Source organism: Pinus tabuliformis, chromosome 8, assembly GCF_031772625.1.
Source record: "Pinus tabuliformis cultivar Carrire ecotype Pingquan chromosome 8, CPIR1, whole genome shotgun sequence".
In the NCBI taxonomy this organism is placed as follows: domain Eukaryota; kingdom Viridiplantae; phylum Streptophyta; class Pinopsida; order Pinales; family Pinaceae; genus Pinus; species Pinus tabuliformis.
In genome coordinates, this window is record NC_142294.1 from 427,533,275 (window position 1) to 427,677,453 (window position 144,179).

The following is a 144,179-nucleotide window of genomic DNA, read 5'->3' on the forward strand; positions in this document are numbered from 1 at the left end:
TGAATGATTTCAGGGAAAACATTCACAGCTGGGAGACAGTAATAGGGCAAGTTTGACTCCCATATTCCATCTGTACCAAGTCCATCCTTATGGTCTTCCCTCAGTGTAGTGAAGGTCTTCAAAAAGTCCCTGTCTCCCTCAAAGTCATCAATGAGACAATCCTTGTCAATAAATGGCAAGGCCTCTAGTTCCTTATTGGTTTGATTTAGTGGAGTAACACTGAGGGAAGAGGATGCAGAGGCTGCCATGATATAATCTGTATGTGAGCAGGGAGAGGTAATAGTTTGATAAGTCTTTAAAGACTTAAGCAACAGGTAAACTGTACACAGTGTGATGTCCTCTTCTAGTGTAAAATTGTAAGCAAGTTGGTAAATTGCTGCAAATTCTCAGGGATGTGGATTGCCTAAGGGGACGTTGCAGAGACAGTGATAATTCTTTAGGAAGAGTGCAGGTGGCCTGTACTTGGCAAAAGGGAACAATGCCGAGTACCTCGGGGGCAATTTTGCAGTTTTAACCCGCGAACTGATTGCTCCAATGTCAAATTGTGGCTTAGGGATGGGGCAGGTTGCTTGGGTTTGGTTTAGGTGATCAGGTGGAGCTGAATTAAGTGAATTTACCAGTCTTTAATGGTGAATTCTACAGAGAATTGGAATTCATGGGCAAAGTGGAAGGAAATGGCAAAATACCTAGAAAATCGACTTGGAAGCTCGCGGGCCGGGTTGTGGAGACTTAGTGCCGTCGAATTCTGAACTTTGAATGGTCGAATTGTCGAATTTGATGGCTGAGTGAGAGGTTTCGCAGCAGCTGTTGGCAACGGCTAGTTTCTCTTTCGCATGAAAATGAGCGAAAACAACTCATTTAGTCGTTTAAATCGTTAAATTTGGCAAAAGTGTGCATTTGGCGCTTTTCCGCCGATGACGTCAGCATGACGTCATGGCGGGGCCCAGATACGGAGGTGACGTGGCGGTTGAGGTGTTTGCCAGGGTGGCAAGACACGGTGGCGGGCGGGTACAGTGGCGGGTCCGCGTGGAGGGCCACGGGACGTTGGGGCGGGCACTAGCGAGGTGACGTCAGGGTGACGTGCAAATGACGTGGGAGGAGAGTGGTATTAGGGGTGGCGATAAGCGGGTTCCCCGCACCACCTTTGGGCAAAGGCGGTAACGGGGAGGGGGGCTCCGAACAACCCTACCGCCTGCCACGCGTCCCCTGTACGGGATGGCCAAAACCACTTTCCCCGGACGCTAAAGGTCGGCAGGTCGGGGAGTGAAAATGACCGCCCACCTTTAGATCCGGGCGACGGAGATCTGACGGTTGGCGGGCCTTCCGACTGGTCGAGCATGTTTGGGGGGGGGGGTCCCGCCAGCGCAATAAAATATTCAATTCAATGATTGGGCGGAGGACTATAGGAAAGTGGGTTTTTTCGCAGTTTTTGGGTTTTTTGGGCTTTTTCAAGGGTTTATATAGGAAAACGGGGTTTTTGTGCGTTTTCAGCAGAGAGACGGTGAGGGTTGAGGGACAAGATTTCTGCTCATAACCAGAGGTCAGAGCACATCCAAGACAAGGTTGACCACAGTCCCAGGTGGACTGAAGTCCCCTTAGACCATTTACTTAGCTATAATGCCAAAAGGAGAATATGTAGATAATGCTGGGATTTATACACCATGGTGTTTAATACTAGTAGGGGAAAAGGTAATATAGGGGATTTACATAGTAGAATTAGAGTTAATATGGATGAGAGGGTGAGTGGAGGGGGAAACCATTTTAGTTTATGTGAAACAAACTTGGTTTTGAGAGTAGATCAAAATGAAAAGATTTTTAGACAAGAAATGTGGCTTTAAAAGATTAAGAACCACCATGAAAACTTAGTCATTTTCATGAATCTTAGCTGATGGGGAATGTTAGAGATGAAATTGGAAGGGAATGAGGGAAATTAGTCATGCTTCCAGCTGCAAATCGATGAAGAAGAACACCTTTGTCAATTAATTGACTTTGCTTTGATACCCACAGTTACCATCTCTGCAATGGTAGGTATAACTTTCTGCAACCCCAACTACTTACCCAGCTACTTGCCTAGCATTTTTATTTCTTCTTGGAGGGTGCACTTGGACTTGCAGACCCTTACTTGCCTTTTCTTTTCTTTGGCTTTTTCTTTTGCTTTTTCTATCTACTTCTAGCCTTATTTCTTCCAAGGTCCCAGATTAAGCTGTTGAGAGCCCTTTCTTCTCTACCTGAACTAGTTGTCTGCCAAGATTAAGCAGTTTGGACAGACTTCTTTCTCTATTCCATAACTCAAAATTGAAACATGGCATGATCCAGGTTAAACTGTTGGATCATCCACCAAAATTGAAATAAGGTGATCAACATTTGAAACACTTTACACACCTCTTGTTCTCTAGGAAATATGGGATCTTTGTGATATCAAAGCAGAGCATATTTGGACTTTCCCTTGCCAATCATGAAATATGAAACCTATTGGTATAGGTATCCAACAGTGGCTCCACATGGGGATGGTTTTTCTTTTGAAAGACCAAGAACAGCAGGTCAGATTGCCTTGTTCTTTGACTGCCCATCTCAATCTTGAAATTCGCTGCTTTGATGTGTCAAAACTGTGTGCTTCCTTCTTGAAAGACCTCTGATCCTATTTGCCTTTTGTTGTTTGGTGAATCACTTAGGAAACTGCATTTTTACAATCTAAATAGAAATAATATGTACATCTGCATATATACAAGGGAACCTCATGTTGCAATAATGGGAAATAGTCAAAATAATGCTTCAGCATCCTGCCATTGACAGGACCTTCATCCAAGTCAGTTTCAGTCAGACTTTTGAGGAAGTAAGTGTTGTTACCTTGCACTGCTTGGACAGCAAATGGTCCTCTCCAAAGGGAATCAAATTTCCCATGTTTTCCTTTTTCTTCTCTCCTTGCATCCCATTTAAGGACTTTATCACCAATGCTGAAATCCTCTGCCTTAGTTCTTCTATCAAAGGCCCTTTTTAATTTTTCTTGTAATATCTACACTCTGCTGAAAACTTGTTCTCTTGTTTGCTGTAAACAGATTATCTGATTGATCCTCGTTTGCATATCATTTGGCTCTGCTTGACTCTCTTGCAGAAGCTTCATAACAGGCACTCCTAGTGATGATGGAAACTTGGCCTCTAGTCCATAGACCAACTCATATGGGCTGGTCCCAATTGATCTTTTTGTTGTTAGTCTATCTGCCCATAAAGCATTGACTAGTTTCTTATGCCAGTTCTTTTTGTTCTCTTCCAGCACCTTCTTTATGATATTTATTAAGCTTTTGTTTGATGATTCAGCGAGGCCATTTCCTTGGGGATAGTATGCAGTAGAATGGCCCAAAGTGATGTGAAATTTATGGCAGAAGTTCACCATCTTTTTGGATCTGAAAGCAGCAGCGTTGTCTGTAATTATCTTATCAGGGCAGCCAAATCTAGCCAGTATATTGTTTTCCAAGAACTGAATGATTACTGAGTCATTTGCTTGTCTGCATGGGGCAGCTTCAATCCATTTGGTGAAGTAGTCTGTGGCTGTTAAAATCCATCTGTGTTGGCCTGAAGATGAAGGATGAATTTCCCCAATGAAATCCAAGCCCCATTGTTGGAAAGGTCTCTCTATTGCAATGGGTCTTAAGGGAAGTGGCAGCAACTGTCTTTTGCCCTCAAAGAGTTGGCATTTGTGGCATGAGGCTGTGAATTTCTTCACATCAGAGAACATGGTGGGCCAGTAATAACCAGCCCTCAGTATCTTGTCCACAGTGGACTTCCAGTACAAATGTCCACCACAGTCTCCTGCATGGAAGTCTTGCATGATATTGTTAGTTTCATTCTCCATTAGACAGTGCAGCAATATCCCTTCATGGTTTTTCCAAAGTAAATTTCCGTCCATCACACAAAATCTAGATGTTTTCATTTTTAGGAACCTACACTTAGTTCTGGACAGTCCTGGGGGAGCACACAGGTTTTGTAACACATAACAGATATCAGAGTACCAAGGAGATTGTTCAAAGGCTACATTGATCTTTGGAGTCGCCAGCTCTGTTTCACTGTCCAGTTGATTGATATCTAAGGCTTGGAAATTTGCTTCTGTCATTAATTTGGCCAAACCTTGCCCTTTTATTAGCTTTGTAGGTTTTATTTCAATGTCAAATTCTAGTATGTTTGCAATCCATTTTCCTCTTCTGCCCTCTAAGTTTTCTTGGGTGAGAATGTCTTTGACAATAGGACTTGGTACATAAGCCACAACATGAGAATAAAGGATGTAAATCCTAAAGTCTTTAATGGCTTTGACCAAAGCATAAGCTTGTTTCTTCATAATTTGATACTTTAGAGGGGCATCTCTAAGAGTTCTGCTGAAGAAGGCAATAGGCTTCTCATTCCCTTGGTCATCTTTCTGTAATAAAACAGCAGCAATAGTATGCTGGGAGGCAAAAGAGAAAATGATAAAGTCTCTGTCAAACTGAGGATTGGTTAACACTGGGGTTTGAGTCAAGGCCAATTTTATACTTTCAAAGGCTTGTTTTGCTTCAACAGTCCATTTTACCTTTGAATCTTTCTTTAGCATATTGTTTAATAATCTGATTAGTTCTGCTAAGTTCGGGATAAACCTTCTTAAAAAGTTAATTTTTCCTAAGAATCCCTGCAACTCCTTGACATTCCTTGGGTGAGGCATTTGTAGGATAGCTTGTATCCTGTCTGGATCAATTCTTATGCCATCTTTTGAAATAATGTGCCCTAAGAGTTTCCCTTCTTCCAAGCCAAATAATGATTTCTTGGGATTTAAAGAAATACCATATTTCCTGCATGTTAGGAAAATCTGTCTCAAATGTTTCAGATGTTCTTGGTCGGATTTTGAAAAGGGTGTGAGATCATCTAAGTAAATGACTAGGAAGTCATGAATCTCTTTTGCAAAAGCAATGTCCATTGCTCTTTGAAAAGTTGCCCCTGCGTTTTTCAATCCAAAGGGCATTTTTACATACTTGAAAGTTCCCCATGGGGTTGTAAATGCAGTTTTTTCTTGATCATCAGGGTGTACTAGGATTTGATTAAAGCCTGAGAATCCATCAAGCAATGACATCCTTGAAGCCCCCACCACTCTTTGGAGAATGTGATCCATTTTGGGTAAAGGGTAGTTATCTTTGAGTGATACTTGATTTAGATTCCTCAAATCTACACAAAGTCTAATCTCACCAGTCTTTTTTCTTGTAGGGACTAAGTTGGAAATCCATTCAGAGAATCTGATTGGTGCTATGATGCCAGCTTTGAACATTTTTTGCAATTCCTTTTCAATGGAAGGAAGGAGTACAGGATTGATCCTTCTCAATTTCTGTTTGAATGGTTTTTGATTAGGCTTGAGGGGAATGGTATGCTGGATGACAGAAGTATCATAGGACTTTAGATCCTCATAACCCCATGCAAAAACATCTTGAAATTCTTTAAAGAGGTCAATGTATTTGGGTTTTTGATCAGGGGGCAAAGAAGCAGATAGCTTTATTATTTTGGGCTTGTGAATAGTACCAATATTGCATTCTTCAATCGCTGCATCTAATGGCTGCATCTTTGGTTTCCTGGGGACGTCATTTGAATCAAAAATGTCCTCTAGTGGGGTAAGGCCTGCTGGAAGGAAGTTGTCTTTGAGTTGTATGATTTCAGCTTCAGCGTTGCTCACCTCTTCACAGTTGATTTGGTGAATTTGCTGAATGTTTTGATTATTGAAAATGGTTGGATTCAGCAATTGTTTTGCTGTTCTAGGTGATATTGGCTGAGCAGTCTGTTGGAACTGTATTTGTGATTGACTTGCTTCATCAAGTATTTGTGATTGACTTGCTAATTCAGTGTCAATATTTAATCCTGCAAACTCTTGTTGTGAGGTTAGAAAATTGTTTATTTGTATATCATTCTCAAATACTTGCCATTCTTTGACATTGTTTGGAATAGAGGGTCTGTATCTGACCTCGGCTGTGAAACAGTTATTGGGTTCTAGTGGGAATTTGAAGGTGCTGGCAAATGTTGCCAAACTGTGTGCGTGGAGATTGTGGCCCCTTGAAATTTTTGTGATAAAGAACTCAGAGAAAGTCTCCAATATTTCAATTACAGCAGACCTGTAAGATCTCAACCTTTTGTCATTGGTGACAAAACTTCCTTTCACTTGTTGAATTACTAGATCAGAATCTCCCATGATGGAAAGCCTAGGAGCTTGTAATGACTTTGCTAGTTTGAGACCTAGTAACAGAGCTTCATATTCTGCCATGTTATTAGTGCATCTAAAATTTAATCGATAAGCCCTGCCTTCTGCATGGTCTTTCTCTTTGTTATGTATCCAAACTCCAGCTCCTGCCCCTAACTTATTGACTGAGCCATCAAATTCTAAGATCCACAGGATATCTTGCTGAAAAGGAGGTTTAAAAATCTGTTCATGGGATGGCCATGTAAGCAGGAGTTGGGGTTTCTTTTCCCGCTTGTTTTCTAGGACAGTTTCATCACTTGTTGGACAATCTTTGACAACTAGAGGAGGGATAATGTCTATTGTTGGACTGATTGATGTTTTATGGGTGCTACTTGCTTGATTAATGTTTTGTTCTTGCAAGAGTTTCCTAGTTCCAATATCATTGTTTGAGAGACTTGCACTGTCATTGAAGAGAATGAAGGAGTCTATGTCTGAATGGACAGCATATATTGGAAAATTTTGAGGCTTTTCTTCACTGCTGACCATGTACTTCATGAGTGTCTCCCTGTAAAGTCTTTTTGGTTGCCCAAAGACAGAGATGGTGGCATATGACATATCTAATTGCAGGGAGCCTTGGAGTTTGGCCCCCCATGATCTTGATAACAGCATCCCATATTTAGGTGGGATATCAGCGACTACAACATCCATTAGAATGGTTTTATTAGGGTATTGAACCAGGGATACACATAAATCTTTTATTAGGCCTAAACATTTGACTTGGCTAGAATCAAAGGAAAACAGGTCTTTGTATGGTCTTGTTATATCCAAGTTCAATCTTTCCATGACTGCTTTTGGCATAAGGTTGTGAGAGGCGCCTGAGTCGAACATTGCATTATGCAGTATTTTATCATGAACATGCAAGCTGACATAAAAAGGTAATATCCCTGTGACCATTGTTTTTCCATCTACCTCTGGGCCAAACAGTAATTCCGGAGTGTCATCTAGCACATTTACATCATCTTTACTATTAGTGAATTGAAGAGATTTCTTGATCTGTTGCTTATAGATGTCATGCTTGGCTAGCTCTGAGAGGGGAATTGCTATCTTTAGCTTGCCAATCTCTGTGCTTAGGTCAAAAGGTTTATCAGCTTGGGTTTTGGAGTTGTGGATAGCAGCCCTTTCTTTGCTCATTAGATCTTTTTGTTGGTTTTCAGCTTGACTTTGAGACCTGCCCCTTTTGCTCATGTCTGGAGGGGTGATATCTAAGTCAGGGTGAGAGGACGAGGTTGCCATAGGCCGTTGTAGTGGTGACAAAAGTGTGGTGACCTCTTCAACCACCACTTCTTCTGTAGGCAAGTTTGTTTTGTCATTAGGTTCTGTGACTATGGTTCCTTTAGACTGCTGTTTATCTTTTATCTTTTCAGGCTGATTTACATTTACAGTCCTACTCCTTAGCTTGTATTGTTTGTGAACTTCATAGACAACACTATCATATCCTTGTTTAAAATCAAAGGATTCTCCTGATTTAGTTTGGAATATTTTGATTTCATCATCCTCATGGTCCTCTTGTGTTAAGAAGACCTGGCTTTTACCATCTAGACCCATTAGATTAATCTCAGGGTCTTCATTAGGTTCAGTTGATGTTGAAGTTTCTGCATAATTTTCTTGGAAAGGGGGTCTAATGTCTTGGTCAGCACTTGTTCTACCAATGTTTTGGTTTTGGGTTCTCCTAAAATTCGGATTTCTAGGAGGGTTGTTTTGTGGTGCTTCCCATGATGACTTTCTTTCAACTGATTCCACTCTTTCACCCAATCTCTTCATACTATTTAGTATTGCATCCAGCTTTTGATCAAAGCCCGAAGTTTCTTCTTTGAAGGCAGTCCTTTTCTCCAATTTTTCCCTGTTTCTTTTGGCAATTAGGTTAGCTTCCACTGTGACAGCAACCCTTTGAGCTTCTTGAAGGGTTGGAGGATTTCTTTCCTTCAACTGATAGGCCATATCAGGGTCAAAACCATCAGGGAATTTATACAGGGCTAAATCAGGAGGAGGCCTTAAGTTCTGTGGAATAGCATTATATACATTGTTAAACCTAGCACAATATTCCAAAACTGTCTCCTGGGGACCTCTCTTAATAGTGTCATATTCACCAAGTACGTGGAGAGGATCTTTCTTCTTCTCCCATCTCTCAGTAAAAGCTTCGTAAAGCTAATCTGGGTTGTAATGGAGTTTGCATTGAGGGATCTGAACCAAGTTCTAACATCCCCAGTTAAACTTTGAACAAAAATTCTCATTCTGACAGTGTCATCATCTATTTCATAGGTCTCAAAGTGGTCTTGCATCTTCTTGGCATGCTGGATAGCTGTTAGAGAGCCATTTGAGTCAAAATATGAGATTTTACTTTGATAATCTTGAGGTAAGGCCACAACATTAGCTGGTATCTGCAGAGGTGCATACCTGTTAGCCATATTTATGAGGTTTAGAGGGTTAATAGGAACAAATGGGACAGCAGGGATTACTGGTGTAACAGGGTTAATGGGATGGGTAACTAATGGGAGAGTGGTTGAAAGAGTATGTGCAGTGGGTGAAAATGTGAGAGGAGGACTTTGAGGTGTTGATGATGAACTAGGGGAACTAGGGGTGGACCGGAAAAGAACTTTGCAGGGAGTGGGAATGAGGATAGGTTGATCTGAACTTATATCTGAATCAGCAGGCTTATCCTGCTTTTGCTGTCTCCTAATGTTTTTTGGAATGGTATTTGGATTATCAACAATGATGGGTGGATTAGGGTCAGGATTTGCCCTAGTATGCCGAGGATTTTTCTTAGGAGCCAGCTTCCAACCTGTTTTTGGGATTTTGTAGGAAGTTTTTATATCTGCAAGGACTGGATGAAGATTTTGGAATGGCTATATATTCTCAAAGCTAAGACGAAGATTTCCCAAACAAGCTCCTCCCTAAAGCTGTTAATGTGATGCAAAAACAGTTCTAAGGCCTCTTGGCTGATTTCAGGTTTGATGGTAACTTTGGAAAACAGATAGTAATTGAAAAATCCTAAGAAGTCCCCAGCGGAGTCGCCAATTATGTTAACACCCAGGTTGTTCCCTATGACTCCCAAGGGAATACGGCCGGGGTAACCACTAACCAATCTTTGGATCACTGTTTCTAGCCAAACTGTGATCAGAGAGGGCTCTCTCTTTATGATTTGTCTCTGTTGTGATGGTGTTTTAGGCTAGCTATTAAGTTTAATCTTGTTTCAATTGTTTGGTTGGAAAAGTTTCAGTCAAACGTGTATGCTCTTCCCAGCATATTATATAACATTGGGCAATGGAGTCAGTGGTCCTTTGGTTTGGTGTGCTATGTTGATACAGTAATGAAAGCTGCAGAGCAAGGTGATTGTCCGGGGAACAAAGCTTTGAAATTGAGTTTGTGTGTAACATGTCCAGGATAAGAAAGGCAATTAAGGATCTTTCTATAAACTGGTATGAAAGGAGAAACAATTGTTACCTGGAAGCATTTAAGAATTTCTAGATAACATTCACAGCATGGAATTAAATGTAACATGAGCATTTAAGAATTCATGTCTCTTTTAATCCTGAAGAAAACATTTACAGCAACATAAGATTGAGCACAGGGTGTTAAGAAACATGTCCTGAACTATTCTTTTTCTTTATTGCTAGATATGACGAAAATATGAAAACGAAATAACATAGGGAAACGAAACAGAGTTTAAAGAAGACATATCATTCCACCAGACAACGCGAGGTTTCTGCAACAGCTCTTAGATTATCAACAAAACACCAGAGTTCCAGGAAATCACTGAGCTGAAATTGCTCTTTGTATTAAACTTTTCTGAAAATACAGAGTATACATGCCTCAGAGTAAAATTTACCAACCCCTTATGCGTTACTAAGGGGGGTATATATACAAATTTACATTTGGAAAATATCTGAATGAAGAGTAAATGCTCCATAAATGTCCTACCAACTGCTGGAGTGCAGCAGCTGAAAGAGTAAATGTTGTAATAACTTTTAGTCCCTTAGCTGTCAAAAATGGTCAGAGACTGTTGACTTGGTGGCAATTGGAGTCGGTTGGAGACGTGCTGTTCAAAATGTGGCTAGCTGTCATCGTTAGTGATGAATCACTTTTTGGATGCTTTTCAAACATTAACCCTTTTACACTTGTCTTCTGGTGACCTGAGCTGGCAGTGGCCGAATGTCTTGAAACTACCGTGGCAGAATTTGGAGCATGGCCTGCCACCAGTCCTCCTTAGGCATTTGATGCCTCCGAATTTTAACTAGAGTCTCATCAAGCTCTGTATATCTGAAAAAACTAGGAGGAGTTTCAAATAAATGATTTACCTCATTTTCAATAAAAAATGAGCCTTCGAGCTTAGTGTACAAGCTCTGTCCTGTTGGAGGAAATGTTTCCTCAGAAGTACTGCTGGATGCAGTGATTTGATTTTCAATGTAAGTGGCCATCCTGTTTGTAAATTGATCTCTGCTGATCAATTTTCCTGTGCTGCTCAACAGGCTAGGCAGTCCTCTTGCTTGTAGCATTCCCATTCTGAGTTTATAATCTTCAACTTCAGTCTGTATCTCATAACTTTTTCTTTCTACCGTCTGTACATAACCTCTGAGAGTTAGCACCTTTTTAGCCATGAGGATGGCCTCTGTTCTGTTGGTGATTCCAACGGCTGCCAGCTCCTCTTTGTCTTGCCTGTTCAAAAATTCTACCAATTGGCTAGCTTGCTCAGGTCTGTTTCCTAACACTGTCTTGGCCCTCTGGACATCTGTCTGGGCTTGTACAATTAAATCCATATGCTCATGGATTGTTTTAATGGATTTCTATTGTTTGATAATGGCTTGGGTAATTTTATTCCACAAAATTCTTTTGATTTCTGCCATAGTATTTTCCAGATTGAGCTCCTTCTCCAGGGCCTTTATTTTATCTTTTTGAGCCTTAATCTGTCTGCCCTGTTCTGCTACCGTTATCTTTGATTGATCATATTTGGCATCTATCTCTGCCAGTTTTTCTTTTGCTTTCTTTATTTCATCCGCCTGTAGCTCCATTGCCTTGACAGCTTTGGTCAATTCTTCTACACTGGGGTGGGCATCTGGAGCTGCTGTTGTACCTGCTGCTTCTGTTGTGGGGGCCACTGCTGCCCCAGAAGTTGTTGCTGTTGTGGAATCTGTTGGAGGAGCTTGGAGTGTAGATTATCCCTGTTTGTCTTGTAATGCTCCTTCGAGCTCTTTCTCTAGTTCTTGGATCCTTTGATCTTGCTGTAATAAGAGGTCAAGTTGTTCATTAACTTGCTTTTCTTTTTGCAATTCAGCTGTCTGAGGGTGTTCTGTAGGTAACAGCTTCAACCTCTTCTTCATGGCATTTAGATCATCATCCTTTTTCTTCATGAAGGCTTTTACCCCGGTTGGATCACTAGGGTCATGCCCTAGATCAACAATAATCTCCTCAAGAGATTTTATCCTATTGTCCTTGGCCTTAGAGGACATCCTCTCAAAATCTAGTTGAGTGTTTGTGTTCTTCAAAGATTCTTTCAGCTCATGAGCTAATGTGGCCTTCTCTACCAAAGTGGCATAGACCATCTCCCCAGTCTGCTTGTGGAGTTCAATTTGGTCCATAGGATGTATGTCTTTGGCCAGGACCTCCACCCTTGTTTTGATGAAATCTGCAGTTGTCATTGGCTGCGGCCCCTTGGGTTTGAAATGGCTGAATATTATTTTTTCTTCTTTGAAGTCGTAGACCGACATCAACCTTTCCTGCTGGGCTGGAGTGGCATCTATAAACTGTTTGTAAACCTCAGCCCTCAATAACTCATTTGCTGCCTTGATTTGTTTGAAGGAAGCCTTAGCACCTTTAAGCTTCTGGCTTTGCTGAGAAGAGGATGACACCTCCAAACCAAGCTGTAAATTCTGCTCCTGCTGAAAGGAGCTTGTCCCTGTATGTTGGCTGCCCTCCCTGTCCTTTGTTGTGTTGTTCAAGACATCTTCAGTAATGTCTTCCACCTCTGGGGAATCTGCCCTTTGCCTTTTGGCTTCTGGCTGGTGGGAGGATCCACTGAGGGGAGTGGACTCTTCTCTTTGCCTTTTAGTACCCCTCTCTTCATGTGCTGGGGTCTGCAAAATTGAGGTAGTTAATGGCTCAGTTTGAGGTGGCAGTGTTTGCATTAGGGGGGTTTCTGGCAGCCCAGTTTGTGGCAGAACAGTTTGTCCTTGTTGCTGCTCTGTTTGTTGTTCTGTTTGCTGATCTTTTTGCTGTGACTGTTGCTCTGACTGTTCCTTTTTTGCTTCATCCTCTGCATCCATTTTTCCTTTTCCTTTATCTAAGCCTGGTGCTGCTGTAGAGAGTGTCTGCGGCGCTGTCCTGGTAACTGAGGTCCCTTCTCCCACTGATTGAGGCAGTCTGAAAGGTACCTGGAGCACATAGTCCAGGTCAATAGTCTTCTCAAGTTCTTTCATATTTTTAAGCATTCTTTCTTCTTCAGTTAAGCTCTCAACTAGAGTGTCCAGCTGCCATTCTTGTAAGTTGGCATACTTTTCTATGTGTGGGTAGTGGCAGTGTTTAATCCCTAGGAGTCTGTACTTAGTTCTCCTAGCAGTGATGAAACCTTGAGGGTCATAAGGGACCCATCGAAAACTGTATGACAATTTATATTTGTCCTTGAGGATCAGGTCTGCAGATTCCCATCCTTCCTTCTTGTTCATGATGAAAGGGCCCAACTCATTTTTGAAGTTAAGGTGTGCCTTTTTCTTGGAGCTGTGGAAATGGGTAAGGTCTGACTGAATCAATTGCCTGTAATACTCCAAGGCAAATAATCTCATAGGAACATACTTGGGTAGCCTGTATGGACAGAGCTCACAGCCATATACTCTGAACACAGTATGGTGTTCATATAGGTACCAATCACCTATTTTGTACTTCTTAGATAGCTGCAAAGCTTTCTTGATCTCATTAGATATTCTAGGTGGAGGGGACTTCATAAGCATGCAGGAGACTGGGTACACAAACTGGTCAACAAATTCACAGTAGGTATAGGGTGAATTTGTGATTTTATGATAGACTGAGGTCCAGAAGATGACAGATCTCCTCTCTCCTTTATTATCCAGCCTTCTGATGTAGCATGGGAAAGCTTCAGAATGATAAAACATGAACAGGTGGTAGATGTAAGCTGAGTATCTGAAGACCCCCTGTCTGTCCATTTTGCTCAATTGATCATGAATCCTATTGGCTATGAACTTAGCAAAGTTATACTTTTGGGCAGGGGGTTGACGTGGGCTGTAAGCAGACAGCAATACGAGCATGGCTTGATCCACATGCTCACTGTTTTGGTAACCTAACACATAGGCTATCATGTCCAGTAGCAGCCTGCCTGAGTCATTGAAATGTTTATGCAGATAAGGGGGTGGCCCTGTAGGCTGGCACTCAGTTCTCATGTAGTTCCTGGTGACCTTTTGCAGCTCCTCACTGGTCATCTTGTCACCAGCTTCCAGCAAATACCTCATGGAGAATGGGATTAGCAACTCCGTTTGATCAAACTGTAACATCTTGTTGATGGACTCAGCATTTATATAAAAAAGGATCCTCCCTGATGGAGTATTGACAGCTCTGTGCTCCAGATCATAGTTTTGAGCACATAAGTGAATGATTTCAGGGAAAACATTCACAGCTGGGAGACAGTAATAGGGCAGGTTTGACTCCCATATTCCATCTGTACCAAGTCCATCCTTATGGTCTTCCCTCAGTGTAGTGAAGGTCTTCAAAAAGTCCCTGTCTCCCTCAAAGTCATCAATGAGACAATCCTTGTCAATAAATGGCAAGGCCTCCAGTTCCTTATTGGTTTGATTTAGTGGAGTAACACTGAGGGAAGAGGATGCAGAGGCTGCCATGATATAATCTGTATGTGAGCAGGGAGAGGTAATAGTTTGATAAGTCTTTAAAGACTTAAGCAGCAGGTAAACTGTACACAGTGTGATGTCCTCTTCTAGTGTAAAATTGTAAGCAAGTTGGTAAATTGCTGCAAATTCTCAGGGATGTGGATTGCCTAAGGGGACGTTGCAGAGACAGTGATAATTCTTTAGGAAGAGTGCAGGTGGCCTGTACTTGGCAAAAGGGAACAATGCCGAGTACCTCGGGGGCAATTTTGCAGTTTTAACCCGCGAACTGATTGCTCCAATGTCAAATTGTGGCTTAGGGATGGGGCAGGTTGCTTGGGTTTGGTTTAGGTGATCAGGTGGAGCTGAATTAAGTGAATTTACCAGTCTTTAATGGTGAATTCTACAGAGAATTGGAATTCATGGGCAAAGTGGAAGGAAATGGCAAAATACCTGGAAAATCGACTTGGAAGCTCGCGGGCCGGGTTGTGGAGACTTAGTGCCGTCGAATTCTGAACTTTGAATGGTCGAATTGTCGAATTTGATGGCTGAGTGAGAGGTTTCGCAGCAGCTGTTGGCAACGGCTAGTTTCTCTTTCGCATGAAAATGAGCGAAAACAACTCATTTAGTCGTTTAAATCGTTAAATTTGGCAAAAGTGTGCATTTGGCGCTTTTCCGCCGATGACGTCAGCATGACGTCATGGCGGGGCCCAGATACGGAGGTGACGTGGCGGCTGAGGTGTTTGCCAGGGTGGCAGGACACGGTGGCGGGCGGGTACAGTGGCGGGTCCGCGTGGAGGGCCACGGGACGCTGGGGCGGGCACTGGCGAGGTGACGTCAGGGTGACGTGCAAATGACGTGGGAGGAGAGTGGTATTAGGGGTGGCGGTAAGCGGGTTCCCCGCACCACCTTTGGGCAAAGGCGGTAACGGGGAGGGGGGCTCCGAACAACCCTACCGCCTGCCACACGTCCCCTGTACGGGATGGCCAAAACCACTTTCCCCGGACGCTAAAGGTCGGCAGGTCGGGGAGTGAAAATGACCGCCCACCTTTAGATCCGGGCGACGGAGATCTGACGGCTGGCGGGCCTTCCGACTGGTCGAGCATGTTTGGGGGGGGGGGGTCCCGCCAGCGCAATAAAATATTCAATTCAATGATTGGGCGGAGGACTATAGGAAAGTGGGTTTTTTCGCAGTTTTTGGGTTTTTTGGGCTTTTTCAAGGGTTTATATAGGAAAACGGGGTTTTTGTGCGTTTTCAGCAGAGAGACAGTGAGGGTTGAGGGACAGGATTTCTGCTCATAACCAGAGGTCAGAGCACATCCAAGACAAGGTTGACCACAGTCCCAGGTGGACTGAAGTCCCCTTAGACCATTTACTTGGCTATAATGCCAAAAGGAGAATATGTAGATAATGCTGGGATTTATACACCATGGTGTTTAATACTAGTAGGGGAAAAGGTAATATAGGGGATTTACATAGTAGAATTAGAGTTAATATGGATGAGAGGGTGAGTGGAGGGGGAAACCATTTTAGTTTATGTGAAACAAACTTGGTTTTGAGAGTAGATCAAAATGAAAAGATTTTTAGACAAGAAATGTGGCTTTAAAAGATTAAGAACCACCATGAAAACTTAGTCATTTTCATGAATCTTAGCTGATGGGGAATGTTAGAGATGAAATTGGAAGGGAATGAGGGAAATTAGTCATGCTTCCAGCTGCAAATCGATGAAGAAGAACACCTTTGTCAATTAATTGACTTTGCTTTGATACCCACAGTTACCATCTCTGCAATGGTAGGTATAACTTTCTGCAACCCCAACTACTTACCCAGCTACTTGCCTAGCATTTTTATTTCTTCTTGGAGGGTGCACTTGGACTTGCAGACCCTTACTTGCCTTTTCTTTTCTTTGGCTTTTTCTTTTGCTTTTTCTATCTACTTCTAGCCTTATTTCTTCCAAGGTCCCAGATTAAGCTGTTGAGAGCCCTTTCTTCTCTACCTGAACTAGTTGTCTGCCAAGATTAAGCAGTTTGGACAGACTTCTTTCTCTATTCTATAACTCAAAATTGAAACATGGCATGATCCAGGTTAAACTGTTGGATCATCCACCAAAATTGAAATAAGGTGATCAACATTTGAAACACTTTACACACCTCTTGTTCTCTAGGAAATATGGGATCTTTGTGATATCAAAGCAGAGCATATTTGGACTTTCCCTTGCCAATCATGAAATATGAAACCTATTGGTATAGGTATCCAACACTCCCGGTCAACAGGCAATGGATCACCGGGCCTCCTATGGTTGAGGACTCGATCACTACGAATCCTCCAAATCTCATCAAGTGCCTTCTCCTCCTCCAGCTGTGTGTTCCGCTGCTCTAGATATGTGATGGTCCATTGGGCACCCTCAAGTTTCCGCTGCAAAGTATCATTCTCGGCCCTAAGCTGCTGAATGATCTCCTTTGCCTCTTGGCTAGGAGAACTAACCTCAATATCGATGACTGGATCCTCATGAACCATGGGCTCTTTGCCCCTCTGCAATACCTCTGCTGGTGAAGAAAGCGAGGCCCCTTCCACCTGCTGTGGAGATAACACTCGCTGCTCTGAAGATGAAGGCGAGACCCCTTCCACCTACTATGGAGATAGTACTCGCCTAGCTGCTGCAAATAAGGCCCTTGGGCCTTTCTGATAGGTGACCATAGGAGTGGAGCTGACATGTCGGGTGATGGGAGCATCAGGCTGCTGAGATGGTCCCCCCTCCTCATGAATGGCCTCCTGATGTGGCTGAGGTGGCACTGTGAAAAACTCACGGGAGATGAACTCCTCCCATGAGATACCCTGCTGAGTCAACTGATAAGAAACTATAAGCTGGATCAAACCATAGTGGCAAAGGCTCCTGTACTGCTGAGCCGGGGTCTTCCTCTGCAACATAGGTACCATCCTCTGAATGTTCTGAAACAGAAAGATCGGGAGGTTCATCATCCTCACCCGGGTGAAATGCATCAACAGGCGAATGTGATATGAATACACCTGTGAAAATCTGCCCTCACATGTAAAATAATGCATGATAAGTCTCATGAGGGGAGCATACTCACTCCGAAGAAATCTGAATGGGAAAACACCTGCCAACAGTTTCACAAATGATGGCCGGACATAGGTTTCAAAGTGAACAAAATCAAGTAGTCTGCGCTTAGACCACACCTCTCCCACATTCGGTATACCTGTAGCCTCTGAGATCACCTCAGGTTTCAATATGAAATTCACCCCTGCAAGAGTGACATGTCCATCATGGAGGTGTAAGACAAACAAGCGGGCCAACTCTCTATGAAGCTGAATCTGAGAGAGCCTCTCACAAAACTGATAGCATGACATGTACTGGAAACAACTCAATGCCAAAGGACAAGCCTGTAACTCTGCCAATGAAGTAGGCTCCTCCCTCTTATGGTGACCTCCCTTACCCCCTCTATGAGGCCTCCTCTGTTCCTCAATCTCTGTAGATGATGAATGGTCATCACCTTGCTCATAAGTCTCGGTATCTGACATGGTTTTGGAGCAAGGTGGGCAAACTGAAGGACAAATTGAACTGCTGCCTCTGCCTGCAAAAGTACTGAACTCTATGATGTTTCAAGGGGGAAAACATGAGGGGAATGTTAGGGGAGGGAACTTCTTAACGAGGAATGAGGATATATGAAAATAACAGGGAATTTTCAAGGGAAACTTTACAAATTGTCATGCATATAGGAACAATTTTAACATTGGGAAATCATTTGCAAAGAACATCTCATATGGGACAAAACATGTATGATAATGAACATGTAAGGGGATACATATATCAATAGGGGCATAGGGACACCATACACCAAATTTGCTTGTATGAGTTCATGTGTGTCATAAGGCAAATTTTGCTCTTTTTGTTCTTTAAGGAGTACATGCACATTAAGGAGTACATACACATTATTTTCACATAAAGGGAAAGTGTTCATGTACAAGGGGATGTCAAGGGTATATAGGGGTTATGTACATGCCTTTTGATATACAGCAACATTTTAATTTCACATGACTCTTTTCTTTATTTTCAAATGTATCTTTTCTTTTTGTTTTATTTTTTGCATGTGTATGGTAGAGGGAATTAGGGTTTTGAGTGCTTGTGAGAGGGGTAGGGTTTATAGCTTAGGGATGGGGGAAAAAATCAACATTTTATGTACAAATCAAATGGGACAGAGATGCAAGCATGACTATGAATGAAAGAGGGAAAAAAGGAAGGGATCAATGGGACAAAAAACACTTGAAACAGTCACAAAACCCTAGCATTTTACAAACATTAGCAACAGCCACATTAATCCATTCATTTGCAAATTTAAAAGATAAAACCATAGCATACATCATTATTTTCATCACCCATACCATCAACCATGGATTAGGAGCCTACCTCGACCGATCAAGCAAGTTTGAAGAGGAATGAAGGAATTGTTTTGAAGTTTTGATAACAGGCAGATGAACGGGTCGCGCACAGCCCTGGACGGGTCGCACACCTGCAAACTGCCCGAAACGCTTGTATTTTCGCCTCCTTCGCCTTTCACTCTCTCACAATCTCTCTTGGAAGCTCGAAATGCACAATGAGAGTGAAAGGAGGGAGAATTACCTTTTATAATCTCACTTTGAAAAAAATTTCATTCAAAAACCCACTTTATAAAGTCTATTTTGACACTTTTAAAAAACACTGATTTTCTTGGTTTCCTTTATCCTGAAGTTGACCTTTTGAGTGCTTTGACCTGATTCTTTTTGCAGGGAGATCATCTGAAGGACTGTGGCAAGGGGACCAGGGTTGTTGCTGCCTTTCTGAAGACAATTTGGAAATTTATTCTCTTTACAAAAATTATCATGACCTTGGCTTTAAAAACAGGGTTTTTAAATCCAAGGTTAAAAATGAACTATACATGATGAAAATTTCAAAGGAACATGTTTACCATCCTTCCTCTGGCTTGCTGGTCACTCAAGGACTCTCAGAAACATGACCTTGCTAAGACAACTGACCAAAACCCTAGACCTGGAATTTTGACATTAAGACCAAATAAGAGCAGCTTGACAAACTCAATGACCTGATATGACCTGATCCAGCAAAGCCAAGAGGGGTATGAATAGACCAGCTCCTCCATCAGGGTTATGGCATGCCTAACGGGATGCAAACTTTGACACTGATGAGACACCTACCAATGCAAATGCAAAGAGCTTTGATCACTGATGGAGGGCTTTCAAGACCGACACTAACAGTATCTATGTAATTACGGATCTCTAGTGTTTGCAATTTCATCCTGTGGTAGCCCTTTGAGTCCTCTTTCCAACCCCATAGGTCTGATCAAGATTGGATTCTTCAAGAAAGAGTTATACTCAATCTCCCACGATGACTTGATTATAGACTAGTTCAGTAGAGAAAACTTGTACAAAGTGCCACGTGTCACTATTGCGACCTTTGGCCCTGAAAAAGCTACTCAAACTACAGTCCATACTCTTTCTATGACTATTTACAAACTTTGAATCCAATGCTCAGAGAGGAAGTTATGACGATCTTCCCAACATTACCTGTTTGACATGGAATTCAGGAGCCTGCAAAAACCCTAACTTCCTCAGATCATATCTCTGAAAATATAGCGAACCAAGATCTGAAATTTGGTCATGAGGTTCATCAGGATTCGGATCAAATGGGTTTTAATTTCAGCTTTTGAATCTTCACAAAAAAAAAAAAAAAATTATAGCGAAAATTCCACGATGACCTATTTGAAGGCACAAAATCCCTACTAGAGGAGGATATGAGGGTCATTATTTATATGAGTGTCTTGAGTTGAGAGGGTCCTCAACAAGTGAACATTGGAGGGATTTTAGGAGCAATTTTTTTTATTAATTATTTACTATTCAATGACCACAACCAATTATGAGTTCCATGCCACAACCCCATATGGTTTTAACCCACTATCTAGGGTTACTAACTTCAAACATGAATATCTCTCAAACCGTGAAGAATTACTTGGCATGCCATATATCAATAGAAACATCTTGACAAGTAGAATCCATCTAGAAGATCATTGACTTAGAATAGAGTAATTTGTTAAGTCAAAATTCCCATGCAAGAACGGGGTAGCCCCTGGTGCTTCTTCTGTTGACATCAATGACAACCACTGATCAACAATCTCCCCCTTTGGCATTGATGAAAACACAAGTACTCCCCCTGTGATCATGACACCTCTTCCTACTGAATTCTCTCCCCATTTTTCATCAATGGCAAAGGGTAACTCCCCTTGACAAACATCCATCCTACGGACTTGTATACACCTCCACTCCCCCCTTCTATTCGAGTAGATAAGAGAAATAGCCTAATGAAAACTTGGGAGAATCCCAAGATTTTTGCGAAGATACTCAAATGCTTCACGAGGTAATGGTTTGATAAAGATGTCAACAAGTTTTTCCTTTATGCCAACATATTCAAACTTGATATTCTTTTCAGCTATCTTCTCTCTAACGAAATGATATTCAATCAGAATGTGCTTCGTTGTGGAATGCATCATAGGATTCTTGGAGATACTGATGGCGTTGGTGTTATCGCAAAAAATGGGAATAGGCTCATCGAACTTGACTTGAAGATCTTGCAAAGCTTGCTTCATCAAAGAACTTGTGTACAACAAGTTGTTATTGTGACATATTCTACTTCTACTGTGGATAACAAGATTGAAGACTGGTTTTTACTTAACCATGAAACAAGACAACCACCTAGATAGAATGTTACTCCACTAGTACTCTTACGATCATCAACACTTCCTGCCCAATCTGCATCCATATAAGCTTGCATGACTGGATCATTTCCTTTGGGATACCATAGACCATATTTGATGTGCCCTTAAGCTACCGAAGAATTCTTTTGATGACAATAATATGAGATTCTTTTGGTGCTGCTTGGAATCTTGCTACTTTTCCAACTACCTACATCACATAAGGCCGGAAGGTTGTCACATATAAGATACTACCAATCATGGATCTATACAACTTTTGGTCCACATTCTTTGACAAATTTTCTAAGCTTAACTTGCAACATGTTACCATGGGCGTAAGGACTAGCTTGCAATCTTCCATTTGGAATTTCTTGAGCATTTCTTTGATGTACTTGGTTTGATATATGAATATTCCTTTATCCTGCTCAGAAATTAAAGCCCTAAAAAGTATGTGAGTTCACCAATCATAGAAATTTCAAACTCACTTTGCATTTTTGTGGCAAAGTCTTTACTTAATCTGTCATCACTGCTTCCAAAGATTATATCATCCACATATACTTCGATAATTGTTAGGTTATCTCAATCCACTTTCACATAAAGATTGTTGTCAGCACTTCCTTTCTTGAATCCCTGTTGATGCATATATACGTCAAGACGAGCATACCAAGCCCTAAGAGCTTGCTTGAGACCATATAGAGCCTTCTTTAATCTGCAGACATAGTCTTCTTTGTCAGAAGAAGAAAACCTTTGGGTTTTTCAATGTAAACTTCTTCCTCCAATTCACCCTTTAGAAAAGCTAACTTAACATCCATTTGGTAGACCTTGATTTTTCTCAAGAAATCATAAGCGAGAAACATATTGATAGCTTCCATTTTGGAAATGGGAGAAAATGTTTCTTCAAAATCGATTCCTTCAACCTATGCGTATCTTTTGTAGACTAACCTTGCCGTGTTCCTAGTAACTTGTAATCCTTCAATTGTTTTTCTCCCCTTGAACCTATAATGAAACTGACATCTTGTTCAAACTACCTTCTTGCCAATCCTAGACTTGTGCAATATGCTGCTACATAGACTCCTCCTCTACAAACATTAAGGAGTCAACAAGCTACATTGTTCAAAATAGTGAGTCACCTAACGGGCCATCTTGACTTGAGTCATTATCTGAAGCAACTACTAATTCCTCATGACCTTTTGCTTTTACAAATCCTGAAAGCATAACTGTTGATACCTTGTTATCTGCTTTGTCTTCCTTTACCTATTTCCTTTTCTAGACCTTCTTATTTATGCAATCTCGAGCCATGTGCTCATAGTTATGACACTTGAAGCATTCAATGTTGTCCATACGTGATTCCATCTGATATCTGCAACTGTGAGCGCTATGGCCATAGTTATGGCATTTGAAAAATTCAATGTTTGGCCCATCTAGCACATATTCTCTTCTGACAAAATCATCGTGGAACCTATTTCGTGATCCTACAAACTTGCTTCTAGTGTTTTGCATATAATCATTGTACCTATCAAAAAATTCACAATACCTAGCCATATGTCCATAGTTAGCACATAAAAAGCAATAACCATTAAATAAATGTGCGTACTGAAATGGTTCATTCGGATGTGATAGTCCTTGATATTTGTTCTGGTCAATAACTTTACAATCCTTGGCCATATGTCCATAATTAGCGCATGAAAAGCAATAACCATTAAATAAATGAACATACCTGGAAGATTTTCCATTCTTCTTTGGAGGCGGTGTTGTAGTTTTTTGTGGTCCTTTGTTCTTGATTTCTTTGGTCTTGTTCTTTGGAGTTGCAACATTCTTCTTTGGCTTTTCACTTTGATAAACTTCCTTCTTAGAATCATCCTGTGAAGATGTGGAGCTTGTACCTTTATCAACAAGAGCTTTACCATCTTTAATTTCCTCCATTTTTTCTTCTTCACCTATCTTATCTTGTAGGTGTTCTTTTTGTGATCCCTTGAGTTTATTGATCTCATCACGGGTTGCATCAAGTTATTCTAGCTTTTGAGCAAGATCTTCTTGAAACCATCTTTTCAATATCTTCCTTCTTTTCTTTGCCTCCTCAACATGTAGCTTGAGAAGAGTGGTCTTCTCTACTTCTCTATCAAGAACTTGTATCTGTTCCTTATGCTTCTCATTTTCAATCCTAAGCCTGTTTATTTGTACTGAATATGTTTCTAATTCCTTTTGCTTTTGGTCAACAACGAATATGTATCTTTGATCAGATTCCTTCCTTTCAATTTCTGCTTCCTGCATCTATTGTGTGATTCTGCTAATCTCTGCAAATGTTCTGTCGAGTTCTTGTTGCTTCTTTTGGACTTCTCTCTTGAGGTCTTATGTCATTGTATTCTTGATTTCTTCCAATTGAGTTCTAATACTACTAATCATCTTCTCAAAATATTCATTTTCTTTGATTAGTTCTTTTGTTGTCTTCAATTCGGCTTCCAAAAGTCTTGTCTTTTCCTTTTGACTTTTGAGTTCCTTTATCACCTTGATCACTTGATTTTGAAACTCTATTCTACTCATTTCTCCCATTTCTTCATCATAATTAGAAGGATCTGAATTTTCAATAACATCTTGACCTGATTTCTTTGTTGAATAGAGATTATGAAGCTTTTCCCAAAAATCTTTAGCTGTTGAACATTGACCAACTTTTGTTTTCACAAAATTTGGCAAAACATTCAAAATTACATTCATGGCATTTGAATTGTACCTTTTATCTTTGTCGGTAGATGTGTCTCCAGAAACAATTGATTCCCATACTCCATGTGCCTAAAAATGTACTTCCATCCTGGATTCCCATATCCAGTAATTATCTGCATCAAAATCAGGGGTTGGTACACAATACTCACTTTCTTCAAATTTTGTTGTACTTGTACCTTCCTTTGAAATCCTTGTAACCTGGTTCTTTGACTTTCCCATCTCTATGCTCTGAAAACTGACTTCCAACGGTTAAGTTGTTATTGAAGGAACCAAGCTCTGATACCAATTGTTGGAAATATTGAGAGGGGTGTGAATCAGTATTCCTTAGCAATTAACACTTTTAAATATTTTCAGATCATTAGTTAATCTTAAATTATTATTAATGTTTATGCAGTAATAACAACAAATAAAAGCACACAGTAGACACGAGAAATTTAGTTGAAAAACCCCATCCGGGTCAAAAACCACCGAACTTTTTTCTAATAAATTCTTTAATCTTCAGCCCCAACTGAAATGAAAGCAACAACATCCTAGAATTATAGAAAAACATTCTTCTCCAACTCCCACTAGAAAGACGCCCCAACACCCTAGTTTCTTCAATAGTCAACTGAATGGATTCCCCAACATCCTAGACCAACCTACCACCCTGAAGTGTTCACAGGATCCAACCTGTAGGCGACTTCATGCACCAGCCTAACACCTCTCTGCCACCCTATAATGACTTAAATGAGACAAGAGTGTGGATTCCCATACCAGGGACAACAATCCACGATACAATATGATTTACAATGATTTTTACCGAACACCCAATCACACTATGACCTGCAACCCAACCATGACATCATCCCAATAGAGGCTCCTATACCTCCCAATAATGCCTTTTCGACTCTAAGCAAATTGACTCTTTTACAATAATGACTTTTGCAATGATGACACTTTTACAAATGAGTCTTTTACAACTTTACAATGATGACTCTTGGCCTTGACACTTCTTCAAAGTATACGGATGGTTGTCATGTCTTCAAAGGATGTTCCGCTGCAATGCTTCCTTTGGTTTAATACTTCTTCTCTTGAATTCTTGCTTGAAGTTGTACTTGAATCTTCTTCTACCTACATGCAAAATTTTCCCATCGAAACCAATCCCAAAACAAAACAAAATACCCTTCAACTTACCTCTATCTGAAAAACACATGTAAGGCATATTGCAATACCCTTGATATAGGCCTGCACTCTATGCAAGACTATATCCAAAACTGACCTAAAGATATGTACAATAAAAGCTAATGACAAAACCTAGACTTGTGATGGGCTAAGTTCTAAGTACAAAAACGAAGACCATTCTATCAACTATGACAAGACAAGTAACATGAACTTACAACATCATATAGATTTAGAAGACTTGGCGTAGCATCAATAATATGTAGCATCAAATGTGTAGTATCAAGAATAGGACATCCGAAAAACTAATTGTGACATATAGAGACATAGAGATATAATCGAGACACCGTATATACTTACGTCGTCCTGCAAAAACATATGTCAGAGATGACACTTAAAATTCAAATGTAAACACTAATCATACATGCCTTGTTGGAGGTGACTTACCCTTGACTGTTGATGTGTGGTCCTTACTATAGTGATCCTTGAAATCATGCTTTTTCTTGCCTTCTAGGAGCTCGATATTGAATCTGTTGTATCTATGTAATTGCGGATCTCTAGGGTCTGCAATTTTGTCCTGTGGTAGCCCTCTGAGTCCTCTTTCAAACCCCATAGGTCTAATCAAGATTGGATTCTTCAAAAAATTTCTATGCCCAATCTCCCACGATGACCTGATTATAGACTAGTTCAGTAGATCGAACTTGTACAACATGCCACATGTCACTGTTGTGACCTTAATCCCAAAAAAAAACTACTCAACAAACTATAGTCCATCCTCGTTCTGTGACTATTTACAAAATTTGAATCCACTGCTCAGAGAGGAAGTTATGACGATTTTCCCAACGTCACCTTTTTGACATGGAATTCAAGATCCTATAAAAACCATAACTTCCTCAAATCATATCCCCGCAAATATAGCGAACCAAGATCAGAATTCAGTCACAATGTTCAGCGATATTTTGGCTCAAATGGGTTGCAATATCAGCTTCTGAATCTTCAAAAAAAAAAAAAAAAGGGTAAAAAAAAGTTATAGCGAAAATTCCACGATGACCTATTTGAAGCCACAAAATCCCTACTAGAGGAGGATATGAGGGTCATTATTTATATGAATGTCTTGAGTTGAGAGGGTCCTCAACAAGTGAACATTGGAGGGATTTTAGGAGAATTTTTTTTTGTATTTTATTAACTATTCACTAACCACAACCAATTATGAGTGATATACCACAACCCCATAGGGTTTTAGCCCACTAACTGGGGTTACTAACTTCAAACATGAATATCTCTCAAACCGTGAAGAATTACTTGGCGCGCCATATATCAATGGAAACATCTTGACGGGTAGAATCCATCTAGAAGGTCCTTGACTCATAATAGAGTAAGTTGTCAAGTCAAAATTCCCATGCAAGATCGGGGTAGCCCCTAGTGCTGCTTGGGTTGACATCAATGACAACCACTGATCAACAGAATTGCAAACTACATTTTATAGTCTAATTCCCTCACACCAAAGAATTCAATTGAAGCTATCAACTATGAAACCCACATCTAAAATTGAGTTCCTCACAAAGAATTGAATGGAGTGACTCCATTCGAAGCTTGGAGTAGTAAAAAAATATAATTCAAGCACTTTAGAGTGTTTTGATCTCATGCATGAGCACACATTCCTTCAGGTAAAAGGAGAGCTTGGACACCAAAGTCAAGACTGCATTTTTGTGGGATATTCTCATAGTCTTAGAGAGTATAAGCTACTAAGTCTTTTCTTTAAAAAAATGTTAAATTTTAGGAGGGAACCTTGAATGCAAATGAGGGAGAACCTACTATAGATAGACCAAATCTTGTCGATGCATAACTCATAGATGCCTCTTTAATTACGTTAGATGAAATTTTATATTCAAATAAAGAAGAGGAAGCTAGTGACGTTAATGAACGGGTGGACATAGATTTAGCAGTGCACAAAAAAAAATCAAGCTATAAGTGATCTAGTTAGGAATCCAACAGATACACACATTAATCACTCACAATTTCAAGGATGTGCTCCACAAGCACTCGCTACTATAGAGCCTTTGGTGCATATCCAATATTACATGGTCATTACTATGAATCCATAGTATTATGCAAAAGCTACATGTAATCCATATTGGGAGGGTGCCATGATGAGCAGTATTAGTCTTTAATGAAAAACAACTTGGGAGCTGGTTCCCCTACCTCTTGGTAGGAATATTGTTTAGTGTAAATGGATTTATCAAACAAATATAGCAATAGATGGACTTGTGAGTAAGTATAAAACGTGACTTGTAGAAAGGCTTCTCATAAGTATGGGGAATAGATTACAGTGACACGTTTTCAACTATTATGAATATGAATTTCCTTAGACTTTCACTCACCATTACAACAACTCAACATTGGGAGGTTCATCATATGGATGTGAAGAGTGTATTTATTCATGGGAATTTTGAGCAGGAGAAATACATGGAACAACCATGAGGGTATATTTAAGATTCATAAATTGTCTACAAATTGTGGAAATCTTTGTATGGCCTCTAGAAGGCACCATGAGCTTGGTATGAAAAGATGGATTCCTTCTTGTTATAACATGGTTTCTCTTACTATAATTTAGAGATTAATGTTTACATGCTTTTACATAATTACTCTCTCTTGTTGCTAGTTCTCTATGTAGATGACTTACTAATCATAGGGAATTCAAATCACTTATTGTTGTAGTTAAATATGCCTTACATGATATCTTTTCCATAAGTTATTTCGGATTGTTGAATTACTTTCTTGGTCTTGAAATCACCCAATATGATTTAGGAATCAAGATGAAAGAGTCCAAATATTCATTAGAGTTGTCTAAATCTTAGTTCAATGATTGTAAATCTTCTACAACACTTTCTCTTTCAAGAGTCAAGCTTGAGGATGGAAATACCACATCTTTGGTGGATAATACATAGTATAAATTGTTAATTTTTCAGATTGTTCTATGTTGTATCAATTACTTTAGCCGAATTCACTTCTTCATTTAACAATGCATTCAATTATTAGAAATGTATCCAATCATAAATTGTAATTGAAGATAGAACAATATATGAAATGACAAAGAAGACAACAGAACAACCATAAGAGACAAAATATTGGTCTAATACCAGGGGAAACCCCCACAAGGGGGAAATCCTTTCAAATATTCTTCTCTGTTAGATCGCCATAAATTGTTTTCAGCAGAGAGTACAATGAGCCCAATACATAAACTTGCAGCAGAGATTTGCATAACAGAATCAGACTGCAGAACTACAGAACAACAGAGAGAAACCTTTTGTCCATCAGACTACTGAAGGCAACTATCAAACCCTAGATCAAAACCTTGGATTCTCCCAGCAAGGTAGACTGCGAGCGACTGAAACTTCCTGGTTGCTCCCATGGCCACTGTGTGTGAGCATCTGTGTCTGACCCATACGCTCCCTGGAAGACTGTATGTGTGTGTCTGGGGACAAACACACACAAAACTGCTCCAAACCCCCAAATGCTCCCTTCTAGCTACTATGCAAGTGATTGGGACTTCCTAGACACACCCTAGACCACTTTGTGTGTGCGTCTGGGGACCAACACTATCTGATCTTCTTTAGAAACCCTAGACACTCCCTTTCGGCTTCTTAGCAAGCGACTGAGACCTCCCAGATGCACCCTTGACCACTTTGTGCATGCATCTGGGGCCTAGAATGCTTAGTTACAAGCTAGCGACGAAGAAACAAAAACCTTAAATTTGTGCAAGCTTCAACCCTGTAGTTTCGGAGGTTTGAGCGAACTTCCTTTGTCAGGCCAGTGTGAACCAAGACAATAGAAGAGAAGAATATGTCTTGATAAATGTGTCCAAATGAGCTTGAGGTATCTTCTATTTATAGGCTTCCATGAGGGTCCACTTGATGTTGAGCCTGACTTTTCCAATTGTGCATGTGCTTAGGGCCGACCTATTCCAATATACATGAGTGGATAAAATAAATTCGAAAACCAACTTCTACTTGCCCAAATAGGGTGATATTTAGGTCAATTTTGGTCCTCTCAAAAAGAGGAATTTAATGCAATCATAATCTTGGTCATTTGAGTTTTCCAAGGTGGAATTTGATCCTAGTTGCAAAAATTAACACTCCCTCTCAACTAGGAAGAATTCCACCAGCCAATATCGTTATGTTGATCATCACATCATCCCGTCATGTTGTTGTCATGCTTTCAATATCTATGCTCAACTCTATTTGCTGAAACTTTCTCAAATCTAAAAGAAGAATAATCAAGGAGCATTACATTTTACCCATACCAAGTAATAGGATTGCTAATCATACAGGGAAGCACATATTCGACCCTATAATCTCATCGAGGAGCTCATTCTCAACTCGGAATCTCAAAAGGAGAGCAAGTCTCAACCCAATCCTATTGCCTACTGATATTCCCCTCAATGACCCTTAATAGTCATGTGGTAGAACAACTGCATCATAATTGACTTGTTTTGTACGCCCCAAGTACACTCTCAACCCATTGGCCAAACGAGGAGTGGTATTCCCAACAAGTCGTGCTTGAGGGTATGATGCCAACTGGGCTATACTCTACATAGACTGGATGGGGGAGAAACATATCCAACCCTATGGGTAGCATTTATGGGAGTACCTTATTGTCCAAAGATCCCTCAACCCAGGGAGCCCTTTATCTCAATTCCTCACCCTGGGAGATCAAATAGGGTGGAAAGAGTTGGCTCAGTGTCCTCGATCAGCGTTTCCCCTCACCCGAAGAGTTCACATCTGTCATTCCAAGCTTCTCCCGAAAGACCAAGAATTTTCATTTCAGTAATGCCTTGGTCAATATGTCTGCAATGTTGAAAAGTGTGCAACAAGAAATGCTTGTTGAGAGTGCAACAAGATGATGGAGCTTAGTGAAAAGAGTCGCCTTCACTAAGTGGGCCCGCAGGCTATTTTTGGCGCAAGTCTATTTTTAGACTATGTCTATTTTTAGACATATGGATCATGTCTATGGATGATTGATCAAGTTGGGAAAAATAGATGGACTTCTATTTTTGATGAAAGTGTGAGTGATCACAGTGTGAGTGATCACAGTGTGAGTGATCACAGTGTGAGTGATCAAAGTCAAAAATAGAAAAGTCAAATATTATTATCTCACAATAATATTTGGACTATAAACTTAATCTTATTCTCTTGGAGCACTTCAGTTTGAGCTACGGAAGTGGCACATGCAGCTGTCAGAAGGAAATTCGTTTTTCTTATGAGTCAGTTGATTTGTTGCATGCATGACTTCAGTTAGAACTCAAGTGAGTTGAGTTTAGTGGACTGGAGGTACAGTTGATGGAGTTGTGTTCAGTTTAGCTTTGTTAAACTGGTTGTATTTAGTCTAGCTGATCAATAGACTAAAGATGAGTTGGGTGAATTAGTTATTAATTAATTCACAAGTTATTAACTCATAATGAAACTATAGAATACATCAGTTAACTCAGTTGCATGTCAGTGCATGTTCAGTTCAGCAGGGACAGGTGTTAGAGGATCAGATTGCTATCAGTTGTGACTATAGTTGTGCATGATGATTTGCACAATCAAAGGATTGAGTATGCCAATGAGTTTGCTCACGTATCTTCATGATATTATAGCTGTTGCTCACGTCCAACATAGTGTGGGTGACTATTTTGCAGTGTAAAATCGAGTTTGGGAAGCAATTCTCATTAGTTCTCGAGCAGGTTTGAGCAGTGGAGGCAGGCAAGCAACGGGAGAGATTTGGAGATCAAATCTGAGCTGTATTGTGTGTAACAGGTGGAGATACTTGTGAGAAGTATTATGCTTTGTATTGTTACATGATTCAATCAATATAATATACAGATAGTGTGGGGTTTTTAGCGAGATTCTTTCCTCGGGATACATACTGTGTTTATGAGTTTGATTGATGCTTCTATGTGTGCCTGTGGATGTTTCTGCTTCTGTAATTTGATGATCAACGTAGAGGAGATTATGTATTATACATGTTCCGCTTAAATTGTATGATCAGGATAATCTCTGTTGAATATGTGTCATATTATTCAAAATTTCTACATGGTATCAGAGCGAGCTAGATAATTGTAGAAAAAGTTTCTACATGGTATCAGAGCTGCTTGATTTGTAGAAGAGATTTTTACAGGATATCAAGCGAGGATTGATCATCAGATCTACTATTCAGGAAGTGTTTACATTCTATTTCTTCAGGCAGAGTCTGTAATCGGGCCAGGTAGCCTCTGGATTCATCCTTCCCTTGGAAGGTGAGATATCCGGTGAATGCCCATACAGTCGATCTCTGTATGAGAAATATTGTGTTCTCATGAATCTTAGATCCGAGGCGGTTGAGTTGGTTGTTGGTGGAATTCGAATTTAATTCCAAAGCAAGAGATAAACTCAGAAACATTCAGTGTGAGAATGGAGACAGTATGCCCCAGTATCTCACGAAGTTCACCCAATGCCGGGATGAGCTGGGAAGTGTGGGGGTGACTGTCGGATGAGGATGGTGAGTCTAGGACTCCTTGACCTTCCTAAGAGTTGGCATAGCTACCAGGACTCGGTGAATGGAAGGGAGAAACTGCCAAATTGGGAACGACTATGGTCGGATTTGATGCAGGAGGAGATTAGACGGAGCACCAGAGACAGTTCTTCATCTATGCATGATGAGGAGAACTGTGCCTTAGCGAGTAAGGCGAAGAAGGGGAAGGAGAAGGTTTCTCTTTTTGAATCTTGTTCTTCCAGTGATGGGAAGAAAGTTGACAAGTCGAAGGTGCGATGCTTTCGTTGTCATGAGATTGGTTCATGGGTCAGGAACCTGTATGCTCTTGAGGTTCAAGATGCATGCAAAGCCTTGAGAAGCAAGGCAACTGATGGAGACTTGGTGGTTGAGAGGGAGCGTATATTACCTCTCAACATGCAGAGCCAGAAGAAGTCTCAGACGATTGTGGAGGAGCCACGATTGGTGCAGCAGCTTCAGGAGGTTGTGGAGCAGCCACAACAAGGGAAGCTGAGAGGAGATCGAGTAGAGACATCTACTCATCTAGAGACCTCCAGTAGGGGGAAACTTCAAGCCAGGTGGGCTGAGGGATCGCATGCATCCATACCTCCAGGTAGGAGGTGGGGTGATGTGGATTGATTGTCCTAAGGAGGAGGGGCAAGATCCTTGAGGTACCCAACCTCTTGGATGAGACCTTGCTACGGGAGCCCCGATGTGTAGTAGCAGGAACTGACTGATTGGGTAGAGACAGATGCGGATGGAGCGGCAGAGAGAGCGACAGTGCAGGGAATCCCAGGACAGCGCATAGCTAGCAGGCTGTAGCAATGCGAGAGGCACAAGTGTTTTGCACAGTGTTAGGTGGCACAGAGAGGTGTGCAATGGTGCGAGATGCATGGAGATGTTGCAGTAGCGCAGATGTCAGAGAGGGAGCACTTGTCAGCAGCAGGTAGAGCTTCAGCATCAGAGGGTGTTTCTATCCCAACAGGGAGGTCAGTTGGGAGGTGCAGTGCGGATGCAATGCTGGGAGATAGAACCAGCAGCAGCACGGATGCAGTCAGAGATCAAAGTGACAGAGGCTAGAGTAGTCAGATACTAAAGAGCACAGAGATGCAGAGTTTCAGTTGACAGAGGCAATAGCAGTCAGAGACTTTGATGACAGAGCAAGTGGACCGGCCAAATGTGTTGCATGGAGAACATTCCAGAGTTACAAGATCGGGTTTGAGAGGAAGCCTTTCTTGTTGAGAGGGAGTGTTGAAAAGTGTGCAACAAGAAATGCTTGTTGAGAGTGCAACAAGATGATGGAGCTTAGTGAAAAGAGTCGCCTTCACTAAGTGGGCCCGCAGGCTATTTTTGGCGCAAGTCTATTTTTAGACTATGTCTATTTTTAGACATATGGATCATGTCTATGGATGATTGATCAAGTTGGGAAAAATAGATGGACTTCTATTTTTGATGAAAGTGTGAGTGATCATAGTGTGAGTGATTACAGTGTGAGTGATCACAGTGTGAGTGATCAAAGTCAAAAATAGAAAAGTCAAATATTATTATCTCACAATAATATTTGGACTATAAACTTAATCTTATTCTCTTGGAGCACTTCAGTTTGAGCTACGGAAGTGGCACATGCAGCTGTCAGAAGGAAATTCGTTTTTCTTATGAGTCAGTTGAGTTGTTGCATGCATGACTTCAGTTAGAACTCAAGTGAGTTGAGTTTAGTGGACTGGAGGTACAGTTGATGGAGTTGTGTTCAGTTTAGCTTTGTTAAACTGGTTGTATTTAGTCTAACTGATCAATAGACTAAAGATGAGTTGGGTGAATTAGTTATTAATTAATTCACAAGTTATTAACTCATAATGCAACTATAGAATACATCAGTTAACTCAGTTGCATGTCAGTGCATGTTCAGTTCAGCAGGGACAGGTGTTAGAGGATCAGATTGCTATCAGTTGTGACTATAGCTGTGCATGATGATTTGCACAATCAAAGGATTGAGTATGCCAATGAGTTTGCTCACGTATCTTCATGATATTATAGCTGTTGCTCACGTCCAACATAGTGTGGGTGACTATTTTGCAGTGTAAAATTGAGTTTGGGAAGCAATTCTCATTAGTTCTCGAGCAGGTTTGAGCAGTGGAGGCAGGCAAGCAGCGGGAGAGATTTGGAGATCAAATCTGAGCTGTATTGTGTGTAACAGGTGGAGATACTTGTGAGAAGTATTATGCTTTGTATTGTTACATGATTCAATCAATATAATATACAGATAGTGTGGGGTTTTTAGCGAGATGCTTTCCCCGGGATACATACTGTGTTTATGAGTTTGATTGATGCTTCTATGTGTGCCTGTGGATGTTTCTGCTTCTGTAATTTGATGATCAACGTAGAGGAGATTATGTATTATACATGTTCCGCTTAAATTGTATGATCAGGATAATCTTTGTTGAATATGTGTCATATTATTCAAAATTTCTACATGCAATTTTCTCATCTGTCGATATTTGATGGAGTCTAATAGCTCCTCTTTGTACCATGTATCAAATAAAGTGATATTGAATCTCTATGTGCTTGGACTTGTCATGGAAGATGAGATTCTCTGCCAAACATTTCCCACTCTTGTTGTCACAATATATCACTGTTGTGTCTAGGACCTATTTAAATAGCTATCCAAAGAGATTCCTCAACCAAACTGCTTCACAACTAGCCATGCTAGTGAAAATATATTTTGCTTCGGTGGTTCTCAATGCTATAGAATTGTGTTTCCTACTCATCTAGGATATCATGGAAGATCCAAGACTAAAACAACATCTAGATGTACTCTTCCCATCGATAAAATTTCATGCCCAATCAACATCAGTGTATCCATGAATTCAAACATTTCTGAATAATATCTCAAACCAAGTGTGTTTGACCCATGCAAATATCTCAATATGTGTTTGGCAGTGATCCAATGTGCATGGAGGGGCTCAGTCATGAATTGACTCAATTTGTTTACTACATAGCAAATTTCTGGAGGGGAGTTCACAAGAAACATCATAACCCCAATCAATTGTCTATACTCGGATGGATTTTCCAAATCGAGTCCTGCAACTTCTCCACATAACTTCTTGAAGTTCATTTCCATCGGTGTAGCCATGGATTTTCATTCAATCATTCCAAATATTTCCAACAGTTTCACAACGTAGTTTCCTTGTGAAAGGAAAATATCACCATTCCCTTTCCACACCTCAAGACCTAGAAAGTAGTGCATGAGACCAAGGTCCTTCATCTCAAATTTATAGGCTAGCTCCCTCTTACACTCGATCATCGGACGCTCACTACCTGTTAAGAATAGATCGTCAACATATACAACAAAAATAAATGGAATACCTTGGACTACCTTGAAGTAGAGGTTGGGATGGGCATTGCTTCTTGTGAATCTCAACTTCATTAAATAACTTTCAATGCATGCATGCGAAGCTCAGAGAGCTTGCTTCAAATCATACAATCCCTTCTACAACCTGCAAACATGCGTTCTTCAGTCTTCCACTTCAAATCCTTGTGTTTGTTCAACATATACTTCGTACTGTAACATGCCATGAAGGAATGCGGTCTTTACATACATATGATGAAGAGTCCATCCTTAACTAGCAGCAAGGGAAACTATTGAATGGATGGTTGTATATCGAGCCACAGGAGAAAATATGTCATCATAATCTTCTCCCTCTTTCTGAGAGAATCCTTGATCTATGAACCTTGCTTTGTATTTTTCAATGCTACCATCAATTCCATGTTTGATATTGAATAGCCACTTTGAAGTCACAATAGACTTCCCATTTTGTCTTGGCACAACATCCCATACATCATTTTTCACAATCGATTCATATTCCTCGGCCATAGCATCCTTCCAAACTTGATCTTTTACAGCTTCTTCGAATGAGGAAGGTTCGGCTTGAATCATAGTGCTCATGGCTACAACATATCCCTGATACCTGCATGGTTGCTTCCTTTCTCTAAATGATCTATGAATGGGAACATTTATTTCAACATTTTGTAGAGTATCGCGGAGCCAAAGTGGTATCTTCCTAGTAGGAGGATCACTTGGAGGAGGATCTAAAGGATCCATAGGCTCAATGGGATCATAAAAATATATGTATGGGACTCAGGTATGGAAGGACCATCTAGAATATCCCAGTCATCATTCTCCTTCTTGGGAGGAGGAGGCGAAGGAAGGTCTCTTTCTTTTCCAAGTGCTACATCTTCATCGAATGTTACATCCATGCTAATTTTGACCTTCCTTTGACCAGGAGAATATATTCTATATGCTTTATAATTTTCACAATAACCCACAAATGTACCTTTTCTTCCTGTAGCTTCCAACTTGTTCCTTTCATCCTTCAGCATATGAAAATATACGGGGCATCCAAATACATGAAGATGGCTAATATCGGGCTTGATACCTGTGAATATTTCTTCTGGGGTCTTACTTTCTAATGCTTGATGAGGCATGTTGTTTTGAACATATACAAAAGCATGTGTGGCTTCTCCCCCAAGGAATTTTGGCACCTTTGGATCATGGAACATGGCATAGGCAGCTTCTAATACAGACCTATTCTTTCTCTCCACTAAACCATTATGTTCGAGAGCATATGGCACAGATGTTTCCTTATTGATCCCTTGTTTCTTGTAAAATTCTATGAACTCATTTCACATGTATTCCCCTCCATTGTCAGACCTGAATAATTTGACTCTCTTCCCTATTTGATTTCCGATTAAGGTTTTGAATTTCCTAAACATTTCAAAGGCTTCATCCTTGTTCTTTAAGTAGTATATCCATGTATTTCTTGAGAAGTCATCAATCAAGGTGATGTAGTACAGATGAACACCAATAGAATGCATAAGCATTGGACCACATATATCGGATTGATCGAGATGGAGGATTTCATTTGTCTTGTTCTCACTAGAGGGGAATGGTCCCCTTGTTTTCTTTCCACTTGCACAACTTGGACAAACTCCATCATGATTGGCTTGAACATTGGGAACACCTGAGACCAATTTCTTCAATTTAGGAATAGCATCATAGTGTAGATGAGCCAGTATACGGTGCCATAGCTCGTTCAAATGATTGGTATTATGAACCAATGCTAGAAGTGGCATTCCAGTGACTCTATAAAGTCCTTCAAATCTTGATCCTAATGTGAATGCATCTCTCATAAGTGAACCAACAGAAAAATTCAAAACTTTTCCTTTGATGAAGGAAACCCTCATCCCTTTATCTTCCAATGCATATATAGATACCAAATTCTTCATTAATCCCAACACATACATAACATCATGCAACATAATTGATTCCCCAGAATTCAACTAAAATTTGACGGACCCAAAACCTTTCACAGGATGAGTGGAGTTGTCTCCAAGAATTATCTTCAGCTTAGTCTCCCTTTCTACTAGATTAGAAAGTACTTCCTTGCATCCATAGAAATGATGAGTGGCCCCACTATCAACCAACCAAATATCCCATGAATCCAGTGGAGAAGAACTAGTAAGGGTAGAAATAAGAATGTATTCAAATTTATTTACAGCATTACTTTCATACCTGGGAACTCTTGACTTCTTTTGAGGAGGATGATATTCTTCATGGTCACTTGAGGAATCTCTTCTTATTCTTTCATATCTTATATTTCGGTTATTTCTTTGGTCATCTTTTCTTCTTTTATTATTGTGTTGTAACATGACCTTTTTCTCTTCTTGGGACAGTCTCGAGCATAATGACCTTTCTTGTGACAATTATAGCATTCAATATGAGATAAAGATATGTCATTCCTTCCTTTTGCATTTTGAGAAGGAGGCTTCCTTGATGGACCTCATTTTCCCTTCTTCTTAGTTTTTTCATGAGTGATATGTGCAGAAGGCTCTCCCTCTTCATGCTTTTGAATCCTTCCTCTTGCCATCATCCTTTATTCTTCTTGAGTAAGCTTCCCAACAATTTCATCAAATGACGAGAGGACATTGTTTTTTCTTATTGTAGTAATGAAGGTTTCCCAAATAGGAGGGAGACCTATAAGAGACACAACTACTAGTTCCCTGTCAGACACATTTTATATAGCTCTTTGTAATTGATCTCTAAGGCAATATATCCTCATAATGTAGGATTGAACAACTTCTCCTTTGTTCATCTTGGTTTCTTTGAGTTGATCTTTCAAGGTGATGATCTCATTCAAATTTTTGATTTCATACATGTCGGCTATATTGTCATACATGTCTTTAGACTTTCTTAAATTCCCAACATATGCAAGTAAATGATCTTGTAAACCATCAACTATAATTTTCTTTTCTTTGGACTCACCTTTCTTGTAACTGTTATTGATGGAAGCAGAATCATTTTCTAGAGGCTCAGGCATCCTTCCTTGAATGTATTCCAAAACACATCATTGTTATCAATGATGATCTCCAATCTGACTTTCCATGCAACAAATTTTGATGCATCACCCAACGTTGCATGCTCCTTGAAGGTAGAGGAAGGCATCTTGGCTTTGACTAGACAATATTCTTTCCAATAATGATGACTTCAATGCTTGTATTCTTTAGGCTTGTCCATCGCCTCAGCTCTGATACCATGTTAATTTTTCATATTGTTCTATGTTGTATCAATTAATTTAGGCCAATTGACTCCTTCATTTAACAATGCATTCAATTATTAGCAATGTATCCAATCATAAACTGTAACTATCAAACTGAAGATAGAAAAATATATGCAGTGACAAAGAAAACATCACAACCATAAGAGACAGCATATTGGTCCAAGACTAGGTAAAAACCTTGTTGTCCTAGGTTGTCATTGATGTCAATATGGAGATATTCTGGATACTAGAGGATGGCATGAAGCGAAGGGGAAGCCAAGCGATCCATGAAGAGACTAGAGCAAGGCCATCAGGATAGCCAAGCCATAAGCAAGAGGAGTTACCAAAGGAGGCATATCAAAGCATATTGCAGGATATTAGAGCAAGAGAGGCATTCATATATGCAAGGAGGTCTTTGAAAGACACTGCCAAGCCAGAGGAGCCACATTGGACTAAGAGGAGCTGCAGGAGGATCCATATATATATATATCTATATATATATATATATATATATATATATATATAAGAGACAGCATATTGGTCCAAGACTAGGTAAAAACCTTGTTGTCCTAGGTTGTCATTGATGTCAATATGGAGATATTCTGGATACTAGAGGATGGCATGAAGCCAAGGGGAAGCCAAGCGATCCATGAAGAGACTAGAGCAAGGCCATCAGGATAGCCAAGCCATAAGCAAGAGGAGTTACCAAAGGAGACATATCAAAGCATATTGCAGGATATTAGAGCAAGAGAGGCATTCATATATGCAAGGAGGTCTTTGAAAGACACTGCCAAGCCAGAGGAGCCACATTGGACTAAGAGGAGCTGCAGGAGGAGCCATATATATATATATATATATATATATATATATATATATGCGGAAACAGACATATCAGAGCAAGGAGGCATATCAAAGCAAGAGGAGCCACACACACACACACACACACATATATATATATATATATGCCAAAGAAGAATAGAGCCATGGGAGGCAGCACACAAAGCTATCGGAGCAACAAAGGACGCAAACAGCTGGAGGAGCCATATATATGTATATGTCAGATATATATGCCAATGAAGAGGAGCACACAGAGCAAACGGAGGAAACACAAAAACAGAGTGATCATAGAGCTTATATGCATGCATTTAACAACTATCGGGAGCAGAAATCACATGTATGCATGCAACTGCACTATCAGGAGCCATCGGAGGATCAATGGATGCATTTAACAGCGAACAAAGCCATCAGAGCCACAAAGGATGCAGACAAAGTTATCGGGAGCCATCGGGGGTAGAACTCATATACATATATCCAGTTACGTTATCGGGCTTGTAAAACCCATGTATGCATGCTTGAACACTATCAGAGGCGGAAAGCGGACTTGAAAATATATGCACGGGAGATTTGGGATCCTATCGGGTCTGGCACATCGCATCGCTATGAGGGGTCTATGTTAACGATGAGTCTTGACCCTGTGCGACTTGTAATCGCTGATAGCGATTATCACATTGGCACTTCGGAAGTGGGCGCTACAATATGTTAAGTGGCCCCTTTGCGATCGCCGATAGCAATACATATATATGTGGACCCGACAGGCATATAAACCATGGTTTAATACCATATCGCATCCGTCACAATCGCATATGTTATGAAGCCTTGCCACACCCAAGCGCTGATTGCGATTGCAAGACTGGACCCGATGCAACATTATAGACGGGCTTAATATAATATCGCGTCTAGTGGTGGATCGACCGTCGGCCATCGGCAGTGTCATGAGCCCGACATATAAAGGACCACCGGGAGTCGCAAATTGCCGATTGCGATTTAAGCTGCGGACCCGATACAATTTAGATGCGGGTGTAATATTGCTTGAAGTCCGCCCCTTAGTCTTTTGGAATGTTTTTATCATATTCTTTGTGTAATTAAATATTTGTCTTGCGCAAGTTGTTTTGGGCTAAAAGGCTTATGATAATTGTTCCGATAGTTCAAGAGGCTGAACTACGCTGGTTGCGATTGCGATAGGACGTGGCATGTCTGTTACACCGTAAAGCTCTGTGTATGCCTGCTATCATTGTCGAAAGGAGCACTATTACAGTTTTAACCGGGAGGATGTGTTCTCTGGTGGATAGTTTGGACCTGGCCATTGATTCAACGTGTCCTACGAGTATGAATAGATAGAGGAAATTGAAAGATGGGAAGCTAAAGAAGCAAGCGAGCACAAAGGAAATGACAGTGAGCGTTGAGGAAGTCTAAGAGGCGGTGTAAGAGGAAACGAATGGACAGAGGCACGGGAATGCATAAAACAGTAAAAATAGAGGACTGTGGTGGTTGTTGGTGTTGCGAAGAACCAGAACATGAGGTAGTAGAAGCAGCGGAGATGGTTAAGTGTTGTATGAAGTTGCTGGTGAACGCTGGTGAAGGCTTCTACAGCTGTTGAACACTGTTGAAAAGTTGGAGAAAACAGCAAAATAGAAAGAGGGTCCAACAGAACAAAAAGAGGGCTGAAGGACCAACCAGACAGGAGGAATTCGAAGAGTAGAAGTTGCCAGCAGAGAAGCAGTCTTGCTGAAACATTCACCGTGACATTAGAACATATGCTTGAACTGAAAGCAGGTTCTTATGCAGAGTTTTAGTGCAGTTGTAGTGGACTCACTAAAGCAGTGTGGAGATATGATCAGAGGTCAGCTATTGGAGGCTCTGTTTGAATGGTAGGAAGAGTTGTAAAGACTCCTTCAAGAGAAGATTGTTGTCATTGATGCTCTAGCTTGGAGACTACAGAGAAACTATAACCAGACAGAACTCAGCAGAGAAGAGTTTTGAGAGTAAAACATTATTATCAAAAGTGCCTTGATAGGATTGGAGTCCTTGGGGCTGGTGCCTCAAAAGCAAGAAGGATAGGAGTCCTTGGGGCTGGTGCCTCAGAAGCAAGAAGAATAGGAGTCCTTGGGGCTGGTGCGTCAAAAGCAAGAAGGATAGGAGTCCTTGGGGTTGGTGCCTCAGAAGTCAGTAGGATTGGAGTCCTTGGGGTTGATGCCTCAGAAGTAGGAAGGATTGAATTCCTTGGGACTTGGTGCTCCTAAGTCCAAGATTGGTGTCCTGGTGAAATAGAGTTGGTGCTCTGGAGGTTGGAGTCTCACCAAAGTCCAAGTTGGAGCTTAGCCACTGATTGTAACCATCTATATATTGTATCTATTTTACTACACAGTTTATATTAATAAAAGCATTTATTCCTTTTGTTCATCTTGTGTTTTGAATATATATGTTTTAACTGGTGAAACAATAGTGGGAAAAAGAAATACTGATTCACCCCCCCCCCCCCTCAGTATTTCCAACAATTAGTTTCAAAGCAGGTACCTTCATTCAAAGCTTAACAGCTTGAAGGTTGACCCTTAGAACACAAATGGCGAAGTCAAGGAAGAAAGTCTCCAATCCTCCTAAGGATGTGTCTCCCTCTACTACGAAAATAGAAGACAATCAATTTGAGGAGGCTCCAAGGCTCAATGGGAACTTTAATATATGGGAAGAAATAATGAGGAATTTCTTACAGACTCAAGGCATTGAAATCTGGAAATTAGTGATTGATGATAGTAGGATGGATAGAGAATCCAAGGAGTACAATGCAAAAGCAGTAAAGGCAATCTTGAATGGGATCCCTAATTCTGTAAAGAACAATCTAGGAAAAGATTCATCAGCAAAGGGCATATGGGACAAACTTCATGATCTTCACTCAAAAGGAGCATTGATCATGACCATCAATCAAGAAGGAGATCCTGAACCCATCATAGAAGCTGAAAATGAGAATGATGACATCAAGGCTAAAGCAGACCTAGAAGATGATGAGAATGAAAAAGACTTTGTAGAAGAACTCCTCCCTCAACTTATGACTGCCATGGAAGAGATTAACAATTTGAAAAAGGAAAATGAGGCACTTAAGAAGATAGCTCCAGTTGGTGACGAAGATCAAACAAGAAAGAAAGTTGACCTCATCAAGCTTCAAGTACAAGAAAGGGATGAAGAGTTTGCCAAGCTTAAGAAGGAATTTGATCAATGTAAAAGAAAGCATCATGAAGAAGTCATATCCATGACAAATCAACTAAATAAAGCAAAGAAGCAAGAAGATACCTTGTCAAGTCAACTTGAACAAAGGCACAAGAGCTTGAACAAACTTGAAGAAGAGATTGGTTAGTACAAAATAGAGGTCTCCTCTCTCAAATCTCAACTACAAGAAGCAAGGAAACAAGCACAAGGAGCTGAGAAGGAAATGGAGAGAAATCAAGCAAAGAATGAAGAAATCTTCAAAATGAAGTTAGATATCATCTCCCTTAAAATAGTAGCAGCTGAAGCTACTCATAGCAAGGAAGAAACCGAGGAACAACTTGCAAAGAAGAATAGTGAGTGTGAAAGATTGGAAGAAGAGATTGTCTTCCTCAGAACAAAGGTTGAAGGGATGAACAAAATCTTGAAGAGCTCTCAAGCCTTGGATGACATGCTCAGCTATCATAGATGTCCATCTGATAAATCAGGTCTCGGGTATGCAGGTGAACCCTCAAACAAGAATGAAAATGCTTTAAACAAAAGAGAAGTGAAGAAGCCAGAAAGAAATGGTGATGCTCCTAGTTCTAGCAAATGCAAGGAGAAAAATCAAGGCTACAATAGAAGAAAACCAGCACCAAGAAGAAATGTAGATGATGAACAAGATGCGAGAGGCAATGGTTATCATCAAAGGATCTAAAGGCAGAAAGGCTTCAGAAGTACATCAAGGAAACCTCCATCTCCCAGGTACCAAAGTTCATTTTTTGGTTATTGTTATTCTTGTTCAAACTTTGGTCACATGGCAAAAGAATGTAAAGCATATCATAAAGATAGATGTTATGGTCCCCAACCATCCCATAGAGATAGATGTTATAGTCTCCGACAACCTCCAAGAAACAATTTTGCAAGAAGAAATCATGAATTCTTATTCATGAACAATGTAGAATGCTTCAAGTGTCATAACATTGGTCATATGGCATGTGATTGTAACTTAACATGGGCTCTTACACAAGCTAGAACCATGCAAAAGAAGAAAGTTACACAAGTATGGAGAAGGAAGGAAATACAATCTGAAAGTCCCTTGAGTTCTTCAGCCAATAGCATATGTCATTGGCCTGAATTTTGACAATCTAAGCATTAGATGGGCAGACTCTGCCCAAAAGAGATGATGCATACAGTTAGGGGGAGCCTATCATGTCTCAGGAGCACTCCATTGAAGCATATGATCCTGTAACCATTCTTTGGATTGTTGTTAAAGAAATAGGGCAAACAACCATGGTGCTATTATCACAGAAGTTTATGTCTTAACTCAGGAATTTAATGTGAGAACAGATAAATTCTGGACACTAATAGAGGCAGTCTTCAAACAAATAGATACATCTGGAATGGAGTTTGAAGTAAGAGCAGCTAGCAGCATATAACAAAACTAAAGCATTGCATGAAGATGCAGATAAGTGGAATAAATTTAAAGGATAGTCACAGATTGGATATCTGAATCTGCAGAGATATGTACAAGAACACAAGGAAAATATGGCTCATAGGAAGGAGAATGTTGTGCAGTCAAGCATAACTTAAGCTGATACAGATCACTTAAGAAATATAGCAACAGTAAGGCACAACCCCTCACATTTTTGTCCAAATGCAATGATGATTGAATACTAGATGGTAGTAACTTAAGGGGAAGCACAGAGACACAAAGGAACTCAGATCTGAAGAAAGATAGCAAGAAAGACAATCTCAGGGGCATTTTCTCTTGATTCGGACTATGAAGGTCTCTCAATGTTACATGTGGAGACAGCAATATGGATTAAAGCATAAAAGATTAGACTTGGACACTTGGTGTATGGCCGTTTGCAATCTGAATGAAAGCATTAAAGTAGAGCATCTTTAAGCATTGTTGAAGCCATGATAAAGCAATTCTGAGACATGAAGAGGGAATAATGTGTTAATTGATGATAAAGCATCAATCCTTCTATCTTGAGTAAAAAGAAGAAGAGCACTATGACAGGGGGAGTCACAAACCCATGAAGATCTACCATTCATGAAGAACAGAAGCAGCTTGATAGGGGGAGTCCCAGAGCAATCCTTTGCCATTGATGTCAAAGGGGGAGAGAAGAAGAGTATTGCCATCAATAACAAAGGGGGATATTGTTGTCCTAGGTTGTCATTGATGTCAATATAGAAATATTCTGGATACTAGAGGATGACATGAAGCCAAGGGGAAGCCGAGCGTTCCATGAAGAGACAGGAGCAAGGCCATCAAGATAGCCAAGCCATAAGAAAGAGGAGTTACCAAAGGAGGCATATCAAAGCATATTGCAGGATATCAGAGCAAGAGAGGCATTCATATATGCAAGGAGGTCTTTGAAATACACTGCCAAGCCAGAGGAACCACATTGGACTAAGAGAACCTACAGGAGGAGCCATATATATATATATATCATATATATATGCGGAAATGGACATATCAGAGCAAGGAGGCATATCAAAGCAAGAGGAGCCACACACACACACACATATATATATATAGATATATATAGATATATATATATGCCAAAGAAGAATAGAGCCATGGGAGGCAGCACATAGAACTATTGGAGCAACAGAGGACACAAACAGCTGGAGGAGCCATATATATGTATATGTCAGATATGTATGCCAATGAAGAGGAGCACATAGAGCAAACGGAGGAAACACAGAAACAGAGCGATCAGAGAGCTTATACGCATGCATTTAACAACATCGGGAGCATAAATCACATGTATGCGTGCAACTGCACTATCAGGAGCCATCGAAGGAGCAATGGATGCATTTAACAGCAAACAAAGCCATCATAGCCACAGAGGAAGCAGACAAAGTTATCGGGAGCCATCAGGGGCATAACTCATATAAATATATCTAGTTACGTTATCGAGCCTGTAAAACCCATGTATGCATGCTTTAACACTATCGGAGGTGGAAAGCGGACTTGAAAATATACGCACGGGAGATTTGGGATCCTATTGGGTCCGACACATTGCATCACTATGAGGGGTCTACGTTAATGATGAGTCTTGACCCTGTGCCACTTGCGATCGCCGATAGCGATTATCACATCGGCACTCCGGAAGTGGGCACTACAATATGTTAAGCGGCCCCTTTTCGATCGCCGATAGCGATACATATATATATGTGGACCCGACAGGCATATAAACCATGGTTTAATACCATATCGCATCCATCACAATCACATATGTTATTAATCCTTGCCACACCCAAGCGCCGATTGCGATTGCAAGACCGAACCCGATGCAACATTATAGACGGGCTTAATATAATATCGCGTCCAGTGGTGGATCGGTCGTCGGCCATTGGTGGTGTCATGAGCCTGACATATAAAGGACCACTGGGAGTCGCAAATCGCCGATTGCGATTTAAGCTGCGGACCCGATACAATTTAGATGCGGGTGTAATATTTCTTGAAGTCCGCCCCTTAGTATTTTGGAATGTTTTTATCATATTCTCTGTGTAATTAAATATTTGGCTTGCGCGGGCTGTTTTAGGTCGAAAGTCTTATGATAATTGTTCTGATAGTTCAGGAGGCTGAACTACGCCGGTTGCGATTGCGATAGGACATGGCATGTCCGTGACACCATAAAGCTCTGTGTATGCCTACTATCATTTTCGAAAGGAGCACTGTTACAGTTTTAACCGGGAAGATGTGTTCTCTGGTGGATCGTTTGGACCTGGCCATTGATTCAACATGTCCTGTGAGTATGAATAGACAGAGGAAACCGAAAGATGGGAAGCTGAAGAAGCAAGCGAGAACAGAGGAAATGACAGTGAGCGTTGAGGAAGTCTAAGAGGCGATGTAAGAGGAAACGAATGGACAGAGGCACGGGAATGCATAAAACAGTAAAAACAAAGGACTGTGGTGGCTATTGGTGTTGTGAAGAACCAGAACATGAGGTAGTAGAAGCAGCAAATATGGTTAAGTGTTGTATGAAGTTGCTGGTGAAAACTAGTGAAGGTTGTTGTAGCTGTTGAACACTGTTGAAAAGTTGGAGAAAACAGTAGAACAGAAAGAGGGTCCAGCAGAACAAAAAGAGGGTTGAAGGACCAACAGGACAGGAGGAATTTGAAGAGTAGAAGTTGCCAGCAGAGAAGCAGTCTTGCTGAAACATTCACCGTGACATTAGAACATATGCTTGAACTGAAAGCAGGTTCTTATGCAGAGTTTTAGTGCAGTTGTAGTGGACTCACTAAAGCATTGTGGAGATATGATCATAGGTCAGCTATTGGAGGCTCTGTGTGAATGGTAGGAAGAGTTGTGAAGACTCCTTCAAGAGAATATTGGTTTTCATTGATGCTGTAGCTTGGAGACTACAGAGAAACTATAACCAGACAGAACTCAACAGAGAAGAGTTTTGAGAGTAGAATATTATTATCAAAAGTGCCTTGACAGGATTGGAGTCCTTGGGGCTGGTGCCTCAAAAGCAAGAAGGATAGGAGTCCTTGGGGCTGGTGCCTCAGAAGCAAGAAGGATAGGAGTCCTTGGGGCTGGTGCCTCAGAAGTAAGTAGGATTGGAGTCCTTGGGGTTGATGCCTCAGAAGTAGGAAGGATTGAAGTCCTTGGGAGTTGGTGCTCCTAAGTCCAAGATTGGTGTCTTGGCAAAATAGAGTTGGTGCTCTGGATGTTGGAGCCTCACTAAAGTCCAAGTTGGAGCTTGGCAACTTATTGTAACCATCTATATATTGTATCTATTTTACTGCACAGTTTATATTAATAAAATCATTTATTCTTGCTGTTCATCTTGTGTTCTGAATATATATGTTTTAACTGGTGAAACAATAGTGGGAAAAAGAAATATTGATTCACCCCCGCTCTCAGTATTTCCAACAAACCCCACAAGGGGGAAACCCTTTCAAATATTCTTCTTTATTAGATCGTCATAAAAAAATTTCAGCGAAGAGTACAATGATCCCAATACATAAACTTGCAACAGATATTTACATAACAGAAACAGACTGTAGAACTACAGAACAACAGAGAGAAACCCTTATCCATCAGACTACTGAAACCAACTACTAAACCGTAGATCAAAACCTCGGATGCTCCCAACAAGGAAGAGTACGAGCAACTGAAACTGTTAAAATTGGCAACTAGGGCCAAACTCCATATAGGTCATCTTATTAATGGAAACTGATATTTTTCTTGGATCCCTCTCTTTGAAAGGTGTAGGATTGATCTAAATATCATCTGATTCCGATAAGACCGATAAGTATTCATGGAGATATGAATTTATTTGTGTTATGGTACAATTCGTCAAGGTCAGCCAGCAACCAAATAAACGCTACTTGTGCTCAATGTTTTAGTATAAATAGAGGTGGCCTTCAAGTCGTTTCAACACACTTGGAATCTCTTCCTCTCTACTTTTCTTTGGGTTTTAGTAGGAGGAGAAATCCTAAGGGATAACGTTGCCCCAATCCAGAGGGCAGAAGCCGGAACTGCCGGGAATAGCCGGAATTGTTGGCATTGCCAGGCACTGCTAGAATTTTTGGGAAAAGTTGCAACTGCCGGAACTGTCGAGAATTGTCGGAATTGCCGAGAAAAGCTGGAACTGCCGAGAATAGTCGAAATTGCCGGAATTGACAGAAATGTCGGAACTGTCGGGAATAGCCGGAATTGTCGAAACTGTCGGAACTACCGGAACTGCCGGGAATAGCCGGAATAGCTGAAATAACCAAAATTGCTGGAACTACTGGAACTGTCAGGAACTGCTGGAACTGCCGAGAAAATCCAGAACTGTCGGAACTGCCAAGAATAGTCGGAATTGCCGAAACTGTCGGAACTGTCGGGAACTGTCGGAACTGTCAGGAACTGTTGGAACTACCGGGAATAGCCGGAATTACCGGCACTATTGGAACTGCTGGTAATAGCCGAAACTACCAAGAACTACCAGAACTGTCGGGAAAGCTGATGCAGAGGGTAGAAGCCGGAACTATCGGGAACTGCCAGAACTGTCGGGAAAAGCCGAAACTATCAGAACTGTCAAGAATAGCCGGAATTGCCGGAACTTCCGAAACTGTCGAGAATAGCCGGAATAACCAGGAACTTTTGGGAATAGCTGGAATAATCGGAACTACCAGGAACTACCAAAACTACCGAGTAAAGTCGAAACTGCTGGGAATAGCTGGAATTGTTGGAATTTCCGAAACTACCGAGAACTTTCAGAACTACCGGGAATAGCCGGAATTGTCGGAACTGTCGGAACTGTCAGGAATAGTCGGAATTGGCAGGAACAGCCGGAACTGCCGAAACAGCCGGGAAAGCTGATGCAGAGGGCAGAATCCAGAACTGTTGGGAACTACTGAAACCATCAGGAAAAGCCGAAACTACTGGAACTTCTAGAACTGTCGGGAATAGCCGGAACTGTCGGGAACATCCGAAATTGCTAAAACCGTCGGAACAGCCAGAGCATCTGTCTTTGAAGGAGAGCAGCATGCAAGGGACAACTAACTAACATTGGGACAGTTGTATGGTACTTAGCAACAAATACACCAAGCATGTAATGTTACAGCTAGCATGCAAGGGACAGCTAGCATGCAAAGGAAAACAAGCATGCTAGGGACAAAAAGAAAGTTAGGGACAACAAGCAAGCAAGATGCAGCCAGCACATAGATCAATATGGCAACATGGTGCAGCAATGGCACATAATGCAGTACAGTGATGGGTACAATCATGATTAATGAAGCATGATGAGGTGCAGCATAGTGATGATGGGTGCAACATGGTGCAGCACGGTGAGGTGCAGCATGATGATGAAATGCAGCACAACGATAGGTGAAGGAGTAACCTTGGAGAATCAGTTGAAGTAGCATGTCTTCAACTAATCTCATGTATCGTCTTCTTAGAGATGATCTATGTTCTTATCTAGATAAGTCAAAGTGTTGACTTCTGTTGTAAACGTACTATCTCTCTCTCTCTCTGCTGAACTATTGAAGAACATATAAGAAGAATTGATCAAGGGTTTCCCCACATTAGGGTTTGTCCCTGGCTAGTGCCACATCTTTTGTCCTCTTATCTTGGCTTGTCTTCTATGATTTATGTTTATGTTCTATCTGTAGTTTACTTTAATGTTGATGTGATTGCTAATCTGGAAAAGCTACTGAGCTAACTATGAAAATTGAAATAAATTTCTCTAAGAATGGAGCATACCTAAAATTAACTTTGTGTCTAACCCAGATGCTCCCTTAGCCACTGTGTGAAATCATCTGTGTTTGACCCAGATGCTCCCTTAGCTAATGTGTGCAATCGTCTATGTCTGACCCATATGCTCCCTGGAAGACTGTATGCATGCTTCTGGAGACAAACACGCATAGAACTACTCCAAACTCCCAGTATCTCCCTTCCAACTACTATGCAAACGACTGGGACTGACCATACAAACCCTAGACTACTTTATGTGTGCATCCAGGGACCAACATTTTCTAATCTGCTTCAAAAACTATAGGATCTCCTTTTCGGCTTCTGTGCGACCAGATGAGACCTCTCAGATGCACCCTTCATCACTTTGTGCATGCATATAGGGAAAATAATGCTTAGTTACGATCCAGCGACCAAGAAACAGAAACCCTAGATTCGTACAAGCTTCAACCATGTAATTTTAGACCCTTGAGCTAACTTCCTTCGTCATACCTGTGTAAACCAAGACAATAGAAGAGAAGAAAATCAATTTATCAATGTGTCCAAATGAGCTTGAGGTCTCTTCTATTTATAGGCTTCCATGAGGGTCCACTTGATGTTGAGGCAGACCTACCCAATTGTGCATGTTCTTAGGGCCGACTTATTCCAATATACATGAGTCAATAAAATAAATTGAAAAACCAATTTCTGCTTGTCCAAATAGGGTAATCTTTAGGTCAATTTTGGTCCTCTCGAAAAGAGGAATTTAATGAAATCATCATCTTAGTCATCTGAGTTGTCCAAGGTGGAATTTGACCCCAGTTGAAAAAATTTCCATGTACATGCAGGAGCCTCATTACCTACTTTGGAAATATGAAAAAAGGACTTTGTGCTATCTTAGGGTAATCATAGTTTTGGGATACATTATGTAGAAGATTGCACTCTTGATCTAGTTGGATATGTAGATTTTGATTAGGATAGTGATGACATAGATTGCAAGTCCACTTCTAGTTATGTACTCATTCATGACTCGGGTCCTATTTGTTGGTCGAGTAAGAATAAATTAACCATTATTTATTAACTACAAAGGTAGAGTATAAAGGCACAATGGTTTTCCCTGACTTTACTTAATGAGAAAGGGATTGTTGTCACAGATATCTTACCCCAATATCTACTAGATGATGGGTAGAAAAAAACAATCATATTCTCTAATACATATCACATGCAATTCCTTTCACAATATGGAAAAGACAAGAAGAGACCATACATGGTTATCCTCACATATTGATGCAGATTATAGATATGATCTTGTAGTTTAAGATCCCATTGCTCACTCTAAGATCATGTTCTAGCTCTTGGATCCTATCACCAAGACACATTCGTAAACGCACAAGGACAATTGCTTTCCTCTAAGAAAGGAAAAATAGTATGAAATAAGTTCTAATCATAATATGAACACCATGATCTCATATAGCATACAAATTAAAGAGGGAAAACAAATTGATTATTCTATATGAATCAAAAGTACAATAGGAAGGTTATACCTTCAGTGTCGGGTGTTCTTCTCTGATCCCTTGACCTTCCTCCTTCCTTGAATCATTCATAGACTAGGCTCATCTATGAAGCATGGAATGACCTCCTAGTGGAAATCCTTAAGCATAATAAGGAAATTCAATTAGCTTCTTTTATTTCCACACCTAAGAGGGTCAAGTTCTATATGCTTCTCATAGATTAGGAAGGATGTATCTAGAAACATAGGGCCAAGAGAAGTTAGGATTGATGGCATGTGAATTGGGTGGATATAAGTCATGGATAACTTGATGGCATGTGAACCAAGCAATTACACATCATGTACAAGTTTCATGCTCAATTATGATTTTCCCCAACTCACTCTGAACTTTCTTCTCAGTAACTATGATTTTTTCTCAGTTACAAAATAATTAGTGTTTCGTAAGTATGAAATCGTGATAAATTAATTATGATAAATTAATCAAAATTGTAATTTCATCCCTATAACATATAACAACTTCCTTGTAAGACCTATGGTGGCAAATACAAGTATAAAAACAATGAATACAACAATAAGGACCATTTGGTTGTAGCATATTCTCACTAGATTTGGTATTTAGTATCACCATCCTATAATCATATTTGTGAAAATTAGAGTACCATCGAGATCTCCAAAGATCCGGTTTAGCAGTAAAAGACCAACCACATTGAGATTCACATGCATCACATTCAAGAGTTGATTCATGACGAGTTCATTGATCTAGAATATATCAATTTGCATAATAGAATTTAGACATCTTGACCAAATACTTCATTGAGAAGAAGTTCACAGAATTATGAGCTCACTTAGCAGTGAAGTAGACATTTACTTCAAATCTAGATACGTAATCTACTTCATAATATCCTCTCTCTTTTTCATTTTTATTTTTGTTGTGGGGGTGGTTGGGATCCTTTCTGTTTTCACATATCATAATCACCTAAGTTTTCCTTTTGGGGGGCAAGGGGCATCATTTTCCCTCACACATTTTTCTCTCTCCTAGAGAGCACTTGAGTTTGATCCCATAATTCTAGGAATTATATTAGTATGTTTCCACTTTTCTAGGGACAGGAATATTTCATTCCTTAAGTCTAGGGTTAGATCATATTTTGTAGGAGATCGAGCACTTATTTCATCCATTGTAGGGATAATTTCTATTTTCTGGGAATAAGTGCACACTTGAGTATGTCTTATTTTCCAGGAGCTTATTTGATCCACTTCTCCCATGCATGAGCTACTTCAGTCCAGTTGGGTAGTAAAATCCAAGTTGTAGTTCCGCGCTCTAGTTGACTAACCTTGATATTCTATTAACATTGATTTACCCTTAAGTCTCACACATTATTCTCTGAGGACCTTAGGTTGAGGATCCAGACAGTTGACTCTATTATTAGTGGATGTGATGGATTTTTTTATTTCCTAGTCAGTCTTAGGATGGTGATAGCTTTGATGGGTATGTATCTTCTCTATTGATGTTATGGTGATGATAGATTTAATGGATATGTATGTTTTCTATTGATGTTATGATAATGATAGCTTTGATGGATATGTATGTTTTCTATTGGTGTTAAGATGATGATAGTTTTTATGGATATGTAAGTTTTCTATTGATGTTATGATGTTGATAGATTTGATGGATATGTATTTATTTTGCTAATGTTATGATGATGATAGTTATGATGGATGTGTTCCTTATGTTGGCTACTTGAATTAGTTTTGGTTCATGATGAACAATGATGTCGATGACTATGTCATGTTAATGATGTTATTATAGCAATGACTAACACTGTGAAACTTTGTTACTGATGATTATTGAGTATGACAAGAAACCACTAGATTGAAGAATTTAAACAAAATAAACACACTAAATTATCAGAGACATAAACATGGAGGAAAAGGTGTGAGAGCCTCACTGCATTCCTCTCTCATTATCATTATTAAAATAATGTGTATAACACAAATATATATACAAGAGGATATTTGTCTCAAGATATTGCATTTATCTTGGACAATTTGGTTGAGAAAATATCTCAACCATACACTAATATAGGAGCCTAACTAGTTGGAGAGAATCTCTCAACCAACTAGACCTAAAGTGACTCCTAACTTTGAGGAACAAACCCAATCTAGAAAGTTGGGAATTAAATTCAACTTTCATGATTTAATTAATTTAATATTTTTGGACTTATTATTGTTTTTAATGTGAGAGTGAGGCTAACATAGATGCACTTGCATGAGATGGGTCAACGGCATCTGGTTTGATGGAAATGAATATTTTGTCTTAGAAATTTTAAAATTTCATTTTGAACCTTACTATAAATTCTAAAGACATATTAGTGGTTTCAGGCATAGGTTAGTTGCTTGGTCGAATGACTCAGACATGGGTGATGGGGTTGTACAAATGGATGAAACTGCATGGGAGGGGTGGGACAGTGTCCCTAATTTCACTCGCTAGCACTCCCATTATGACTTGGGTCAGAAAGGTTGGGACACCTTTGCCTTGAATATCATGATGCCATGTGGGAAGGTCCTAAATTGGGTCACTCGTGAGGACTTACTAGGGCGCATGCGTCAAGATAGATTCCTTGATCCCCAACACCATTAGTCTAGAGAGAAACACGTGAAATGTTAGTGATCTTCGTTGTTGCACCTATAATTTCTCCTTGTAGCCACTGGATGCTTGAAGGGCACGCAGAGTGGCACCCTTGGAACTTCAAAGGAAGATCTTGAAGGGCACAAACGACTTGGAACCCTTAACATGAAGAAGAAATTTTTTAGGTGTGGCACCCTTGGAACTTTAAAAGAAATCTCTTGAAGGGCACGACCGACTTGGCACCCTTGGCATAAAAAAAAAACTACTAAATATAATCAAGATATGAAAATACTACTAATTCACATGAGGTGGTAAATGAGGTTAGAACCAAGGAAATTAAATCAAGAATAAAACTTGGGGTAAAGGGAGAATAGGAAGAAATAAAAATATTGTAACTTGAGAACTTTAACCTTCCCATGTTGGAAAATATTAGGTAGATAATGTACATGAGTATTTTAAATAGGTAAAAGGGGGGAAGAGGGGCATAGAGTTAATTATAAAGATTAATCCTAAAATAGTTAAACTTCATTAAGAGAAGAGGGCGGTGAATTGAAATAAAGATTAATAAATTAAAATTAGATCAATTTAGAGAACCTCCATGTGTCAAGAGCCAACATAAGAATGTCCATCTAAGAGGAAAATTGAGTTAAATTGAGTTAAATTAAGAAGTAGTTAGGGGACCAAATTTGAGACTTATTACTTGACGTCATTAAGGAACACAAAATTAAGGAACACAAAATTGAGCCAAAAAGGTAGATTAAGAGACAACTAGGAGAATAAATAGAGTCTTTTTGGGGCAATGAAAAATATTATTTTTGAATTAAAATTTAAGTAAATAATTTTGGAGAGACTTGGTGAGGGGGTGACTCATGGGTGGGTGAATAATAAAGCTTTTGGATTAATTAAAATAATTAATTATGCATGAAGTGCCAAGTATCACCTATGAAGCATCATATAAAATAAGGGGCAAGTCATGGGCGAAAGGACTTTTGCTTACCCTATTTTTGGATGGATGATATTATGCCATTGTGAGTGGCTATGAGCTATAGTGATTTTGGTGATGTGGAGATCTTTAGAGAGGGAACTTTTGAGCCAAGGAGTACCCACCACAATCAACTAGCATACTTCCACTATTCTATAGCCTCATTGCAGCTCAAGGGTCTGCAGGGAAGAAGAGTGCCCAAGGAGTAGGTTGGGAGGTCAACTAATGGGTCACTACATTCAGTCATAGCACATCAACATTCACACTTGGAGGTGGGTGACAACAAACGAGTGCAAGTAGAGGCAAGGCGAAGATCAGATCTCCACTTTGGGGTGAACAATACAAGTTGTATTCATGAGGTTCTATTACATGATTTTGTTGTATCTACCATTACCAAAATGTGAAAATAGATTATATGTGGAATGAATTGTAAATTATGAACGCTTATGCATTATGCATGGTATTATGTGATCTTGGTATGGATGTATTTAGTAATGTTTAGTTAAATTGAAAATATGTATTCACTTATGGTTGTATTCCAAACTTAATTGCATATTTATAGTTTGTTTTATTTAAGAATAAAGGGGGTTAGTGTCATAAGGAAGGTCACTACACTTGGTATCAGAGCCAAGTTCATCCTCTAGGACCTATGGACCCTTCTTTTCGCTTCTTTCTCAATCTGTTTCTTTAATTTCTCTCCTATTGCATACTCTAATTATTTTGAAGCTCACAAGCCTTATCTTTCAGCTTTTATTTTAAAACCATTTACAAAATGTGCACGCTCCTTCCAATAATAATCTGATCAAGTTTTCAAACCCTTCTAGCCAAATCCGTTAGTTGCTCGGCCCATCTCCCACAAAGCCTAGCTCCACCATGTATGGTCCTGCACAACCTTTAGGGCATCTTGTGCACCGTATGACAATTGAATCCTTGTGTTTTACTCCAAACTTTTCAAACACTGGAATCCTAAGTACAAGCCTGCTTTGAAAATTGTAAATCAAATAATGAGATTATTTGTAGTAGAAATATTTGTTCCTTTCATATATTATTGAACTCTAAAAAGTTCACCCACCCATGGAAAATAACTCATCCTTTAACTCGTCTCCTTGAACAATGTTAATAGTTTTTATACCCAATCCTTTGCCAATTGAATGCATTGCCTTCCGAGCACAGATCCAACCATTGTTTGCAAAATATACTAGCCCTTGGGAATTTGTAGGTCCAGAAGCATCCCATACATAGTCCATGGATTGATCACGAATTGGGTAACCATGGCATCCGAAATCGTGTCAGGGACAGGTACCAGATCCTCCTCTACCACTTCAACATAGTCCTACCACGCCCCTTCTCCTTTCCACAGTAATACTTCCAAAAAAATCAACGGTATCACTCACTCCCCAACTCAAAACAATGTCACCCCTTTGCCAATTTGTGGGCATAGGAGTTATTTTATAAATTGTTTCTATGAAATTGGGTTTCAAATATCTATGATATATTGCTGATGGCTTAAAAAATTAGACACAATATCATCCTCAAATATATACATATAAGGATTATACAGGACAAATTCAAAATTGGTCACCTCATCTACAATGACAACTCCTTCTAAGTTGTGCACTGCATCCTTGTCTTCAAAATGCTTCAAGGAATTGTCGCGGATGTAGATGAGATCGATGAGATTCACAGCACTAGGAGTCCTACTCTCATTTTATCTATACAACTTAACACGGTTATCAATATTTGTGGAGCTATAGTTTCATTAATTCATTGAGGCAATATATGTTACCGTTGGATTTAACTAAATACAAAATCCAATTAATGACATATATTTCCTTATGCATTAATAAAACTATAACACCACAAATATTGGTTGAAATCTAAACACTAGATGTCAAATTCATTTTTCCACCAACTTCCAAACCGTGCATGCAATAATCTTTTCATAATCACATGCAGGAGTCACAAGGAAATGTACACCTTTGCCCATGGTAGTCATATTGGATAACTAAATCTACCGTAGGAATGTTAAGACCATTTGTAACAACATTTGTTGCATCCAATGTTGATAAACTTCCCTTCACAAAACTCAGCTAATGTCCTCTCTTGTTGGTGCTAAGATATGTCACCATGTAAGGCCTCACAAGCTATACCACTACTCAAACCCAATGAAATATCACTGACACCTATACATGTTTTCTTCCTTGGTTGTCTACCAGAAATTTCCCATGAAGAATAGATTTTCAAAAAACTGCGTCAAGAATGAAGCTTGGTTGTTTTTCTACTGGGAATTTCCTTCCATATATTCATTATGAGATTGTCTAAGTAGATGATAGTCTAAATCATCATTGTTGTACATGTTAAGTATAGAATAGAGTTCAGTCTTGTAAATTCTCCTACAATCTCTACATATTTGTTGGGCTCATTGTCTATCGAGAATTTCCCACAAAGATTAGATTTTCAGAGTTGTGTCATGGATGATGGTATAGAAATTAGGACAAGATTTTGTCATTGGATGATAAATGAGATTAAAATATAAGTGATTAAACTCATATTAAACTCTATAAATAAATAAATCAACTAAAACATGGTTAATTTTAAATATGTTGTGATTGTTGATACATTACATCTTGTACTAACTCTATATCGTTTACCCTAAATCCAGGGTAAACACTATTCAGATTGTTTTAACAGACTCTTACTTTTGTTGGGCTAGTCGTTCCATGACCTAAATGATTTGGGCTAGACTTTAACTCTGAATTTTATGATTGTGTTACTGCAATCCAAACAACTCACATTTCTTTCAAACCGCAACCATACAAGTCTCATTAACCCCATTCTCATGTAGAAATGATTAAAATAGTGACATGTAGAATTGGTCATAATGTTAGAATAACAATAAAATAAAAACCCTATTATGAATCCTATACCCATATGTAAGTTACATATCGAATTATATGTATATATACATGGATGATTTGTATATATATATATATATATATATATATATATATATATATATATATATATATATATATATATATAGATATAGATATAGATATAGATATATATATATATATATATCTATATATATATATATATATATATCTATATATATATATATATATTATTTTTAAGTTTATTGTGTTGAGCAATGCTTTTTAGTTTAATATAGTTCAGATGTTGTAATGTCTTATAAACATTTTGGTTGTATTAAAATACTAAAAAGGAATATGAATTTTGATTAATAACTTTGCTAATACATTAAAAAAGTATTAATTGGTTGAGGGTTTTGACACTAAAATATTATTTCCAAGACTCTTATCACCAAAGAAACATTGTTCTCCATTTTGTATCTTTATTTTATTTTATCTTCTTTTTTTTTCTTGTGAACTTCAAAATTTGCAAGTCCATGATAACCTCTACATTGTATGAAACAACTATAAGCGCTTAAATTATTAGTTATTGAATTATAAATGACTAAATTTCCATATGTTAGCTATGCACGTATAAATTTGTTGATTATGTTGGTTATGTTATTACATATACATATAATTACATTCCTACAAGATCTCTATTTTAAAATATAGATAGGTGTATCATAGTCCTTTGATGTCGCAAGTATAGGGTATAGTTATGGTTAGTGGGGACACCTAAATTTCATAAGTGATATTTTTACGTTTGAATATTAATTACATAATCATGAAAATAATGTTCAAAACTAAATAACCATGTTAATATTCAAATTTTTGTAAACTTGCAATTTTGAATTTGTTAAAAAGGTATTGAGGTCAATTATTAACTTAAGTACTACAGCACTAAGGGTATTTACATAAATTTAAGTTATCATACTAATGGTACATTAGTGATATGGAAGAATCAAATGTACCATCATCACAATCTCCAATTTTGTTTATGACCATATGGAATTGTCTTAAATTGTGTCAATCACTTAGTATTATTAGCTTACTAAATGGGTTGATGTAGATTTGGCTAAATAAGGGAATCAACTTGCAAAGTGTCTTCATAGGTTAAACCTAATAAATAATTGTGGTTGTTTCAAGGGGTATTAAATAAAAAAACAAAAACAAAAAAATTTAAACTTGATAAAATTGTTAAGGAAACCTTTCCTCCTTGGATACCATTCAACTTACATGCCCTTTCTATCGTTGTCACACAATTATGTAAAATACAATTGCATCAAGATAACTAAGTAAATGTATGTAAATTATTAATTATTGAAATCCATAAAATGATTTATAACGCTTAGTTGCATGAATCTTCACTAAGGAAAGGGGTATAAATGTGGTAATTAAAATGTTATAAGTTAGATCATGTGTGGTAATTTTTATTTATAGTTGATATCTATGTGTAATAATTAGGAACCACAGAGTCTTGGAATCATTTTCACCCTCTATGTTGATATTGATCAAGTATTTAAACTCCTGTAACTTATGATGATTGAAACATGTACTCATGGTTAGAAGAGGAGCAATAAAGAGCAAGGCTACTAGAGGGCGCAACATGGCATTACCACGACAGCCAACTCTTGTCACCCTGCCCGATGATGGGGAACACATCGCAACACAAGATCAAATTCCTGTAGGAGAAATATTGAACTTAATGATGTCATTCCAACATATGTTTGAGGCATTGATAAACTGTTTAAAATAGGTGTTATCACTCGGGAATGTCCTCTTAGTTGTAGGAGAGAAATTCTGAACGTAACCATTCAAAAGCAATCTTGTAGAATGAAGGTTAGCCCCTTCAATCCAAAGAGGGCTCTCTCTGACAGCATAATCACTAAATTTAGCAATTGAATGTACATTCACACAATGGTGAGATCTTTAGTTGAGTTGTGTTGATGTAGGGTTTGGTTGGGAAATGGAGTTAACAAGCTAGGGCTTATGACAGCTTACCAAGATATTGGTTATCTAATCAAGATTGACAAAGGAAAGGAATATGGCACATCCTAGACATCTATCATCGTTGTAGCTTAAAAAGGAAAATAGAAGAACAACCCACTACAGTAGGGCATATAAAATGAATCCTAAAGTAGCTTTAGAAGATAAGAGTGAAAATATTTGAATCTATGAGATAGAGAATCAAAAACAAGGATGAATTTTGTAACATTTATTCTCATTCAAATATCATAAGACATTACATTCAAATGATATTATAAAGAAGGAAACACTAAAACATGTATAAAATACATACTAAGATATATCATCACATGAATCTTTGTGTCACTGATAAAAATCTATTAATCTTGGCAAATTGTAGATTAATAAATCCTTCAACACACAGACAATAGTTATCTTTTCATCAAAAACCAACCTTTTTTTCCTCATTTATTATGTAACGTATAGGAAAAATACAATAAAGATAAGATCCACAAAGTCTAGTAGCAATAATTGCATAATATTTACAATATCTGAAAGTTTAATTAACAAAAAATAATTTGAATCTTATCATCTTAGCTATTCGGATCTCTATCTGGCACATAACATTGGTCAAGGTATATTATGGAACTCCTGTGCATATCTCCTATTATTCTTCTGGATCAAGGATGATTCATAGCTACATTGTAGGATCTGGAATTGTTCACTCCTTTGTAGGCATGATATCTGGAACTGCAACTTGTCTTTCCTCTTAGTAGCAAAACCAGTGCATGAACCTGTAAACTATGTTGAAACTATGCAACCGCAGGTGTAATTTCTTTCTCCCTTTAAGGCCCTTTTTCCTTATGTTGACTCGTACTCTCTGCACTCCCTCAACCATAAAAGCCCTTTGACATATTACCATAACATATCAAAAATAATTTACTGTAAAAAAATATTAAAATGGAGTAGGTCAAAATGCTAAGGTCTAAGGGTTTATTCAACAAAATTAGGGTTTTGTACATTTCTCTACCCCACGGAGTAAATTGATCATTTCTCCATAGCTTCTGCAACCTGAGCAATGAGGTTTAACTTATCCTAAGATCTTGTAATCCTTCTGGTAGCTTTCTGTATGATTTTTCCAGCCTTTAGGGTTTCCTTCCCTTTTCTATCAACGTGCTATATTTTCCTCTGTTTTTTGGCCTTCTTTCTGCTCTTTGAAGCTTGCACACTCTCTTCGTATTCATCAAGAATCACTGTCTCCTTCAACTGAGGGTTCATTTTTTCTTTTAAACCTGTTGACGGTGTTGGACCCGCCAACATGTCAGGGGATCTCCCTGGTAAGAAGTCCCAACTAGACCTCAGACCATTTGGTGTAGGAGTCCTAGTAGTGGGTCGTATGGTATTGCCTTGACCGCGGTTGCACGCAGAGGCAAGTAAGATTTCCTGTTGGTAGCAAGGGTGTGACATGCGCAGCAAGCCAAGGAAGGTGCATGAATGGTTCTAACACATGGAAAGTGAGGTGAGTGTGCCCCTTGGAAACCTGTGGAAGCACGTGGCTTGGAAGGGAACACACGAGCGAAGATGCATCACAAACTAGAAAGCAAGTAAGCTAGCAATCCAAAGTGATGGTTAAACCAACAGCACATCTCAGTAAGATTCATACATACTTATACAGAAAGATTCCATACATGCATGTGTAAGAAAACAGATACATATATCATTAGAGTAAACAAGATAGTTGAAATACAATAACAACATATGCATGAAACGTGTTGGCTATGTTATATTAAGAAGTGAAAGTTCCAATCATACAGTACAACCATGATCAAACACTAGTCTCGATAATGGGATGTTACAGTCACTACTGCCTGCTCCTCCAAAGAGATGTACTAGCTCTGCACTATGGAGAAGCCAAGGCTCGTTATAATACTCTCCAAGCTTTCTCTAAGATACTCCTATCGGAAGCTTGGCTGACCAAAAGCCTATACAATGAGTTATGAGGGACTATATATAGAAAAGGGTGGGGTGACCCTTGACATTCCCCTTTGTGACTGTTCATCTACCCTCATGACTCTTCAACTACTCTATGACTGTTACATTCAACTATCGACACTTGAACTTCCACTTGACAAAACATTACATACAATCTGCACATGTACCCATGTGAGACAAAAATAGGCTTGAGAAATCCATGCAAGACATCACTATGACTTATACAACTGTGGGAATACTAGCTCTTCGACATCCTCATGATGGTCAACGGTGGCGAACTGATGCTAAGCTCAGTATTCAGCGATGGTGCCTGTGTACTTCGTGGTGACATATTTCTGGAAACAAACTCTTGCCTCTATTGCATCTGGGTACACTACCCTGTCTCCTCTGTCCAACTCGTCTAATAATATGTGCATCATTGTCTTGAGTGTAGCTGGACTAGCGACACACTAATGCATAGTGTCTGCACTAATCGCCAAGTCTTCACTGGTGGCTATGCGCATCAACTCATCAATGTAAAAGTCAAGCTCCAGTCAGACTTGTGCCTTTGTCTTTGCCTTGGTCAATGTCCCAATAGATGGGATCGCATGCGCGCACACAACGACATCCATGCTTCTGAATACCTGTGCATGGGAAACCTACAAACTAGTGATGAGCTACGGGAGTTCTTCATAGTTCTGGATCTAACTCCGGATGTGTGCCTTCAACTCGACCGCTCTGGGCTTCATCATCTTGGGCAAGTGTAACGGGGTTCCCTTGTATCTCATTGTCCATGTTTGCATGTGATTGACAAAAACATGCAATTTTGACAAGATACGTGCTCTCCTAGCACATCGCTACTACCAACCATTGAGATGGACAACTGCCTTATGCACGGTACCAAATTTGGAATACAATGCCCACATGATTGTTTCAAGGGACAATACTTCATCCAGTATCACTTTCTTCAACTCTGCTCAGGTAGATGTTGTAACTAGTTCTTCTCCTTGCTTGGTCGTCTGTAACTCCCTAGCCATTCGCTCATTCTCTGCTATCAAGAAGAGAACACTCGAGCAAGTGGCTTCGGCATATGCTCTAGTAGCATTGGCCAATGCTGTTGGATGCTTTCGCACATCATATACGATCACTCATTCCTCAAACTGCACAATAGATGTGTGGTCATGCAGAGTAGACACTCTGTGTGATTTCACAACTCTATGATGTGACTCGTCGAATGATATGTTGTGCATCTCTTCTTCTGGATTGTCTCCAAGGATCTCAGTGTCTCCTTGGTTGCTTCGAACCTACTCTGCTTCCGGATCTATTGAAGCCGATGGGTCGACCTCTTGGTGGTAAGGCATGAGGTCGATGTCTTGCTCTAACTTTGGTTGCTCCATCTCTGTATCCATCTGCTCAAGTGCTCATTCAATCTCTTAAGTGAAGTCCTGCTCCTATGACTTCTCACCATGTCTGCTTTGTGCCAGCTACTCGAATGAGTCTACTACCTATACGAGTGTAGTTTCATCTGTTTGTACATGTTGCGCCCCCTTTTGTACATGTCCCTATTGCGCTTCCTTCTCCTATCTGCGCAGCTCCTGTTCCTTCCGAAGTTGCTCCTTCAACTCTTGCAACTCCTTCACTGTTTCCTCCATCCTCTGTTTTTCTCTCTGCCTTTGCGCAGTCCTCTTGTCATGTTGTTGCCTCTTCGCCTCTATTGCCAAAGCTGATTTCTCCACAATTGGGTCTACTCTGAACTTGCAGTTTTTTTCTGCCTTTGCGCTGTCGACAATCTTTCTCTTTCCTTTGCCGCGTGTTGGTATGTTTACCTCTGTTGTTGTTGTTGCTAGTGCTCTCATAGATTCTATTTGGCTAACCATTCCACAATGATGCCAACCGGTTCATTGGGCCTAGAGAAGTTGTGACAATATCTCCATGGGTCTTCCTTATCCCAATGACATGCCCCGTGGATCCACAGAAACTGTAATCTTGTGCAATGATCCTTCACAAAATAATGTGGGTCATACAGATTGAAGCTTCAGGTGCCAGAAGTAAATTTCTTGAACTCTTTTGTTTCGGCATCCATATTCTTGAGATTGTGTATCTCGTACAACCCAATCAGCAATGGAAGAGTGGTCCAAGGTGACTTCTTCTTCTGGTGCAGCCTAGCTGATAGTCTTGCTGAGATGTGGTATGACACTTCTTGCATGACGAGCTTGTCCATGACAAACTTCGGCAAAACATGCAGAGGCTTCTCCGCGTTGTACATCCATAGGAAGGTGGAAAATGGTGAGGTATACCAATCTGCTATGTCGATCAATGCCTCCATTGTTGCCTTCGACATGAAAGGTGGACCCTACTCAAATATCAACTTGTACACCGGGGTGAAAAAATTGTCTGAAAACTGTGTGATGATATCGCGGAACCTGCATTTGGAAAACAGTTTACAATAAGTGTTGACAAAGGTTTCCGTTGATGTCCATGCCCACTTCAAACCCGGGAACTGCTAATGTGCATAGATTGCATCCAAGATGTACACGAACATGTAGATTTTTGCTTACTGACCTTTGAGTTGTTGTTGAGCTCTTGTTACATGTTCCTTCAGCCTGTGAGCCAACATGTTGGACCAGTTGCATGCTTTGCCTTCATTGGCTAGTTGGTCCAATGCGATCACCCAACTCTGCGGGAAGGTCTCCGTGCTCTCTTGGCCATACAAGCAACATGCAAAGATGACCAAGTACTGATACGCCTTCTGCAGTATCTTCATCTTGTAAATCTAGTTGGGTGTCATCCTGAATTTGGTTGGCTCCTTCACCCAGTTCTTCAAGATATCCCTGGAGTTGGCATTGTTGTTGGGTATGTTGAAGGGTGTCTCCATGGTGATCACTGTCTTCGGAAAGTGGTACATCTGCTAATAGTCCTGTGCCCTGAAGGTAGCAATCTATGTCCTGTTGACACTGCTCAATACCATCATCTCGGGGTCAGTGTACGAGACAATCCAATTTATCCTGTCCACGCATGGGAAAGCAGGATACCTGCATGCAATTTGGTACAAGAGGACTTGTGAATGTTCACATAGACTTGGCGTCTTCAAGATCTTCCCCAAATGTGCCTAAGAATGTATCATTGACCTCTTTCCATTTCAACTTGATGTCTTTGTCTACGATCAGCTTGGTGTCTTTATATATCGGAAAACTCATAGACACTCGCTCAACTGCTTCTCTAGTTGTGCTTCTGTCGGTGTCCTTTGACCCTGCTCTCTTAGAGGCCATTGATCCTGAACTGCTGAGAGATGGATGAACACCTGCTATATCTAGAGACATGACAACATGCATGGCAAGAAATCTGTCAATTAAAACCAAAGAAAACTTGAGGATTGACATGCAACATACCTGGGGAACTGCTCGCAAGGATTGTGCAATTTTCACTGGGAGGCCAGGAGATTAACTTTCGTAACTATGCAAAAGGAAGTTCGGACTATCGGGAGGCTCATTGACTGCTATAATTGTGCAATGTGCAATCTAGACTGGCCTGCTGGGTGCTGACATTGCGCAATGCGCAATTTCGGCTAGAAAGTGATGCAAGCCTAGGGACTGTATTGCGCAATTTTCTGGGCCATCAGTCACTTCCTCTCAGAATTGTGCAAATCAATATTGGAGGACACTAACTAGCTATATTTGTGCATTTTCTAGGAGGAAGGAAAAGCCTTCCCTCTTAGAATTACGCAATGATGTCCGGGCAAGGCAGAGTCCAAGCCAAGGTTGACCAAACCTGCCAATGGGCAACTGAAAGCATATGAAGAAGTGAATTCATGGAGATACTAAATGTAAGTAGGAGTGAATGATCATGCATGCAAATAGCGAATTCAAGATTCAGAAAATGAAAAAACATGCATGTGTATGAAACGAGTTGCTGAATCGGCAACCATTCGTGCAAAACAGTGTCATGCATGCAACAACATTGAGATGCAAACGAAGACTGAAACGGTGCTTGTACAGGCTAACATGCATGCAAATGACAACACGCATTCACATAAATCAAGCAGACAGCACTCACACAAGCCAAAACACCAAAAGCGACAGAAATGCTGCAGAAGACAAGTAAAGCGAACTTACCCAAAAATAGCTGAGTTTAATGAGTCGAAGACTCTTGGATGTGTTGTGAGATGTCAGAGCTCCAAGATCGATGTGAATAATGAGCTTTGAAGTGTCGAATAAATAAGTTTGAGGTTTATGATGCGCATGCCACAAATCGAGGAAAAAGTGACACTTGGAGGAAATTTTCTAAAAGGATATTTGCATGTAACCTCCAGTGGCTAAAAATCGATCCCTAAAATCTAGGGATAATTTTTGCATGTTTATTTTTGCTATTTTGGGAAAAATAAACCCATGCATGCAAATCAAGTTTTCTGAGTCCCGGGTGGAACTGGTCAACCTGAAGGCACATGCAATAGCCTGCTTGACTGAGGGAGAATGTTGCGCAATTTCTGGGAGGAGTTGGGCTAGCTGTCCAAAGGGATTGCAAAATTTCTGGGAGGAATAGATGATTGTTGCCCAGCATTGCGTAATTTATGGGTTGAGCTGCACTGTTGGGCCAAATTGTGCAATTTCCTGAGGAAGGTTGTTTGACTGCATTGCGCAGTTTCTGGGCCCAGCAGGCTTCCCAACAAATTTTCACAATTTATGGAGGGAAGGTTGGTTCCCCTCCAGAATTGTGCAATTTTCTGAGGGAGCTACTCAGCCAGCAGCTGGCCCAACTCCGGAGTGGCAGCCTATGAAGGGAGTGAAGGAAACTAGCATGCACAGGTTGGCAAGCTGCTAAAAAACCAATGAAGCTTATGTACTTGACAATGAAAGACATGCTATGAAGAATGGTTGGTAGGGAGGCTCCAAAATGAAGCTACGGCAAAATTTTGGAGGGTGGCTGTAGTTGCTATAACAAAACCCAATCTCAGTTTGTTTGTAGGGTGAGTATGAGGTTTTCTAGAGTAAACCCTAGGCTCTGTTTTAGCTTCTTCATCCCATGTTTCCATTTTTTGTTTTCCTTTTTCACTTTGTGTTGTTCTTTGTTTTTCCTCCTCTTCTTCTAAAATTAGTTTATGTTGTCTTCTTTTCCTTCTTTCATAGACACTAACCTTTGTTTCCTTTACATGGTTTTCAACATGTTCTTCAACAGGGTGGCTAGGCTCTCCCTTTGTTTCTTGAGCTAGGGTTTGTATAGAAACTTTACTTTGGCCTCTCCTTGGTATTTTGGGAGCAAGTTGTCTTATGTTTCTCTGTCTCAATTGCTCCACCTACTTGTTTAGCTCATGAGTATATACTATTTTTATTAGGCCGTGATGAAAAATGTCATGAGGTTGCAACTAAGGTTTGGTTCTAGCTTTGGTGGACATCTTTAGTAAACTTTGGTGAAGAAAATATGGCAAATTCATCTTACTAAAACCTGTTAAATGACATAAAAACCTCATGTGATACAAATATGCTTTAGAATACCTGCCTTCACAGGTGAAGAAAAGTTTCACAGTCCTGAGGACGTTAGACCATTTAGCTTTACCATATTTTGGAGGACTCCTACATTCCAGTCTTGGTTCTGACATTCCTCCTTCAAGAAAAATTCAAGTCCACATTCTGCAATCTTTGTTTCTTAAACCATCTCTCACCCTCAGTTGGAAAACCCATGGCCTCTGCAATGGATTCTTCGTGACTAGAAACTGCAGGGTTCTAATTCTCATTGTGTTTCCATCAAAATAATAGATGAAATCATGGCACCAACTCAGGTTGTTCCCATTGAAGCATTGGAACACTGGTTCCCATCCTTCATTTCTGAACAGAGCCAACATCTGTGGATACACTTCAAAATACATCCCATCGGGCTCAAACCGCTTCACATGACCTGATCGACCCATCTTGCAAAGACTCTAACACTGCAAATCCTTCTACAGTCTTGAATTCTCTTGGTCAGATGCTGCAAACCACTCTAGAATATTCATTTGCATTGTAAAAAAATTTCAGGGTTTGCTAGAAATTACAGTTTTAGGGTAAACTAGGCAATTTAGGGTTTGAGTTTAAACTTCTTTCTTGGGCTTTAAAATGCATCAAGTTATTACATCATTGATGAAAAGGGATAGGGCTTCATGAAAAAACACTTGGGCCCTTGAAATAATTGAGTTGGCAACTTGAAAACCTAACTTTTAAATTTTTTGGTGATCACATTGAAAATATTTTGTAGTGCCAACTGTAGGCTTGCGATAGGCTAACTGTGCTACAAAAAAATTATGATAATCTTAGGATTAGGTGAAAAGACTTGATTATACATGTCCCTATGCTTATATAGCAATTTACCCAAAAAAATATTATAGCCTCTTTACATAAACATGACTTTACATAATGAACTGATAAAAATAGCCTTTGGACCTTTAAGGAAAGGTGAAAACATGATGCTAACAGGGAGCATGGATGACCTATCATGCAAAATGAAGCACCCCAAAACACCACAAGAAATGATGTACATCGGGATTTGGAAAAGGTAAAATTTCCAGAATTTTGGGGTCCATAGATGGTCAAAATGTAGAGGTTAGAAAACATGGCTATATGCTTTACCCTGAGAGACTACACCTCAAACATGAAAGCCTAGATGGGTATATTTCAGATAAAGGGAAACACACTACTTTGATGGAAGACATTATTACCCCAGTTGGGGATGGATATATCAGAAGTAACTTGGGAATTATTTGAAGAAAAGTTTAGAGAATTCTACATGTCAGAGTTCCTTGAGAGACAATTGAATGAATTCAATGCATTAAAGCAAGGGAGTCGCTTAGTGTTGGAGTATGACGCTAGTTTCATGGAATTACTTTTTCTATGCCCCTCACTTAAACATAGAAAAGATCAGAGTAAAAACAAAATGTATGGGATAAATTTTAACATTTGGGCCAAGGTTAGGATCTTAATTTCTTACACCTTGCACGAGGAAGTTTAGTGATCGATCATTGCAGAGGAGGAGATAATGAAAAATGGACCTACTACGAAAAAAAATCCCACAAGATTAGGAGTGTACGATGGAAACAATATGGAATGCATAAATTTCAAAGGGGGATAGTGCTTAATCACCAAAAGTAGTCAATAGGGAATCAAAGAAGACCATATAGGCATCCAATTCAGCAACCACACAGCGTACCTCAGTAGGCTCCTTAACCACAACAACACCGTCCTATGCGACAACACCAATCCATGCCACCTCAACACTGATCCCAACAGTATGGCTCTTACCGACAGAGTTCCAAGCCAACTCCCGATTCTATCGGTAGACATTAGGGGAATTTTGAGGTCTAAAATGGGCCTCCTAGGAAAAATGTACAACCAAAATAAAATTTATAACCAATACGATTCAAGACGATGATTTCAACCATTGGGGATGATTCACCATTTTTGGAGTAAAAAGGTAAAATTAATAAAAAATAATAAAACTACTTTTTCAACTTGTATTTTTAACTTATCTCCCTAAGGTTTTACTCAAATTTTGAGCAGGAGAACTCGTTGGATGCAAAATTTAATTCCTCATCCAAGGAGTACCCATGTTGCATACTTTTGATGGACCCTACTGCATGAAAAATGAGAAATACATTAAAAAAATGTGATTGCAATCACGTTTTTCATGTATTTATCATTTTTCGTGTACTAGGGTCCATCGAAAGTATGAAAAATGGGTACTCATTGGATAAGGAATCAAAGTTTTCATCCAAGGAGTGTTTCTGCTAGAAATTTGAGTTCACCCATAGGGAGATAAGTTGAAAATACGAGTTGAAAAAATAGTTTTTTTACCCTCTAAAATTCGATGATGTAATCTAATCTTATTTTATTATTTCCACTATTATTTTATAATTTCCTTAGGATGCCCATTTTAGACCTCAAAATTCCCCTAATGAGGAGCCAAGATCCTAAGAGGGGGTGTTGGACTTGTGGAGGTCCACACTATGAGAGGTATGGCTCTCAAAATACATGTAATACCAACTCAACTCATAAATTAGTTACGGTGGAGGATATAGGAAAAGCTCATAACATCCATGCAGTGGTGAACAATCGCCACGTCGAACACCAATCCACTGTGTTAGAAACATTAGGTAATATTGATGGTATGAGTTTTGCTATTGATTCTTTTATTTCTCTAAATGCATTATCAAAGATTAAACATGGAGCAATTTCACATGACTTCAGACATGTAGAAATGGCATGTGGTATGAAAAGAAATGTAGTCAAGATGGTAAGGGATTATGAGGTGGATTTGGGAGTATGTAAGACCAAGGTATCCTTGTACTCTATGATCTTAGGATTCTATGATGTAGTCATAGGAATGGATTGGTTGGAATGACATGAGGTAGTTCTAGACTACAAATACAAGATATTGCATTTCATAGACGATGATGGCCAAAGAAAATCCTTGAGGGGAAAGAACCGAGGGTTGTCCCTAAGGTTCATCTCCTCAATGCAATTGATGAAATGTAGATGAAAGGGATGTCAAATGTTCATGGTGGTAGCTCTAAATGATAAGGGTGATTCTGAAAACCTCGATAAACATCCAATTCTTGTTAAATTTAAGGATGTATTTCCTGAAGAACTACTTGGGATACCCCCAAAAAGGGAAATTGATTTCACCATTGACCTTAAACCAAGCAATGAGCCTATTGCAAAGGCACCCTATCGCATGCCAACTCTAGAGCTAAAGGAATTGCAAATCGAATTAAAGGGATAATTGGACTTGGGGTTCATAAGACCAATCATATTTTCGTGGGGAGCTCCTGTAATTTTTGTTAAGAAGGATGTGTCTTGGAAATTGTGCATCGACTACCACTAGTTGAACAAGGTGACAATCAAAAATCAATATCCTCTACTAAGGATAGATGACTTGTTCGATCAAATGAGGGGAGCATATGCATTTTCAAAGATAGATCTGAGGTCAGGATATCATCAGTTGAGAATCAAGGAAGAAGATATCCTGAAGACATCCTTTAAGGCAAGATTTGGGCATTATGAATTTGTAGTTTTACCCTTTGGGCTGACAAATTCCCTGGGTTTTTTCATGAGTTTAATTAATGGAATATTTCGAGATTACTTAGAAAATTTTGTACAAGTCTTTATCAATGATATTTTTTCTACTCAAAGACCCCAAAAGGGCATGATGAACACTTGAGGCAAATTCTAAAATGTCTTAGAGAGAACCAATTGTAGGGGAAGTTGTCAAAGTGTTACTTTTACCAATCCAAGATTCATTATATTGGGCACATTATATCTGGGGGGTATTGTAGTAGACCTGACAAACATCGAGGCCATCATGGAATGGCCAAAACCAACCATTTTTTTTATGAAATACGAAGTTGTCTTCGCATGGCGGGGTATTATTGCAAATTTATTGAAGGGTTTTCAAAGATAGCAAGCCCCATTACCGAGATCCAAATAAAGAAAAAGAAGTTTGTTTGGACTGAAAAATGTGAAGAGGCGTTCCAAAGGTTAAAGTTATTGCCAACAATGACGTTGATTTTGAAAGTACTAGATATGGAGCAAAAATTTTTGGTTTGCACCAATGCCTCCAAGGAAGGATTGGGTTGTGTATTGATGCAAGAAGGAAGAGTAATAGCATATGCATCAAGAAAAATTATAACCCATGAAGAGAACTACGTAACCCATGATCTAGAAATAGCAACAATTGTTTACACCCTAGATATTTTGAGACACTACCTTCTAGGAAGGAAGTTTGAACTGAGGACTAATGATTGTGGGCTACAACATATATTCACTCAAGACCACTTAAATGAAAGACAAAGATAGTGGTTTGAGGTAACCAGTGAATATGATTTTGATATTAATTACATAAAAGGAATGGTAAATAGGGTGGTTGATGCTTTAAGTAGGAGGGCCCAAATATTTTCGATGATCCTCTTAAAGACAAACTTGAGGGAGAAGTTTCTGGACTTGCAAATTGAGGACACCTGTGTTAATGGGAAAAGTGTCTATTCAGAACGACCCTATCCCACTAAGGTGTGACATTGACCTTAGAAACAAACAGAGAAAACTACTTTCGTATTCTTCTTTATGAACTATAAACGAAGAGGAATAGGATGAACCAACCTGTGTCTTGCGCTAGTCCTTTGATCCAATCTCTCTCCTCTTTGACAGCTTTCAGCTACCTGCTCCCTTACTTGCCCAACTTCACCAAGTTCCTGTAAGATCACAGAAGAAGAAAAATACACAAAGACATGGATTTATATTCATAAATAGCTTAGGATCAGATTTAAGCTAAACATACAAATGTAACAAACATCAATGATACACAAGCATGTAGGAGAAACTCAAATAGTTTTATTGATATAACAAGAAGATCCAGGAGGAGTTACAATCGATGATTCCTAATCCAGCATCAACCTCCCAGCAAAGAATCCCCTCTTCACCTCCAACAAAGCATAAATCACCCAATATTCTGATATCTATCTCAAGACCAACAGCAATTCTCTGCAATGTACAAAATTCCAGCCTCTGGATCTCTGGGATGAGGGATCCATATATAGATGTATGCAAGGAATATGAGTCAGCTTATGATTTGACTAGTAGTGGCTTCTCTCTGTCAGTTATTGCTTCCACTTGGAGACTGAGAGCCTCTTACTCATCCTTGGTCGAACTCAGTGAGGCAAATGCCATTGGAGAAGATTCTGGAAGCTTCCATTATCTTTCCACCTCGCGGAATGGCACTGCCATTTGTCATTTCCCGCTCAACACAAGCTGGTAGTGCATTTAGGTGCGTTGCAACGCACCTAGATAGTGTACTTGGGTGCTATGCAACGCAGCTAGCTAGTGGAGCAGCTGAAATGATCCTGATTTGACTGATTCTGAGCAGTTTCTGGTGGAGAAATTCTGGGAGAAGCTGTAATTTGTTGACCTTGTTCCTTTAGGGGTCGGAACAACACTTTTAGGAACTTAGGATCCCTTGGTTTATGGACATTTCATGCTTAGAGCTGTAAGGCACAAAAATGTCTATAACAGTTGCCCCCTAATGTATGAGGCCGTTTATCGGGTGAAATGCTATATTAGGAGGATCCGAAGTTCTTTCAATGCTGGGAGGAGACCTGTAATAAGATACAATACAATACATTATCTTCATACTGTTTTCATGATCTAGCTGAGGCGGGAATTCCCATGCTCAACTTTATAAATTCATTTTCGTGTACAAAGGACAGACAATCGTCCGATAGTAGACTGATGATTCTGATAGAGCCATCATCCTTTTGGTAGGATGATTATCTGTGCTACAATGTTGTACATTTCAATGTCTTTATTTTCCTGAATATATATCGCAGCCCAGATGGATGAAACTAGATCTCGGGTCTTCAATCTCGTCCGATCTTCACTCGAAGTACAAGTCGATCCATGTGAGAAATGTTTTGAAGTCGAACATGGAAAGACATCACTTGATTACCAGTCAATGATGTAAACTGTTAACAAGCGCGAGAGGAATCACCGATAATGATGATGACCCTCAAGGTACTGCAGTACAATTCACATGGTGTGAATAAAGGACTTGGCGTCGAACACCACGCAAAATCTTTTGGTCGAAGGTCATTGATGTATACCAGTCACCGGAAGTGAGAAACTTGCCATTGAGGCATGCAAGCTTCAAAGTACTGAATGGGGTGTTCCTAGATCAACTTCTTGGATAATGAGTTGATGTCGACAAGAAGCGATCCGTCAAAGGAGGGCCTTAATGAATCCCACATCAATGACACGGAACGGAGCAAATGATTTTGATGGAGGTGAAAACAATCTGATGATATATGGTTCAGGATGGCGGTCATGAAAGAATGAAGTATAATGTATGGTAGTGGATGGGACACAGGTGACTTCTCTGGATGACTTCTCTTGAACATGTCGGCGACACTTATGTGATGGATTGGTAGCATTTACCCCAAATGTGGATGGTATGGCGTGACCATGGTGATGTGACCGGTGAATGAAACAACCCAACCCGACTCAGGCACGGAGTGGAAGTGTCATGTTCAAGAGCGACTTGCTACCAATAAAGATTATTTGAGTTTTCTTCCCAATTTTTCCCCAGTCATTGCTGACCAGTACCTCTTTATTTTTGTCAAGCTTGAGGAGGATGACATATGCTTGTTCTATAATTTGCCCTTCGGGCAAACCCATCGCTATGTTTTAACGAGCCTAACGATAGTGAAACTCGTTCTCGTCTAAAGACAAGTTTGTCACTATTAATCTTTTTAATGAGTTTAACGACAAAGATAACTCGGTCCTTTTCATTTTTAGAGAGTCTGAAAAGGTACGTAAAGGTAACTCCAAAATTCCTTTTTCGTCATCTAATCCCTTAAGTCCGAAAAAGTATAAAACAATACAGAAGGGATGAATTTTCGATAGTTTTAACGAGCCGAACAAAACAAGCACTCGATCTTTTTGTGTAATAATCCCTCAGGTCCAAAAAGATTAAAATTTAGAGGAGGGATAGCACTTCCCGTCGCTTTAATGAGCTGGAAGGCCAAAACTCGGCAATCTTTTCATATTTTACGAGTCAGTTGAAAAGAGCTTAAAGAAGACACGTCTTTTGAGGAACGAGTGATAAAATGGGTAGCAGCTGATTCCAGGTAAGGTTTGGAATTTTCCAATCACGGCAGTGTCACAAGGATGGCTAGTGAAATCACTCTTCGCAGTTGTTCCTCAAAATGGGTAAACAATCAAATGGAGGTGAATGATCGGCCAATGGAAAAGTGGAGGTTACGGTGCAAACACGATCAAGGCTTTAGTGGCTGATATGCTACATTCACGGTGGTTATTTACCGGGGAATAGTTCATTTTTTAACGAGCTTAAACGCGGGTGGAAACATTTGCTCATGTCTTATGTTTATTTTTTAACGAGCTTGAACTATGTGCTAAAACTGCTCAATTAAATGGTCTTGTTTTGATTTTTTACCATAAATAGCTTTGTCCTTCCAAAGATAGTACTGTATTTTCAACTGCTTCATCAAACGATCAGAAATGAACAATATTTGCTTGAAAATGAGATTAAAACGCTAATATTTTACTACGTAAAAGTAATTAAAAAGTGTTTTTACCTCTCATTTTACCATTTCATTTGAACTTGGTTTTTTGGAGCTTTGGAAGTGATTTTCCCCCTCGATTTTCATCAGTTGATTTCGGGAGATCCTGTGGATGATTCTCGGCGCTGTCTGGACTAGGTAGGAGCTAAACCTAAGCTCTTTCATTTCATGGTTTCCATTTTGCTTTTTGACCCTGATTCCCTGCTTTTCTGAGCCCCTAGGGTTTAAGGGGTTCGTTCTGCCATCAACGCACCCCCAGTGCATCGAAACCTATGTTGAATGTTGGCTTGTATGAAGGCAATTTGACATTCAACGCACCTAGAACATTGCTGCAGGTGCGTTGGGCACAGAAACGGAATTTGTTGCACAATTTTTGATGGAATTTTTGCCTGTTTCTCACCAAAATCAGGATCTAACTCCTCTCTTGTTTGTTTTTTCAGAGATTTGGGAGCAAGATGACCCTTACATGGCGAGAACGTGAGCATGAAGAGGAGGACATGATTGCCCTACATGATCCAGTTACAGTGAACGTGCTGCGGAATTGTGGCTTGCTGAAGTTCTTCCGCATTTCTAGCATGAGACAGCAGATCAACCTACTGCAATATTTGCTCGATGCTTGGGATCCTATCAATCAAGTTTTCCATATTAGAGGAAAATATATCCCCTTGACTGCAGTAGACATCTATTCCTTGACTAGCTTGTCGAGGCGGGGTGCCCCCATCTCTTTGTCAGGTTCGGCCCGAGGAGGCGATTCTGTGAGAGATTATGTCCGCCGGTATTGCAGGGAAGGATCTCAGCCGAGTAAAGACGGCAAGATCATCATCTGTGATGACACTGACAGGTCCCTTAGGACTATCCTGTTTACTTTTGGTAGGATGGCCGGTAGTGCGTCTCTTCATGTAGCCAACAGATCCTATATGCAGCATGCCTTGGAATGCCTCCAACCGAAGGTGTTCAACTGGTGCGACGCAGTCCTTCTTGTGATGAAAGAACAGTTGACCAAGATAAAGAACGGGAGGTTGAAGAACTTTGGGTTCGGTTCTATTTTGATCGCCTTTGCCTTGGAGAAGATACCACTGATGCAGCCGCAGTACATTGCACTCGATTTACCTTCTCCTATTGAACCACGTATGCAGAGATGGGTTGACCATATGTCTAGGCATGCTGGCCAGTCTCAGATTTCATTTTCTAATACCTTCTTCAGGTGGTTTGATCGTCAGGAGATGGTTTATGCCGAGTATCCATATGCAGGCATGGACTTCCGGGGTGATCCAGATTTAGTACTGCCGGATGGCGAGCAGTGGGGTGCTATTGGTAAAATCTCTGACCGTATTGTTGTTTACTGTTTTTGTTTATAATGTCCTTGTGCTTTATTCTATCAAGACTTTAATCAAACTCATGTGTACATGCAGATGTTGGTCCTGTTCATCCAGTAGTTCGCCTGAGAGTACCAGCTGTTGCCCCAGCAGGAGAGCCCGTCGGAAGAGCTATTCTTCGTGACCTCGATGTGGCTGAGACTCTCTCAGCTTTACAGGAGCAGATTGAGGGCCTCACTCTCGGTATACCAGATGTGAGGACTGACAACCTACCTTTGCAGTTACAGCGGCATACTACTGGTGTGCCTACACAATGGACTCGTCTCTTACGCATGATCGCACAGGCTGTGACTTGCTATCACGAGCATCATTAGACTAGGGTGACCCCTAGCATTTTGAGTTTTTGGGTCATGTGACCGATTTTGTCTTGGTTACAGAACATTATATGTAAACCATAAACAGCTATATATATTTTTGATTTTCGGGGTTTTATTTTGGTTGAGCTATATGATCCACATGTAAAACATTGATGATGTGTTTCTTTTTATAAATGTTGCAAATGTCTATCTAACACATAGTTTGCTAATGAGTTGGTTAATGTGTTTAAGTTTCTGGAAATATGTTGGTATTGAATAAGATCAAATTGTCTTTCCAAAATCTTAACCCTTAGGAACATGCGATAAATAGCTGGGTTTCGGACGGAATATATACCATTGAGTTGTAGTATTACGAGTTGTGAGTCTAGCCTAACAATCAGTCAGCGTATACCATGGGTGATGGCATCAGAGAGAAGTTCTATCAACGTGCTATACTCAGCGATGTTATTCGCTGATTGACAAATACATACACCTCTGAAACTTACTAACTCGCTGCTTGGATTAAAAATGGCCCAGGCTGCGGAGGACAGGTTCCGCGAACTACGACTTGCTCCGTCAGCATATCCAACACATGGCTCCAATAGGTTTAACATCTGCAATAAGTGTAAAAAGTGGATTACTCGACCAAAACAAACCCTTTAGCGAAAACAAAAATATAACAAAAGCATATTGGTTACTATTTATGCATAGTAACGCTTGAGGTACAACCCATTACGAGGTTGCGCCAGTGGAATTCTGTCATAATCCATTAACTCGTAGGCTCCTTTCACTAACACTCGTTTAACAATATAGGGACCCATCCATAAAGACTTAAATTTACCTGCTCCCAATTTATCGGATTCTTGGTCGTAAAGCAGGACCAAGTCACCTTCCGAGAAGACACGGGGTTTGACATTTTTGTCGAACCGCGCCTTGACTCGTTTCTTATGGGCTTCGTTAGCCAAAGCGGCGTCACAACGGGTTTCATCCAATTGGATTAATTCCAAGAAATGAGCCTCTTCTTCTGAAGTTCCGGGGAGGAGATCAATTGCGAGTTTGAGAGACGAGATTTCACACTGGACTGGTAAGACTGCTTCCAGGCCATATACCAGTTGGAAGGGTGTGAACCCAGTTGCATTCCTTACCGATGTTCGGTAAGCCCACAAGGTTGAGTACAGGATTATGTGCCACCTTCTTTTGTGAACTCTGATCATCCTTTGCAACATGCACTTCAGGACCTTGTTGATCACTTCAACTTGTCCGTTGGCTTGCGGATAATACGGAGTAGAGCTGTCGTGAGACAACCCTAGTTTGGCAGCTAATTCGACCATCATGTGATTGCGAAAATGTGATCCATGATCTGTGACTATGGCTTGTGGTACGCCGAATCTGGCGACTACATGATTGAAAAAGAAAAGGGCAGCTGTTTCACCAGTATTGTCTAATGTAGGCATCGCCTCGGCCCATTTGGTAAAATAGTCAACTACGACTATGATATAACCATGCCCCCCGGTCGTGGTGGGGTTACATGTCATGAAATCGATGCCCCATTTGGCGAATGGCCCAACAGAAACTATCGGCTGTAGAGGTGTGGGTGGTCTTCTGGTTTTTCTATCAAAAATTTGACAAGCATGGCAACTTCTGACTGCGGTTATGCAATCTTTGAACATTGTTGGCCAGAAGTATCCTGCTCGTAAGATTTTTTGTGCTGTAGCATATCCAGATTGATGCCCCCCACAGGCGCCTGAATGACACTCATTCAGTGCTTTTTCGGCCTCCTCATGGGTGAGGCACCTTCTCAGAACTGTATCAATACCACGACGGTAAAGTGTATCACCGACGATCATGTAGTCTTTTGCTTGGTATCGAATACGTTTTTGTTCAGAGTGTGAGGTGTTTGGCCTAAATTTTTGGGTTTGGAGATAAATGATTATATCTCCATACCACTCATTGCTTGTAGATATCAGAAACAAATTCTCATCCACGATTGATTCTTCAGATGTTTCATCGTTGGACGACGATGGGAGATCGCATAATAGTTCTGCAAAAACTAGAGCTTTCTTTGACTTGGATTTTACAAACTCCAGATCAAACTCTTGAAGGATCGCTATCCATTTTGAATATTTGCCCCCCAGCAACTGTCGTGACAATATATAAGTCATGGGGTTGCAATCTGACAGAATGGTAGTTTTCCGAAAGAGGACATAGTGTCGAAATCTTTGTATCGCTTGAACAGCTGCAAGCGCTAGTTTTTCAACATAAGAATATTTGCTTTCTGTATCATTTAAGTTCTTACTTAAATAATATATAGGATGTTCAATTCCATCGACTTCTTGAACTAAAACCATTGCGATGGTCGTATCTGCTGCAGCCAGATATAGGTTAAAATCTCTTTGATAATCGGGGGCGTACATTAATGATGCTTTCATTAGGGAATCTTTTAAAGCATCAAAGGAAGCTTGCGCAACCTGATCCCAGACAAAGGGTACCTCCTTTTTCAAAAGACGTGTATAACCTTTAGCAAGTTTGGCGTAATTTGGAATGAATCTCCTCAGAAAGTTTGCTTTCCCTTGGAGTTTTTGAATCTGAAGCAAATTTGAAGGTGGAGGCAAATTTATGATTGCCTGGACTTTACACGGGTCGAGACGAATCCCATCCTTGGAGACTACAAAGCCAAGTAAATGACCAGAACTGACGCAAAATACGCATTTGTGCGGATTGAGTCGTATCTTGTAGTGTCGGCAACGTAGAAATATCGCTCTTAAATGCTGCGGATGATCAGTCCGCTTTCGCGAATGAGCCGGAAGGTCATCGAGGTATGGTTGAACGATGTTTTTGATGTCATGGAAGGCATAATTCATTGCCCTCTGAAACGTCGCCCCTGCATTCTTTAAGCCAAAGGGTAATTTTCAATATACGAATGTGCCCCACGGACAAATGAATGCAGTCTTTGACTGGTCCTGTGGGCGGATATTTATTTGATTATACCCAGAGAATCCATCCATGAATGAAAAGATCTCGCATCCGGCGCATTCATCAATTATCTGGTCGATGAAGGGTGTAGGGTAGTTGTCTTTTGGACAAGCTTGATTTACATCCCTATAATCGACGCACACTCTAATTGTCCCTTGTTTTTTCATAACAGGGACAATGTTCGATACCCAATCGGTTAGAGGAACCGGGTAGATGAAACTAGTATGGATAAGTTTTTCAACTTCTGCCTTAATGGAAGCGGCTTTCTTGGGGTGCACCTGCCTTAGCCGTTGTCGTACTGGTTTGACATCTGGATACATCTTAATTTCGTGTTCAACGATACTCGAGTCGATGCCTGGCATTTCACTGTATGACCAAGCAAAGACATCTCTGAATTCGCGAAAAAGAGCATTATATATTTCAAATTCTGAAGGAGAACAACATTTTCCAACATAAATATTCTCTACAACATCTGTTTTGGTCGAGATATTTATGGCTATAGTCTCTTCAATGTTGGACAAGTTTCACTCAGAATCCACCGTATTTACAGTATTTGATAGAAAATCAAAGACTGAAGGATGATAAAGGTCATTTTGAGTCTCTTCTTCACAATCCGGAAGAAGGGAACGATGGTGGGAATCATTCCATGGTGCTCCTTCAATTACCATAGCTTGGAGAATTCCTTCGTCAGTGACATGCACTTGCGACCAAGGATCTGAAGGAGTACCATATTATCTAGACCTATCTATCCAAACGCTTGATGAGCATTGATTTGGATTTGCCTCCCATGCTAGAAACATTGATTGCTATAATATTTCTATTGGGCTTGGGGGCAAAACCACTGCATGATCCATGTCGATATCGTTTTCTGATATCTTTGTAGAAGATATCATGTTGCAGGTTCCTATTGACACTACTTCCTCCAGATTGATTGGAGAGGGAAGAGCGAAAGTTCCCATTAGTATAGGATCTTTTAGTAGGCCTACTCCGATATTCTGAAGCGAATGGGGGCTTCCATGGATCATGGGAATGCTTCCTGTAACTTGAGAACCATTGGGGAGGAAGTTTTGTTGATCGACGATTGTAATTCCTCCTTGAAAGGGGAATGCAATCTTTCTAAAATAGGTCGACACAACAGCTGCCATGGCATATATCCATGGTCTTCCTAGTAGGATGTTGTAATCAAGATTCCCATCGATGACTTCAACATCTATTTCTACCGTTTTCCCCCCTAGTTCAACTTTCAAGTTATTTAGGATACCATATGGGGTATATGTCCTTCCGTCGAATGCTTTTAACGTCGTCGCAGACCGCGACAAGGTTGGAGATCCTAAAGTTTTCCAGCAACTCATCGACATAATACATGTAGATGCCCCCTCATCAATAATTGTTCGATGAACAGTTTTGTTGAGGGCTTTCACTTGAACAAGGAAAGCTAGTTGAGCCGGTAACTGAGGATCGTATCCTTTGTGGTCGAAGGATACAAGATTGGAATCCTTTGGATCAATCCCACCAATGGCCGATAATAAAGTCTGCCTTTGGGATGGGCAATTTTGTAGTACTTCAAGAGTCGACATAGCGGATGGCGATTGGGCCAAATCTTCCACTATGTTATAATGCTGCGCTGCTCTAGCGCGGGGATTAAATGTCGACTTGTGTACTACTCCCTTCGGTGGTTTTATTGTCAATTCAGGAATGGTGGGTGGTACAACTTCTGTCGAAGTTGTTGTCGAACTACTTGGTTGATCTTTATCCTTGTTGTTCGACAGCTGCGGATTCCCGTAATCTTTGTTCCTTGTCGAAATCAAAGCATCATTCTACTGTTTTGAAATCGACAACATCAGCACTTGAGACGGGGAAGCATTTCCGCTTTCAACCAGATTTGTTCCTGGATTTGGAAATGGATCAATTAACACTGTTGAGGTTTTCGAACTCTTAAAGAATTTTTTAAGCTCAGCTCTGTGTGGACAATCTAATGTCCGATGATCCTCATCGCATATCATGCATGGATATTTTTGTTTCCTATTTCCAGGAGGGTTTGAAGAAGATTTTTCAGGTGATGATTCAGCCTGTTTCTTCTTCTTCCCTTTGCCCTTCTTCTTGCTTCCTGGTTGTTTGGTTTCTTTGCCTTTATCTGTCGATACGGCATTTACTTCCGAAGCAAGAAGTTCGTCTTTTGCATCTTGACCTGAAATCTTACGGGCCTTCTTGGATGTAGCCTTTGTCGATTTCGTGTCTGTTGCGCCAATCACACCATCGCCGGCGTGAGAGTCATTGTTTGATTTAGGAGGAGGAGGAATTGAGAATTCCGGTCTAGAGGCGTCAGGTATTTTGTCGTAGAGCGTGTCGGACTGAGTATAGATCAAGTCTAGATATTGTGCACGAGCAATAACTTGCTCTTCTGTTACAACTCGCCCCTTTGCCACATCTTCTGTGATGGAAGGTAGTAATGACTTGATAAACCATTCAGCTAATAGCTGATCGGGGATGTACGTTTTTACCATCCTACGACGACGTCGCCACTCATGTATATGATCATATATGTGAGTGGTCGTTGTCTGTTTGAAGTTGGTAAGGAGTTCTGTTCCTGTTTCGTACCTTATTGGTAATTGAAAATGGGTTAAAAAGGTTGTGGCTAAGGTACTGAAGTTATCGAACGAAGCTCTAGGCAATTCAATGTACCATTTTGCCGCTGGACACGTCAACGTCCTCTGAAAGAGGCGAAGTCTTATTGAATCGTCATTTAGGGTGTTTGATGAACACCATAGATGAAAAGTCATCACGTGATTCGATGGATCTTCACCCGGATTTCCATTAAATTTAGGAATATCTGATGGAAGTTTATGCGGAATCGCTGGCCACCAAGGGGCGTAAGCAATTGGATCGTTTGTTAACCTGTTTAAATCAGGTAACTCTAAAGTTGCCACGAATGGTAACTGTTGATTCAGATTAGGTGAAGCATACCCAGGGTAAGATGGGATTTCCTGAGCAGTTGGTCTTTGCATGCTAGCATAATGCATTTGATGCTAGTATGACTAATAAGGTTGGTGGACATGACCATTGTAAAATGGTTGATTTTGACCGTTTTGAATGTATGGTTGTCCACTGTTCGCAAATATTTGCTGCTCAGAACCTTGGTATACTTGTTGGAACTGTGGTTGTTGGTATTGCACCAGCCATGGTTGAGAAGCCATGTGTTGTTGCGCTATACTAACCGTCGGACCAAGGTGTGGGGTAATTGTACCCGTCTGGACCTGTGTCGCCCCACTAGTTGGCGATTATGGTTGAGTCACAGGGTCAAGGGGTTGTTGCATTACAACCTGAGAAACCTAAGGTTGGCATACAATAGGTAGTGTTTAAACTTGTGACACTGTCACAATAGCTGGTGTAGTCGGGATAGTTGACATAGGTACACATTGTTGCATTGAATACACAACTCTTGGTTGTTGAGGTAGTATAGGTACCCAACCACTTGAGGTAATTCCAGTATAACCTGAATATTGTTGTGAACCTCCGTATGGATATCCTCCTGGAGGGGATAATGAAAGGGCATACTGCCCCCCATACGGTGGTAATCCAGAACTCAAGGGAATTGTCTGCCCTTGGGGACCGGATTGCCCAAATTGACCTCCAAACGGATCAATTTGTTGAGATTCAACATAAGAGTTTCCGAATATTACTCCGGATGAACAAACAGGAATGGACCAGACTGTCGAAATAGCCCCTGAGTGGGCTCTTTCTAGCGGTTGAGAGCAGGTCGGGACAGATGGTATGCCGGCGAACATTGTCGGAGTGACAGCAGGGAGTTTTGCTGTCGCTGTGTCAGATGACACAATCCTAGATGTCGGCGGTTGTTCAGACATTTGTAGTCTATCCAAAAGATTACCTAGTGATTCTACGGGAGCTTCCGCTGGTGGTAGACTAACTTCTGATGAAGAAGGATATAGAGTGATTCCGACTCCAAAGTGCGTTGGAGTACTTGTTTGAGGATCTTCTATAATTTCTTCAATGGCAATCAGACCAGGTGGAAGGGGAAGACCGTCAGGTCCGTAAAATATTTCTGGTGCCGAAGAAGGGATGGAATCGATAGCGACAGATGTTTGAAGAGTAAGACTCTCTGAACCGGTTGTAGATGGAACTGGTTCGGTAACACAAGTGTTCACTCTCAGACTAGGATCAGTATCACTGTCCCTCTGTGGCTGTTGAACTTCTTCTATAGAGGCAAGGATTCCAGAAATGTTTGGAGTAACCGGAGTCTCTGATGTCGTTGGAACACTTGTTCTAACTTTAATAGGAGATTTGGAACTGGTTAAACGAGTTCGCTTTGTCCGTACTGGTTTCTATTCTGGAGACAAAGATGGTTGACTCGTAAGCCTCCGCGAACGACGGGGTTTCAATTGACTTTCTTCCACGATTGCAGATTACTTGATCAACTAAAATAAAAAGGGGAAGTATGTTTCCGAATTAAATGAATTTTAGACGCTTTTGACACAACTTGTTTTTTCAGTTTTTAAGAGTCGAGAAAAAACAAAAGATGACTCTAGTCTCCTTCGATTTTTAATGAGCCTGAAGTGACAAGTGCTCAGATGGACCTTTTCCATTAAGGAGTCTAAAAAGGAATGAAAGGGACGGCTCTGGAGATCTAGGTAGAGGGAATACCAAACCAATCGCAAAACTGCAAAATACTTTTTACGATACGGCAGTCAATCTTCCCGAATGCTGTGTTCGGTGCATTGTGATCAGTAGGGCGGCCGACACGGCTTCCTATGGATAAAAGGTTTTAAGCCTATAGGGGTCTCCCAATATATACTCGACAGTACGTGGGAGCACAAGTCCGTACTGGCACTTATCGTCTCAAAGTGGAGGAATCACCCAACCATCAGTGAGGACAACAGTTACCAGGCTTTACGACGCCGGAATACGTCTCTAGCCTAGACCTCTAAATGTTGTGCGTTAAGTTCCAAAGCGTTGTTAGATTCATTCAATTTATTTTAAGTTGATCTTTCTTATGAAGTTTGCCTTTTGGGTTCACCACGAGATGTAGATGTAATTCCTAAAATGCAATCTAAAGATGATAAGCAAACTTTTATCTCTTTTCAGCAATGAAAATCCTAGCTACAAGGGGAAAAGAAAGACACAATCTTTTCACAAAGAGCAAACAGCACACTGTAAATGCACTTTCCTAAATCAAGCCAAACAGACTGTCAATATGCAAATGCACATGTGCATGTATTTGTTTTTCACTTTCTTAATATTGATGCCTAAAAAGAAAGTTGGTGTACAAATCTGAATTTGATTTCAAGTGACAAACACAAACAAGCTTCTTTTCGAAATCAAAAGGTAGAGATGATTACAACACTTTATGATTTTGAAATAAATACTCGTTTCGACACTGGAAAGTCACAAATTCAAACCAAAGGCAAAAGTAAAAGCATAATCGACTGTCAACAGCAAATAAGCTTTCTCCTAAGATCAAAATCGATAGTTACGACAGATCTAAATCAAAGGATGACAGTATGACTATTCTACTTTTTCAATGGAAAACTGTAAATGATGCCACAAACACACAAAAACATCTACAGTCTTTTTGTACAAAGGAGGCGGAATTAAGGCAAAGAAAAGGGGTTTTTAAATAGACACATACACTGATCACAGGCTGCAAAAATCAGAGACAAAACTGAAAAAATGAAGCAAAGAACCTCAGCTGCACAGGGCTAGGCTGATCAGCGCACCTGTTACACAGAGAAAATGCATTTTAGCACAGGTAGCCCTCCCGGGAAGTGCGTTGAAATGCAGAACCTCTTCACAGAGCCTGCGCTGGGGCAGAAACGAGAATTCTATCTGGGTTCTGGGTCACAGTTTACAGTTTAATCTATGGTTTTTGGCCGAGTAAAAGCAATCAGTAATGCACAATCAGAGGGTAGATTTAAAGGAGGTCTAAGAGCTATCACAAAGGGCAATCAAATCATTTGTGAATCAGCTGTTCAAATCATAAACAGATCTAATGAATGGATTGAAGTAGCAGATTTCTACTTTGCATTTGTTAATGGCAAATGCAGTTCGATTGCTACTTCTATGTTTATGAAACAAACAACAAGAGAAACACAAACAAACTAATTAGACACGATCCCCAGCGGAGTCGCCATTTTGTTAACGGGAAAAGTGTCTATTCAGAACGACCCTATCCCACTAAGGTGTGACAGTGACCTTAGAAACAAACAGAGAAAACTACTTTCGTATTCTTCTTTATGAACTATAAACGAAGAGGAATAGGATGAACCAACCTGTGTCTTGCGCTAGTCCTTTGATCCAATCTCTCTCCTCTTTGACAGCTTTCAGCTACCTGCTCCCTTACTTTCCCAGCTTCACCAAGTTCCTGTAAGATCACAAAAGAAGAAAACTACACAAAGACATGGATTTATATTCATAAATAGCTTAGGATCATATTTAAGCTAAACATACAAATGTAACAAACATCAATGATACACAAGCATGTAGGAGAAACTCAAATAGTTTTATTGATATAACAAGAAGATCCAGGAGGAGTTACAACCGATGATTCCTGATCCAGCATCAACCTCCCAGCAAAGAATCCCCTCTTCACCTCCAACAAAGCATAAATCACCCAATATTCTGATATCTATCTCAAAACCAACAGCAATTCTCTGCAATGTACAAAATTCCAGCCTCTGGATCTCTGGGATGAGGGATCCATATATAGATGTATGCAAGGAATATGAGTCAGCTTATGATTTGACTAGTGGCTTCTCTCTGTCAGTTCTTGCTTCCACTTGGAGACTGAGAGCCTCTTACTCATCCTTGGTCGAACTCAGTGAGGCAAGTGTCATTGGAGAAGATTCTGGAAGCTTCCATTGTCTTTCCACCTCGCGGAATGGCACTGCCATTTGTCATTTCCCGCTCAACGCACCCTGGTAGTGCATTTAGGTGTGTTGCAACGCACCTAGCTAGTGTACTTGGGTGCTATGCAACGCAGCTAGCTAGTGGAGCAGCTGAAATGATCCTGATTTGACTGATTCTGAGCAGTTTCTGGTGGAGAACTTCTGGGAAACGCTGTAATTTGTTGACCTTGTTCCTTTAGGGGTCGGAACAACACTTTTAGGGACTTAAGATCCCTTGGTTTATGGACATTTCATGCTTAGAGTTGTAAGGCACAAAAATGTCTATAACAACCTAGTCCCAAGAGGTTAGTAAGAGTTTGAGAGAAGACAAAATGATGATACCAAAGTATGAAGGATAATCCCTTGATAGTGATGGACTACTATGACTTCAAGGGAGGATATATGTTCCACCAAATGATGATATATACCAATTAATATTGAGCAAGGCACATTGAGTTGTATACATGGCACACCCAGTGTTAAGAAGATGAGTGTGAACCCAAAACCACTCTTTTTTTGGAAAGGGGTGAAGAAGGACATTGTAAACTTTGTAGTGAGATTTTTAAAGTGTCAACAAGTAAAAGTTGAACACAGACATCCAACAAGGTTACTGCAACCCATGAGATACCAAAATCTAAATGGGAAGCTAAGTCACCTGACACAAGGATTCGAGATTCGACAGATACGGGGATTTCTGTGTCGGATACGGACACGTTGACCCCCCGGAACAGGACACGTTCGGATACGTTATATATTATTTTATTAGAATATATATATATATATATATATATATATATATATATATATATATATATATATATATATATATATATATATATATATATATATATATATATATATATATATATATATATATATATATATATTAAAAATTAGATATTTCTTAAACAAATTCACATTCATGATACAAATTCATTGATTCAAACATAGATCTTCATCTAGATGTAGGTTTTACAAAGTAACATTATGCATACAAAATTACAAATACAATTGTGACATAAATGATAAATGATAAATTATAAATTATAAATTTATAATACATATTCAATTCATCAATGATCCAATAGGAGAAAGACAAGATAGTAAGATAAAGATATTGTAGTTTTCTCATTAAGTCATCAAAATCAAAATGTGTTACTGTTTACATGGGTAGTGCAATGCCAATGGCAAAAAGAAATAGCAAATACAAAACAACTACAACTAGAAGTCTACAAGTATACCAGCCTCAAGGCAGTAGGTAGCTCGTGACTCATAAGTCATCAATCCTCATAGTCATCATCAAAATCAGCATCATTTTCCTCATCATCATGGTCACCACTTCCCTCCTCTATTGCATCCTCCTCCTTTGTATCCAAAGTCATCTTTGCATCTGCTAGTGTGTAGGATGACCCCTCTATAGTATCACCATCATCAAATCTGACAAGCTCTACCACTTACTTGTTACTTGAATCTCCTTGAAAATGCTCCCACACTTTTCGCTCCTTGCTCCCAAACACCCACATCAAACTAAACAAGTGAATGTGCAAATAGAATGGGGAAATATGACTTTATAACATCGTGTGAGTTCTTGATTTTCGAATTCATAGTGTCCTGATCAGGACACATTTCGAATTCGAAGTGTCCTGATTAAGACATGTTCCGGATTCGAAGTGTCCTGATTAGGACACATTCCGAATTCGAATTGTCCTGATCAGGACACATTTTCGGATTCGAAGTGTCCTAATCAGGACACGTTCCAAATTTGAAATGTCCCAATCATACACAACATGTCCTGATTTTTGGACATGAATCCACCTGAATCGTGTCTGATTCGCCGGATTCGAGACACATAGGGCTTGGGGGACGAATCCGGTTTCATATATGGGAAGTTATATCAATGGATTTCATCGTGGGACTACCAATGACCACGAGAAGACATGATTCCATATTTGTAGTGGTAGAAATGTTCACCAAAAGTGCCAATTTTATACCAATTAAGAATGCATAAGATGCACCGGATATAGCAAGAGTGTTAAAATTGGCAACTAGGGAAAAATTCCATCTTGGGACAACTCATTTGATGGAGATGATGATTTCATTGGATTTCTCTTTTTGAGAGGTCCAAGATTGATATAAATATCATCTCATTCGAACAAGCAAAAGTGTGATTTTGAATTTATGCCCACACATGTGCAAATTGTTCAGGTCAGTTTCATCATTATGTAGGCGCAAGAAGCCCAATGGATGTGTCCCTTCACCCACAATGAATTGTATAAATACAAGAGACCTCACTCCTCATTTGGCATATTCATCACTCACACATTTCTCTCTCTCTTCATAATATTGGTTTGTACAACTATTGGGTAGCATCTCGCTCTCTCACACGTGTGGCTAGGAGGATAGATTTTCTCAGCATAATTACAGGCCGAATTTCAGACTTCAAGGATAGGTTTGACTAGTGTTGACCAAGGTATTCTTCACTAAGTTGGACTAGTGTTGACCGAGGTATTTTTCATTGAGTTTGACTTATGTTTTTGGGTCAAAAGTTCAATTTTCTCAAGCCGCATTGTTGGGCACAAAAACCAAGACTTTCTGGGTTGGTTGGCCAGCGTTGACTTTAGGGTTCATTGATGTTTGACCACAGAAAAATTACAGCAATTTTCTCTCTCCTTTGACCGAGTTTGATCGATCTATTTTGGGTTGAAATTGACCTCCTGGTCAGGTCAAGTTTGACCAAGGAAGACCAAGCTTCTTTGGGGAATATTTGTTGTTGTTTTGACTAGTGTTGACTTTCTGGTTAGGGTTGAAGTTTGACTACAGTTGATTGCAGAAATTTATAGGGTTGTTTTGACTTTGTATTGGGCAAGTCAATTTGAATTTTGTACTCTCTCTCTCTCTCGCTGTTGAACTTTTGATTTAATAATAATAATAATTGATCAAAGGCTTTTCCCCACATTAGGGTTTTTTCCCTAGCATCCGCCAAATCTAGTGTCCTCTTGTCTTGGCTTGTCTTCTACATTCTGTTTCATGTTCTATCTTCTTTTACTGTCAATGTGATTATTGTGATTGCTATTGGAAATTGGAAATTGTTATTAGGCTACTAAGGAACACTGAAGTAAAGTGTGCCTAGCATATAACATACCATTGTTATCTAAAATTAACATGGTATCAGAGCTTAGGTGAAGACAAAGCCCAAGCAAGAAAAAAGCAATCACTAAGGAAATTTGTTGGACAAGAATATTGGTATAGCTTCAATGACGACTACATCATTCTTCAAATCTAACGACAAGCTCAAGGACAAATCTGACTATCATGAATAGAATATGACTTTGGATTTGACTTTGGAAGAGAATTATGTTATGGACTATGTAGAGGGAAGAGTGGTGGATCCTCCTTCAAATGCACCCGTTGCTGCAAAAACAAAGTATAAGAAAGGTGAGGTCAAAGCTAAGAAAATTATTGTAGATTCCGTTCACAAGCCTTTGGTTGCCTACATTTATGATTTGGAAACATCTAATATGTATGACAAGTTGGTTGGGATGTTCAAAGTGAACAATGAAAATGAAGTACTCTCTCTCAAGAACAAGTTGAAAGACATCAACATGGACAGAGGAGATTCCCTTCAATCTTGCTTCATGAGGATTACCGAAATCAAGAATGATATTCTATCTATTGGAGAAGTTGTTGGTCTCAGGGAACTCACCCTTATTTCACTTGGAGATCTTACAAGAGCATGGGATGTGTTTAACACCACCATCCTCAAAAATAACAGGATTTTGGGTTTTGATGAATTATTGGCTAGATGCACTCAAGAAGAAATAAGGATGATGGAGAGAGATAATCCCTAAAATGGAAATGATCCTACTGCTTTCTATGCTCATGCTAAAAGGAATAACAATGTTGGTCCAAGGAGACAAGGTCAAGGATTTAAGTTGGTGTTCAAAGAAGGAAGAAAAGGAAGATGTTACAATTGCAACAGGTTTGGCCACTATGCTAGAGAATGTTCTCACAACAAGGATACTCTAAGGGATGATAACAGCAACAAATACAAATGAAATGGAAATCAAAGGAGCAACAAGTTCAACAACAAAGGAAAGAGGAATGCACCCGTAGCTCGATATGGAAATGGTCGTCCTCCAAAAGATCAAGAAATTACAACTATGAAGAAATTAATGTTGTAGAAAAACAACATGAATTTTATCTTATTTATGCCTTATCCACTGCCTCTCCTCTGGATACATTAGATCATCGGTTGATTGATAGTGGAGCCTCAAGGCACTTCACTAGGTACACAGAGGCCCTCTCAAATATGGTTGAAAAGAATACTAACTTTCAAATCATACTTGGAGATAATGCCACCTATCACGGGAAAGGAATAGGTACCATTACTCTTCACTTGAATCAAGGTCAAACCATTCATCTACAAGAAGTATTGTATGTGATCGATTTGAATAAGGACCTGGTATCTATCTCTTTGATGGAAGATGTTATCACAAAACCCAACCCTGATAGGCTGCTGATCAGGAAGACTTTGAGTAACTATTTCAAACCAAATTTTTGGCTGAGGCTTAGCCTCCTCAACTTGAGAGGGCTCTCTCACTAGGTTAAAAATTTTAGTTTAAATATTAGATGGCTAACTCTATGGAAAAACAAAGTGAAAATAGTATAAATGGTTGAACAAAATCAATAAACATCCATTGGGCTTATGGAGTCAGAATATGTTTAAGTATCACAGCAAGATTAGCTTAACATGGACGTCAGGGCATAAAGAGTTTTAATATATCAGCAAAACAGAGAAATAATATAAGGAACACAGTCTATAAACACATGAAGGAAGTTAGAGAATTGTCAATGAATTCTAAGTAACATGTGTTCATACCACTACAAGTGAGTAAATGAAGAAAACCATGATAAAATAAAACATTAAAACTCTCTTCTGAATCCTGAGTAGTGAAGCCAAAATCTCTGTATTAACATAAAAACACAGTCTCCCACAATGACACAGTATGACTGTTTCTTTTGAAAATTGCCAACCATGAGGCATTCCACCTCTTGTTTTTTATAGAGTTATCATTATAATCTTGGATTCCCTGATCCAACATGAGGGGAATTCGAATTTCCCAGCTTGACGCCTACTCATACCTAAAATAGACTATTAATTACAAGAGACAGTTAACTAACAGTGCTAGAGTCCTAATACAATTAGGAGTACAACTCCTTTTATGATAGTAACAACATAAACTATGAATTAAATTTTATATTTGACAGCTGCTCCTCCTTAAATTCAACCTTGGTTATGTCCATAACCCTCCTGTTGGCCTTTGATAACTTCTCCTTTAACTGTCCTGAAAACTAGGAACATGTTTCCTGCAATTATGACTTTAAAGAAAGCCTTGTATCCCCCAACTGGTGACACTTATGAAAAACGTGAAATAGGTTATTATAGCTGGAGATTTTATGAAAAGAAACCTCCTTCAGAATTTCAAAACACTTTTTCATGTGGCCAGACACTGATCTTTAAAAAGACTGCTACACCCAGAAAATAGAGTTCCTCTTAGCAGTTTCGTAGCGCAAGTTAAAACATCAATTTCTCCCACCTCATATTGAATTTGAAGAAACTGAAAGAGGTTTTTGTATTGAAATACTTTAGGAATAAAAACCTCTTTTAGTTTTCCAAAATATGATTTCAGCTGCTCAAGAAAACCCTTAGAAGTTGACTATTTAAAATAGAAAACAGAGTTTTCTCTGCTGAAAAAGGCTGATTCAGTCATTTTGTAGCGCAAAACAGATTTTTTACATATCTCCTTTATTTTCTGAGTTTTTTCCTCACTTGAGCTTTTAAACATTCACAAATGACCTCCTCACATTCCCCAGCAACATCCTTCTCCAAAAATAACCCCTTCATCCCTTTGAAGATTAACCAAAAAGAACAAAATTGCACCTATAGCAGTTTCGTAGCGCGCTACGAAACTGCTGTGCATTGCATGTCACCTACAGCAATTTCATAATGCGCTACGAAACTGCTGTGTGAGTCAAATTACGCGGTTTTTTCCAAAAACTTTCCTCTTTAGGATTCTTCTCAGTTGTTCCCTTATGCCAATATGCCACATATACTTGAAATCACCCAACCTTGAGACATCTTCAAAAAGTAGTGTCCTTGTTTCAACCAAAAATGTATTAGGGTTTCATCACTTACTTCCTTGTTCATTTGTGTTGAGGCTGACCTCCAAATTTGCTCAGCTAAATTTCCAGGTCCTCAATTTGTCTTTTCATCCTTCTGATATTAGCTCTATGTCTGCCATTGATCCATCTGACATACCTTGCTTTCTGGCCTTCAGTTTAATAAACCTGCTTGACCTTGTTTCTCCATGGTGACTTGTCACTGGTGATGATATTTCCTTAGCCCTAGGGCTAAGTCTTGTTTCAGCTCTAAAACCAAACATAAAGAGAAATGAAGACCGTTCTCTATCTACGTTCTGAAGTTCATGCAAGACCATTAATTTAACTAAGCCATGATGGAACAATGATGTTTCACATGCCTCTTTCTTCAACTGTATTTTATCAGACATTTTGCCTAAACTCCGAAACAGAAAGAAAGGTAGATCTAGAGAGATTATCCCAGTGAAATGCAATAGGAGTTTGAAATGATAAGAATACACCTTGTGATATCTTCCTTCGCAGGTGAAGTACCTTTGTATGCATGAGAGTAGGTTGGCGTATGAATCCTTGACATAACCCCTTGGCACTGCTTTAGTTAAATCTGTGTCTACAAACTCTAGCTTCAAGAATATCTTGCAGGGTGCCATTTCAAACTTGAAATTCTTATACCACTTTTCCTGACCTCTAGGAATTTCCGTGACTAAAGATATAACTTCAAGAGAAATTGAAAATTCTAACACTCCGATCTTCGTATGTAAACCTGTGAAATTTAGAGCAAATTCCTCGGTCACTTGGTTATGTCCTCCCTGTAGTTTCTCACAGAACCACAAGCAACCTACTTTTTTGAAGGCTTCTTCAATTGTTTTATCCTTCGTGAGAGCATCTAAGCCTTCAAGTTCAGTTCTCAGACATCGGCCTAACCTGTGACTCTTTCTTTCCTCCGACATTTCTCCTTTGAAATCCCTGTAAATAGAAGACCTAGAAGAAACTGCCTTGTTTAATTGAGGAACTGCCTCGCTTGAATTTGATGAAGAGCTTCCTCGCTTGAATTTGATGAAGAGCTGCCTCGCTTGAAGCCTGCGGAAGAATTTTGGTCTCTGCTCACCTTGGGCTTGTTTACTTCAAACTTAAGAACATCAGCAAGTGTCTCTTGCATGAATATGACCAAGATCAACATGGATATGACCAGGATCAACTAACCCTTTCCTTTTTTTTAAATTTGAAATGACTGTGGACAAATGACCCCTAACGAATATAATGATGGATATGAATGGTTGCATTTGAGAGGTAAGGTTCATGGACTGACACCTGATTATGAAAATATAATGGATTCTGGAGGATTTGAAAGCTAGACATGATTGAACACAAATCCCCGATTTCGTAGCGCATCCAGTGTAAATTCGGGGTTTTGCGCTACGAAAACACCTAACTACGAATCCCCAATTTCGTAGTGCAGGTATTGTAATTTCAGGACTTTACGCTACGAAAACTCCTAGACAGTTTCGTAGCGCGTTCAAATTTTTGAGATGACCAAACACATGAAACTTTAAACATGATATGGGATCCATAAGGGGCAAAACACAGTTGTTGAACTTTATTTGATGATGGAAATGAGACTCTAACCCTATGACTTAGACTCTAGAAACATAAGAATGACGTAACCACTATCTAACATTATGACTTAGGAACAAATGTAAATTGTCCAAGTTTTAGAGAATTTTTGGGTGATAACAGTGGCTCCACTAGGGATAGTGTGCCCCAGTGGTACACTAAGAACCGGTAGCTCTAGTGCTGCTATCCATCCTTCAGAATAAAACTCTGAAATTTCTGCCCAATCTGCTCCCCAAGCTTTAATGATTTCTGCAAGAAGGACTCAAACTGCACCTACTAAAAATGCTCAGTCAACCTACCTTGAGCTTATTCGCACATTCCTACCTACCTACCCTATCAATTGTAAACTTCTTTCAGCTCAATCAATGTGAAATTTCCAATGTAGCCAATCATTTGTTTTATCTGATATTTGAGTTTTTCGACTGCATCGGAATTCAAATCACCTACGATATTGTGATGACCATTGGCACTGAAATTGCCTCTGATCTTCATAGAAAAACTAAAACACTGAAGAGTAAAAATCTTCCATGTGTTTAGCTATAGGATCCCAGAATACATGATCAACTTGATGATCCTCATAACATCCTGTTACTTCTAACAACTGATCTTTAGTCACACAACATTTATTTGATAAGTTATCCAATTGCTTTTCTGCATGATTCCCATAGACAATGTAATTTTCCTCACTATTATGATCATTCTTTGAAGTAATCTGCTACAAGGAATTATAGAAATGATCAACCTTTTCCTCTACCTGAGGGTTATAAAAAAATTCTTCCAGTATTTCTTCTTGGTGTTTGTAATCATTTTCATACTCTTTATGATCAAAAGACTGGCAAGTTTGTTGCATCTTCACATTAATCTCAGAGGATGTAACATGGTTTTCATAAGTAAACCCCTGATGATTTTCATGTTGCATTTCATGGGATGTTATCCTTTCTTCTTGGTGTTGAAATGTATTGTTATGAAGAGCCTCTAAAATTTCTTCATCCATGAATTCATCATCATCATAACAATCCTCCAAATATTGAATAAAACTCGCAGAATGTTTACAGCAATCTTTGACCAGCAGTAAGGAGGGATGACACTCTTTATACGTTTCATAGAATACATCATGGAAATCAGCAAGAGAATATAATGAACCATTTTCCAAGCTTTTATACCAAGACCATGCATTTCCTTCTAAAGTAGTCATAAACATCTTCATGAGACAATCTTCAGGGAACTAAACCTTAAGACTGCGTACATGCATATGGAACCTAACCAAATGAAGAGCAACATTGTCTTTCTTTACATCTTTGAATATTGGAAGATCATCTAACGATTCGACCTTTGGCATAGGATTTGGAAAACTGGGGATATGAGACCGATTCATAGGGGCATACCTGGCATTCATTCTTGCAATGGCACTCATCTTGAAACTTCATCAAGCTACTGATCTTCTAGCAGTGGAGTCACCTTCCAATTTTTTATTTGATGTGTGGAGTCACCAAGGTAGATGCAGCCTCAAACAGCTTCCTAAGCTCCTGCTACCTTCAGAAGTTCAGCTTCTTGATTTCGGGAATGAGTAATCTTCAGACTCCCGGCAGACGCGCCAAAATGTTATCACAAAACCCAACCCTAATAGGCTGCTAATCAAGAATACTTTGAGTAACTATTTCAAACCAAACTTTTGGCTGAGGCTTAGCCTCCTCAACTTGAGAGGGCTCTCTCACTAGGTTAAAGATTTTAGTTTAAATATTAGATGGCTAACTCTATGGAAAAAACAAGTGAAAACAGTATAAATGGTTGAACACAATCAATAAACATCCATTGGGCTTATGGAGTCAGAATATGTTTCAGTATCACAGCAAGATTAGCTTAACATGGAAGTCAGGGCATAAAGAGTTTTAATATATCAGCAAAACAGAGAAATAATGTAAGGAACACAGTCTATAAACACATGAAGGAAGTTAGAGCATTGTCAATGAATTCTAAGTAACATGTGTTCATACCACTACAAGTGAGTAAATGAAGAAAACCATGAGAAAATCAAACATTAAAACTCTCTTCTGAATCCTGAGTAGTGAAGCTAAAATCTCAGTATTAACATAAAAACACAGTCTCCCACAATGACACAATAGCACTGTTTCTTTTGAAAATTTCCAACCATGAGGCATTCCACCTCTTGTCTTTTATAGAGTTATCATTACAATCTTGGATTCCCTGATCCAACATGAGGGGAATTCGAATTTCCCAGCTTGACGCCTACTCATACCTAAAACAAACTATTAATTACAAGAGATAGTTAACTAACAGTGTTAGAGTCCTAATACAATTAGGAGTACAACTCCTTTTATGATAGTAACAACCTAAACTATGAATTAAATTTTATATTTGACAGCTGATCCTCCTTAACTTCAACCTTGGTGATGTCCATAACCCTCCTGTTGGCCTTTAATAACTTCTCCTTTATCTGTCCTGAAAACTAGGAACATGTTTCCTGCAATTATGACTTTAAAGAAAGCCTCGTATCCCCCAACTGGTGACACTTATGAAAAAAGTGAAATTTTTTATTGTAGCTAGAGATTTTATGAAAAGAAACCTCCTTCAGAATTTCAAAACACTTTTTCATGTGGCCAAAAACTGATCTTTAAAAAGATTTCTACAACCAGAAAACAGAGTTCCTCTCAGCAGTTTCGTAGCACAAGTTAAACCATCAATTTCTCCCACCTCATACTGAATTTGAAGAAACTGAAAGAGGTTTTTGTAGTTCAATACGTTAGGAATAAAAACCTCTTTTATTTTTCCAAAATATGATTTCAGATTCTCAAGAAACCCCTTAGAAGTTGACTATTTAAAACAGAAAACAGAGTTTTCTCTGCTAAAAAAGGCTGCTTCAGTCATTTCGTAGCGCAAAACAGGGTTTTTACATATCTCCTTTATTTTCTGAGTTTTTTCCTCACTTGAGCTTTTAAACATTCACAAATGACCTCCTCACATTCCCCAGCAGCATCCTTCTCCAAAAATAACCCCTTCATCCCTTTGAAGATTAACCAAAAAGAACAAAATTGCACCTATAGCAGTTTCGTAACGCGCTACGAAACTGCTGTGTGAGTCAAATTACACAGCTTTTTCCAAAAACTTTCCTCCTTAGGATTCTTCTCAATTGTTCCCTTATGCCAATATGCCACATATACTTGAAATCACCCAACCTTGAGACATCTTCAAAAAGTAGAGTCTTTGTTTCAACCAAAATTGTATTAGGGTTTCATTACTTACTTCCTTGTTCATTTGTTTTGAGGTTGACCTCCAGATTTGCTCAGCTGAATTTGCAGGTCCTCAATTTTTCTTTTCATCCTTATGATATTAGCTCTAAGTCTACCATTGATTTAATCTAACATACCTTTCTTTCTGGCCTTTAGTTTAATAAACCTGTTTGACCTTGTTTCTGCATGGTGACTTGTCACTGGTGATGATATTTCCTTAGCCCTAGGGCTAAGTCCTGTTTCAGCTATAAAACCATATATAAAGATAAATGAATACCATTCTCTATCTACCTTTTGAAGTTCATGCAAGACCATTAATTTAACTAAGCCATGATGGAACAATGATGTTTCACATGCCTCTTTCTTCAATTGTATTTTATCAGACATCTTGCCTAAACTCCAAAACAGAAAGAAAGGTAGATCTAGAGAGATTATCCCAATGAAATGCAATAGGAGTTTGAAATGATAAGAATACACCTTGTGATATCTTCCTTCGCAGGTGAAGTACCTTTGTATGCATGAGAGTAGGTTGGTGTATGAATCTTTGACATAACCCCTTGGCACTGCTTTAGTTAAATCTGTGTCTACAAACTCTAGCTTCAAGAATATATTGCAGGGTGCCATTTCAAACTTGAAATTCTTAAACCACTTTTCCTGACCTCTAGGAATTTTTTTGACTAAAGATACAACTTCAAGATAAATTGGCAATTCTAACACTCCGATCTTTGTATGTAAACCTGTGAAATTTAGAGCAAATACCTCGGTCACTTGGTTATGTCCTCCCTGTAGTTTCTCACAGAACCACCAGCAACCTACTTTTTTGAAGGCTTCTTCAACTGTTTTATCCTTCGTGAGAGCATCTAAGCCTTCAGGTTCAGTTCTCAGACATCGACCTGACCTGTGACTCTTTCTTTCTTCTGACATTTCTCCTTTGAAATCCCTGTAAATAGAAGACTTGGAAGAAACTGCCTTGTTTAATTGAGGAACTGCCTCACTTGAATTTGATGAAGAGCTGCCTCGCTTGAAGCCTGCGAAATAATTCTAGTCTCTGCTCACCTTGGGATTGTTTACTTCGAACTTAATAACAGCTGTAGCAAGTGTCTCTTGCATGAATATGACCAAGATCAACACAGATATAATCAGGATCAACTAACCCTTTCCTTTTTTTTTAAATTTGAAATGACTGCGGACAAATGACCCCTAACAAATCTAATGATGGATATGAATGGTTGCATGTGAGAGGTAAGGTTCATGGACTAACACCTGATGATGAAAATCTAACGGATTCTGGTGGATTTGACAGCTAGACATGATTGAACACGAATCCCCGATTTCGTAGCACATCTAGTGTAAATTCAAGGTTTTGCACTACGAAAACACCTAACTACAAATCCCCGATTTTGTAGCGTAGGTAGTGTAATTTCAGGACTTTGCGCTACGAAAACTCCTAGACAGTTTCGTAGCGCGTTCAAATTTTTGAAATGACCAGACACATGAAACTTTAAACATGATACGAGATTCCTAAGGGGCAAAACACGGTTGTTGAACTTTATTTGATGATGGAAATGAGACTCTAACCCTATGACTTAGAGTCTAGAAACATAAAAATGACATAACCACTATCTAACATTATGACTTAGGAACAAATGTAAACTGTACAAGTTTTAGAGAATTTTTGGGTGATAACAAAAGATAAAGGCTTCAAGGTAGCAATCGTTGATGGAAAGGTACGTTTTTTGCAAAGAAACCCTAAAGATGCATTTACACTTGGATTTAGGGTTAACAGCCTTTATCAAGTTGGAGGAAGTCCTTTGGGAGCCATGTCTTGCGACACTTCTCTTAAATCTGAATTGTGGCACCAGAGATTTTCCCACCTTCATTACAAAGCCTTACCTGGGGTAAGGAAAATGGTCATAGTTATGCTTGATTTCAAAATGAATCATGAAGGTGTTTTTCAGGGTTGTACAACTGGGAAATTTATAAGGGGACCATTCCCCTCAAGCAAAAGTCAAACTTCTAATATTATTCAACTAGTCCATTCTAACCTATCTGGTATGTTTACCGTAACATCATTAGGAGGATACTTATATTATGCTATCTTTGTGGATGAATTCTCTCACAAAACATGGATCTATTTCTTGAAGAGGAAGGATGAAGTATTGAAATGGTTCTATGCTTTCAAAGCCTTGGTGGAGAATCGAACAAGGAAGAAGATCAAAATATTGAGGACCAACAATGGGACCGAATATGAATCAAATGAATTCAATGACTATTGTAGAGAAGTTTTGATTAAGAGGGAAACAATTGTTGCATACACTCCTGAGCAAAATGGAGTTGTTGAAAGAAAGAATTGAACGATCATGGAAGCCACCTATGTCATGCTTCATGATCTAGTTCTATCGAAGTTCTTATGAGGATAAGTTTCAAATACCATCGTATATGTTCAAAATAGGTGTCCTCATCAAGCATTGAATTTTAAAACACCTGAAGAAGTTTTCACTAGTAAGAAACCCGATGTTTCTCATTTTATAATATTTGGTTGTCCTGTATATTTTCATGTGCCTAAAGAGAAGAGAAAAAGGTTGGGAGCATGTAGGAAGAAAGGAACTTTTGTGGGCTATAGTGAAAACTCAAAGGCATATAGAATCTATGTTCCTAGTCAACAAGATGTGGAAGTAAGCCATGATGTCACATTCAATGAAGACACTACTCTTGGGAAAGCCACTGATCTCCCCATTCCAGGAAAAGAAAATGATGATGCTATAGGAAAGCAGGAAGAACCTTCATCCCATGAGCCTAGGCCCGATGTTGAAGGTATGATGGATCCCATTAATCCACCTCCTAGTGATCCCTCTATCTCAAAGAAAAGATCGTTGTGGCTCAAAGACACTCTCAAAGATGTTGAAAATGATATTGCTCCAAGAGGTACATTTCATGAAAGTAAGAAGCCCACCAGGTATCAAGGATACCTTGTTGCTATGAGTACCATTGTTCAATATGAGCCTTGTACGTTCAAAGAAGTCATGAAACACCAAGTATGGACGAATGCGATGATTGAGGAGTATGAATCCATCATGAAGAATGATGTTTGGGATGTGGTTCCTAGACCTAAGGACAAGTTTGCGGTCACCTCTAAATGGATTTACAAAATCAAACATGGAGCTAGGGAGAGTGCTGAAAAATACAAGGCCAAGTTCGTTGCTCAAGACTTCTTTCAAAAGGAAGGGGTGGACTATGATGAGATATTTGCACCAGTTTCTTGATATACCACTATCCATTCAATTATTTCTCTTTTTTCCTCTCAAGGATGGAGCTTACACCAAATGGATGTGAAAAGTACTTTATTGCATGACTCGCTTAAGGAGGAAGTCTACTTAGAACAACATGAGGGGTTAGAAGTACAGGATCGAAGGACACACATATGCAGGTTGAATAAATCCCTCTATGGGTTGAAGCAAGCCTCCAAGGCTTGGTATGAGAGAATTGATAGCTATCTTATGAATTTGGCATTTACAAGGAGCAATGCCAACCCTAACCTATATTTCAAGGTTAAGAATGAAAAGCCTCTCATTCTGGTCCTTTGTGTGGATGATATTTTTCTGACAGGTGCATATCCTCTCATTCACCAATGCAAGAGGGAATTGGATTCCAAGTTTGAGATGAAGGACCTAGGACTAATGCACTACTTCCTAGGCCTGGAGGTCTGGCAAATCCAGGTGAGATTTTCCTTTCTCAAGGAAAACACATTGTGAAGCTGCTTGAGAGATGTGGGATAGTGGATTGCAAATATGTGTCTACTCCGATGGAACTCAACTTCAAGAAACTTCGTGGAATTGTTGTTGGGCCTGAATTGGCGAACCCTTCCGAATATAGACAACTTTTGGGGGCCTTGATGTTCTTGGTAAACTCTTTTCCTGACATATGCTTTGTTGTAAACACGTTGAGTCAATTTATGGTCGAGCCTCACCACATACAATGGATTGTTGCTAAGAATCTCTAGAGATATCTTCAGGGCACAATATATTATGGACTGAGATACACTGTCGGGAATTTGAGGATGCATGGACATACAGATGTTGACTGGGTTGGTAGTGTGGTGGATCGTAAGATCATGTCTGGATGTTGCTTCTCATTGGAATCTGCTTCAATTTCTTGGATGAGCAAGAAGAAGAAATCATTTGCACTAAGCATCACCAAGGTTGAATACATTGCAATTAGTATGGCCTATTGCGACACTGTTTGGTTGAGGAAGCTCTTCAGTGAGCTATTTGAGCACATGTTGGATACCATTGTGATATTCTCCGACAATCGAAGTCGGATTAGCTTTTCATAGAATCCTATGTTCAACAACCACTCCAAGCACATTGATATCAGGTACCATTTTATCCAGTATATGGTACAACAGGGAGCAATAAGACTCCGACACATTAGGACTAATGAGAAGGTCATATATATCCTCACAAAGCCTTTGGGTAAGTTCAAATTCTTAACCTTCCAAGAAATAATTGGAGTCGTGGAAAGACCCTCCCATGAGGGTCCCACTTGAGTTGGACATTGATCTTTGGGAGATCCTGGGGGCTTGGGGTACTTCTTGGAGCTATTAGCGACCATAGGGTGAGTGGTTCACCTTCCCCTACTAGAAACATGTGTAAGGTGAGTGGTTCACCTTCTCCTAAAATTGAAATATGCATAGGATGAGTGTTTCACCTTCTCCTATGGCATATGAGCAGGATGAGTGGTTCACCATCTCCTGCTGATGCCCCACCATACATCCTACCCATGTAGCTTGGGACTCATGGGAAGTACCTCTCATATGACCAATGAGTTTTGAAATGTGGATAGGGACCATAGCATTACTGATGGATGCATCATGTACTACCATACTCCCTCTGTCTAGGATGCATGGTGTTCAACAACTTGATTTGGGATCAGAGGTTCTAACCCTGAACTGATTTTTTTTTTCAGTGCAGAGTGGTAAGGTCGTGTGACTCACTCTGGATTGATTCTTATTCATTATTACTTCATGGTTCAGCAAAGCAAATATGAGATGACAGATATGGTACATAATGACAAGATGGCATGATGATGACAGATGGATTGGCAGGTGGAATTCTCCCTAGTTGAGAGGGAGTGTTAAAATTGGAAACTAGGGCCAAATTCCATCTTGGGACAGCTCATTTGATGGAGATGATGATTGCATTTGATTTCTCTTTTCGAGAGGTCCAAGATTGATATAATGATCATCTCATTTGGACAAGCAGAAGTGTGATTTTGAATTTATTCCCACACATGCAAATTGTTCATGTTAGCTTCATCATTATGTAGGCTCAAGAAGCCCAATGGATGTGTCTCTTCACCCACAACGAATTGTATAAATACAAGAGACCTCACTCCTCATTTGGAACATTCATCACTCACACATTTCTCTCTCTCTTCATCTAATTGGTTTGAACAACTTTTGGGCAACCTCTCTCTCTCTCTCTCTCAGGTGTGGCTAGGAGGACAAATTTTTGGGCAAAATTACAGGCTGGATTTGAGACTTCAGGGACAGGTTTGACCAACATTGACAAAGGTGTTTTTGACTAAGTTTGACTTCGGTTTTTGGGTCACAAGTTTGATTTTCTCAAGCCGCATTTCTGAGCACAAAAATCAAGAATTTTTGGGCTAGTTGACCTGTGTTGACTTTAGAGTTGACAGTTATTTGACCGCAAAAAAATTACAATAGTTCTCTCTCTCTCTCCTTTGACCGAGTTTGATGAGTTGTTTGGGCTTGAAATTGACCTCCTGATTAGGTTGAGTTTGACCAAGGATGATCGAGCTACTTTGAGGAAGATTTGTTGTTGTTTTGACCAGTGTTGACTTTCTGGTTAGGGTTGACATTTCACTGCAAAAATTTAAAGTGTTGTTTTGATTTTGTATTGGGCAAGTCAATTTGACTTTTGTACTCCCTCTCTCTATGCTGAACTTTTGATTTAATAATAAGAATAACTGATTAAAGAGTTTTCCCCACATTAGGGTTTTTTCCCTAGCATCCGCCAAATCTGGTGTCCTCTTGTCTTGGCTTGTCTTCTTCATTTTGTTTAACGTTCTATCTACTTTTACTCTCAATGTGATTATTGTGATTGCTATTGGAAATTGGAAATTTTATTGGGCTACTAAGCAACATTGAAGTAAACTGTTCCTAACATAGAACATTACATTGTTATCTAGAATTAACAAACAGTCTTTATTGATGATATTGTGAGATTACATGAAGCACCAAGAAAAATCATATCAAATAGGGGAGCAGTATTTACAGGTAGGTTTTATACTAGTTTCTAAGAAGCTCTGGGAACCCCACTAAAATTCAACATTGCCTATCACCCTAAGACAAATGGTCAAACAGACTAGACTAATCAAATCCTCGAGGGCATGCTATTAATGTATTTGATGGAAAAACAAAAATGATGGGAAGAATTTCTACCACTAGTAGAATTTTCCTACAACAACAGTTATTAGAGTTCCATCAAGATGGTGCCATTTGAGTTCTTATTTGGCAGACCTTGCATAACACCTCTAAGTTGGGACCAGCTAGAGGACCGAGTATTAATAGGATCATTAGTGGTGCAAGAGATGAAAGAACAAATGAATATTATTAGGGGGAGACTAAAAGAAGCACAAGATCGAAAAAAGAGATATGTTGATGCTCATCGGATAGTTATGAAGTGGGAAACAAGGTATTTCTAAGAGTAAATCCCCAAAAGAGCTCTATAAAATTTGGAAAGGGAGAAAATTTGTCTCCACAGTTTGTGGGACCATTTGAAATCTTAGAAAGAAAAGGATCAGTGGCATATAGTCTTTCTTTACGTCCATCTCTAGCATGTATGCATGATGTGTTCCATGTTTATGTTTTGCATCATTATATTCCAGATCCTTCACATGTTATTGACTTGGGTCATTTGTAGGTTTCAAATGAGGGCAGAGTGATGGTCAAATAGTTCACATACTGGGCCAACAAAATCTGCAGCTTAGACGATGATTAGTGGACCAGGTGAAGGTCCAGTGGGACAATTATAGTCCTAGTTCAACCACTTGGGATGACATCGAGGAAATGCATCATCATTTTCCTTACCTATTGCAAGGACTTCGAAACAAATTCTATTATTAAGAGGGGGTGTATGTAGTGCCACACTCTAGTTGACTGGCCTTGATATGAAATTAACATTGATTTATCCTTAAGGCTCACACATTATTCTTTGAGGACCTCAGGTTGAGGATTCATACACTTGACTCTACTATTAGTGGATGTGATGGATGTGTTTATTTCCTAGTCAGTGTTAGGATGATGGTAGATTTTATGGATATGTATGTTTTATGTTCAAGACTATAACTAGGTTCGGTCTTCATAAAATGTATTTGTCGAAAGAAATATTATTATTGTTACAATGACTTATTAAAGCATGGATTTCATGCTTAGGTCATCATTTTATTAGTCAAAGTCCCCATTGTGGACTCCTAGAATTAATAAAGAGTCATTAGAGTCATTGTATACTTTATGAGACCCATCTTAGGCTTTCGAATGATGTAAAAAGAATTATTTTTTAGTCAAAAATGAATTATGTAACCTCCACACTAAGTCGGCCTCAAGAAGATCAAGTTGGCCTCAAGGAAGTCAATTTGACCTCATTGGAAGGCTATATATACAATGCAGTTCGAATTCATTTGGAGCATCTCACTCTCTCTCACATCGTTCGATATTTCACGCTGGAAGATGGGAAAATTATGAAGGTGAATAAGGAGTGCAAGTTTGGTCAAGAAGGAAGGGAAGGGAAAAATTAAAGTTTTGGTATCTCTCTCTCTCTCTCGTGTGGGCTAACTTAGGATATTGAAGTCTCCTTGTCAAAGTCAAAGTTGTTCTTGCTACTTGTTGATGTTGGAAGCTACCAAGTCGAAGTTGCTAGGGTCAAAGTGTTGTTGCTACTAGGTCGAAGGTTGGAATGAAGAAGGAAATTATGGCTTGGTGTGGAGGAGATTTATGTCTAGGTTGAAGAGTATCAAGGAAAACTATTGAAGGAAGAGATTTTTGACTGGGTTTTCCCCTAGATAGGGGTTTTTCCTTGGAAGAGTGCCTACATATTATGTCTTGTGTTTTTGTGATATTCATGCATACATAATTTGGTAATTGCTAGATGAAAGATAATAGAACAAATAAGTAAAAGAATCCAACATAATTCACAAGTAATTATCAAGAAAGATAAATCTAACCCTAACTCTACTAGCATTGGTTTCTCAACGTGGTATCAGAGCTAAGGTCGAAGAATATTGAAGATCACTTCATTGGCTTGAAGTAAATTATTACTCCCTCTATGATAAGAATGGGATTCAATTCTATAGGAAGATGGATCAAGAATATTGTCTACTACTTATTCAACAAGGTCAAAAGTCAAGGGTTCTTAGTTGCACTTAAAAGATCACTTAATGATGATAATGCATGGATCATTGACACTAGAGCATCAAGGCATATGATAGGGGAAAGTAAACAACTACAAACTCTATCAAAGGAACCATATTCCCATGTAGTGGAATTGGGAGACAACAAATTTAGATATGTTGTTAGAGGGCTGGGATCAACATCTTTGATGCTAGAAAATGGAGAAAACTACATTTCAACAACATTTTATATCTTCTAGGTTTGAAAAAGAATTTTCTTTCAATTTATTGCTTAGAAGATAAAGGGGATAAAGTTGCTTTTGTTGATGGAAATGTTTTGGTTTTGGGAAAAGACTCAAGTATTGATAAATCTAGGGTTATTGGAGTTCTTAAAGGAAGCTTGTATAGAGTCATTACACCACCTCCTCAAGCACTAGTTCATATGGAAATCACTCCTATTGAGTTATGGCATAGAAGATATGGTCATATTCACTACAAGGTCATTCCCACTCTTAAACATCTAGTTCATGGCATCGTGAAGGAGTTTGCAAGGGATGTTCTTTGTTAAAACATACAAGAAAACCATTTTCAAATAGTGAAACAAGGTCTAAAGAAATATTAGACCTCGTACATTCTGATGTGTGTGGGCCCATGTCTGACAAATCACTTGGAGGTCATCTTTACTATGTAACATTTATTGATGATCAATCTAGAAATACATGGCTCTACCTTCTCAAGAAAAAGGATGAAGTATTTGAGAAATACAAAGAGTTTAGATGTGAAGAGGAAACCCTAATCGAAATAAAAATAAAGACTTTGAGATCCGACAATGGTGGGGAATACACTTCTAAAGAATTGATTTCATATTGTAAAGAAGCAGGAATTAAGAGGGATTTTATTGTTCCCTACTATCCCGAACAAAATGGAGTGGTCGAAAGAAATAATAGAAACATTGAAGAAGGTGTATGAACAATGTTGCTTGATCAATACTTACCAAAATTTATATGGGAAGAAGCAGCAATGACAGCCGTATATATTCAAAATAGAAGTCCTCATAGAATTCTTAAAGATATGACACCTGAGGAAGCATTCGCAGGGAATAATCCAAGTGTGTACCATCTCTGAATCTTTGGGAGTCCTGCCTACATCCACATCCCAAAGAACAAACGAAAGAAGCTAGATTCTACAAGCATTAAAGGGATCTTTGTTGGCTATAGCCTATCCTCAAAGGCATATAGAATCTACATCAAGGAAGGGAGACACGTTGAATTAAGCAATGACGCTATATTTGATGAAAATCAAGCCTACAAAAGATCAAAGGATATTCCTAATGATTTTGATGGCGAAGATCTACCTATATTTGAAGAAGAAGAAGTACAACCCGACAACCCTTCTACAATTCAAGAAGAAGAATAAGGACCAAGTGAGCCTATTCAACCTGTGGTCATACCAAATACAAGGAAGAGGCCAAATTGGTTAAAAGCTACTCTTAAAGATGCTAAACGGCATGGAGTTGCAAAAGGAACCTTTAGAGAAAGCAAAAGCTAGAAGAGATATTTTGGATATGTTGCATATATGACAAGAACATTTGAAGTAGAACCCTCTACATTTGAAGAATTTGTTCATCAAGAAGTATGGAAGAAAGCTATGCAGGAAGAATATCAATCCATCATGAAAAATGGGCTTTGGGAAATTGTTCCTAGACCTAGTGAGAAATTGGTTGTCACCTCAAAATGGATCTATAGATCAAACACATTGTTGATGGAAGTATAGATAAATACAAGGTCATATTTGTTGCAAGGGGTTTCTCTCAAAAGGAAGGCATATATTATGAAGAAACCTTTGCACCCACTGCAAAGTATACTACCATTAGATCTTTGGTTTCATTGGCTACTACAATGGGATGGAATATCCATCAAATGGACGTGAAGACAACATTTCTGAATGGGACCATCGATGAGGAAGCATACATTGAGAAACTCGAAGGCTTTGAGATAAATGGAAAAGATACTCATGTTTGTAGACTCAAGAAGGCCCTATATGGTTTGAAGCAAGCTCCTAGGGCATGGTATGGAAGAATGGATGCATACCTTCTAATAAATGGGTTCGTGAAGAGTTTTGTTGATCCAAATCTCTACATCAAGGTTGTGAATAATGAGCCAATAATTATTCTATTGTATGTGGATGATCTATTCAATACGGGTGTGGAGATAAGAATACAAGAATGCAAGAAGACGTTGGAATTTGAATTTGAGATGAAATATCTAGGACTATTGTACTATTACCTAGGTTTGGAAGTATGGAAAAAACATGGGGGGATATATTTGGGGCAAGGAAAGTATATCATCAAGTTGTTGCAGAAATTTGGAATGATGGATTCCAATACCATGACTACTCCTATGATCACGAACCTCAAGAAGTTGAGGAGCTCTGAATCAAGTCTCGTGGATCCTACCTCCTATTGACAGTTGGTGGGTTCTCTGATTCAGAATCCAAAGCTATGGAGGAGGAGACGTGGACAATCATTTAAACGGGAGCAAATTTCTATTAAAAACTAGCTAATTTTATGGAATTGATAAGTCTCTAGAAGACTTAATCAATATAACTATTTTCCATGTATGCATAACGAGAGATTAGGGATATGATTGAATGATTGTGGGAGGAAATCATGGATCTTAGATGATCCATGCCTTTTGTAATTTCTTATATAAAGAGAGTCTGTGTGTGTGAGAGGAGATATAGAGAGACAGAAAAAATAAATTAATTAATTAATTAAAAAAAAAATAAGCAAATAAAAAAAATTAAAAAAATTAAAAAAAAAAAAAAAAAAATGTGAAACAGAGTGTGGGTTCACTGTAGTCGAGAAGAGAAAGTATGACTAAGGCTGAAATGCCTTAGATTGTAGCTATTCTGTATAATATAAAAGTGTGCTTTGTGTTGAAATTGTGCATCTGTGTTTTGTTTCATAAATAGTCTGAATATTCCGTGTTGCAGGTTTGATCGACCATCAATCACTATAAGGATCAATGGCGATCCAAGGTTAAGCGAGTTATTGTTGTATGGTGTGTCATGAAAACAAAGGTGGCAGAGCAAAACTGTGTTTTAAAACAGATTCCATTGACAAATGATCACACACAGAGAAGAACCGTCGGATCGTACATATCAATGGATAGTAATGGCGGAAGGTGAGGAATGGCTAGAACTTGATCTGGATCATCAGATCAACAAATCCGTTAGATCGACGGTTATCGCATGGGTAAAATGTGTGAGCATTAATGCACGAGAAGAATAGTTTCATAACAGGAAATGGTTTATCGTGCGGACTCTGAGTGGTAAGTGGTAATTCGGGGTGGTCACCCGATTCCATTTATTAGTCGACACGTAGCATGCTGCAGGAGAGAGGAAACTGCTTTATCGAGTAGGTAATCCTCGTACAAGTGGCTCATGCGATATGGCTATTAACAGTTGGATCGGAGATAGTTGATTGAATGGTGGAAATCGAGCAGACTGTTTGGTGATCAGGCTAAGCGTAAACCATCGAATTGGGTAACAGATTAATGACAGATATTGAAGCCAATAAGACTTGGGAAAGAGCGGACCCGACGAATTATGATCTAGAATTTGATTTCATTGAAGTCCAGCCTTCGGCATCCAAAGTGGGACCGACATTCATTGTTAGGTTTCCATGCATTTATGTTGTTTGTTAATTTACGGGTTTTAGGGGAACTACGCCATTCAAACGCTTCCGATTTGTATAGGTGGGTCATAACCCACAAGTTCACGCAAGGATATTATGAAATGAAATGGAAATTGCCTCAATGCAGTTTTCCTTTTCAGCAAGTGGTATCAGAGCAGGGAAAAGGTTTCCTGCGAGAAAGAGAAAGACATTTCTTGCAAAAGAAGGAGATGTGAAAAAAAGGGGACGAGGTACAGTTGTGTTGAAGACTGGAGAGTTTATGATCTTTGTATTGTCGATAGCGGCAGCAGAAGATGAGAAAACTTGCAGCAGCCTAGAGCATGGAGTGCTCATATGGTTCCACAGGAGAGAGAACCATAGAGATGCCAAAGGACTAAGCTCAGAGGAGAAAGATTGGTGAGGTATCATGTAGCACAGAAGACTGTTATTGCAGAGGTGTTTTTGCAGCTCACAGAAAGATCATGAAGTCAGTTCCACTGAGGAAGTGGGTAGAATTGCTATGGGATTAAGGAGAAGCATATGACCAGGAGATCATAAATTTTTGTGCCTCGGGAGTCTGATGCAGGAGCATCTGAGCACTCTTAATAAAATTCGGAATCCAAAGCTATGGAGGAGGAGACGTGGACAATCATGTAAACCGGGAGAAAATTTCTGTTAAAAACGAGCTAATTTGATGGAATTGATAAGTCTCTAGAAGACTTAATTAATGTAATTATCTGCCATGTATGCATAACGAGAGATTAGGGATATGATTGAATGATTGTGGGAGGAAATTGTGGATCTTAGATGATCCACGCCTTTTTTAACTTCTTATATAAAGAGAGTCTGTGTGTGAGAGGAGATATAGAGAGACAAAAAAAATATATATATATATGAAAACAGAGTGTGGGTTAAATGTAGTCGAGAGGGGAAAGTATGACTAAGGTTGAAATGCCTTAGATTGTAACTATTCTGTATAATATAAAAGTGTGCTTTGTGTTGAAATTGTGCGTCTGTGTGTTGTTTCATAAATAGTCTGAATATTCCGTGTTGCAGATTTGATCGACCATCGATCACTATAAGGATCGATGGCGATCCAAGGTTAAGCAAGTTATTGTTGTATGGTGTGTCATGAGAACAGAGGTGGCAGAGCGGAACTATGTTTTAAAACAGATTCCATTGACAAACGATCAAACGCAGAGAAGAATCGTCGGATCGTACAGATCGACGAACAGTAATGGTGGAAGGTGAGGAATGGCCAGAAGTTGATCTGGATCGTCAGATCAATGGATCCGTTAGATTGACGGATATCACATGGGTAAAATGCGTGAGAAGAGTAGTTTCATAACAGGAAATGGCTTATTGCGCGGTCTCTAAGTGGTAAGTGGTAATTTGGGGTGGTCACCCGATTCCATTTATCAGTCGACATGTAGCACGCCGCAAGAGAGAGGAAACTGCTTTATCGGGTGGGTAATCCTCATGCAAGTGGCTCATGTGATATGGCTATTAACTATTGGATCGGAGATAGTTGATTGAACGGTGGAGATCGAGCGGACTGTTTGGTGATCAGGCTAAGTGTAAACCGTCGGATTGGGTAGCAGATTAACGACGGAGATTGAAGCCGATAAGGCTTGGGAAAGAGCGGACCCGACGAATTATGATCGGGAGTTTGATTTCTTTTGAAGTCCGGTCTTCGGCGTCCAGAGTGGGATTGGCGTTCATTGTCGGGTTTCCATGCATTTCCGTTGTTTGTTAATTTTTGGGTTTTAGGGGAAGTACGCCATTCAAATGCTTCTGATTTGTATAGGTGGGCCATAACCCACAGGTTCATGTAAGGATATTATGAAATGAAAGGGAAATTGCCTCACCGCAGTTTTCCTTTTCATCATTTTTGCAGATCCAAATCTCTACATTAAGGTTGTGAATAATGAGCCAGTAATTATTCTATTGTATGTGGATGATTTATTCAATACAGGTGTGGAGATAAGAATACAAGAATGCAAGAAGACGTTGGAATCTGAATTTGAGATGAAATATCTAGGACTATTGTACTATTACCTAGGTTTGGAAGTATGGAAAAATCATGGGGAGATATATTTGGGGCAAGGAAATTATATCATCAAGTTGTTGCAGAAATTTGGGATGATGGATTTCAATACCATGGCTACTCCTATGATCACGAACCTCTAGAAGTTGAGGAGCTCCGACTCAAGTCTCGTGGATCCTACCTCCTATTGTCAATTGGTGGATTCTCTGATGTATCTAGTAAATACTAGGCCAGATATATGCTTTGTTGTGAACATCCTTAGTTAGTTTCAGTTGGAGCCTCGTCATGATCACTGGATAGCTTCCAAGCATATATTGAGATATCTTCGTGGCACGATACATCTATGCCTAAAGTACAATATCAATGAAGTCAAGTGTATTGGCTTCACAAATTACGATTGGGATCGCAGTGAGACCGATGGAAGAAGCACTATTGGTGGATGCTTTAGTTTGGGATTTTCCATGATCTCATGGATGAATAGAAAGAAAGATCCCTTTTCTTTGAGTAGTGTTGAATCAGAGTGTGTGGTTGCATGTGAAGTAGGAAAGGAGGTTGTATGGTTGAGGAATATTGTGACAGATTTGTTCGAGAAGCCTCTGGATCCTACTATGATTAATTATGATACTCAAAGTTGTATGAAGATGTCTATAGATCCCTGGTTTCATGCTAGGACAAAGCATATCAACAATAAGTTCCACTATATTAGGAAATTGGTGCATGATGGGATCGTGAAGCTACAGTATGTCCTGACAGACAATCAGGTAGTTGATATACTAAAAAATTTTATTCCTAATAAGAAGTTTGAATACTTTATAAGCATGCTTGGTTTAGTAGATATTGATCTTGTTGATGATGATAAAAGTTTGGAAGAGATTTGTTGAGTCCTTGTGTGTGAGACACATTGCCTGGGAGGACATCTGGTTGGAACTATGTGTTGATGTCTAGTTCCCGAAGTAGGGATGGTAGCATTGGTCATGGAGCTCTGACCTCAGATGTGCACCTAGATCCCTCGGTTGATGGTTATCAAGTAACCATGATGGTACCTAGAGAGGCTGAAAGCTTTAGTCCATCTTAGTCCCACTTGGATATATTTCCATGGTTAGGAATCTAGTCTGTGGCATTGTGGTGCCTAAATTGTTGAGAGACCTTGGATAGATTTCCTTGGTCATGAATCTAGTCCATGGCATTCCGGTGCCTGAACTCTTCATAGCTCATATATTTTGAGATATTCCTTATGAATACCTCCATAGTTAAGAGGAAGTTTTGAAAAATGTAACTAGGTTGGGTCTTCATAAAATGTATTTGTCAAAATAACTTTTGTTATTGTTACAATGACTTATTAAAGCATGGGTTTCATACTTGGGTCATCATTTTATTAGTCAAAGTCCGCGTTGTGGACTCCTAGGATTAATAAAGAGTCATTAGACTCATTGTATATTTTATGAGATATATACCCTTCTTGGATTTTCGAATGATGTAAAAATAATTATTTTTTAGTCAAAAATGAATTATGTAACCTCCACACCAAGTCGACCTAAAGAAGATCAATTCGACCTCAAGGAAGGAAATTCGACCTCATTGGAAGGCTATATATACAAGGTAGTTTGAATTCATTTGGATCATCTCACTCTCTCTCACATAGTTCGATATCTGAAGTTGAAAGCTGAGAAAAGTGTGAAGGTGAAGAAGGAGACTAAAAGGAGTGTGAGTTTGGTCAAGAAGGAAGGGAAGGACAAAATCAAAGTTTTGGTATCTCTCTCTCTCATGTGAGCTAACTTAGGAGATGGAAGTCTCCTTGTCAAAGTTGAAGTTGTTGCTGATACTTGTTGATGTTGGATGCTGCCAAGTTGAAGTTGCTAGCATTGAAGTGTTGTTGCTACTAGGTCGAGGCTTGGATCGAAGAAGCAGAGGTTGGCTTTGTGTGGAGGAGGTTTGTGTCTAGGTTGAAAAGTCTCAAGGAAAAATATTTAAGGAAGATATTTTTTACTGTGTTTTCCCCTAGATAGGGGTTTCACCCTAAGAGAGTGCCTACATCTTGTGTCTTGTGTTTTTGTGATCTTCATGCACAAATAAATTAGTAATTGTTTGATAAAAGATAATAGAAAAAATAAGTAAAATAAGCCAACATAATTCACAAGTAATTACCAAGAAAGAGAAATCTAACCCTAACTCTACTAGCGTTTATTTCTCAACATTTTCTATTGATGTTATGATCATGATAGCTATGATGGATATGTATGTTGTTTATTGGTGTTAGGATGATGATAACTTTGATGGATATGTATGTTTTTTATTGATGTTATGATGATGATAGCTTTGATGGATATGTATGTTTTCTATTGATGTTATGATGGTGATAGTTGTGATGGGTGTGTTTCTTATGTTTCACTTACATTAATTCTGGTCCACGATGAACAACAATGTGGATGACTAAGTGATGTTGATGATGCTATTATGACAATGACTAACACTGTGAAACTTTGTTACTGATGCTTATTGAGTATGACAAGTGTTGAAATATGTAACTAGGTTCGGTCTTCATAATGGCATATGTAATCATGATTTTATTTATTTGATGTAATGAGAAAAATAAATTTGTTATTGTTATTCTTGAGCCATGGGTTTCATGCTCAAAGAAATTTATTTTAAAGGTCATTAGGGGAATTTTGAGGTCTAAAATGGGTCTCGTAAGGAAAATGTACAACCAAAATAAACTATATAAGAGCCAATAGGATTCAAGATGATGATGTCAACCATGAAGGATGATTCACCATTTTTGGAGTAAAAAAGTAAAAAGTTAAAAAAAAAATAATTAAACTATTTTTTCAACTCGTATTTTCAACTTATCTCCTTTTGGTTTTACTCAAATTTCGAGTGAGAGTAATCATTGGATGCAAAATTTGATTCCTCATCCAAGGAGTACCCATGTTGCATACTTTCGATGTACCCTGCTACACGAAAAATGAGAAATACATGAAAAAATGTGATTGCAAACGCATTTTTCATGTATTTCTCATTTTTCATGTTTCAGGGTTCATCGAAAGTATGCAATATGGGTACTCCTTGGACTAGGAATTAAATTCCGCATCCAACAAGTGTTTCTTCTCAAAATTTGAGTAACCCCATAGGGAGATAAGTTGAAAATACGAATTGAAAAAATAGTTTTTTCTTTTTTCCCTGTAAAATTTGATGATGTAATCTAATCTTATTTTATTATTACCATCATTATTTTATAGTTTCCTTAGGAGGCTCATTTTAGACCTCAAAATTCCCTTGATGCAAGCTCCCATTGAGAGCTTCTATGGATTTTCATTGAGTCTACAAGTCAATAAAGTCATTGTCATGTATGAAATACCCTTCTTGGGCATGTTACATATTGTAAAGAAAAATATATTTGGGTCGAAAGACCCTCCAAGGCCTTGTCATAATGTAAAGATCAAGGTGGCCTACACACATGGACAAGTCAGCTTAAAAGGAGCTATTTGACTTAGTAGGAAGACCTATATAAAGGATACTTCAACCCCACTTGGAGGACACTCACTCAAGCAAGAAATTTTATCACAAGAGAGAGATAGGTGCAAAGAAAAGAAGGACGAAGAAAGAAGAAAAGAGGACAAAATTTCTGAATTTTTTTTGGGCTACTTCTCTCCACATGTGTGAAGGAACTAAGTCAACTATTGCAACAGTAAAAGACCGAGTTGCAAAGATTGAGTTAGAGCACCAAGAAGCATACTTTTCAAATCAAGTCCTCTAGGAGAGAGAATCAACTCAAGCAAAGAAGAAAGAAGGAAGGATCTACCATAATATTCTCTCGTGTAGGATCTAGGGTTTGTGCATAATAATTTGTTGGGAGGTCGAAATTGCAGAAGAATCTGCTGGGGAGGTCGAAGTTACAAAAGAATATGTTAGGGAGTCAAAGTTGTAGAAGAATTTTGCTAGAAACTGAAATTGCAGAAGTTCTTGAGGACAAAGTTGCTGGAAATAATTGACTTGGTATTGGAGGGTCTTGATCAAGGGTCATAAGCCTTGGAATTCATCAATTGAAGTTCTATAAGAAGAGAAGAATTATTGTGGGTTTTCCTCTCAAGTGGAGAGGTTTTGGCCCTGGTTGATCGCCTATATATTGTGTCTTCTTGTCTCATTGTTCATTATGGTTTGGTAGTTGTTTGATGATGAGAACACAATAAAAATAAAATAAAAGAAGAATATAATCAAGATAATGGTTAATTTTATAGAGTTGATATTTTAAAAGAAGAGTAATGGTTAGAAATGGTTAATCTTGGTATTTAAATTTAAATTGTAATGTGGTAGTATGAAATTTAAATTATAATTATAATTGGGGAGTAGGATTTTTCTTAGAATTAGGTTAAGCTTAGATTTATTTTAAAGAAGATAAATCACTTAATCTAGCTACCCTAGATTTATCAACATGGTATCAGAGCTAAGGTGACTACATCAAGGAAAGGCAGCTTGAAGAAGGACCATCAAAAGGAGTATCAAGAAAGGTCAAGGTATCAAAGAGGACATCGAACCATCAAGAAGGGATCCTTAAGGACCAAAATAATTGAGGACCATTCATCATATTTCAAGGATCATCACATCTCAAAGAGAAGAATACCTCAAAACCATAGCTCATCCGAAGAAATGCTCTACACTTGAAGCATTCTTAAGAAGCTCACACAAAGAATATCTCAAGGACCCTACCTCCACTCAAAGAAGGACTACAAATTGAATCATCTTGAAGTCTCTACATCCAATGGAAGCAAGAAGAGGCGTTATCATCATCATCAAAGAATCAAGGTGATATCCCTCTCTTTGAATGGTCACTTTTGAAGGAAGACAACTTCTATCATCCACATTATAAAGAAAGGCATAAAGTTGAAGATATCACCATCAAGAGGCATCTTCACTTGACAAGTAAGTATCTCTATATTTATGTATGAATCTGCTATCAAAATCATGGTGGTATCTAGCATGTGATCAAATAGCTCACTGAAGATCTTCCTCAACCAAACAGCTTCATAATAGGCCACACTAGTAGCAATATATTCAGTCTCAACGGTGCTTAACTCACCCAATTTTTTCTTTCCTCTCACCCATGAAATTGAATCAAACCCCAATGAGAAGAAGCATCCCGAGGTGCTATTTCTATCCACCACATTGCCAACCCAATCATCATCAGAATATCCATGTAGCCTCAAGTTCCCAACAGTGTATCTCAGCCCATAGTTGATTTTTCCACATAGATATCTCAAGAGATTCTTAGCAGCGATCTAATGTATGTGATGAGGGTCAACCATAAATTGACTCAAATTATTTACAATGAAGCATATGTCTGAATAGGAGTTTACCAAGAACATCAGGGTCCCCACAAGTTGTCTATACTCAAAAGGGTTTGCCAATTTGGGCCCACTAGCACTTCCACGCTTCTTGAAGTTGAGTTCCATTGTAGCATACACAGACTTGCATTCCACCATCCCACATCTCTCTAGTAGCTTCACAATGTATTTTCCTTGAGAAAGGAAAAATATCACCTGCATTTGCCAGACCTCCAGGTCTAGGAAGTAATGCATCAATCCTAGGTCCTTCATCTTGAACTCAAATTTCAACTCCCTCTTGCATTGATAAATGAGAGGGTTTTCATCTGTTAGAAAGAGATCATCAACATAAAGGACCAAAATAAGAGGCACATTTGTCCTTCTATCTTGAACTTCAAACCCCTGATGTTGTTCCAAGTAGACTTGCTCCTTAAGAAAGCCATACAAGAAAGAAGTTTTGACATCCATTTGATGTAGGCTCCTTCCTTGATTGGAAGCGAGAGAAATAATAGATCAGATAGTGGTATATCGAGCAATCGGTGCCAATATTTTGTCATAGTCCACTCCTTCCTTTTGAGAGAAGTCACAAGCTACAAACGAGGCCTTATATTTTTCAGCACTCCCATCATCTCCATGTTTAATTTTGTAAATCCATTTAGAGGTGACCACAGACTTTTCCTTAGGTTTAGGAACCACGTCCCAAACATTGTTCTCCATGATCAATTCATATTCTTCATTCATTGCATTTTTCCATACTTGGTATTTTACGACTTCTTCGAACGTGCATGGATCAACTTGAACAATAGTACTCATGGCAGCCAGGTACCCTTGATACATGCTTGGCTTCTTACTTTCATGAAATTTCCCTATTGGAGCAATATGTCTTTTAGCATCTTCGAGATTATATTTGAGCCATATTGGTCATTTTCTTCAGGTAGAGGGATCACCAGGAGGTGGATCAATAGGATCTGTCAGGCCTTATATATCGAGCATATGCTTATCCATTGGAGGTTCATCCTGTTTTTCCACAGCATCATCATCGTCCTTCCTTGGGATAGGGATATCTCTAGCTTTCCCAAGGGAAATGTCTTCGTCAAAGGTGACATCACAGCATACTTCCACATCTCTTTGACCAGGTACATAGATTCTATATGCTTTTGAATTTTCACTATAGCCGACAAATATACCTTTCTTCCCGTAGGCTTCCAACTTATTCATTTTCTCTTTAGGCATATGAAAGTATACCAGACAACCAAATATTCTAAAATGAGAAACATCAAGCTTCTTACTAGTGAAGACTTCCTCGGGTGTTTTGAAATCCAAAGTTTGATGTGGTATCCTATTTTGAACATATATGGCAGTATTTGCAGCTTCTCCTCATAAGAACTTCGGTAGACCTTGATCAAAGAGCATGGAATGAGTGGCTTCCATAATTGTTCGATTCTTCCTTTCAGCAACGCCATTGTGCTCAGGAGTGTATGGAATAGTTGTCTCCCTCTTAATGTTAGCCTCTCTGCAAAAGGCATTGAATTCATTTGATTCATATTTGGTTCCACTTTTGGTCCTCAATGTCTTGATCTTCTTCCCTATTTGATTTTACAACAATGCCTTGAAATAAAAAAACCATTTGAACACTTCATCTTTCCTTTACAAGAAATAGATCCATGTTTTGCGTGAGAAGTCATCCACAAAGATTTCATAGTATATGTATCCTCCCAATGAGGTTACAGGCAAGGAACCAGATAAGTAATAATAGACCAGTTGAAGAATATTGGTTGTCTTGCTTTCGCTAGAAGGGAATGATCCCTTTGTATGTTTCCTAGATGCAAAGCCCTGACACACTCCTTCATGATTCATGTTAAACTTGAGCATACATGTGACCATCGTCCTTACCCCAGGTAAGGTTTTGTAATGTAAATGAGCAAATCTCTAGTGCCATAATTCACATTGGAGGGAGGTATCACTCGCCAAAGCTCCCAAAGAACTTCCACCAACTTGATAGAGACCATCAACACTAAATACAAGAGTAAATGCATATTTAGGGTTTCTATGTCAAATACGTACCTTTCCATCAATGAATGCTACATTGAAGCCTTTTATTATCTTCCATTGTAGAAATATACACCAAGTTCTTCTTTAAATTGGGCACATACAATACTTTTAGTAGAAGTATGGTTTGACCTTGATTCAAGTAAGAGTGACAGTACATATCCCTTTCACCGGGTAAGTGGCATTATCTCCAAGTATGATATTTAAATTAGTTTTCTTTTAAACCAGATTTGAGAGGGCCTCCTTATATCCAGTGAAGTGCCTTGAGGCTCCATTATCAATCAACCAATGATCCAAAGTATTCGGAGGAGCGACAGTAGATAGAGCCAAAATAAGACAAAACACGTCTTCTTTTTCTACAACATTACTTTCATCATATCAGGCACTTCTTGTCATTTTAGGAGGTCGTTCATTTCCATTTCGAATAGCGGGGGCATTCCTCTTTCCTTTTTTGTTGAACATGTCATTCCTTTGATTACCATTTCCTTTGAAATTTTTTTTGTTGTTGTTGTCATCCCTTAGAGAATTCTTCTTGAGAGGACACTCTATGGTGTAGTGGTCAAACCTGTTGCAAATATAGCAGCTTCATTTTCCTTCTTTGAATCCCTTCTTAGATCCTTGACCCTATCTCCTTGGACCAACACTATTCTTTCTTTTTTCATGAGCGGAAATGGCAATTGGTTCATTTCCATTTGAGGACTTATCTCTCTCCATCATCCTTGTTTCCTCTTAAGCGCATCTAGTCAATAATTCATCAAAAACCAGGTATCATGTGGTTGTTGAGAATGGTGGTAGTAAATGCATCCCATGGTCTTGAAATACCTCCAAGTGCAATGATATTGAGATCCCTGTCAGCAATAACTTCTCCAATAGATAGTAGGTCATTCTTGATTTGAGTTATTCTCATGAAGTAAGATTGGATAAACTCCCCGTTATCCATCTTGATATCCTCCAACTTGTTCTTGAGAAAGAGTATTTGACTTTCATTGTTCACTTTGAACATCCCAAAGAGTATTTGACTTTCATTGTTCACTTTGAACATCCCAACAACCTTATCATATATTTCCTTAGATGTTCCCAAATCATAAATATAGGAAACCAAATGCTTTTGAATGGATTCAATCAAAATTTTCTTTTCTTTGACCTCATCTTTTCTATACTTCGTCTTAGAAGTAACTAGTGCATTTGAAGGAGGCTCCACCACTTTTCCTTGCATATATTCCAATACTTCATGCTCCTCCAAAGTTAGGTCCAAAGTCATTTTCCATGCATGATAGTTAGATTTGTCATTCATCTTGTCCTCGGTCTTGAAGTAGGATGAATAATCCATTGAGACTTGTCCAATAATATTTGATAAATAGATCTCTTAGTGATCACTTTTTTCTCTTGCTTAGGCTTTGTCTTCACATGGGCGATGATACCATGTTAATTTTAGTTAACAATGGTATGTTCTATGCTTGCAACAATTTCTTTAATGTCATTTAGCTATCCCAATGAAAATTTCCAATTTAATTTCCAATAACAATCACATTAATCATCACATTGAGAAAAAATATAGATAGAACATGAACAATAAAAGCAGAAGACAAACCAAGACAAAAGAACACTAGAATTTTGGTGAATTCCATGGAAAACCCCAAGATGGGGAAAATCATTTGATCAATTCTTCTTATTATTATGTCAAATTTTCAACAAACGGAGAGAGTACAATAATAGAGTCAAAGTCAAAATTGACTTGTCAAAACATTGTTAAATAGCCTTGCTAAATCTGACGTCAATAGCAATAAAATCAATCATACTATGTGCCCTAACTAGTGAACGATCAAGGGTCAAAAAAGTCCCTTATCATCTTGGTAAAATTTCATCCAAATCAACCTCCTTAGCTAATCAAAGTCAGCCCAAAATAGCCAACTTTAAAGTGATCAAACCTAGCCAAACAAAAGTCAACCCTAGGGTCAACACAAGTCAAACATCCCAGAAAATATCGATTTTTGTGCCAATGAATATAGTCTTCCCAGATAGAAAAATTCCCACAAAAATCGCAGTCAAAGGAGGTCGAATAACCCTTGGTAAACACTAGTCAAACCGTGCATTGATTCGAAATTTTTCCTCTTTCAGCCACATGTGTGAGAAGAAGAGTTTCCCAATCAGTTGTATGCACCAATCACATAAGGAGAGAGATGAATGAGTTGAGTTGATGAGGTGCCAAATGAGGTTAGAGTTCATTCTTATTTATATGAATCCATGTGGGTGAAAAGACATGTCTCTTGAGATCATTGAGATCACCCCCATGAAGACACCTACGATGAAGTTCATGCTCAAAGAAGATTGAAAGGGGTGAAGATCGCAGAGACCTAAAAAAATATTAGGGTTTGAAGAAAATCCTAGGGAAAACTTTTTTTCTTCCAATCATAAGCTAGGGTTTGGGAGAAACCCTAGCAATGACCTTAGATATGGTAAAGGCCTGGATTCTACAGTATTGGAACCCTAATATGATGTGATCATAAGAAGCCATTCATTTATTAAGTTATTTTGGACAGATTCAGAGAAACCCTCAGAGAGGATATGATGCAGATTCAGTGGTCATCATATACATAGATATTGAGCTTTCCAAGTTGTTGATGAAGGAGATCAAGGATCTGGAAATGAGAATACAACTAGTTCTTAAGAGGATGATTTATGAAGAAGACATTGATGAATAATGGTGACTCCTAGAGATAGGATCAAGAGGGATCTTATAGATTCCTATAATCCTCATGAAATGATAAGTACTTTCAAGACTTATGTTATAATTTTCTCTTGTTTCTATTAATCATTTTTGGACTTTTGTTATTCTTCCTGCATGAGTATTTGAATGATTCTCTCACTGACTTCTCGGATGAGTATGTGATCAAGGAAATTATATCATGAATGTGGAATAGTGCAGGAAGAGTAATCCCCAAGAGGTAGTTGTTTCAGGGAGTGTAAACTCCAAGAGGGAGTAGGTGCAGGATAATGAAGAAGCCACTCTCTTATCTAGAAAAAGGATGGCAGTCTTGCCTCATCATCAGGTACACTTTATGTATGTTCATTTGTTTTTATTTATTTCTCTTGCTCTTGTCCTAGGGTCATCAGGTGCAACAAATAGATCAATATTGAAAAATATGCAGAGCCATCCCATGATTAGAGTGGCACTTGAAATATTGACAAGGAGCTCAAACCTTAGAAATTTTGATGTCTATAATTGAAGAAACTTACTATTTAGAGGGAGTGGATTGTCATGTTGAATGTAACAGTAAAATGAATTTTTTTGAGATAAGGATATGTTAAGAGTTGTATGTCCTTCATATAAGGACCATTCTTAATGACAAGATGTTGCAGTGTTAAATGCTTCCGTGATAGTAAAAACTAATATGCTCTCAGAAGGAGAGGATGGTGACGAGATCATAGCACATATTTCATTCATGATAATTAAGAAAGAAGGACCTCAGGGCTTTGAGACACATAAAAAACTCATGATTACAGATTGAAGAAAGTCCCGATGGACTCAATTTAGTCCCCTAGATATGGCATGTCTAGATTGATGGTCATCGGATGCAGACTTGTTAAAATTGGCAACCAGGGAAAAACTTCATGTGGGTCATCTTATTCATGGCTAATAATATTTTTATTAGATTCCTCTCGTCGAGAGGTGTAATATTGATATAAATATCATCCAATTCTGATAAGTATTCATGGAGATATGAATTTATTTTGATTATGGAATTATTATCAAGCCGACCTACAACTCATGTAGGCTCAGAAGCCCAACAGTCGCATCTATTCACCCACCAACGTTGTGTATAAATATAAGAGGACTTTTCCTCATTTAGACTCACTCATCTCATCACATCTCTCTCTCTCTCTACTGCGCAGATATGAGTCTCTTCTCTACTGCGCTGAAATGGGTCTCTCTCTCTCACACATGTGAAGCCGGAAACTGCTGAAACTGAAGCTGCAACTGCAGAAGTAAAGATTGACTTGCGTGGCCTAGAAGATCTCCTCTTTGGAACTGCGCTGTAGGTTCATCTGAACCTCCTTTGAAAGTCACAACTTTTGGTGGTGGAATGAAGTCAATCCGACGAACGGTTTGCAAGATATCGACTGCCCTAGTTTGAAGCCGGAAATTGCTAAAACTGAAGCTGCAACTGCAGAAGTAAAGATTGACTTGCGTGGCCTAGAAGATCTCCTCTTTGGAACTGCGTTGTAGGTTCATCTGAACCTCCTTTGAAAGCCGCAACTTTTGGTGGTGGAATGAATTCAATCCGACGAACGGTTTGCAAGATATCGACTGCCCTAGTTTGAAGCCGGAAACTGCTGAAACTGAAGCTGCAACTGCAGAAGTAAAGATTGACTTGAGTGGCCTAGAAGATCTCCTCATCTAAACTGTGTTGTAGGTTCATCTAAACCTCCTTTGGAAGCTGCAACTTTTGGTGGTGGAATGAAGTCAATCCGACGAACGGTTTGCAAGATATCGACTGCTCTAGTTTGAAGCCGGAAACTACTGAAACTGAAGCTGCAACTGCAGAAGTAAAGATTGACTTGCGTGGCCTAGAAGATCTCCTCGTCTGAACTGCGTTGTAGGTTCATTTGAACCTCCTCTGGAAGCCGAAACTTTTGGTGGTGGAATGAAGTCAATCCGACTGTCGGTTTGTGAGATATGGTCTGCCCTAGTTTGATAATGAAGCCGTTAATGCTGATGCTACTGATCTAGGGTTTGCTACTACTGATATGAATCAGATTTATTGTACTATTTCTCTCTGCTGAATTATTGAAGATAAAAGAAGATTTGATCAAAGGGTTTCCCCACACATTGTGGGGTTTGTCCCTGGCTAGCTGCCACATCTTGTGTCTCTTGTCTTGGCTTGTTTTCTGTCGATCGTTTAATGTTCTATCTGCACTTTACTTTATGTACATGTGATTGCTAATCGGTGGAATATTATAAGAAAAAGAAGTAAACTGTTATAAGCATAGAACATACCATAACTTAACATGGTATCAGAGCTGAGGTGAAGACAAAGCCCGAGCAAGAGCAAGAGCAATCATTGAAGAGAAGATTGGCAAGGCTATCCTAAAAGAACTATGGGGTCCTCAACACTCTTTCCTGCCGAAGACAAGCTCCGTGAGAAAGTTGACTATCACAGATGAAAGATGTCTATCGATCTAACCCTTGAAGATCAAGGAGTGTTGGACCATATAAGAGTCAATATTGTTGAGCCTTCATCAAATGCATCTGCTGCTGCCTGGAACAAATGGAAAAATGGAGAAGTCAAAACAAAGAAGATCATCCGGGACTCTATCGACAAGCGCTTGGTGGCCTACATCTCTGATCGAGACACCTCCAAGGAAATCTACGACAGACTGGACTACTCTTCTGAACTATAATGTAATTCCTGGTTTCGAGGAATTAACGGTTAGATACATTCAAGAAGAAACAAGGGAAGAAGTGTAAGAAATGCCCATGCCTAAAGGTCCTCCTGCTGCCTTTTCTTTTCATGCAAAGAAAAGAAATAATTCCGAGACTAAATCAAAAGGAAAGGCTGGACCTAAGGCTAGAAGAAAATGACGATGTTACATTTGCGATAAAGCAAGTCACTATGCAAGGGAGTGCCCTGATAGAAAGGACTCACTCTAGGACGATGATCAAAATCCCTCTGATGGCAATCAAAGGAATGACAAATTCAACAGCAAAGGTAAGAGGAGAGCTGGGAATCAAGGAAGAGGACAAGCATTCAAGAAGGCCAGAAATTCCAGGATGTATTAAATGCACCTAACCTCAAAAAGAACCTAGTGTCCATCTCGGGAACGGAAGACAAAGGCTACAAGGTAACCTTCAGCGATGGCAAGGTATGTATATGGAAAAATAATGTTAAAGATGCCTTTACTCTTGGGTTTAGTGTTGATTCATTATATCAGGTCGACGGAAGTCTGCTAGGTGTCATGTCTTATGACACATCTCTTCAGTCCGAACTTTGGCATTAGAGGTTTTTCCTCCCTTCTAAAGCTATACTCGGTGTAAGACAAATGGTGATAGGGATGCCCGAATTCTGAATAGAGAATGAAGGTGTATGTCCAAGATGTGCTGAAGGAAAGCTCAAAAGGGGACCATTCCCCTCAAGCCAAAGCAAGACCTCTGATATATTACAATTGGTTCACTCAGGCATACCTGAGGTTGGCATTAAGAGGGAGACTACTACACCACATACTCCTGAGCAGAATGGTGTGGTGGGAAGGAAGAACCGCACGATGATGGAAGCTGTCTGGGCCATGCTACATGATCAAAGACTTCTGATGTTTCTATGGGCTGAAACTACAATCACCGTCGTATATGTACAAAATTGATGCCCTCATCAAGCATTGGGTTCCAAGACTCCTTAAGAAAAGTTCACCGCAAGGTGAACAATCTTTTGACTTTGAGGAGCTCTCAAGAAGCCAACACCAGGGAACCGAAAGAAAAGGATGATGAATCAATGCCTGATGTAGAAGAACCCATGGATCTAATAGATTCTCATCCACATGAGCCTTCCTCTTCTAGGAAGAGGCCTTCATGGCTTAGGGGGATACTTGATGATGCTAAAGGACATGCTGCACCCTGAGGAACCTTCCATCAAAGTAAGAAACTTAATAGGTATCAAGGATACCTGACCATCATGAGCACGATCATACAAAATGAGCCTTCGTCATTCTCAGATGCCGTCAAGCATCAAGTATGGAAGGATGCTATTACCGTAGAATATGAGTCTATTATGGAGAATGATGTCTGGGAAGTAGTTCCCAGACCCTGGACAAGACAATTGTTACTTCAAAATGGCTTTAAAAGATAAAGCAGGCAGCAGATGGAAGCACGGAAAAGTATAAGGCTCGTTTTGTTGCTCGAGGTTTCTCCCAAAAGGAAGGTATAGACTATGATGAGATATTTGCACCTGTTGCCAGATATACGACCATCCACTCGATCATAGCCCTTGCTGCTTCACAAGGATGGAACCTACATCAGATGGATGTCAAGACTGCGTTCTTGCATGGCTCGATCAAAGAAGAGGTCTACATGGAGCAACCCGAAGGATTTGAGATTTATGATCGAAAATCTCATGTATACAGGTTGAAGAAAGCTCTCTATAGGCTGAAGCAAGCACCCCGAGCATGGTATGAGAGGATCGATAGCTACTTGATGAAGCTGGGATTCACTAGGAGTGAAGCCGATCCTAACCTTTACTTTAAGGTTGAAGATGACAAGCCTCTCATACTGGTATTGTATGTGGATGACCTCTTTCTAACAGGTGCAAACCCTCTCATTCACAAATGTAAGAGGGAGCTGGCCTCTGAATTTGAAATGAAAGACCTAGGACTGATGCACTACTTCCTAGGACTTGAAGTATGGCAGAAGCCAAGGGAAACTTTCCTATCTCAAGGGAAATATGTGGTAAATATATTGGAAAGATTTGGTATGATGGACTGCAAGCCTGTGACTACCTCGAGGATCTTAACTTTTAGAAGTTATATGGTAGTGATGTCGGACCAGATTTTGGAAATGCCTCTGAGTTTCATAAACTCATTCACATTGATGTTCTTGGTGAACCTCCGTCCGAACATATTTTTTGCAGTTAGCATTGTGAGCTCATATTTGGTTGAGCCTCACTGGATTGATGCCAGGAATCTTCTAAGATGTCTTCAGGACACAATCTCTCATGGATTAAGTTACACTGCCGGAGATGTGAGACTACTTGGATATACTGATGTTGATTGGGCAGGAAGTGTGGTGGACCATAAGAGCACTTCCGGGTGCTGTTTCACCTTGGGATCTGCTTCGATATCCTGGATGAGTAGGAAGCAGAAGTCGGTGGCTTTGAGCACCGCCGAAGCAGGATATATTGTTGCTAGCATAACCTCGTGTGAGGTAGTCTGGTTGCGAAAGCTCTTCAGTGAGCTGTTTGGATTTACATTGGATACCACTGTGATTCTCTATAACAACCAGAGGTGGGATTCGATTATTGAGGAATCCTGTATTCGTCGATTGCTCTAGCAGATAGACATCATCTTGGATATGGTAATTTGATGAGCAAGGAGGCTCCATCGCATTAAGATGATGTACAGGTTGATACACCTTGTCAAAGCCCCGAGGAAAGATCTAATCTGTGATTTTCCCAAATGACTTGGAGTCGGTAAGAAACCCTTGTACAGGGTCCTGCATGTTGCATACATTGAGCTCTGGGAGCTCTGAGGGCTTGCGGTTATTACTGGATCAACATACAACCACAGGGTGACTCACCCTCCCCTGGTGGTGCACACTGGAACAAGATGATTCGCTCTCTTGTGGGACAAGATGATTCGCTCTCTTGTGGAACAGGATGATTCGCTCTCCTGTGTAGCAGGATGATTAGTTCTCCTATGAGGCCTGGATTGATGTGTTCTCCATGGCGATTGTAGCAGGATTGATGTGTTCTCCTGTGAGGCCTGGATTGATGTGTTCTCCATGGCGATTGTAGCAGGATTGATGTGTTCTCCTGTGAGGCCTAGATTGATGTGTTCTCCATGGCAACCTCGATTGATGTGTTCTCCATGGCAATTGTAGCAGGATTGATGTGTTCTCCTGTGAGGCCTGGATTGATGTGTTCTCCATGGCAATTGTAGTAGGATTGATGTGTTCTCCTGTGAGGACAGGATTGATTAGTTCTCCTGTCGAGGCATCCTACCCATGCAGTCTGGGACTCATGGGAAGTACCTCTCATCTGATCAATGAGCAGGGAATGAAGTTAGGGACCATAGTAGTACCGATGGACGCATCGTTGTAACTACCGTACTCCCTATGCTAGGATGACCTCCATTGATCTGGGATCAATGATACTGGTATGGGACCAGTGGTAGGAGTTGTACCATACTATGACGCTTACTTCGGGTCGGTTGAGACTGGTCTGGGACCAGTGGTAAATACTCTGAGACTGACTTTGAGTCAGTGGAGGATGATATTGGTCTGGGACCATTGGAGTTGTACTCACTATGACGCTGACTTTGGGTTGGTTGAGACTGGTCTGGGACCAGTGGTACATACTCTGAGACTGACTTTGAGTCAGTATGATACATCCTCGATCATTTCTTCTTCTTCATAATTCGGACAAAAGCAGAGTAGAACAGAACAATGCAAGAGCAGAGCAGAACAGAACAAAACAGTACAGATCAGTGCAGGCATAACAAGACAAAGCAGCACAGGCAAAATAGAGCAGAGCAGGGCTAGGGTCAGGCTATACAAGGCAGTGCATTTGATGGATGAATAGTAACGACCGATAGACAGATTGCAGATGAAGTTCTCCATGGTTGAGAGGGAGTGTTAAAATTGGCAACCAAGGAAAAACTTCATGTGGGTCATCTTATTCATGGCTAATAATATTTTTATTAGATTCCTCTCGTCGAGAGGTGTAAGATTGATATAAAGATCATCCAATTCTGATAAGTATTCATGGATATATGAATTTATTTTGATTATGGAATTATTATCAAGCCGACCTACAACTCATGTAGGCTCAGAAGCCCAACAGTCACATCTATTCACCCACCAACGTTGTGTATAAATATAAGAGGACTTTTCCTCATTTAGACTCACTCATCTCATCACATCTCTCTCTCTCTACTGCGCAGATATGAGTCTCTTCTCTACTGCGCTGAAATGGGTCTCTCTCTCTCACACATGTGAAGCCGGAAACTACTGAAACTGAAGCTGCAACTGCAGAAGTAAAGATTGACTTGCGTGGCCTAGAAGATCTCCTCTTTGGAACTGCGTTGTAGGTTCATCTGAACCTCCTTTGAAAGCCGCAACTTTTGGTGGTGGAATGAAGTCAATCTGACGAACGGTTTGCAAGATATCGACTTGCCCTAGTTTGAAGCCGGAAACTGCTGAAACTGAAGCTGCAACTGCAGAAGTAAAGATTGACTTGCGTGGCCTAGAAGATCTCCTCTTTGAAACTACGTTGTAGGTTCATCTGAACCTCCTTTGAAATCTGCATTTTTTGGTGGTGGAATGAAGTCAATCCGACGAACGGTTTGCAAGATATCGATTGCCCTAGTTTGAAGCCGGAAACTGCTGAAACTGAAGCTGCAACTGCAGAAGTAAAGATTGACTTGCATGGCCTAGAAGATCTCCTCATCTCAACTGCGTTGTAGGTTCATCTGAACCTCCTTTGGAAGCCGCAACTTTTGGTGGTGGAATGAAGTCAATCCGACGAACGGTTTGCAAGATATCGACTGCCCTAGTTTGAAGCCAAAAACTACTGAAACTGAAGCTGCAACTGCAGAAGTAAAGATTGACTTGCGTGGCCTAGAAGATCTCCTCATCTAAACTGTGTTGTAGGCTCATATGAACCTCCTCTGGAAGCCGAAACTTTTGGTGGTGGAATGAAGTCAATCCGACTGTCGGTTTGTGAGATATGGTCTGCCCTAGTTTGATAATGAAGTCGTTAATGCTGATGCTACTGATCTAGGGTTTGCTACTGCTGATATGAATCAGATTTATTGTACTATTTCTCTCTGCTGAATTATTGAAGATAAAAGAAGATTTGATCAAAGGGTTTCCCCACACATTGTGGGGTTTGTCCCTGGCTAGCCGCCACATCTTGTGTCTCTTGTCTTGGCTTGTTTTCTGTCGATCGTTTAATGTTCTATCTGCACTTTACTTTATGTACATGTGATTGCTAATCGGTGGAATATTATAAGAAAAAGAAGTAAACTGTTATAAGCATAGAACATACCATAACTTAACAAGACTCCAGCCACTCTTCATGGTTGAAGGTACGTCTTTGATATTTGGTTTTATACGCTGACAAATTATTTCTAGCAGGATTGGATCATCTCAGTGTTTAGTCACAGAGGGAGTTGACATCTAATCCCAGATGATCAACATCTTGAGATGGATAATGTAACATAAATATGATGAGGAATTCCTTGTTGAGGACAGTATGTTGTTCCTTGTTGAGGACAGTATGTTGCCATAAATTTGGCTCAATGGATTAAACTGAAGTAGTTGAGGGAGACTCCTCTTCAGATTTAGATTTAATGGATTCCATGATGAGTTGGCAGTCACATGGATCCTCGCTTTGCATTATGTACTTTGAGCCATTTAGAGCTTGGACATGTATATTGGGTTGTTGTTATATATGTTTTGAGATATCTACATGAAACTAATAATCATGGACTGAGACACATTGTTGGAAACTTGATGGATTCATTGGTACTGACTGAAACTGAAAATGTTGTTGACAGGAAAAGCACATCTGGATGTTATTGTAGCTTGAGATCTTCCATGAATTCTTGGATGAGCTGGAAACAAAATTTTGTTTCTTTGAGGACAATTGAGGCACTATGGTTGAAAAATTTATTTGAAGAGATGTTTGAGCATGTGTTGGGCACGATTGTGATATATTTTGATATTAAGAGTGGAATTTGACTTTCAAAGAATCTCATGTTTTATGATTCGTCCAAGCACTTGGAGATTAGATATGGTGCAAAAGGAGTAGTGAGGCTTCAACATTGATTTGTTGTGAGATTGAAGCAGTAAGGCTTCAACGTATGAGCAGATTGTGCTTACCAAGCCTTTACTGAAAAGGAAGTTCTTGGTCTTCATATAATAGCTTGGACTAATGGATGTGACCCTCACGAGTAAGGGTCATGACTGATCAAGAACACTGAGGTTTTCTCTTCCCCCTATTTGAGCTCTCGAGGAGAGGAATTGAGCCAGATAGCTCTTGGGGTTGAGGGAACTCTGGAAAAGAGGATGTGTGATCCTTGTCATTTATGACAAGTTGGGTATCCTACCTATTTCCATTGTAGGTTGTACATGATCCTTTTCATTTATGAAAAGTTCGGTATCCTCCCCTACCATCAATTCTGGGACTTGACAGAGTATACCCCAGTTGGAATCTTATCCACAAGCTAGGCTTGTTGGGATTGCCCCTCCCCATCTGGCCAATGGGTGTGGAGATTTGGATGTGTGTGATCCTTACCACTGGTAAGTCAGGTATCTCCCCCAAGTTAGATAGGATGCAAGTGTTCTACCATTGGACTCTTGAGGGTCAAGGTGGGAAGGATCAACAGGTAATAAGATGTGTGATCCTTGTCACCTATGAAAAGTTGGGTATCTTGCCTATTGTCAGACAATAGGATAGAGTGTGATCCTTAACTCTCATGGTAAGTCATATCATGCCTATTGTTGATTGGATATATAGGGTGGAAGATTAATCTCCCTTATTGTCCGTGGATATGGGGTGGTAGCCGAAGCTCCCCTTTGATGATTCTTCTTCTTTAGATAGAGGCATCATTGTTCAGTTGATTATCAAAGGAGAAACAAGTGGAGTTGAAAGGTACTGAGATGGATGATGTGTTGATGCAGTTGAGATGAAGGTCATGGAACTTGACCTGGAGGATTATACGGTTTGGAGGATCTAAACGATCTCCCCTACTGCTGGTTGTGGATTATTATTATTCTATAAGACAATATGAGTCATGATGTAGCTATGATGAGACATCCGAGACGAAATTTATGATGCAAATGAAAATTCATCCCTAGATGAGAGGGAGTGTTGAAATTTGGGCAACTTTGGGATGAATTTCCCCAAAGGAAAAGCCTAAGGCCCAAATGAAGCCCATTTGTCCCAAAGAAAATAAAGAAACATTATTTAAAGTGGCGAAAATTTTTGGTAGTCCTTTATTAAAGAAAATATATTTAAAAGGAAATTTAAGTTTTGTATTCTCCCTCCAAAATTCAAATTGGCTCTCAATGCTTATGTCAGCCTCCCCTATTGGATGTGTCCATTCACATCCAAAGACAAATCTATATACCCTATAATTTTTCATACAAATGATCATATCCATGATTCTGAGATTCGATATGGTTCATTATAATGTGTATATGGATCACACAAGTTCGTATTGTTGAGAAATCAATACTTATATGAATTAGGGTTTTGATTTCTCTTCTTGATAATTGCTTGTGAATTATATTGGCTGCTTTTACTTCTTTATTGTAATAGCCCAAAACAAACATGTAATTAATCAAATAATTTATATTCAACATGCAATTATCAACTAATTAACTTCAAGTTCAAAACTATGAGTAGAATACTTACCTATACCTGTGATTTTTGGTTGAAGTCAACTGACTGCAACAAGGTGTTGGGGACGACTCTCCACCCAACCGTAGGCTCAATTTCTCAAGGTCTTGCTACAACTGGCCACCCCCGAGCCCTCAATCAACACACTACTGCCAGTGGATCCTCTGTCTTAGAACACTATTCTCCCAAGAGAATGAATGATAGAATCTTGGAATGATGGAATGCCTCCCATCTTCCTCACCATCTAATAAATAGAGCAAACATTGAAAAGGGAACCACATGCACACACTCCATATGTCTACATGCAACTTTATTACTTTCTTGTTTTATTTCTTTGTGATAACTTCACTAATTTTTTCATTGTTTTCTTGTGTTTTCTTGTTTTATTTCTATTTATTTTTATTTTTTGATAGCTTTACTGATTTTTCACTGTTTCTTGTTTTATTTCTATTTATTTTTATTTAGAGCTTTAGTATGGTTATTTATTATTTATTACTATTTTTATTTTTATTATTATTCATTGTTTATTATTTATTTTCTTTTATTTTTTTAATACTATGGTTATTTATTATTTTTATTATTATTATTATTATTTATTATGTATTATTAAAGGATTTTTTATTTTTTATTTTTTATTAAGGGAGGGACATTACATTTATTAGATTATGTTTCATCAAGAATTTCCCAAGTTATATGTGTAATAAGATCACAAGAAAAGAGACACAAGATGTAGGCGCACAGCCAGGGAAAAACCCTTATAAGGGGAAAACCCAATCATAACTCTTCCTTCAGTGGTTTCAAGAACAAGATGAGACAATCCAAGACTATTTTTACCTATACACAAACTTCCTCCAATCATCAAGTAAGCCCTAATTCTTCTCCAATTGAAAGCTTCCTAGCAACAACTTTGACCTAGAACTTTGACCTTCCAACAACAGAATTTCAGCCCCCCAGCAAAACTTTGACCTGCAGTAGATTTTAGAATTTTGGCCCCAACAAATTCCCAGCAACTTCGCATGTGTGAGAGATAGATAGCCCAAAACTTAGATTTAGATCCTTCCCAGCAAACTTCATCCTTCTCCAGCTATTTCGCACTTTTTCTGCCTCTCTTGCTTGTATATCGAACTTGTTGAGTGAATGTGCCAAATGGATCAAACTGCCTCTCTATATATAGCCTTTTCTATGGGTCGAATTTCCCTAATGTAGGCCAACTTCATAGGGACATGGCCGACTTGGTGTGGAGGTGTCAAATGACCTATTTGACTCAAAAATAATTATTTTTACATGATACAAAATCCCAAGAAGGGTCTAATAAAAATGAAAATGACTCTATTGACTCAATATTAAACCTACAAGCCTAGAGTAGAGGCTCTGACCTAAAAAATTATGACACAAGCATGAAACACATGATTTAATAATTCATTTTTATTAATAATAAAATTTATTTTCACAAATATATTAAATTATACAATTATGAAGACCGAACCTAGTTACATTCTTCAACACTCCCTCTTAACTAGGGAGGTATTCATAATCACATATATATACAAGTACATGGAAGATCTCAAAAGACATGAACTACGAAGAGTTCTAGCACACTTAATGCTACAAACTAGATACCTAACTAGGGTTATCTATCTCGGTGGGACTAAGATGGACTCAAGCTTTCAGCTAGTCTAGGTACCGTGAGGCTTACTTTCTAAGCATCAACCCAGGGATCTAGATGTGTATCCAAGGGTAGAGCTCCAAGAACAATGCCACCCTCCCTCTTCGGGATATAGACATCAACAAAAATGTCAACCAGATGTCCTCCCAATCATCTGCCATTAGATGCTTCATCTCTCCCTATCAACTAAATATGTAATGTCAACCAATCCAATCATGCTTCTAAAATACTCAAACTTTGTACTCGGAAGAAACTTCGTCGACACATCAGCTACTTGTTAATCTATCAGAATATATTGTAGCTTTATGACCCCATCTTGTACCAAGCTTCTAATGTAGTGGTACTTCTTGTTGATATGCTTTGTCCTTGCATGGAATACAGGGTCTTCGGACATCTTGATGCTACTTTGATTATCACAATTTATTATTGTAGGATCCAGAGGCTTTCCAAACAAATCTGACAAGAGTTTTCTTAACCAAACAACTTCCTTTCCTACTTCACATGCAACAACATATTCGGCTTCAACACTACTTAACGCAACAGGATCTTTTTTTCTACTCATCCATGAAATCATTACAGATCCCAAACTGAAACATCCACCGATAGTGCTTCTTCCATTAGTCTCACTGCCACCCCAATCAGAATCTATAAACCTGTCAACTTAACTTCCTTTCCATCATACTTTAGGCAGTGATGTATAGTGCCACATAGATATCTCAAAATATGCTTAGAAACTATCCAATGGTCATGACGAGGCTCCAACTGAAATTGACTAAGAATATTTACAACAAAACATATATTAGGTCTTGTATTTACCAGGTACATCAGAGAACCCACCAACTTATGATAGCTAGTAGGATCGATGAGACTAGAGTCAGAGCTTCTCAACTTCTTGAGATTAGTGATCATGGGAGTAGTCATAGGCTTGGAATCCATCATACTGAATCTTTGTAATATCTCGATTATGTATTTACCTTGACCCAAATATATCTCTCCAAGTTTTTTCCAGACTTCCAAACCCAAGTAATAGTGCATAAGTCCCATATCTTTCATTTTGAATTTAGCTGCCAACATCTTCTTGCATTCTTGTATTTTGCGCTCCACACCTGTAATAAACAAATCATCTACATATAGTAGTATAATGATTGGTTCATTGTTCACCACCTTGATGTAGAGATTTGGATTTGCAGAACTTTTGACGAACCCAATTCTTAAGAGATATGCATCCATCCTTGCATACCATGCCCTAGGAGCTTGCTTCAAGCCATATAGGGCTTTCTTAAGTCTACAAACATGTGTGTCCTTGTTATTTATTTCAAATCCTTTTGGTTGTTCAATGTATACTTCTTCATCGATGGTTCCATTTAGAAATGTTGTTTTTACGTCCATTTGATGAATATTCCATCCCATTGTAGCAGCTAGTGAAACCAAAGATCTTATAGTAGTATATCTAGCAATAGATGCAAAGGTTTCTTCATAGTCTATACCTTCCTTTTGAGAGAATCCCCTTGTAACAAATCTAGTTTTGAATTTATTTATACTTCAATGAACAATATGTTTGATTTTGTAAATCCATTTTAAGGTGACAACTGATTTGTTACTTGGCCTAGGAATGATTTCCCAGACTCCATTCTTCATGATGGATTGATATTCTTCTTGCATTGCCTTCTTCCATTCTTCTTGATGAGCAGCTTCTTCAAATGTAGTTGGTTCAGCTTCTATCAATTTTGTCATATATGCTACATATATTGAATATCTCTTTGATCTTTTGCTTTCTCTAAAAGTACCTTTAGTAGCTACATGTCCTTTGGAATCTTCAAGAGTCACTTTTAACCAATTTGGCCTCTTCCTTGTTTCGGGAATGATCACAAGTTGAATTAGCTCACTTGGTCCTTCTTCTTCTTCTTCTTGGTCTGTAGTTGTCTTATTATGATGCTCTTCTTCTTCAAATAGTGGTGTATCTTCATCATCGAAATCGATTGGAATATCCTTGGATCTTTTGTAGGCATGATTCTCATCGAATATAACATCCCTGCTCACTTCAATTTGTCTTCCTTCCTTAATGTAGATTCTATATGCTTTTGAAGAAAGACTGTATCCAATGAAGATCCATTTAATGCTTGTAGAATCTAAATTATTTTACTTGTCCTTTGGAACATGGATGTATGTGGGACACCCAAAGATTCAGAGATGGTCCACACATGGCTTCTTCCCTGTGAATGCTTCTTCAGGTGTCATATTCTCAAGGATTCTATGAGGACTTATACTTTTTATATATATTGTTGTCCTAGTTTCTTCTCCCCATAGAAACTTTGGTATATCTTGATCAAATATCATAGTTCATATACATTCTTCAATTGTTCTATTTTTCCTTTCTACAACTCCATTCTGTTCAGGATTGTAGGGAACAATGAGCTCCCTCTTAATACTTTCTTCTTTACAATATGCAATTAGTTATTTTGAAGTGTATTCCCCACCATTGTCAGATCTTAAAGTCTTTATCTTTCTTTCAGTTAAGGTCTCCACTTCAGATCTAAACTCCTTGAATTTTTCAAATACTTCGTCCTTTGCCTTGAGAAGGTAGAGCCATGTCTTTCTAGAGTGATCATCAATGAAGGTCACATAATAAAGATGGCCTCCAAGAGACTTATTAGACATAGGCCCACACACATCAAAACGAATGAGGTCTAATATTTCCTTAGACCTTGTATTACTACTTGTGAAAGGCTTCCTTGTATTCTTTCCCAAAGAACATCCCTTACAAACTCCTTCACAATCTTCCTTGATGTTAGGGCTACCATTTACCATTTGATTGAGAGAGGGAATGATCTTGTAATATATATGCCCATATCTTCAATGCCATAGTTTGATAGGATTGATTTCCATTTGAACTAGGGCTTGAAGAGATGGTGTTACAACTTTATATAGTATTCCTTCATGAACTCCAATAACCTCCACCTTTTCAACGCTTGATTCCTTTCCCCAAACCAAAACCTTACCATCTACAAAGGAAACCTTATCTCCTTTATCTTCTAAACAATAAATTGAAAGTAAATTAGTTTTCAAACCTGGAACATAGAGTATATTGTTGAGGTGTAGCTTTTCTCCATTTTGTAGCTTCAATGATGTAGATCCAAGGCCCTTGACTGCATAACTATTGTTGTATCCTAGCTCCACTGCATGAGATGATTGTTCCTTTGATAAAGTATGAAATTGTCCACTTTCTCATGTCACATGTCTTGATGCTCCATTATCGATGATCCAATGCATTATCATCATCAAGAATACATGTAAGTGCAGCCAAGAACCCTTTGCTTTTAACTTTCTTAGCTAAGTTGTAGATGATCCTTCCAATCCAACTTCCTACAATTCTTATGATATTGAACCCATCTTCAAGTAACTTGTCATAGAGGGAGTAACTTTTTCTTCCAAGCCAACAAAGTGATCTCCAACCTTCTTCGTCCTTAGCTTTGATACCATGTTGAGAAATCAATACTTATAGGAATTAGGGTTTTGATTTCTCTTCTTGATAATTACTTGTGAATTATGTTGGCTTCTTTTACTTCTTTATTAGATTATGTTTCATCAAGAAATTACCAAATTATATGTGTATGAAGATCACAAGAATAAGAGAAACAAGATGTAGGTGCACAGCTAGGGAAAAACCCCTATAAGGGGAAAACTCAATCAGAACTCTTCCTTCAGCAGTTTCAAGTACAAGATGAGACAATCCAAGACTCTTTTGACCTAGACATAGACTTCCTCCAATAACCAATTCATCCCTTCCTTCTTCTCCAATTGACAGCTTCCTAGTAGCAACTTTGACCTAGAACTTAGACCTTTCAACAGCAGAATTTCGGCCCCACATCAGAACTTTGACCTGTAGTAGATTTCAGAATTTTGGCCCCAGAAAATGCCCAAAAACTTCACACGTGTGAGATATAGATAGCCCAAAACTTAGATTTAGATCCTTCTCAGCAAAATTCATACTTCTCTAGTTATTTCACACTTTCTATGCCTCTCTTTCTTGTATATTGAACTTGTTGAGTGAGTGTGTCAAATGGATTGAACTTCCTCTTTATATATAGCATTTTCTATCAGTCAAATTACCCTAATGTAGGCCGACTTCATAGGAACAAGGTCGACTTGGTGTGGAGGTGTCAAATGACCTATTTAACCCAAAAATGTTTCTTTTTACATAATACAAAAGCCCAAGAAGGGTCTAATAAAAATGAAAATGACTCTATTAACTCAATATAAAACCTACAAGCCTACAATGGAGGATTTGACCTAAAACATGATGACCCAAGCACGGAACCCATGCTTTAATAAGTCATTTTATTAATAATAAAATTGCCTTTGACAAATATATTGCATTATACAATTATGAATACCGAACTTAGTTACATTTTTAAACACGTATCACATCAAATGTCTAGAGCATCGCATTCTTAGAGTAGTGGCTCATATTATCCTTCTCTGAGCTCACATTACATGATGTCTCGCATTTATGTTCTTATATATCTATGTGGATCAATTACTCACATACACTTATGGCTCGTTGGCCCGCATATATTTGTAGCTCGGATCAATGAATCACACTCGAATCTCTGAGGTGGCATCAATACTTTATAGTAAATCAAATTATAGTGACGCGCTATCCCTGTGGCTCATAGATGTGGTTCGATTTTTGGTTATGGGGCATCACGCTATATGCAGCATTACAATTGCTTGATGGTTCTACGATACAGTGGCTTGGATCGAATCAAATTCTCTATGGTACACAACATTGTCATGACATTGTCTCGCTCTGTACATCAGAGGCATCGTAATTAACATCACAATTATAATCAATGGAGTTGTAGCCAACAATGGCATTATGTCGATAATTACAATAATTACACATTACAGTGGTTATTACAGTGGACAAGCACTTTGTGGCTCAGTATTTTCATGGGTTTCATACACTCAAATTCTATGTGGATTCTTTGGCTTGCAGCATACCTATAGTGGCAACATGTCTACAATGAACTTTATACTTTGTGGTGGCATTTCTCTCTACAGTGGAATTGTTATCTTTACAATGACTTTAATGTGAGACCATGAAATACATGTATATAACCTCATTAGTGACTTTAATGCAAGACAAATGATCTTCATATATAATTATTACAGTGATATTAACATGACATTAACTTTAAAATGATTGTAACCTTGTATGGATAGTAACCTTGTTGATAGTGTGTCAGTGCCATCACAACAATAAATTTGATATGATAGATAATTTGACATAGACATTGATAATGACCTTGTTAACGACAGTGATAGTGACAATAGCTTTCATATGGCGGTGATAATGATACATGTGAAAGTAACATTGTTCTTATGATACCTATGATACAATGACCTTGCTCGATGATGATAGTGACTTTGGTATTATGATATATGATGACAGTGGCATGGATATGAGACAATGATATGATAGAAGCTTTATCTTGGACTTGTGTGATTTATAGATCATTCAATTCACAAATGAAGTAGTGAACTGAGGCCTGATGTGATTGATGAATCTCATTCTCATTGTACTTTGTATCTCAACTGAACAGTTGATGAATATCTAATAGAAGAAGAATTTGGTTGATTTTTCCCCCTTGTGGGGTTTTTCCCTAGTCTCTAAGCTAACTCTTGGTGTCTCAATTGTGCATACTTTTCTTCGATTGTTCTTTACTATTTCGCTGCACTGATGATGTTATTTTTCTCTCTACATAGTTGTTAATGATTTTATTATGTTATGGGGTGAATGTAATACGTAAATGATGAAAAAAATCATAAATGAAATTATCTACAAAAGAGAACAATCTAGCCCTAAAAATTAACACCAAAAACTAATTTAGATTAATAAATGATTCAACCCTAGTTAGGTCACAAAATTATTTAGATTGTGCCTTTACTGTTGTCTTTGACAAGTCTCATTTTGTTGCGCCAAATGTCACCTTTAACAACATAGCATAAACATTTCCTTAAGCCTTAACAATCCTTCCTTTGTGGTCTAAATTTGATCTCCTTCGTTGGTCAAGACAACCCTTATTTTCTTGACTGGACTGCCCCTAATTCTGGACGCAAAAATGCCCAAGCAACTCAGTATATAACTAGATATTTTTTGCCTCAGAGAAATCCGATCAAGTTGTGCTTCGCATCCTGAAATAATGCCTCAAACGGAAATTTATCACAAGAATATGGCCTGGCCTAAAATTAGGCCTCTGAAGTAGTCACAGAAACCCTCATAACAATTTTAAATTCCACATATCACCTCAAACGAGCCTCAGAGCAAGTGCAAGTTAACCCACAAAAATACCTCAGAAGATGTGCCACAGAGAGGGTTGAAAATATTCCTTAGAAGGGGTCCAAAACAGCCTCAAGAGAATGACTAGATCTACAGAAAAATCTTGAAGAATCCCATAGGGAATCACATAAAGATATATTGACTAACCTCATAAACTCGACCTCCTTAGAATTGTTGAAAATTGGGCAGTTATGGTCGAAATTCATCACCAAAATAATAAAGACAAGTCACATATTTACCCTTGACCAAGTCAAACTAAAGTCTACAAGTCAGACCCACCAAAGGACATGACCCATCCTAAGATGCATATATATAGCCTACCGTTGTAGGACATTTAAACATCATCATCTAAAACTCGCAGAAGGAGATCCACGTGTGAAGTAATTGGAGTATGTTCTCTGTTTTAACTGAGTTGACTTTTTCTGATCTGTTTTTTCCTGCATTAAACAACATTGACTTCTGTTGGGCGAGCTCTTATTTTGTTGTTTGACCGAATTATTTTGAAGGCTGGATTTTTGTTTGTTTTGGGCACTTTGACTGCAGGCTAGACAAGGGTTTGACTATATGATTGACTATGGAATTTGACCAAAAATTGCGAGGTTTTGTCACTATTTTGATTGAGCAAGGAAGGCCAAATATTTTGTTGGGTTAATTGAAATTTTCTAGGTAGGTTTAATCATTGACTTTGAACAATCATTGTAGGTTGTTAACTATGGTTGACCGAACCTCCATAGGCTGAAAATTGCAGACTAATATATTTGACTAGATTTGACTTTCTCTCTCATTATTGATTATTTTGGATTGGTTGACTTGGAGACTCAAAGCGTTGACTTTGACTGGTTTATGTATGTACTATTAGACCGATGGATCTCATGTTGAACATTGATTCACTAATAGAAGAAGAAGAATTGATTTTGGGTTTCCCCCTTGTGTGGTTTTTCCCCGGTCTTTAACCAAAACATTTGGCTCATTATGCTTAGCTATTTTCTATTGTGCATTATTGTTCACTATTCTATCTATAATTTCTTAACTATTATTGGGGTGATTAACATTGAAGAAAATTGTTTTAAATGATTATATCAACATAGAACACTATGAAAATTAACAAGAATTTGTGTGTTGCCTTGGCCTCAAACGAACTTGAGATGATATCTTGTGAGAGAAAATGGTGTCTCATGGACGGAGCCGAATGCCCTTATACATATGGAAAGAAGAGTCTTCAAGGGAGGGGGGTTGACCAGCCCTAGAACCCTCTTAAGGATAGAGTTGACTTAATTAAAAAATAAAATTAATGTTTGACTAGACAGATTGAAATTTGAATTTTCAAATTTTGGAGCCAAAATAATCATTCTTGAAGGTCGACATGAGATTCAAAATTTCTAATCAATAAACCCTTTACTAAATCCTTTGTAAGTTGAAATTGACTAGGGGGTCCTTGATAAGCCCAACACAGATTTTAATCAACATTTTGAGAATAAGTTTCATTAATTGACTAAAATTACTTTGGGTACTTTAACCATGATTTTGGGGTTTCAACTTCAAAAAGCCATATCTCCACAATTGAGAGGACCCACATCACGTGCAACCTATGTTGAAAATAGTGTAACTAGGTTTGATCTTCATCATGTAAAATATTGTAACGATCTAATTTTGTATCAAGAAATTTTTTTATGTTATTGCTTGAGACATGGGTTTCATGCTCAAGAAGTTTCTTGGTTGAAGTCGTGGCTCCAATTGAGAGCCTTAAATAAAATGAAGACAGTCATGTATTAGTACACTTGAAAATGCAACTGATATAAGTCAAATCCTTCTAGGTCATCAATGAAATACTCAAACATGTACCCACAGAATTAATACAAAGAAACAGCTTGAAGAAATTTTGGAAGCCTCTTGTTTTCACGTCGGCTTAATCAAGAACCACGTCCGCTTAATCTAAGATCACGTCGGCCTAATAGATGAGGAGGCAATCCTATATAAAGGTTTTGTTAGCTCCTCCTCACATTACATTAACCTTCATTCGTTCATGAAGAAAAGCAGAAGTGAAAGGGTCGAAGAAAGGAAGGTAGTCGCGGTCATTGAGGAGGTCTGTTCCCTCATGCGAAGTCATCATCAAGTATGCTCTCTTATGCGGCAATCCGACCTGTTCTAGGGATTCATGTTTTATGATTATATTGTTGGGTTGAAGGTCTGTTCTAGACGCTGTTGAAAGGTGAAAGTCACTGCCGAAGAGATCGAAGGAATCGTAGGGCTAGAGGATCCCTAATCATCCTAGTACGAGTGCCTACTATCCGAAATGATAGTGCAGCTGCGTATGGATAAATAGATACAGTCTCGAGGATTCTATAATCTCGACGGATAGGATCATGATGATCCCACAAACAACACACAGTTATGTCAAATCCATTACATCCTCTCGCCATACTCACAGTCTCAACTGTGATGATAAGAATGTCAGCGCAGATTCTGCCTTGGCACTCCAGATAGACGCAATACATATAATGACTAAGGTCTCAGGTATATTCGCGTGATATAAAGATCTCACAAGTGACTCACCTAGTCTCGACATATAAATGCAGTAAGCATATGCGGAGTTTTTACAATGATACTCTGTCTTGGTATATATAGTATGGTCGATGGTAATCAGATTCTTGATGAAGATCTCTGTATAGATCTCAAAGATATATATTCAGATTTTGAGGCTGAAAATGTTATGCGAAGAAGCAACACTGATTTGGATGAATGTGCGGTAGTATAGTAGTGATGGCATCGATGATATAGGAAATGATGATATCAGTGATGCAATCACAGGGACCTCAGTGTAGCAGTAGTAATGATGATCATCTCAGCAATGTCTGAGAAAGGAATTTATGATCTTGGTCTTGGAGTGGCAGAATGAGTCTGTATCAAGATCTTGGTCTTGGAGTGGCAGAATGAGTCTGTCTCATGATATTGGTCTTAGCATTGATTATGAGAAGATCTTGGTATCGTTGTCATATGTATATATATATATATATCGAGATCTCATTGTTATAGTTATGGTTTCGGTAAGAGCGCAAAGATTATCTCAGTAAAAGAACAATAAAGTTCTTAGTGGAGCTGTGACAATAAAATAGCAGCCGTGATCTTATTATGTGATGAAGAAAAGGTCATGGGCATGATCTTGGCTATGATGAAGGCAAGGTCCTGATCCCTATCTCAGTGTAGCTATCATAAAGACCTCGTTGTTATGATCTCAATAAAGGTACAACAATGATGATCTCGGTGAAGGAGAAACAAGGATGATTGTAGTAATGGTGTAGCAGTGACCTAATTGAAATGATAGAAGACGCACTCTCTGAAATGTAGTAAGGAAGGTCATCTTCATGAGATCTCAATTGGGAGATCCGAGAAAATGATAAGAAGACAATTTTCTTAATAAGCAAGATGTCAAGTGTCCTTGGGACAAGGAAGTTTCCTCATCCAACAACTTATGGTACTTGTGCAAAATGGTAAAAGGATAAGTTGTGGACAAAAGTGCTGAAGGTTAAAAGACTAAAGCATGAGAAGGGAAGTTTGGTCCTCAAAAGAGATAGTTTAGTGTAGCTAAGATTCAGTGCTATGGGAAGATTATGGATAAGAATTCATGTCATCTGAAGGATAGAGGAAGCTAAAGGAAATAGGGAATACTAAATCTCCAGTATGAATGAGATGGTGTCCCTCTCAATAGGATCCTATCAGAAGTCCTTGCAGATATGATCATGGTAAGAAGATGCATCATGGCATCATGGCAACATAGCTCTTGGGAATCTCATTGAATATCAAAGGAAATGAATAAGTCACCCAGGTCAAAGAGAACATTTTCTAGATAGGGATATACTAGATCCTGAAGAGTCTTTGATAAAAACCTAAGTGTAGGATCCCCTAGTCTAGGAAGGCAGCAAGAGCTTCATCAGAAATTCCAACTTATGGAAATCATGAGATGAAGGACTGATGACATGATGAAGCAGATCAAGGGATTGAGGATCCGTTCAATTAAGAATGCTGCTAAAAGAAGCCTGAAAGAATAATGAGGTATGTATGCTTGTATTTGTTTAATATTATAATGAGGTGTGTATGCTTGTATTTATTTAATATTATGTCATATGGTTGCAGGTAACATGGATCAAGCATGATCAAAAGGGAAAAGATCTCATCCTCTGAAAGGATGCTAGAAGACTTAAGTCACACTAGATGAAATCAACATAATATGTCCTCATATAAAGTATGAGGTAGTTGATTACAATTGAAGAACTTTGATTAAAAGCTCTTGGGAATGAAAGTTGTGAGGATGGAAGAGATTGTGAATTATGCAACCATAATGAAGGTTGTACATCCAGAGGACCGGGAAGACTTGACCAGTATATCTCTCAAAATGATGTGAAGACTCTGATGGAAGTCTGAAAATATGAAGACCCTTGACAACAGATATCATTGGGAGATGTGTCAACATGTATACAGGATGTTGATACCTACAAGGGGATGTCACTGGAAAAAGGCCATCACCAAAAGGTAACATGTTATTTGTTTTTGGTGTCTGGCCAAGGTAAGGAGAGTTGTGAAGGATGTCACAACTATGTACCTTGTGAATCACTGTTGAAGAAAAAGGTGAAGGAAGGCCTAGATGTAAAGCCAAGGAGGATACTTTCCGGGATGACATGACAGAGGAAAGTAATGAATGGATGAACCCTACATGTGGAGAAAATTGATGAAATCGAAGTCTTGGATCATCAGTCAACTAGAAGACCCTATAAAGCACTGATGATAGAGTCCCTGCATAAGAGGGAGCTTTGGAGGTTCATATGAGTAAAGGAACTCGAGCAACTTTCTGAGTGAAGAGAAACTTGGAACTCGTCCCTATTAAGAGGGAGAGTTAGACATGACATTCTTGTCTTCAGTTCGAAAAAAAGAATGGAGGATTGTGT